General features: G+C 39.6%; 11 protein-coding genes across 30 annotated transcripts; 7 read left to right on the forward strand and 4 right to left on the reverse strand.

Annotated features, from left to right (window-relative positions):
• Window positions 1-6,750: 6,750 nt before the first annotated feature.
• Window positions 6,751-8,248, reverse strand: LOC109855277 (chymotrypsin-like protease CTRL-1). The gene is made up of 4 exons (XM_020429355.1): window positions 8,190-8,248; window positions 7,462-7,799; window positions 7,129-7,355; window positions 6,751-6,918 (listed from the first exon to the last, which is right to left on the reverse strand). Exons 2-4 carry the CDS (start codon window positions 7,793-7,795, stop codon window positions 6,751-6,753), a joined length of 729 nt encoding a protein of 242 aa, XP_020284944.1. The 5' UTR covers window positions 7,796-7,799; window positions 8,190-8,248.
• Window positions 8,249-10,207: 1,959 nt separating this feature from the next.
• Window positions 10,208-16,241, forward strand: LOC109855292 (cysteine-rich hydrophobic domain-containing protein 2). 2 transcript variants are annotated; one of them, XR_002250280.1, is made up of 5 exons: window positions 10,208-10,512; window positions 11,339-11,549; window positions 11,718-11,834; window positions 11,926-12,105; window positions 13,802-16,241. XR_002250280.1 is itself a non-coding variant. In XM_020429381.1 (4 exons), exons 1-4 carry the CDS (start codon window positions 10,394-10,396, stop codon window positions 11,974-11,976), a joined length of 498 nt encoding a protein of 165 aa, XP_020284970.1. In that variant the 5' UTR covers window positions 10,208-10,393; the 3' UTR covers window positions 11,977-12,937. The 2 variants fall into 2 exon arrangements, 1 of the variants encoding a protein (XP_020284970.1); XM_020429381.1 differs by lacking the exon at window positions 13,802-16,241 and having other exon boundaries at window positions 11,926-12,937.
• Window positions 16,242-17,123: 882 nt separating this feature from the next.
• On the forward strand, window positions 17,124-21,089 carry LOC109855300 (probable G-protein coupled receptor 139). Of its 3 annotated transcripts, none has more exons than XM_020429396.1 (7): window positions 17,124-17,616; window positions 17,744-17,913; window positions 17,991-18,163; window positions 18,344-18,584; window positions 18,652-18,834; window positions 18,923-19,100; window positions 19,220-21,089. In XM_020429396.1, the coding sequence occupies exons 1-7, from the start codon at window positions 17,513-17,515 to the stop codon at window positions 19,539-19,541; spliced, it is 1,371 nt and encodes a 456-aa protein (XP_020284985.1). In that variant the 5' UTR covers window positions 17,124-17,512; the 3' UTR covers window positions 19,542-21,089. The 3 variants fall into 3 exon arrangements, with proteins under 3 accessions (XP_020284985.1, XP_020284986.1, XP_020284987.1); XM_020429397.1 differs by having other exon boundaries at window positions 18,344-18,554; XM_020429398.1 differs by having other exon boundaries at window positions 17,551-17,616; window positions 17,719-17,913; window positions 18,019-18,163.
• Window positions 21,090-21,851: 762 nt separating this feature from the next.
• Window positions 21,852-24,877, reverse strand: LOC109855299 (uncharacterized protein B0303.7-like). Of its 2 annotated transcripts, none has more exons than XM_020429394.1 (6): window positions 24,512-24,877; window positions 23,825-23,903; window positions 23,579-23,708; window positions 22,453-23,223; window positions 22,074-22,337; window positions 21,852-21,992 (listed from the first exon to the last, which is right to left on the reverse strand). In XM_020429394.1, the coding sequence occupies exons 1-6, from the start codon at window positions 24,531-24,533 to the stop codon at window positions 21,873-21,875; spliced, it is 1,386 nt and encodes a 461-aa protein (XP_020284983.1). In that variant the 5' UTR covers window positions 24,534-24,877; the 3' UTR covers window positions 21,852-21,872. The 2 variants fall into 2 exon arrangements, with proteins under 2 accessions (XP_020284983.1, XP_020284984.1); XM_020429395.1 differs by lacking the exon at window positions 24,512-24,877 and adding an exon at window positions 24,257-24,426.
• Window positions 24,878-28,085: 3,208 nt separating this feature from the next.
• On the reverse strand, window positions 28,086-65,336 carry LOC109855302 (tribbles homolog 2). 6 transcript variants are annotated; one of them, XM_020429404.1, is made up of 6 exons: window positions 64,948-65,336; window positions 64,376-64,440; window positions 53,416-53,648; window positions 36,262-37,004; window positions 33,232-33,533; window positions 28,086-28,847 (listed from the first exon to the last, which is right to left on the reverse strand). In XM_020429404.1, exons 4-6 carry the CDS (start codon window positions 36,637-36,639, stop codon window positions 28,391-28,393), a joined length of 1,137 nt encoding a protein of 378 aa, XP_020284993.1. In that variant the 5' UTR covers window positions 36,640-37,004; window positions 53,416-53,648; window positions 64,376-64,440; window positions 64,948-65,336; the 3' UTR covers window positions 28,086-28,390. The 6 variants fall into 6 exon arrangements, with proteins under 6 accessions (XP_020284993.1, XP_020284994.1, XP_020284992.1 ...); XM_020429405.1 differs by lacking the exon at window positions 53,416-53,648; XM_020429403.1 differs by lacking the exons at window positions 53,416-53,648; window positions 64,948-65,336 and having other exon boundaries at window positions 64,376-64,584.
• On the forward strand, window positions 40,054-62,050 carry LOC109855303 (probable RNA methyltransferase CG11342). 9 transcript variants are annotated; one of them, XM_020429409.1, is made up of 5 exons: window positions 40,054-40,524; window positions 50,327-50,504; window positions 60,190-60,297; window positions 60,788-61,010; window positions 61,422-62,050. In XM_020429409.1, exons 4-5 carry the CDS (start codon window positions 60,807-60,809, stop codon window positions 61,971-61,973), a joined length of 756 nt encoding a protein of 251 aa, XP_020284998.1. In that variant the 5' UTR covers window positions 40,054-40,524; window positions 50,327-50,504; window positions 60,190-60,297; window positions 60,788-60,806; the 3' UTR covers window positions 61,974-62,050. The 9 variants fall into 9 exon arrangements, with proteins under 9 accessions (XP_020284998.1, XP_020285006.1, XP_020284997.1 ...); XM_020429408.1 differs by lacking the exon at window positions 40,054-40,524 and adding an exon at window positions 41,311-42,063; XM_020429410.1 differs by lacking the exon at window positions 40,054-40,524 and adding an exon at window positions 43,742-43,840.
• LOC109855304 (chromatin complexes subunit BAP18) lies at window positions 62,443-64,369 on the forward strand. 2 transcript variants are annotated; one of them, XM_020429419.1, is made up of 4 exons: window positions 62,443-62,710; window positions 63,133-63,224; window positions 63,442-63,540; window positions 63,621-64,369. In XM_020429419.1, exons 1-4 carry the CDS (start codon window positions 62,693-62,695, stop codon window positions 63,910-63,912), a joined length of 501 nt encoding a protein of 166 aa, XP_020285008.1. In that variant the 5' UTR covers window positions 62,443-62,692; the 3' UTR covers window positions 63,913-64,369. The 2 variants fall into 2 exon arrangements, with proteins under 2 accessions (XP_020285008.1, XP_020285007.1); XM_020429418.1 differs by lacking the exon at window positions 62,443-62,710 and adding an exon at window positions 62,748-62,985.
• Window positions 65,337-65,484: 148 nt separating the features above from the next.
• LOC109855301 (major facilitator superfamily domain-containing protein 1-like) lies at window positions 65,485-69,209 on the forward strand. Of its 2 annotated transcripts, none has more exons than XM_020429399.1 (8): window positions 65,485-65,697; window positions 65,819-66,434; window positions 67,136-67,412; window positions 67,495-67,911; window positions 67,996-68,307; window positions 68,386-68,498; window positions 68,571-68,806; window positions 69,043-69,209. In XM_020429399.1, the coding sequence occupies exons 2-8, from the start codon at window positions 66,296-66,298 to the stop codon at window positions 69,085-69,087; spliced, it is 1,539 nt and encodes a 512-aa protein (XP_020284988.1). In that variant the 5' UTR covers window positions 65,485-65,697; window positions 65,819-66,295; the 3' UTR covers window positions 69,088-69,209. The 2 variants fall into 2 exon arrangements, with proteins under 2 accessions (XP_020284988.1, XP_020284989.1); XM_020429400.1 differs by having other exon boundaries at window positions 65,823-66,434.
• A 612-nt stretch (window positions 69,210-69,821) lies between these two features.
• Window positions 69,822-74,788, forward strand: LOC109855279 (putative ATP-dependent RNA helicase DHX33). The gene is made up of 9 exons (XM_020429362.1): window positions 69,822-70,396; window positions 70,894-70,955; window positions 71,386-71,645; window positions 71,841-72,133; window positions 72,235-72,467; window positions 72,628-72,978; window positions 73,268-73,466; window positions 73,632-73,908; window positions 74,270-74,788. Exons 1-9 carry the CDS (start codon window positions 70,179-70,181, stop codon window positions 74,444-74,446), a joined length of 2,070 nt encoding a protein of 689 aa, XP_020284951.1. The 5' UTR covers window positions 69,822-70,178; the 3' UTR covers window positions 74,447-74,788.
• Window positions 74,789-79,171: 4,383 nt separating this feature from the next.
• LOC109855287 lies at window positions 79,172-82,484 on the reverse strand. Its single transcript, XM_020429373.1, has 3 exons — window positions 82,094-82,484; window positions 80,952-81,598; window positions 79,172-80,692 (listed from the first exon to the last, which is right to left on the reverse strand). Exons 2-3 carry the CDS (start codon window positions 81,575-81,577, stop codon window positions 79,444-79,446), a joined length of 1,875 nt encoding a protein of 624 aa, XP_020284962.1. The 5' UTR covers window positions 81,578-81,598; window positions 82,094-82,484; the 3' UTR covers window positions 79,172-79,443.
• A 15,476-nt stretch (window positions 82,485-97,960) lies between these two features.
• Window positions 97,961-116,915, forward strand: LOC109855295 (neuroligin-1-like). The gene is made up of 8 exons (XM_020429385.1): window positions 97,961-98,005; window positions 98,101-98,701; window positions 106,317-106,460; window positions 109,721-109,909; window positions 110,730-110,986; window positions 112,232-112,378; window positions 113,281-113,711; window positions 114,779-116,915. Exons 1-8 carry the CDS (start codon window positions 97,961-97,963, stop codon window positions 115,857-115,859), a joined length of 2,895 nt encoding a protein of 964 aa, XP_020284974.1. The 3' UTR covers window positions 115,860-116,915.
• Window positions 116,916-126,524: the final 9,609 nt, after the last annotated feature.

The raw sequence follows: 126,524 nt of genomic DNA on the forward strand, positions 1-126,524 counted from the left end.
AAAGATCCTCACGGGGGAACTCAACTAGCGATCCATCCGCCGAAAATAAGGGGGGGAGAGACTCTATATCCGCGCCTTTATTGAGACACCTGACAGACGCAGCTGATCATTGTCCAATGAAAACCTTGAAAGGGAAACGAGAATACAACCGCAAGAGCATTGGATGTTCCCTTCGTCGGCCAATAAGCTCGGCCACGAAAATATACGCCTGGTTCCGATCGATTGTTTCGTTGTTCGAAAAAAAAAATGGATCGCACGAAACTCAGACCGCTGATAGAAAGCGAGAAGAAAAATATTACACAAGCATTAGACATTGATTTCCTCTCGAGATAAAGAAGACACTCTCTTATCAAAATTTATATATCGAGCAAATCTATTAATGGCTTTTTTTTCTTAACAACGCGCATAATTTGAGGCCGAAATAATCATAACTACCGTTTATCTGTAAATTCTTTGATTAATTTTTCAAGATATCAAGATGTTCAATGTGTGCGTATGCGTGTGAGAGATCTCTTTGCAACATTTTTTTGACGCAACAATAAACGTCTCAAAAGTGATAAAACACCGGACGCTCGTTTGTTCGTTTACACTCGTTCAAAGGATGACAATTTTCTCAAATTATTTTTACCGCGTTCACATTTGTTGGATGCAGTTCAGCCGGCAAAAGTGGCGGACACAAATCGATCGGCAGTGCGCGGCACGATTGTCTCTCCGCTTCTTTTTCTCTTTCGTGCAATAAACAGGCGTACGTATGTACGTATGTATGTACGTACGTACGTACGTACGTATGTACGTGCACGTCGCGCACGTCGGGGACGGAACGATTGGGCACAATGTACACGGAGCACAACGACTGTGGCGAATGAACGTGCCGAGTTCCCGAAGGAGCTACGCTCCGCTGCGCGACCTAACGACTCGCTAAGTACGTACTTGTAGGCGGTTATTTTTCCCCTGATATCGGCCCGAGAAAGAGAGACCGCCTCGTACTTTTTCGCCATCTTTGATACGAACCCGCACGTGAGGACTGCTCTCTTTCGCGTATCGCGACTCCTACGGCACGGCAATTATTAGAAAACCTATCTCGCTCCCACTCGTTCCGTGCGAGCTCTCTTGTTTCTTTTTCTCGGCAAAATTGATCTGTCTAAATTATCATCGCTTTAAGCACCGAGAGAGAGAGAGAGGGAAAGAGAGAACAAAGAGAGAGAGAAAGAGTATGTGTGTGTTTATCTGTGCAACACAGTATTACGAGAAGACTGAATAATTACCTTATTTCTATGCTACGCTCTCCTGTTCGGATAAGAAATGACACTCCGAACAAAGAAAATATATATTGGATCATTAAATATAAAATTTGACATATATATATATATATAAGGTGTTTTTTTTGTAAAAAAAATTCAATATTTCTCAAATAAATCTCTTTGTAACAAGATGAAAATGCGCGGCCGTAAATCCGCACAAACTTTCGCGTTCGAAGAAACATCAATTCTTTGTTACGTTATACTTCCTATGTAATAAAATTATACATTCCCGCAGTGACGAGAAAATAAATTGCGCGCGGAAAAGATTTTCAACTCGCGTTTAAACACAATAAAAGCGCGTCACAATAAATTACATAATTCTATCACAGGTGTGGAACAAACAATTTCTGTTCTCTTTTCTTTCACCCTTCGGCACCTTCCTTCAACGAAAATTCGCTCGCTGCGCGTTTCCCAATTTTGACCCGTAGTTTTCGTGCGCGAACATCATATGCACTTCTCATCTGAGAAGCACCGTCAATGAGTTTATCTCGTAAGATTTTTGTGACCTAGAATCCACAAGATTTTAAGGCTTCGAGAAACTCTGCGTTTGCTTTCTTTTATATCAAAAATATTGTTTCCGGACTTTAATTTTCCGCGTCCGCTTGTCGAGGGTGCGGATTTCTGCGCGGTGATAAAAGCGAGATCGGTGAAAGAAGGGGAAACCGCTGGCGTGTTCGTTCGCGCGTGTTGCTTTCCATTCGCATCTCGCGAGGCGTCTCGCGTGGCTGCGAGAGGATTCCTCTTCGAGGTTCCTCATCCTCGGCTTCGGCCGTCAAAGAGGTGCCTCTCCTGCGCGCGCTCTCTCTCTCTCTTTCTCTGCGGCAACGTGAAAGCTTGGCTTGGCGCGGCGTCAAACGCTCATTATTAATTCGCGAGAATGCCGGTGCTTTGACAAAGCGGCGGCGAGCATATTCACGTGTTTTTCCTCGGGGCGCCCGGCAATGGAAACAGGATGATACTAGCGAGCGAGGGAGAAGGAGGAAGAGAACGAGGGATAAGCCTCTCCCTCTCCCTCCCCCTCCGCCCCGGTAACGGAGAGTGAAGCACCTGCCGCCTCTAAATCTCGCTACTTAAGGCCGCTAAGTGTCACGGCCATGAAGAGAACCCTCTCGCCATCGCGTTTAATTGGCTAGCCTCGTGCGCGCTCGCTATTTCTAGCGCGCGCGCGCTCGCGCGAACCGAGTTGTTAGTCCATTACCGGTTCAACTCTCTGCGGTAACGCACGCGATAAACGGCCGCGGTGTGACCGGCTCGATTTCGCGGAAATGCTATATATCCGCGTGTGACAACTCGAACGGGAAATCAAAAGCGTTATTACCCGAACGCTATAGCGCGTGAAATGTGGAACGCGAGTTTAACCGCTCGCGATCGAATAAAAAGAAAAAAGAAACAAACGAGAAATGATATTACAAAATTGGATCACGGTTGGCAAAAATTCATTTGTGAAAAATTTCACTCGAGTTTACTTACACGTACAAAAATGAGCTTTATGTAATTATTTGATTTAATAGCGATTTAATGAATCATTGAACGAGCGCCGGATGACAAATAAATTGCACGCAGCGTCGGTAAATAAATCTCGACGCGCTTAGACAAGCCGATCTAACAAACTTGTTTCACTTTTTTTTCTGCGCATTTCGCACGTATCGCGAAAATGGTGATGTCCCCGCGCGTTAAGTAATCAGCGGTTTGTTAATAGACACTTGCTAACCCGACGCGACGTGTGACACATGGGCCAGAACGTTGCCAAATTCCAATAACGAATGTGACACGGTTCATACCGCATAATAATCAACCGACGAGAGATGCGTGTAATTATGAAATAATAAGCCACGTCTCTGACTCTCCTCGCGCGCAAATTCAACGATACGCGGCATGTCGAAAAAACAAAAAAAAAAAAGAAAAAAAAATACACAACGACATCTCTCATTCTCAGGACGTTTTTAACGTCCTAATTAAGAGAAACTCATCGACGACGAGTTCTTCGAAGAACGTGTCCGTCCGTCTTTAACGAATCTTAGAAATTGCGATTCGGCAAAATCTGCGAATCGATTGGACGTGGCTAATTTAATAAGCAGCGGCACTTTACGAGCCGATGCAGCGGCAGAGATGCGGCAGAGTTGCAGCCGAGATTTAAAAGTCGCTTCTTCGCAGCAGCGCGCGGCTCTTCCTTCCCCGTTCGTGCCCCGTTTCTCGCCGCGAAACTCTCTTTCTCGTTTCGTCTGTCTGTTCCACGGTCCATGGACAGTGTCGTTTCTCGGCGCAAGCTCGGGCAGGCTTAATGTTGTTTTAATTAAGTAGGCGGTTAGCCGAAAAGAATGTCGAGTCGGTGCTCTCGGTCTTGTCGAGACTTCCCCTGCCGCCTCGTCTGCTCTTTTCTTCTTTTTATCTTTTTCTATCTTTCTCTCTCTCTCTCTCTCTCTCTCTCTCTTTCTCTATTTCGAGAGGTGCCGCCGCGTAACTCGGGTCCGCATGTGTTCTTCGTATGTTCAGACGCGATGGACGATTTCGCTTGACTAATCGCCGTCTTTTTAACTCCCTCTTTACATGCGGCGCGCGGAGAGAGAGAGAGAGAGAGGAAAAGGAAGACTCTCTCTTCTCTCTCGTCGTGTACTCCGCAAAATGTTCTTGTGTGTTTATCCACACGACAGGCTTGGATCGACCGTCGAGCGCAAAACGGGTCGACAATACGGTCGATGTTTGAAGACTCGGAACAGAAATGGCCCAGGGAAGAAGACCGAAATAAAATGTTATTTTACTCGAGAGATAAGTCGAGGAGTGTATTTTTGATGTTTAGATTGCGATTTTTTTTCAGGATCTCCGAAATGTTTTTCTCACAATTATCTTCTCGCAAAAGTCGCGGAAAAACGTCTCTCGATACACGGAAGCGCGTCATGAAATTGTTTTTTATATTCGAGATGTCACGATGTTTCTGAAATTTTTTCGTCGATTAAAAAGCTAAAACGTCAATTCTCAGATTCCCAACAAATACACAAATGTAATTGTCGTTTTAGATTACGTAGAAATTTAATTATTCTCCGGAAAACATAATTTGTTGGGGAACGTAAAAAATACGTGTACCGTATTCCGGAAGAGACAAGCGTTAAGATTAAGACGAAATCGATTTCCTGATGATGATGAGGGAGGAGGGGAGGGAGTTATTATTAGCGGGGTTAATGAGCGATGTTAAATCGTGACAGACTGCTTTCGCTGCCTGGAGAACATGTTTATGTATAACACACATTCAGATATTATAATGGGTACTATTAGCTCAGACACGTTTTTGCCGTGTAATACACACACACACACACACACACCACGTGTTTCTGCGCAATTGTTCTACGGTTTTCTTTAAATATAATCACAATTTCACATAACAGTTCAAAAACTTCATTAAGCCAGGTTAATTAATACAAATACACGCGAATTGTTTATTTATTTTGATTGTGACTCCGCTTGACCAAGGTTAGAAGCGAAGACCAAGATTTGAAATGAACAAAACTTACGACGAGAGAACTCTCACGGATCTCCAATTTTTGCGCGAACCCGTGAAAGACGAGTTGAAGAATGAGAGCCCGCGCAATCGTCGCTCATACAACAACCGCTTCAGCAGACCGTAAAATTGGCGTGTAAAAATGTATAAAAATGGCATGTCTGCCTCTGCATAAAAGCGCGCTTATTATATCAGCAGAATTAACCTCTAGCGTTCGGCTGGAACAATTCCTCTTTGCAAGCACAAAGCAACGAAACCCCTTTGTGTTTGCAAGAAAGAAGACCCACCCTTTCGTGCTAAATAATTACACTATATAGCACGGGAAATTATCACGTAAATTACACGTCGAATAAGAGAATTCAAGACACAATGATAAACACAGGCTGAAGTTCTAATTATAATTTGCTCAAGTTGCTAATAAATAGTGCGTTATAACACAAACTTATATCTGTGCGAAACGTGTAACCATCCAGCACGTGTCGTTTTGAAAAACAAAACAAAAAACAATAAGTTAAGGAATATAATAATTAAAACTGAGATTAAGGAATGTTTTCAGCAATGATTATTAACAGATATAGCTTGAAATTTTTATAATAAAAAAAAAACACGCTAAAAACTATCGCCAGTCTTTTTAATCTCCTTTCGTTTACTCGGTTTGCGGTATCTCAGTTTCAAGCGCGGAGAGAAAAAGTTCCCGAATTTTATCGGCGTATCAACAGTGCATTACCGTATCAGTTACGCGAGGGTTTTTGTTGAAAAATTTCGCGATCTCTTCTTTTTTTCGCGCGTCGCGAATCGCACACATTCAGGAAGCTGCGATCTCGCCGGATCGTCACCGAAGCGGGCGGGCAGGTCGGCCGGTTAAAGAAGAAGCTCCGGCGTATATCCGCTATAATATGGGTTTGCGGTAATGGCTGTACGACGGACAGGTTGCAACTTCGTTCTGCATTTACCCCCGGACAATTATAAATCGTATCTCATCGCCTTTCCTCGCCTCTGTGTTTCGCCGTGATTTTTATCGACGCCGCAATCGCGCCAGCTCTCTCATCCGTAACCGCTTTAATCACATTTTAACTGTACCGGCCGATGTCGGGTGATTACTATGTACACGTCTCCGAGGAGAGCACAGTTACGAGAAAGAAGCATGACACATGCCGAATGACATGACGAATGCGGGTCGTATGCAAAAACGACGACGTATCATTTCGCTTCGTTACTTATATAAATATATGTTATTTCTTTACGTAATAGATATATATTGTTTATTACATCGTGTAAAATTAGCGCGCGCGCATGCAAGTAAATTTATTCTATTGCATGTATCGTGTACAACGTTTGATATGCACAATATCGCATTAATTATCAATAAAAAAAATAATACTGACCTTTTGTCACTTAATATTACATCGACTTGCCGCGTTTCTATCCTATTGAACCAATAGCGCCATCGTGTGTCGAGATTACAAGAGCTAATTGCAAAGTTCAATTTATATAAAAAAATGTGTTGAAATATGTTAAAAATTATCGTTCGATTCAATGAATCCGCAAATTTTTTACCTGATGTATTTTCTACACAAAAAAATTGGATGAAGACGTAACCCCGTGTGTATCTTGCGCGTGACACTGTCGATGTGTGTATCTTGCGCGTGACACTGTCGATGTGTGTATCTTGCGCGTGTCGATAATATAGAAATTGTCGAGGAACGTTGCTCGGAAAGAAAGGAATCTCGATTGCCGAGTGAGTTAACTTAACGGATAATACAACTCGATGGATAAAGAATACAACTCGATGGATAAAGAATACAACTCGATGGATAAAGAAGTGAGTACGAGAGAAAAAAGATTAAAAATACACAATAATGTTGTGCGAATTCGGTTTTACCATTTCCGAAACTGAATTGGTCGTCAATGCGATTGGTTCAATTCCAAACAGATTGGAAACGCAAAACCGCGTCTCTAAGAAAATTCGATTCCAGTAACCAGTCGAATAAATCCCGTAAACGCGGCTACTCTGGTGTACACACCGGGTCTGCCGCTCGGACAGTTCGCGTCCCCGTAACTCACGATGCCAATTTGCAGCGGCCGATTGTCTCTCATTACGAAAAGAGGACCTCCGCTGTCACCCTGAATTAAAATAAATTATTTAAATAAAAAATAACGTTACATTGACAAGTAGAAAAAATCTTCATATATATAAAGATGAATTTATATATAACAATTATATTCTATTATTATTAATTATAAATTCTATATATTTATATTCTATTTCTATATCTCTCTTTCCTGTTTTTTTTTTTTTTTTTTCATATCATACAATGAAATATGAAATATTACCTGACAGGCGTTTTTGCCAAGTCCCGGTTGCGTGCATATATTTCTATAATCCACCCTCCAGTATCTGACGCATTTACGTTTCGAAATTAACGGCATCAGGGCGTACTTCAATTTTTTCGTTCCCGTCGGACTGAATCCGTCACGACCCCATCCGACCACGTAAGCCATCGTGTCGGCCAAGACTTTGCCCTCCTTCGGACCGGCCAGATCTATCGGTTGGATTTTTTCTAAAATGGAACATTACTAAAACACAGAGAACAACACATTGCGCCTATTTTTTTTTTTTGGAATTCCGTCGCATCGTTCGCGATGGGCTAATTTGTTTTTTCTTACCTGAGAAGGGAATGTCTCGCGGCATGCGCAACAATCCGATGTCGTTCTTGCTGGAGAAGTAATTGGGATGAACGAAAGCGCGCGTGGTCATCATCGCGACGCCGGGTCCTTTGTTGACACTGTAACCGATCCCGGACTTGTCGACAATGCCGAATATCACAAAGAACCGTCGCGGAAACCTAGCGATGCAATGTCCCGCGGTCAACACCCATCTCTCCGAAATGACGGTGCCGCCGCATTGAGAAACCCTTCTGCCATCAATCAATCGATGCACGACAGCCATGAACGGAAATTGACCTTCGTTCGCGTAACCTCCGCCAGCTATCCTCTCCATATGCCTGGCTTTTCGGCAACGGTGGAAAAAAAAAAAATATTTGCAGAGTAAAACAACAATTATTATTTATTGTGTAGAAAAACAAAAATATCTGCGTGCAATAACCGATTGAATGAAAATTTTGCGAAACACACACACGCGTGTGAGATGCAAGAGATATTTTTTTGTCAACGAAATGATTGCGTCAAACATCCGAGTTGATAGTTTTTCGTTTGATAATTTTTCGGAGGACTATTTTTACGTTACATCGATTCTTCGGTGAAAAAAAATAGATACGGACAAGGCGAAAATGTCATCCTCGAACTTTTTTTCACGGCTTTATCGGAAATCCGTCCGCGATATACGTGCGCTCGCTATTCGATGTGAGAGAACTGATCATCGATCGTAATGTCACCTTCATTAATGTCGATAACAATGTCTTTGCTGTTAAAACGTTGAGAACGAACATTTTTGCAACTTGTAGTCAAAACAACGATCAGAAGTAACACGGAAATCCTTGCGCTCCGCGAATCCATGGCGAGCGAACTAACGAACATTTGTTCGATTCGGCCGCATTTATAATTCGGTCCGAGATGCAATTCTCGGAGAGAAACTGTGTTGTATCTGCGCGAAAAAAAAAAAACAACAACTCTAATGCCGTTTCAATTCTTTTCCTACGGGTCGTAAAAATAATCGATTGCCGTCGCAGTATTGTCGCAAGCGTGAAGTTTTGCTCCGCACGCATTTTTTTTTTTTTTTTTACTTTTATAATAAACATATTACATTCGATTGGCGAATTCGCCGAGATTATCAGCTTTGCGAAATGCGCGAGTCTTAACGCATCGCCAGCAGAAAAGGCGTCGGCGTTTTTTCTTTTTCCTTTTTTTTTTGTTTTGTTTTTGTTAATTTCAATCGTCGCGTCGAATTGATTAGCAATCGTTTTGGTTGCGCCGCTGATCAAGTTCCGCGGTTTCCACTTGAGCGGCCGTTGCACTCTGATTGAAATGCGCTTAAAAGTCTCTCTCGTAATGACTCGGGAGCATTTTTGCGCGCGCGCCAAACCGTCTGCGCGTTATGAATCATCGTTCTGTCTTATCATTTCATTCAACGACCGATCGTTTCTCATCTCGCGCCACGCTTAAATTAATCGCCGTTCGCGATTAGTGCGTTGTGCGCGCGTGAGTTTCTCCCGATCGCGCGCGAACCTTCTCTCCGTTACGCAATACTCGTTCGCTTTCTTTCACAGCGGCGGCTAAAACTTATAGATTGCATTAAAACTAAATGAGTTTTTTGCCGAATTATTTTCTAATTCGCGAGCCTAACATAACAGCGCGCTCTGCGCTGATATTTACAAACAGAAAGCGTAATTACCGTGAACTGACTTAGAAAACTTGTGCAATGTTATATCAGCGTAACTTTATTCATGTTTTTTTTTTTTTTAGACACACCGCGAGCAAAGAGAGTTACTCATCGTGACTCGGATCGCGTTTTGACGACCGATTAGTCGGAGGAGTTGAAACATGATCAGCTGTGCTGGCCAAGTGTTTTTTTTTTTTTTGATATTTCTACAAGAAAAGTGAAATGGAAATAAACCAGAAAATATGTCGCGCATATTCATTAGAGAAAGTACTTTCTAAAAAAAAAAAAAAAACAAAAACAAACAAGTATTTAGAAAAGCAGAAGGAGAATGTCAAGAGCAGTCGATTAGAAGAGAAATATATAACAGAATATAACAACACTTGTGTATGTATATATATATAGTATATATTTCATATCTCACACTTTTTTTTTTTTTAAATTCAAACAGCGTCAATGAATCAATCTCACGTGACGCAATTAGAGATCTAGCAAGAAGAGAAGCAAAACCAAAAAGAGTGACGTGTTTATTCTTCGTTGACGGCGCGGAAAGCGCAATCAATAATAAATAAATAAAAAGAAAAAAAAACCAACACCTGAGAGAGCGAGATACGCTTTCGTCAGTGCTCCGGTTGCGCCATTGACGCCATTCAAAACCAGGAGCAGTGCTGACACACACGCGCTCCGATTCACGCGTCCATTGTGTCATCGCGTTCCGCGCTGTTGGCAGACCTGTAATCGAAGCGAGGAAAAAATTGATGAGCTGCGTGAGGCAGCACAACGTAGTCCGCGGTGGTTACGCGTCGCGCGAACGTGTGCAACGTTTTGCGCGGGGACACAGAAGCGAGCGAGACGATTCGTTGTGACGAACGGATAATAAATCGCGCGACAGCGTTTGCGTCGCGCAGTTGGTCGATCGTGCGGGGCCTACATCAGCTGGCCTATAGCGCCTAAAGTGCCCAAGTGAAAAGATGAGCGACGCCTGTGTTAATCGCAACGGGGCGAGCGTGACGACGTGCCGGAAGCTCGTCGCGGCGGGGATGTGAGCGAGAAGCGCGCACGCGAGAGCGTCGCGTCGCGTCGCGCGTCGTCGACCTGGCCAGTTTTGCGACAGAACGAGGTGCGTACACACGCACGCACGCACGCACGCTGTTGTGTCATCAACGCAGACACACACACACACGTACGCACAGAAAATAACAAACGTCCGTCGCGAGCACGTTTCCTTCTGCGAGAAGAAACCGCGTTGGATTTCGCATCGCGATGGCGGATTTCGACGCGATCTACGAGGAAGAGGAGGAGAACGAGCAGAATCTGGAAGAGCATTACGTCGCGATGGTGCCGGACCCGATCGTCATCCGCGGAGCTGGCAATATGACAGTGTAAGTTTTATATATACGCATCATCAGCAAAACAACATAAGAGAGCGACACATGTGGAGAACAGATGATGACCGTTTGCGCGCGCGCAAACTTTCTTTGTTGTGTTCGGATATTCCCACAGTGCCTAGACAAAGACTACACCTCTCTTTGGTCATTTTAATTTCTCGTCACGTATTAAATCGCGGAATATTTTCCTGTTCCAAGTTGTTTGACGAGTTCTCTTTAAACAGATAATTGACAAGTAGATATTTGACAGTAGTGACATGTAGTACATGAGTAGTTTTGAACATTTTATACCATTGCGCGCATACATATTTCTCTTCCCTATTCGGGAAGCGGAGTTACATGTTAACAAATGTGCGAAATATATGACATTACGGTCGTATATGCGTGACTATGAGATTAGAACCGCCTGAATAAGAAAAAGAAAAACGAAGTGTGGTGGTGTATACACTTACATTTTAATAACATTATAAATATTTATGAGACTGTCTGATAGAAGACATTTAATTCTGATGATATTCTTGCATATTGTTTATTCAGCAGAACGCTCTGACGCTGAATAAACGTTTTTAATCTAAAATAATATGTTAGTAGAAATTATGTTTCTGATAACTCAGAGAGTTAGCTTTTTTTTTGAAACTTTTATACAAGGTTATATTAACTTGGATTCACTTAAAAAGCTGGAAACAAAAAATAAAAGTAATTAATTGATTTTTTCTTATTGCGAATATGTAGTCTTTGTTTTATTACTATCTAAATATAAATATATGTGTGATAAAGGATTTGTTATCATTAATCTAGACAATTTTTACTCTTTTTTTAGGTTTGGTCTCAGTAATCGCTTCGAATCGGAGTTTCCTAATGGCCTCATGTCTCGTGTGGCTCCAGAAGAGTTTAAGGCAACTGTTATGAGAATAAACAGTGTGTTAAAAAAAACTTTACCTGTTAATGTTAAGTGGTTATTTTGCGGTTGTGTATGTTGCTGCTGTACTCTAGGATGTTCATTGTGGCCTGTCATTTGTTTGAGCAAAAGGGTAAGTAAGGGTAATAACTACTTAGTCAAACAAAGTTTGTGAGTTTAAGTATGGTATAGTGTTTAAGTACATACATATATGTACACTTTACAAATACGTGTACAAATGTGTGCAAAAACAAGAGAATATGGAAAAAAATGATAATGATGCGTTGTCTTTCTATCTCAGACTCAGCACTCGTTAAACAAACTGTTGGAATGGGAAAACAGTAGGCTCTACCATAAACTGGGATTGCATTGGAGATTGGCAAAACAAAGATGCGATAGCTCATCTATGATGGAATATGTAAGAAAAAAAACTTATGAAAATATCAGAGAAACTAGTGTATGTAACCGTAATTTTTACGGATCTTGATAAGTTATTTTTCACATTACAGGTTCTTTTAATAGAATTTATTCCAAAAATTCCAATCTACAAACCCGATTAAGTAATCGGGTGTTGGACGTAAAGCAGTGCAATTAATAAAATTCATCAAATTAAATCTCTAATAGTCAAGTGTGCAATCGACACGTAAAGAAGTACAGAGAAGCTAAAGTGCCGCTAGGAGATGATATAGGTACTTCCTAGTACTTATATACGCATATTTTTGTAAATACCGTGGATATGAACAGGAATGCACAGTACAATAATTCGATATTACAATGAATAGCGTTTTGATCGTTGAAAAAGAAAAACAACTGCTCTAGGTGTTCATATTTATTTAAAATGAAAAACCAACAACGGTATAAATTAATGAATCAGTTTTTTTTTTTTTTTTAAATAGTCTTTATATTTGATTAAAATTCTGATTAGTATAAATATTTTTTAGTGTTATTAAATTTTTTATTTTTAACGAGAGAATCTTGCTCCGAAAAAATATCGTTTAATAAGTTTATTTATGATTTTGTTTTTTGTCATGGAAATGTAATAATCTCAATTGTTTTTACTGAGTTCCTTATAACAGTGGTAACCGTACTCAACAGATAGAGTTTAAGATTTCAGGTAAGAAATTAATCTGATTCAGTACAACGAACATATGAATAATAAAAAAGTAAACAGGTCTCGCTGATAAATCTGACTGTTGTGTGTGACACATCGCTTAGACGTGCATCAACATTGTACATAATGTGTACGTGTACATAAAACAAAAAAAAACAAAAAAAAACATAGAAAGCTCTTTTATTTTAACTATAGGTTAATTTCTTACCACGGTGATATTAGAAAGTATGATATATATGTAAAGCTCAGCTTTACCTTCTGATACAAATTTGACAAGATATTTTAACACAAATGAATTATTATTGAGATGAGGAAGCATGTGTAAGTTGTTAATTGAAGATAAGAATATCAGTGTAGATTTAGGAGATGTTGATAGTAAAAAAAAAAAAAAACACACACAAAACAAAAAACATCACTGATAAATATAAATAGAAAAAAATATATATATACATATATATCGACGAGACACAAAGTGAAACTTCAGTTGCGAAATACAGTGGTCTGTAATAGGGCAAACAGTACGATCTCATAGAGAATAGCATCAGTGCAGAATTATATGGTCACAGAAGGACACAGGAAATATCGTAGGAGACTGCCTTGAATGAGCTCCGTTGGCTCTTGTTGAAGGTCAACATTATGAGTTTTTGCATAAACAGCATTGTATTTTTGTATTCGCGTATGACGCTAGAAAAAATCGCAACAAATTTATCGCATGGATATTTCTCTTGTCACGTTCGATTTTTTTTTTTTTTTTTTAAGTTTAAATAAATTTTTTACATAAGAAAAAGTAGGGCAAATGTTTAATCGGTAAATTATCTTAGTTCTGTAAATAAATTAATACATCTCACAATTTGTACATATATATATATATATATTTAAGTGGCATTGCTGTCAGTACTGTTTACTCTATTTTTGTCAGTTAATATTCTATGTCCTGTGTGTGTGTAAAATAACAATAGGATATAGAATATCAGACTAGTGTGTCTCCCACGCAAAACATTAAGCAACTCGGTTGTGCAGGCACTACTTTACATCGCAGTTTAATATGGTTCCGCACGCAGATATTTCTCTAACTAATAACTTCCGTCTAACACGCGATGCAGCCGATATACAGTCAGGCACTGTTCTTTTGCACCGATGTGAATATACTAGAATCGAGCAAAGTCACTCATTATCTGGCGTCCGTAAAACGTGAAAAAGTAATTTGTTGAAGAATTATGCAGAAGAATATATATGCGAAAACAACATTACATGTATTTCTGTTGCTTGTTCAGTGGCTGTGATCGAGAACAAAAGACTAGTTTCCAATTCGAATGTGCATCGCAATCAACTACTACACTATAACGCTCTCGTGCTTTATCTCATGAGGTTCTACATCAAAGCCTTATATAGAAGATGTCGGATTTTTACACTCTGAGTGTTTCTTTAATATTTGTACTTATTCCGTAAAGTAACTAAGTCAAAGTCAACAAAACCGTTTAATTAGATACATCTGTGTCACGTAGATTTAATAAGAATGACGTATTGCCATATTTCTTCTTGATTTCAATTATATGTATGAGAATCGTGTGCATAATCATACATTTGTCATGTAATGTGTTCTGTGAAATGTTACAAAGAACAGAATTATCAATTTTGCTGAAGAGGAAAACAGTTTTGTAAAAACGATTATACTCTCTCGATGATCTGTTAAATAGTGAATAATTTGTTGTTGAATGATAAAAAAACGTTTTATATATGAGCTAGATTGTGAAAATTTATATTATTCGAACAAATCATTATCTCATTATTGTGTTTTTTTTTTAGATATTGCTAATGTTCTCTTAATAGATTTGTTGAACAAATCTATGTATAGGAAACGGAAATGTACTGTGTAATGGAACCATGCGTAGAAATGCTTTTTTCAATCTGGTTATCTGGTTCTCTTGATAGCGCGTAATAAAAATAAGGCTGTGTCAAATTTGACAAAGTGAGGAATAGTTTTTTTTTCTTTTTTTTTTAATGAGGGATTTTTCTAAATCCTATTTACAAAAAAAAACTAATTCCTCGCTTCACAAGATCACACACTTAATCTTGCTGACGATTAAAAACCAATACGTATCCTATTCGCGTTTTTAATCAACACACGGTCTAATTATTCTTTTTCATCAAACACTTTCTCCAAGTAACGCAGAAAAATACAAGTAATGTCACTACATTTAGTTTGCAACTAATTCAATTAGTTCGTAATTTATTTTTTAGAGTACGTGTAAGCATCGACTAAGAATTTAATTAAGTCTACATATATAGCTTTGTATACATAGTATACAAAGTCATTATAGTCACATGATTTCCCCCCTCCCCCCATGTAGAAATTTTAAACTATGTAAACTCTGTAAGAAAAATGAAATTGCTTTGCTGGTCAGTATCTCACACACACATAGATTTTAAATCTACAAGCAACATAGCAATTAATCGGTGTTAATTGTAAAAAAAAACAATTCTGTTAGAATAATTGTAACAACGTTACGATTATTCATTAACGTTTTTTTTTATGTCAATGGCGTAATTACAAAGTTTGAAAATACGATCTTCTTTATTTTGAAGAAAATCAGAAAAATTGCGAACATTCTGCTTGGTGGCACACAGTTTACATAATTTACGTAGACTTAATTAGTAGATATTCATGCGTAATTTAACGCATAGTTTTGAAGGATTGAACGACATTCATTTTTCAGAAACTGTGCATTTTGCGAGCAAGTACACCTCTATGTAATTCAAAACTATTTTTCAATCTCACGTTGTTTTATATGAAGAAAAATTCAGCTAATACGTTATACTACATGTGTAAATGAAAAGAAATATCAAAGCATTACAAAGCAACACAACAAAGATCTTTCTATTTGCTCATATCGTTCAGTGCATCGCACATTTTCATGAGTGTCTATGTGTATGGAGATTAAACAAGATGTATTTATACTAAATTATAAAACCGAACAGATGTGTGTATACATATACATATGTATATATACATATATATATATATATATATGTATGTACATGTATACATGTACATTATCGCATGGAAACCAATATTATCGAACATTGGTTTGCATCTTCAAATCTGTTTTTTTTTGTTGTTAATTGAAAAAGGATTGAATGTACATAATATATAGTATATTCTCAAGGAACGGAGATATTTTTTCAGTAGGGAAACGACAAGTTGAATTTATATAAAATATCGATGTTATATATTGCGCCGCAGTACATAGAAATGTAATAATTTATATTATATATATATATATTGACGAAGGTTGTAGACATGACAAGTATGCGAAGTAGGGCTTCCAAGATTCGGGTGTCCAAGATCGGTTTTGAGAAAAAAAAACTCAACTTTTCACATACTATTTCGAACATTTGAGTGATCTCACTCAATTTGAGACGTCACAATTTTACTCGCTCGTCCGAATACTCGGATAGCGTTTTCTAACAAATCTTGGAGCCCTTTTGCGAACCATCGGAAGAAGAGAGAAAAATAATTTATATATTTTTGCTAGATAGAAAAAAAAAAAACTATGTACGAGAAGAGAATATTATGAATAATGATTATATCGACAATTAAAAAAGAGAATTCACGCGACTTGATGCCGGACATGTTAAACAAATTCTATAAATTTATGTATGTTACAAAAATTGAATATTTTTTTCTGGTGTAAATATACATCGCACGCAAAAAATATTGTAACGTCGAATCAATCAACAGAAAAAAATTTATATATATATATAGAACATATCACACATGCACACACATATATTAAACTGTACATTATGTTATATTTAGATGTGTAACTTGCCAAAGCATTTATTTACATTTTAAAAGCCGATAGGAGAATTATATACTATATAGTTGTAAGGCATTCTTAGCGCGCGCGGCCGAGAATGATTGAAAATAGCGAAATTTATTATCAAAGCTGTCGTGGTTTTAACATGTGCCTTTCACTCGTGAATTTGTGTGAATCATATAAATGTAAATATATATTATATGTTAATAATATACATGTTAAAAAATTATATTTGTATAGAATGAGAGTGGTTCCTCTACATACATATAAATATATATACATATATATATATATATGCTATATATATTACGCAGTAAACAAAAGTAATAATATATAATAAATACTCGCAAAACCGGTGCACAAGATTACACAATTGAATCGAAATAGCATATCATCAATTTGCGATGGATAGAAGTCTTAAAGAATTGTAACATTGATGCAAGACAACAATGCAACAAATATGAAAAATATATATATATGTATATGTATATACGTAAATATACTGTTTCAAGCTTTTAATTAACGGTCAATATACCGCTACTGTGTTTATTATATGACGACGACTAATTTTCTGCTATCTTTCGCGCATATCTTTTTTGTTAGTCATGTAAATTTATTGTAACCGTGTTATATAGTTTTCAAGGTAAAAAAGAAAAAATAAAGTTTTGCAATTGTACGATAGAGCCTCTTCAAATATTTTCTTAAGTTCTTTTCATTCCTACTTAAAAAAAAAACAAATGTTTTAGCACAATTTTAGTTGTGTTCTCTCTTTTTCTTTTTTTTTTCTCTCTCTCTCTCTCTCATTTTCCAAACACAATATACAAATAAATCTAATGTAATAAAAGATCTAATATAAATGAGAGAACAAATCTAGTCTAATAAAGCGTAGTGTTCTCATTTGTAATCATATCGCTATCCCCCGGTATCATGTCATTTGGTGTTAATGCACTCCTACCGCAATGTATAAGTAATACAAATAAAATGTTAATTAGAACGCTACGTCATGTTATGATAATCGACAACAGATGCTTCGCAGCTTCTAATTATGAAGGAAGCCCCCATTGTTGATCATGTATCTGTGCTACGGAGCAGAGATAATTCTTCTTCAGACGTAGTAACAGACTGCACTCAAATTTACAAAGTTCCTTTATTTAGTCGCGCAAAATGATTTTGCTGCGTGATAGAAACATCCGAGCGTTGATACTCGTCGCGATTATGTTGTCGCAACCGGTGAATTCAAACGTAATTTTCCCGACAAGCACGTCCAGGTAAGAAAAAAAAAACCATATTACGACTTGCTGCGTCAAAATGCAATTTGTTTTCTCTTTCATTTCGTGTGAAAAAAATAATCGCATTCAAATTACACACAGATGTGTATCTCTTGTGAAATTTTAGAACGAAATGTCCTCCCGTAACAGTCTTAGATTTCATTCACAATTCCACTCAACCGGAATTGGAGAACAAATGGCCCTGCGAGGTGCGATCTTACTGGTTGTCATTGCAACCGTTCGTCAAATTCGTACGTTTCTTGCTCCGCTACGTGACGCCGTTTATCATAGCGCTCGGTAAGAAATGTCATTGCGCACGGTGTGATTTTTTGATATGTTTTTTTCATACAACGTTGTTAACCCACTTCGCACAGGTGTATTGCTAAATACTGTATCTTTTAGTATGTTGAGCACACCTGTTCTGTGTGACTCCAATTTGTCGCTTTATCTGAGCGCGCTCGCTATATCGGACAACGGAGCGTTAATTTTCAATTATGCAGTCAGCGTCGCAAAATCGCACTCCACATTTGTTAACGATCTCTTTATGGTAAATATCGAGTGTGCAATCACAATTTTGCGCGTCAATCAATACTCTACGTGCTAATCCTTCCTACTTCCCTACAGAAAACTTTCCTGTTACACACATTTATATATCCAAGGATAATATAATTTTTATTAACTTTGATTGTAATATAAACTACTTGCTCTAACAATGACATTGCTGCAGAACAACAAGTTCTTGTGCGGCATGAGTTCCGTGTGCATGGAACTTTTTCAATTTACATCGACCTGGCTGATCGTCGCCCTCACGTGGACGCGCGTGATCGCTATAGTGTTTCCATTTGGCGCTCGTGGATGTCAGAATTGCTCCGCGGTCATAATCATCACTTTAGCATGCATAAGCTTTACAATATCATTAACCAAGTTATATTCTGGCGGTAAAGTGTATATCTCTCGTTTTGCGTATCGTATGTTTCTCGTTATATATATATATAAATTTGTTATTCAAATATACATAGAATATGCCGATTGTAGGATACGAAACTGACAGCGTTTTCGAATTTGTGCCGTGTCAAGAGAAGATAAAGCCGTGGGGTAGTGCAATGTACTTTTATATCGCATTGTCTACATGGCTTCCGTTGCTTTTTATATCCATCGGCAACGTGCTGCTGATTATTCGCATGAGAAAATCGTACAAAATCCACAACGAATTAACTCGTAAGTCATCATTTTTTACGAGATATATTCTCTTTCTCTCTTTAACAGAGTATAACACATATGTAATTGTTAATTTTGCGTCTCTTAGATAATTTTAGATATAAAAGGAAAAAACCACACAGCTCAAGCAGGACGTTGCTTGCGGTATCTATAGTACATTTGATTTTAATGTTGCCGCTCGGAATAGTTGAAACATTGGGACTTTATTGGGACGTCATCTTAATCAGTTATCCCGCTGGAGAAGAAAATAAACAATATATACATTGGTAAAAGATATTATACAAAAAGAGAATACAAATTATACACAATAAATAACATTACGTATACACATATGTTGTAAAGTGTAAAAATATGTATTTTAAAGAAGCATTATTTTTTTTTTCAGGATGCAAGAAAAAATGTTTCTAAAATGGTGTCGTGGCTTGTTCTTTCATATATATCATTGGAATTTTGCAATAAACTTTTTTCTATACTGTCTCACGGGGAAAAAGTTTAGAAGAGTTGTAACGCGGGCGTTGAAAAATTTCGCGAATTCATATTTATTGTGTCACAAGGATATCTTAAATTGCAGTAATTGTCATAAACATTTGGCAGTAATACGCTCTTTCGGTGTATTGTTGGCAAGAACCATCTTGCGAAATAAAGAATTTATTGACAATAATATTACAAGAAATAATGTCGACGAAAGAAATGATAATGTTACTTAATTATAATAACAAAGTGGATTAGAAAAGACACTTTTTTTTTTATAGAAATGTTTTTATACACAGGTTTATAAATTGCCTTTTAATTGATTGCCGAAAACAATTTTTAGATACAGAAAATTCTATTTATTTTTTGTTTAGATTTATTTTGTATACACATGAAATATGTGTGTTTGTGTGTGTGTATGTATATGTGTGTTGTGTTGTGTGTGTTTACACATTAAACATTGCAAAATATCACATCGCATATTAGGCGTTTTCTGTAAAACAGCTTAGTTTTGAAGAATTAACTAGTGATTTAATTACGTCTAAACGTTTCGTTATTACATACAATTTTCGATATAACTTTCAATTTTTTCCTATTATCACTCGCCTTTTCTAATCCTATCAACTAAGATCCTGGTCCCAATGTAGACCTTCGATGTAACTGGAATATCACTATATCGTACACCAGTTAATACTGTTAATTCTAATGAGAATTTTTTTTCGGGTGAACTATTTTATAAAAGTATACATATATGTATGTGTGTACTTTATATATATACAATGTACACACACAATGTATGTGTGTGTATATATAAAACTATACACATTCAACATTAATACAAAATAACTTAAAACGATAGGTAAAATACGATAGGTAATCGATAAATTTTCATTTTTGTTATCTAGTGACTGAGGAAAAATTTATGCATGTGTTGAAACGTTCAAATACATTTTTGAACATACACATGCATACCAAATTAATTTTATCAAGCATGGTTACGCATAAATCGCACATGTAGCTGTAATTAAATATACACATATACAAAACTACTTATAACTTTTGTAAACACAGATATTAAATAAAGAATTATTTATATTTTCTTTTTCTCTCTTCTTCCCTTCATATTATGCACATTCGCAAATATTATGTACCATCATTATGCTGGTAACTGTTTTACTGTGAAATAATTCTAAATTAGACAAAATATACATATATATATAATACATCATGTTATATGTATATGAGATAACTGTTCTTGAGTTACAATTTATTTTTAAATGGAACACTTACTTTACATATGCATTAATTAATTTTTTTATATAGTGTACAAATAGGAAAGATGTACTATCAAGTTTGGTATATCAAAATACTAACAAAGATATATAAACGAGGAGTTACAAAATGACTGATTTTTTCGAGATTACGGTCTATTTTAATTTCAAATCGACGAGCTAACAAAAGTTTATATGTTATGTTGTGATTTTGTTTTATACATTCGCGTAAATGTTAAACTCTATAAATATAACAAGTAATCATTTGTAAAACCCAATGTTTACATATAAATTACCTGAAATAAATTGTAGATATGTAAATCATCTCTAAATTATGGATATGATTATAGAGCAATGTAATTTGTTATAAGTTTTATATAATTATTTCTTGATAATTCACTTGATGATTTTGAAGTAACAAGCAGGTTCCACTTCATAATCAATTATTTCTCTTTGCATTTAAGAAAATATAATTTTAAATATATTTTCAAAGATTATTTTTATCCTCATAAATAAAAATTTGTAAAATATAGACGATTTGTAAAATATAGATTTTACGACATTTACACAAAACTATAATTAATTAAATATAACTTCACACAAATGAAACACATATATATTACATAAAACTTACATCACATGATAAACTGATTCAAAAACAAAATAAAATAAAATAAAATTTAGAGATGTCTCTGTACCTTCTTTTTCCTTTCTTCGAAAACAATTAAAAAACTAAAGCATATGCAAAAGGTGATTAGTAAAAAGTAAATCTCTTACCTATGCGAAGTATAAGGTTTTAAGCTAACAAAAAGAAAGAAAATTTATACATATATATGTTTTGCATCACTCTTTTTAATAGAGTGTTTTTTTAAAAAAATATTGCAAACAGTACAAAGGGAGGAGGGTGCAAGTTTTTAAACGCGTTTTAAGCTAAGTGTAGATTGTAGATATCACCCCGATATATCGCAGATGTTATCGCCTAATTCTAGAGATAATATCGCAACATCCAAAGATCATTTTTATTGGAACACGACGATAAAAAATCGTATGTAATTCAGTCTTTTGCGTTCATAAAATTTTCTAAAATTGGCATATCTTTTTTTCAGTTGCAATTTGTACATGACCAAATTTTCATCATAAGAAATTTTTATACTTTTTTTAGATCATCATTTTTTAATTCTTAGTGTGTGAATGAAGATCCTAAATAATGTTTGCAATAATGAAGGCTTATGAGATATAGTGAACTTGTTAAATGGTTTATATAAAATATTCACACGAGAAGAAATACGTTTATTATTAGATATTACGCGGAAGTCTGTTTACATAATTTGCCGGGAATTGCCCTTTTCTACCGTTGTACTCACCGTACAACCAATCTTTTGATATCCTCGATATAACTGTTATTTTTGCACCTTCCTGTAAAATATTAGAAATATTAGACACACATATATGTAGCAGATACTCTTTTTTCTCCATTTAATTTACTTATAAACTTACTTCAAACGACAAGTCCTCATTGGTCTCTCCTGGGAAAGCATATAACGCTGTAACTATATTGTCCGGTAAACCCGGCAAAGGTACTTTAATATCAATGAAACTATGCGGGAATATTCCTTGACGATTTCCTATTCTTCCCTCTAACCAGTCGTCGTTAACTTTCCTTATCAATTCCACAACGTCGCCCTCCTTCAGAGTTAAGTCATCCGAGTGTGTTGCCGGAAAATCGTATAGCGCAATACCGTGAGGTTTATCTAGATCTCTCTGTAAATTAATATTATTCACCTGTGTATTTTTACATGTCGTTAACATAACGCGCATAAATTATTCTTTCACAATACATGGTAGAAACTACTTTTAGTAGTTTCTATTTACTCACATCCAGATCGCTGGTAAGTTCCGCTAAGTAATCCGCGGGCGGTGCTGGCGGAGGAATCGTCGGCATAGGTGGCGACGGACTATCACTTTCTTCGTAGTCATTGGACCATGCGTTGGAGAAATCCAACGTTAACGATTTACTTGTTTTATTATTGCTATTCGAGACTTCAAAGTCATTGCATGCTTGCTTAGCTATCGGTTCGAGTTTTTTTACAGATAACTTTGGTGCTGGAGGTTTGGGAGGTCTCGCTCGAATTATCGTCGGCATCGACGTGACGAGAGATTTGGTTGTAATCAAATTGGAAGGCACTTGATTCGCTTCACGACTGATCGAGTTGAGAGAAAAGAGATATGATCCGCCAGTGCTCTGAGACACGTTTGAACATGTGTCTTCAAGAGGACCAAACGGATCCTGTACTGTTGTCTTGGTTTGCCACGGATCGTTTTGCACTATCTTTTTGGCTGACATGCCAAAAAAGTCAAAATCATCTTCGAAGGCACTTTCTGTTTGAGATGTGTTCCCACTACTCGTGAACGCAGATGGATTGGAGTTACCGTCACTCCCGAAACTGTCGACGCTGACACCATCGCTGCTGGAACGAGTTGTAAACGTTGGAGATCCGGGTGGACTGAGATCTATCAGAGACACAGTCGCAATTGAGTTTGTGGATTGCGATATCGGATTTGCTAACTGGTTGATAGAACGTGACGGAAGAACGTTCTCTTGCTTTTTTCGTCCAAAGAAATTGGTCAATAGCTCTGTTGGCCTGGCCTGTGCAAAAATTATACATTTATTTTGTTTAAAAACATGATTTGACAAAAATCAATTGCTACTTTACACACACATATTGCAATTGCAGACATAATTTAAATCATAATACAAAATGACATAATTTCTGATATATAAAGTTTTTCTCTTACTTAAAACAACTATCACATACTGTACACATGCACAAAGGATGTATTTTTTATTCTTAACATTGTTCTATTTCTTTTATAAGACACATATTTGTTTAATATAAAAAAATAAAGTATCTTTCTCAGATCTATGTCTTTGTGAAAGCAATATTCTGCACAATCAAAGAAACCAAATACAGTCATAAATCAACTTCTTCAAAGATTCTTACTGGCTTTCTCGGCTTTTGGTCCTTCTGATGATGTAAATGATTCTGATTAAATTTTGGAGGTGGTGGCCGAGGAGGTGGCTTTTTCTTTTGCACAGATTGCGAGGTCAGGGCACCTCCGAATATGTCATTACTGGAAGCGTAAAAAAAAAAAAACCACATTGTAATTCCAAAGAAAAGAACAAGACAGTCAATTAATTTTACTTGGAAACTTGCATAATTACAGATAAAGAGATAAGGAAAACGCACCTGCTGCCCCAAACCGGATCTCTTCGCGTCGCATTTTGGCCAGGTGGACGAGGTGCAGCGCGCGTTGGTACTCGCATTTCTGAGAACAATGTGACAGACAACAAAATCAATCAACGCAGGCCGTGATGACTCGATGTATTATATATATATATATGTGTGTGATCGTTCCTCGTACACGCTGGTACACACGTATTCTCACGCGCGCGCAAACACACATACACCAGGCTCGCACGCACACAACGTACGACGTCAGAGATAACTGTGAAAAATTCTTCAAAACAAATTGCACGCTGCGAGTGAGACGCGAGAACTAAATGTGTCGTCTGTTATAAAACGTTGGCCCGATTCGCGTCACATCGACCGACGTCGCCGCGCGATATAACGCCCACTCGTTGTGGGATATCGCGACGATAACAGGGAGGGATATCGCACCGTATTTTATCTCGTCCCGTTGATAATCCGCAGAAAAATTCGGCGAATCGCGAAAGAGGCGAGAGAGACGAGCGTTATATGACAGAAGCGTTATCGGGAAAACTGTGAGCGAGAACGACGGGTGCGCGCAGCGCGGAACGTCTCGCTCTCGCCTCGCAGAGCGAAGAGACACATCCGATCACCTTCGCACGACAATTCACACACGCGAAAATTCCACGCGACAAATTCCAAACGAATCCTTACGTTGCCACTCACCTGTTCTCACGTTTGCGGCCATTTTTCATTTGGACGCTGCACCAGCGACGTCTTCGTCGCGTAAGTCGCGTTCTGAGTAATCGCACGTATTTACGGATCCGTTGTTGCACGCAGTGTTCTTGAGCGGATTTGTATTCGCGCGCAATACTGTGCACGCGCGATCCCGCTCCCCGAACCATGCGAAATTCTTAAAATCTATTTTCGCAAAAATCGAAAGTTCCGAATTTCGAGAAAAGTAAATCTTTCTCTCAAAACTCTTCTTCGCGCGTCTTGCACGTGTGTGTGTCTAACCTTCAACAATTTAAAAAAGTTTCAACGATCGACGTATTTTTTCTTATGTAAGACCGATTGATGATAATAGCGCTAAAAAAAAAAAAAAAAAAACGAAAGATTTCCGAGCCGATTTCTTCATCGCTCGTTACACAAGGTGCGCGGCATTGTTTACGTAATTTTCCACACGTCTGACATCATCGTAACTCCAAGGTGGGTGACGTAGATATCGCAAATCCTTTTAAAAGCGTAACAAATTTTCAGTACCGGATTAACACGCAGTTATAGGTCGTCCGACTCTAAAACCGATTCTGAGCTATTGTAATCGAATTTCAACGATAAGTCTCTCAAGAAGTGAATGGACTTAAATCGCGATGTAAAAAAAAAAAAATAGAATTCACATGAAACGCCTTCACGCGAAAGATACGGAAATATGTGAGAAATCGAAAACTACAAATCTGTCGTATCGACGAAACGTAAAGCGCTGCACGCATGCGCGTCATGATAGCGGTGGTATTTTATACAGCTGCATCATTTTCCGATATTCATTGCCGATACCGAAAATCTATACGTTTAACGTTACAGGTTTTCAGTTTACTCGACTGTGAATATCGGAACGCACTCTTTGTTTCTTGTTCCAGAAAACAAAAAATTGAAAATTCGAAATAAAATTTAAAAAAAAACAAGTGCATTGATCGACGCAGAAATTAAAACACACACACCGCATTCTTTATATCATGAACGCCATTTTATTTTGCCTATATAAGTATGTATATGTACAGAAATGAATGTGGATTTTTTCCTCAATCGCTCTCTTGGATAAATGAATTTTTTTTTTGTTTTTTTAATGTGTATGCGTAGGACTTACTCAAACCTATGTACAATTTAACGTCGGAAGTGGACGCTCTCGCCGCATTTGTACCCTGAATGAATGTGATACGAAAGGAGGAATCGTAGAGTCGCGCTGGGATCGAATGCCGTGCGCGAATTTTATGTATGTATATAATAAAAAAGGAAAAAAGGTTTTTCTCTCTCGCTCTTACTTTTATATCTCGCAGAAGTTACAAAAGAGTTCGCGCAATAGGTAGATCGGTATCGGTATGCAGATAGGTGGTAGGTGTTTTAAATATAAGAACACATGGTTTTTTTTTTTTTTTTTTTTTNTTTTTTTTTTTTTTTTTTTTTGGTTTTTTTGGTTTTTTTTTTTTATACTTTCGTCGAACATGAAGGGGAAACGAATTGAGGATCGAGTCGCGATCCCGATCGACAACCTTGACGTTCTCTCTCGCGTTTTCTCCATTGTGTATGTCTGATGTCAAAAAACCGAAAAAGCTTCTATAAACAACAAGAATATTTGATTTGATGCAAAATCGTCGATCGTTCGCTTCCTTCGTTTTTTCTTTCCTGAAATTGGATCTCAACTTGACACTGAGTTGCATCGTATATATATATAATATATACTTGTATCGCGCAAGCAATAAACTTGAAAGGTCTTCGAATCAGAAAGGAAGTAATTCATGTGTCTCTTCGATTTGTAAGAATACTCTACCTTAAAACATTGCCTTTGATGAACACATTTATAGATTCATGGATACTCGACGTTTGAGCGATCCAGAAGCGTATACTTTTATTGTTCTTACATAGAGTTAGAGAAATTCTTTGCTCAACGGTATTGTGTATTTGCGGTTTTTTTTTTTTTTTTTCTAATAAAGATAAATTGTATTTAGGCCACATGTCCAAGCAGTCTTTGTAGGCAACGTTTTTAGGTCAGAGAAACGGAGCTTTTTTTTTTTTTTTACTTCTATCGCATTTTTAACGAGAAACATCCGTTTTCTTTTCGATGTCCTAATAAAGATTTGATTGACTCTGTGATATAATAATGACGACATGTGAACGGGTGCGCGGAAAGAATGAATCGGATTTTTTTTTATGTTAGAAGAAAACTTCGTTAGACTTGCAACTCTCGTTATTTTTTCTCGTTATTTTTGCTCTCGTTATTTTAAGCTATTATTACTGATTATCAGTTTGTTTGCTCGTGTTTTTTTTAACGTGTGTGTGAGAGTTTTTAGATTGAATCCGATTCAATCTCTGATTCCCCATTTCTCATCGTTTTATACTATAATAGCACGCTATACAAAGCTCACTGGTTCTATTAAAATTTACATCACGTTTTTTGTGTTCTCTCGCATCGAATTTACGACTGTTTGTTCGTATGTGTGTGTATAAATAAGTACATACACACACATACACATACACACACACACATACACATAGGTCAACCAGTAAATTGTAAAAACCATTCTGTGTTTTGTAGATGCGCGACGCCAAGTATATTTAAGAAAAGTCGAGGAGGTGTAGCTAACGTACAATACAAACATCGAATTCGATTCGTTTCAACGACAATAATAATTAATGTACACGAACTTCAGAGACAGAGATGACTGCAAGTAACCGCTCGCTTGTGAAACAATTTGCGTGTTTCGTTTATCACATACGTCGCTTTAGAATCTTCAAAGATTCCATCACATTGGATTCGCACGCGCGCGAATGTATTTGTAAACAACAAGAGGATTAACTCTTTTTTTTTTTTTTTTTTTTTAACCAGTAACAATGTTTTTCACATTTCGAATCTAACTTTCTATTAACCGATAGAAACGTTTGTAATCACTTGAGTCACGTTGCCTCCGAAATTGTTTAGCAGAGAGAATGACCAAAATCAGAGATGCTATTTTACAGTACCTGTTAAATTATTTTCGCCGTTCGGCGTTCAAACCCTCGAGTTGACTCAAGACTAGAATGAGTTTATCATGAAACGATGTGTAGTATTCCATCTTATATCCAAGATTCCAGCTTCAATCATTTCAACTTCAAGTCGCGACGCCGAATAGAAGAAATAAATCGGGCGTTTTTTGTTTTGTTTTTTTTTAGGAGAGATGGACTTTGGTTATTCTCCCTTACATAAAAATTCCATTGAGAATGATTACTCCCATCCGATGTTGATACGCTCTATCTTCGAAAAAGCTTATTCTAGGCCGCTCCTTGCCAGCGAGAAGAAGAAAATTAAGCATTCGTAGTTTGCGTCTCGCGAAGAAAAATCATGAATCGAGTCATTCTCGATTTCCAAATGAGAAACTGCGCGACTCGAACGGATCTCGAATAAAGTGCGATGATTCAGCTGCCACTGTCTGCATTATACATTTTTCTGATTTTTTCCAAGGACAAAAAATATATATTTTACTTTAAAAACATTGTCATTAAAAAAAAAAGTTTTATTTAATTTTTAAATATATTAATTTTTAAATATATTAATTTTTAAATATATGTATTCTTTCTTTCTTTTTTTTCCTTAAGAAGAGAGAAGATATTAAAATTTAAGTAACATATCCGTGACATTTTTTCTACTTCTCCGAATTTGTTGTACTTGTATTTACAAATACGGCCAATATGTTAAAAGATATTTTTTTTGCCACTTTTTTGTCCTTCTTCTTTTGATTGCGCTAATTCTCTCCTCTCGGCAGAACTCGATCCGGCAGTCGGCACGAGAGAAGCACTAGGATGCGAGAGTAACGCTATTGCGCGCGGAATAATGATTTTTTTCTCAGAGGAGAGTCAGTCTTGTTGAGGATTGGTAGGTAGCTCTGGTACGAGTTGGTCCTGACACGAGGACCTGCTGCCAAACGTTGTGCATAGCCGCAGCGGTTTCGATAACCACGGATGCAGCTGCACGTCCTCGGCGTACGGTCGCTCGGACGGCTCCTTTCGCAGAAGCGAGCGGATCAGGCACTTGGCGCGCGGACTCAAACCCTCCGGCACGGCAAACTGGCCGCGCGAGATTTTTGCGAAGAGGGACGCGTGCTGAGCGTCGTTGAACGGATAACGGCCGACCAGCATCGTGTAAAGCAGCACGCCCAGCGACCAGATGTCCGCCGCCTTGCCGGAATAGGCGCGTCCGGCGCGGAGCACTTCCGGCGCGACATACGCGGGACAGCCTCGCCGATCGGTCAGTTCGTCGTCATCGTTCTCCACGATCACCGCATCCTCGAGACTCTCTAAGCGAAGTCGCGTTCTGGAAAAAAAAAAAATAAACAATAGATTTTAATAAAGAGAAATTTGCGGAAATTCGATTATTTTTACAGCGGTTTAAAAATGACTGAGTCTCTAAATAACTACTTTGTTTTTTTTAGTAACTTTAAAATTTGCATAGCTTTTTAATTTACTTTTAATACACACACATCATTTTAAATAATTAGTTAAAATCTATTGAGCGTGATAAATGACACTTGGAACACCGTGAATAAGATTAAAAATCGAGCTTTGAAAAGCTAAAAAAAATGAGGTACTAAATCTCACTAATTGTAAAACTTTTACGATCTTTTTCTTGCAGTTGTGTGAAATTTGTTCCACGTGTCTCAAGCACGCGTTGCGCCAAGCCCTGCATTTATTATCGACCGGCTATGATCTCCGCGGCTGCGAGTTTGCGAAGTAAAGACGGGGAGATCTCCGTGCAACCTTTTACGTGCGCGCCCGAAGGCGAGGTATTTCAATTTAGCAAGAGGACACCGTGATTGAGCCATCGCGGCCATTTCTCAGCAGTCGTCGTCGGTAGCGTGGAATAAGGCGCAACGACGGCGGAACGCGAGAAAGAGGAGATTGTTGCTGGCCGATCGCGACTTCGCCGCGTTGATCAACCTGCACACACAACGCGGAAGTACGCGCGTGTACGTAATATTCTTGGCTCTTGGGTAACTTTGGAACTCTCCTACGGTGCGAGTTCTCGCCCACGACGTTCGGCCGAAGGCGCAATGGCGTAGCTTGCTCGAGAAAGCGTTACACACTTCAAAATCAGAAAATACGTTCCTTATTAATAAATTTATTTTTTTAATTACAACATTATAATTATAATATATTATAAATATTATTTATAAATTACATGATTAAAATAATTATGTTTAATTATAATTAAAAAAGATATAATATTGAATAATTTTTTTATAAAAACAAAACAAATTTTAAATATCAAAAATGTACTTCTCAGAAAATCGAATTTGAACTGGTAAAACCATTGTTAATGTTTCTAAATTTCTTATCGCAAATTTCTGTAGAAATTTAAAAATTTTTCTAAAAACGGAAAGATATTTATTTCTATTAATTAATTTTGCAGCAAGTTTTTCTAATTATACGACACATTATAACACAAACAATGATATTTATTTTTGTATTAGGAAGTAACGTTTTTAAGAAATTTTTTAGCCGCGTTTGTCACTTTGAGATTTGTTATCGGCGCGCGTTTCAGAGTTAACGAATCATCGAGCGCCACCACTTCTCGGTGAGACACGCGTCACGCGAGAGTCGTTACACGATCTTGACAATCCGAACGAGTGTCAATGGCCTCTCTCTCTCTCTCTCTCGCGAGCAAATGAATCGAAGAAACGCGATGATACGGTCAGACCGTTTGACGATGAACCGAACGCGGGGAGCGAGAGAAAGAGAGAGGCCGCCGCAGCTTTCTTCGCAAAACTTTCACCGTTCGCTGGCGATATCGCTCCGGGTTCAAGAACCCCTCGGCGCGGATGTTAGCGCGTCGGATTCTAGACACGACGTTGATTTCCCTCCCAGACAGCTTGTGAAATCCATGAAACGTCTCGCGAGGGACGCGCGAAACGCTATTCCGTCGTCTTCTCCAAACGCGATGCTCACCGACTGGCCACCAAACTCCCGTTTCTCTCGCTTTTGATTATTGTAATTGCGCAATTGAGACAACGCGGGTAAAGAAGGAGCGCGGAGACCCTACTAATGACAGCTGTCATTAATCACAGCCAGTTAAATATAAAGATATAATCTCGGGAAATCGAGAGGGACTTTGAGATTTCTTCATCTTTCGCGGGAAAACAAAGAAAATCCGGAATTAAACGGTCACAAATAGAATTTAAAAAGATTACTACATCCTGATGCAACGATATAATAGAAAATGTTTTTCGAGCAAAAAAAAACTTTGTTTTCTTGCGCGTGTTTTAAATGCCGCTTCATAACTCGCGTTACTAAAACAAAATGTTCAACACAATTCGAAATTATTCAAATCCACAAGTGAAGTTTGCTTTTTTGCTTCCGATTTTTTAAACGGATTACGGATACGTACGCGCGCAAAATTCAGGTCAACGTCCCCGAATGTACAGTTTCGAGAGTCTCTTTCGCACGCGCGCGCGCGCGCGCACGCACATGCGAGGAATCGAACGAGGTCGACGATTTACTAGCGAGGATCATTAACCTCGCGAATAACGATTCTCTGATTGAATTCGGCGTTGAACCGGACCAACGCTGCGCCGCCAACGTGTTGCGAAACGTGCGCGTGGCGGAGAGAAATCCGGTCACGAGACCAAATTATGCTTTTCACCGAGAACGCGAGAAACTGACGCTATACTACTTACGCTATACTCGACGACACCGACGAGATGTGTGCGTTTCTGCTAAGAGACACGCACGCACGCACACACATACACACACAGCAATTAGCATAGTTCGAACATCATGCGCGAAGCATCCGGGAAAAGACTGATTTGTGTGATCGCTTTAATTCACAGAAGAAAGACCGTTAGAAGAAAGAGAAACTAATTCGAGAATTCCGAGAAAGAAAGTAGTGTTTTACGTGAATTCTTCAACACAGATGTACGCGCGTTCAAATATTTTGCAAATATATAAAAAAAAAAAAAAAAACAATTGTTTTGAAATATATTAAATATAAAATCTCTATCACTGATAATTTATCAATAGTCAATTATATGTATAAACAAAGAAACATTTGGAAACACGCGTTAAAACTTTGAATTATAAAATAATTTTATCGACGAGTAAAGAGACGCGTGTAATTGGACTATGCGTCTCGTGTGCGCGCGCGCCCCGCGATTATTCTGGGAAGATGAGGAAACGGAGGTGGAGAAAGGGAGGAGGAAGATGCAACAACCTCTTCTCTGTGGACTCGTCGGCCGGTGCCGCGCCGGTGAAACGAATGAAGCACGCGTTTCCTAATTATACCGACGTTTCAAAACTCCGCGCCGCAGCAGCCGATGAACCAATATGCTTTTCTGGCTTGCAACATTCCCCGGACTCTCCTTATTCTACGTGCGCGCGGGAGCAGCAGAGCTCGCCGAGCGGCAGGAATGCGCGATTGGCCAACACAACGGACCGACATGCGAGTCGATCTCCCGATCGCCGCCGCGCACGACACACACGCCCGTTTGGCTTGGCTCGGCTCGGCTTGGGTTGTGTGTTGCTTTGTACATGTCTGCATCCTGTAGCGACACGTGGGTGCGTCGTATCGCGAGTAGGTATATAGTCACGCCGAGATAATGCTCAGCACACGAAACAGGCCCCGTAAACACACCCTAAATCACGAACTCGACGCGGTCCATTGAAATCCAATTCGAACAATATACATATAAAACCGCGAAAGTGAAAATATAATAACCGTAATTTGTTGAAAATTTATAATTGACTGTGCTCGTTATTGCCACAGACTTCCAGTTGTTAAATAATCACTTACTGTTTCAATCGAATGAGAGAAGAAAATTCATATCTCTGGTCTAGACAGATATTTTCTAGAAGCGATCATAAATTGTTTACGTTAAATCATTTGCGACTAGAGAAAATAATAATAATTCCTATAAAGTGTGTGAATGAAACTCGTACTGAATCTCGCGAAACTTATTCCGCACTTAACAATTTATTTTTTCTGATAATTTTACCATACATGATTTCATTTAATAATTTTTACATTTATCTGATGCAATAAAAGATCCCTCAGTTATAAACTAAGATTAAAATTCATTGTAAAGTATTTTACAACGAAATCGGAATAAATTTCTTAAAAACAACGGAATTTATTTCAACGAAACATATCGAAAAGAAAGTTCCGTGGTGCAGCAGTCAGTCGGTTGCTGAGGTAAAATGACACAAATATAAGGGAGAAACTTTCTTCCCGTTTCACGAAACGATTTAGCGCCAATCAATGAATATACTTCTCGCGCAAGTGTGTGTTTTTATCTGAAATGAGTTCAAGAACTCATCCACGTGCGCACACGTTGTCGAGAGACGCACTTTCGCGATTCCTCGAGCGAGAGAGCGCGAATCCGCGACGAGAATCGGGGTTTTTATATTCATTTCGTTTCGTTTCACCTCCGTACTCATTCGCATTTCTTTCCAGTACCGAGAACAGGGAGGTCACACAACACTCGCGGAAAACACACCCACAGCAATCGATTTCCCCTTCACTCGGAAAAGCGAACGCAAACTCAACACTGATACCTTCGATCCGAATGGTGTGTGTCATTTATCAGCTTTCAGTTTGAAACGCGAGAAGCTTAAGTGGAAAATCTTGTTAGTCCGCGTATCGTATAAATCAATTATTTCCGTAGCGAGACAACGGGGAATACACGCGTGCTTAAGCAAATTCTTACCTCGCTTCATCGGCGAAGACAAACTTCCGGAGCTTGAGATCTCTAAGCACGACCCCGTAATCGTGACAAGTCGCCACAGCCTTGGCCGCTTGTCTAAACAACCGCCTCGCTTCGGGTTCACGCAGCCTCCTGCGCGCCCTTACGTAGGCGTGCAGGTCGCCATGGTGACCCTCCAGAAGGAGATAGCGCCGACCACCAGGTGCTTCGACTACGCCTACCGCGTTGCTCGCCGCGCCTGTGCCTTCTAGACGAAGGTGAGCCCGCAACAACGCCTCGCAACCCTTGTCACCCTTTGTCAGCGCCTATAAGCCGGAAACACATAACAAAAGTTCTAAAAAGATTGTTCCCACAGTGCAGGAAGAAGCAAGAAAATAAAAGTGTGGAAGATGTATCGAATAAATAAGAGATTAGATTTGTTTGGTTTTTGTTTTTGTTTACATTATACGTACGTACATTTACATATTTGATAAATCCCGAGTTTTGATGTGCTTTAAGATGCTTTAGATTTTGTAAAAAAAAAAAAAAACTAATACCGGATGTTGTTTTCTCCGTTTTAACGAATTGACGGAAACTCAATTTCCTCATTTCCTTCAATCGTTTGATTTCCGGATTAGACCGGAATAAACTGTCATTGAACGAACTTTGCTTATTTAAAGCGGATATCCTTGAGAAGGAAATATTAGCTGGACGCAGAGATTTTGCCGGGCGTTAAGTGACGGTAAATATTCTGTCCGCTTGTCGTATATACAGACATATATTGAAAATTAGTAAAATTACATCCGCCTCGAATCTTCAAGTTGTTTAATTAATGAATCGAATTTGGATTTTATATGTAATTATTCTAAAAAGTCTGTGTGTGCGAAAATTAAATTTGATTAATTTTTTCAAAATGATTATAAAAGTTGTTTTTAATATTATTTTTACTCTGCAATCCACTAAAAATTCATTAACTTAATGACTTAAATCCGTTAATCTGGATGCAAAATTTCAAGACTATAAAAAGAGAAATTCAAATATATTCTTAAAAAAAAAACAAACATTTTATTCACGTGCTGTGTTAAATTCCTGCCCTTGAATCCGTTTTTTTCTACCAAGATATTAGCGGTATGCTGCAACAATTCAGAGTGGTTCACGACCTCCTCTCCGCGAGACGAATTACAAAAAGACTTCTATTCTTTTCCTTTTCGAAATCCGAAACTCTTCTGCGGTTCGCAACGCGGACACGGACACGCTTGCGAAAGCGCGCGCGGCACGTCACGCGACGTTCTCGCGTAATCGTCAATTTAAATTAAACAGCCGTGGCTTCAGAAGCGATTATGAATAACGGACAATGCGACGATATGTGATGGATACACGAAGATGAAGCGAGAGACAAGAGGCTAAAAGCGGCTGCGAGGTGACACAGCCTTGTATTTGTTCGCGGCGCGCGATGATGATGATGTAAGCCATGGCTCATTGTATAATGCGTGACGATTGTAAAATGTTAATGGAAACGCGGCGGGTGAGGTCCTGACGTGGACGCATTACGTGGTATTTAATCCTCTCGAGAAATTTTTATCAGTGTTTCGTGCAACAAAAACTACTTAAAAATTACTGCAATCCTGTAAACCGACGATTGTCGAAATCAAAATTCCGAAATGTAGGTTATACGCAATACGGCATAAATAAACATAAACGAATTCAAATTGTTAGGAAATGTCGTGCGCTTTTATCTGTACAATTTGTGCAATTTGTTTCAAAAAACGATTGACTTCGAATATACAAAATAGAGACTGTAAAACAGTTTTAGTTAGGGTCCGACTTGAAATGATGTTGAAATATTTTTTATTTGCAGTCTTTTATAGATAATATATTTATTAATTTATTAATTTAATTCTCTAAGAAATATTGATACATATATATATATATATATATATATATATATATATATNTATATATATATGTTGCTTTTATTATTATAATATTATTAGATATGTATGTTGCAAGTATTACTATATAATTGTTATCTTTTCTTTTCGTGTGTGTTCAAGTCTGATAAGACACTTGTCTGTGTCTCAAGAATTGAGACCTATACAAAATTGGTCATCTTAATCCTCGGAGGAAGTCGCGAATGTTTTTCCGGACAAAAGCGCTCGATTACGTCGACTCGTCGATCTCGCAACGAACTTCACGGTGGGAGTTCGATCGACCCGAACATTAACGAACCGTTACGTCCGTATGCTCCATTATGTAATGCCACGGTTGTTGGATGGAAATTCTACTCGGCAGCTGCAGTGCGCTGCGAACGCATCCAGGTGCGTCGCGTCGATATATGCCATGAACTGCATTATACAATAGGCTAATTTACGACATTGTCATCAAAAATTGCGACATTTTTTAACCGTTTATCGCAACAGACATTTGTTAAAATCATTCTACGTGTGTGTGACATACACGCGCACACAGCATAATTAAAATAATATTTAATACAATTGTAACTTAATTATCTTTCGTTGCAAAAACTGAAGTTTTGACATGGCATTTGTCATTCGCGTATTAAATAATAATTTTATGTGTAATAAATAATACTCTATCAAATATTTGTATAAACACGTGCGGTGATGTTTGAGAACAAAATAAACAAAAGATTTGTTTATTTTTTCTCTTTGTCAAATATTACTTTAAAAGTCAGGATTTATTTGAATGTTTTCAAATCCTGAATTTTAAATATTTGATAAATGCACGGAAAAAATAAAAACAATTCTTTTTAATAAAATACTATTTTGTTATGCATGGAATGATTATTTAATACGTAAATAACAAGTGACATGTCAAAACTGTGAAGCGCAAGATAGGTTTAATGAGCCGGTTGCTGGAATGTTCTAGTAACGCAGAGATATACAATAGCGGATTTTAATTTCGCCACTTCATTGTTTGATGAGTCGGAGTTTATCAAAAATTACAGGTCCACGAAAAAAACACAAATTGGCGAATAACGTGCGGCAAATAGCATGAATCACTCGTGTAAAAAAGGCAGATAAAGATACTGACCTTGGCGACAAGTTTCTGACCACTGTGTACGTCAACGCAACGATATAGAGCGCTACCCTCGGCTGGACCAAGAAGCAGGAATCGATCCATCAGTATAGTCGGTCCTCCCTGAAGGTCGGTGGGCGCCGATTCGCAGCTTGGAAAGACACAGCTTGGCGGCACCACTGCGCTGTTTTCGTCGCCGGTTGGTTGATGCTGCTGTTGTGGTTGCTGCAGCACCTGCGGCGGCGACTGTGGTGGTGACTGCGGCGGCAATTGCTGATGAACGACGTCCTGATTGCCGTTGAAAAGGACCACGAGCTTGCCATTATTGGCGGTAGTTGTGGTAGTAGTTCGACTCGGTACGGGTAGATACGGATGTTGCCTGGCCACTCTCATGTTGCGCCTCGTTTACACCCGCGCGCAATACACACACCCGATGTTTGATCGCACTCGTACACAAAGTATTGTTTTGTATTGTCCTGTTTCACGCTTCGCGTGATTACGCGGATTCGCGATGAGATGCGTTGAACACACTTTGCGCCACTTGGACTTAGCACTGAATGTTACAGAGTACCGACATTTGTACGAACAAAGTGTGAGACGGGTTTGGCTTTTCTAAGCGCTAAACGAAACTATTAGAAATATCACTTGTGCTTTTTTGGGGGGCCCGCGCAGTGTCGTTTCGCAGTGTCGCTGCGCCGGGTCCTTGGACGGAGAGAGATCTTTTTGGATATTCAGTCGGTCGCTCTAGGGAGCTGATCCTGTAATAAAAAAAAATAAACATTGCTTTACATATATATATATATATATATATTATTCGTGACAGTGTATGCTCTGCTTATCTCTTTTCGCATCTCTTTTTGATTGTAATTCAAATATAATACTTTTATACGTATACAAAAATATAAGACAAACATCGAGATATAGTAAAAAAAAGTATGTACACAATATTTCTGAGAATCAAGAATAAGAATTTATTTTTTGTATTAGTTTTTTTCTCAGAATCATTGTGTACATACTTTTTCACTTAATTTTTTACGCTGATTGTAAGTTTTATATTAGTTCAAAGACTAATTAAATTTTTATGAATATTAAAAACGTTTTCTATATACGTTTTCTATAATATTAAAAAAAATTGACATTCAAGAAGCGAATTTCAATAATAAATCGCGGCGAATTGGTTTGCACTTTTACATCTTCTTCCCAGACGCGTTGCTATATTAAAAAAAAAAAAAAGATATAAAAAGAAAAAAGTATCTTTTTCTCTCATAAAAATTCGCGCCAGGTGGCCCTGGCCAAAATAACAGAAGAGGCATGGAGCACCTACATCACAATTACGCCCACGTGTTACACACGTACACGCCTTCGTGTGCGAGCCGACGACAGAACGGCGACAGTTCCGTTCGCAAAGTCCATAATATGATTCACGGACAATTTCAAAAGACGACGTTTCGACATTCCTGTCTTGTGCGCAATTCTCGGTTACAGTCAAGAAAGAGGCCTCCTAAGGTCAGGGATATCGTCAACGAACACAGGGGCGATAGCGAGTTTTTTACTACCCGGAGTCAATTTCCAGCTGCGAGTTTTTTTCACACCACAAATATATAAAATGCTCGTGTTTCATCTTATCATAATGGTTGTAAACGTTTTCCCGCAGTGTCGATTCAACACAAAATGAAAGAGTAGCGTGTGTCGGTGTAGAAAAACGAAAAAAAAAAACTCACAATATCGCGTTTGTATGACGATGTCAATCTCTTTCGAATTTGAAAGAGAGACAACGATAAATTTTTGTATTACGAAGATTGCGAGATAGAGAAAGAGAGAAAGAGAGAGAGAGAAAGCTGACGGATATATCATCCGTCGCTATGCAAATAATTTACCCAAAACGGAAGTGAAACCGGGAGATTATTTGCAATATGTCCTCTCTCTTTCTCGTAATAAAATCCTGCAACTTTCGCGTTACAAAACAGCAAACCGATTGCTTTTGTTCCAAGGTGTCGGTGCGGCTTTGCGGTTGCGGAGTCTAGAGCCGCCACTGGTGGCAAAGAGGAAATTACGTGACGGTTTTATGAATGATCGAAATGTAAAGTGAAGACACTACACGTGACCGAGTGACGAGATAATCGTGTAGACGACGAGAAACACGCGCGATTAGGAAGACATTCAAGATCGCGATGCACATTATATTATGCCGCCGAGAGATAAAAATCGACAAAAGAGAGAAAGAGAGAGAGAGAGAGGAAACGGAGTAAGAAAAGGAGAAAAGCAAATACATTCTCCTGACGGAGGTACAGCCGAACTTATTCGAGAGACTGCCTGAAATAGTAACAGCCGCGATGATCCGCTAGAGCTGTGACTCACGCGCGTAATTTTATCGTAAATGCTTCCCTCCTCTTCTAACCCCTCCCACGTTACCCTTGATAAATGTCGATGACACGTCGTTGATCCGCGTTGAATGTTTACAAAACAATGCATCCGCGCGCGCGGTGCATCCACCGAAATCCATACCGGGAAACGGATACGCGCAAACGACGAGAGTGCACTAAACGCGCTTCGAAGAAAAAAACATACATACAACGAACTCGCGCACTGAAAAAAAAAAAAAAAAAAACGATAGCGCGAGTATGTACGTACGTATTCATTCAACGTCATTCGTTAGGTCAATTAAACGAACGAGTTTTATATGTATTGCAATTTTAATCTGTTTAAGCGAAGTAAAATCACCTTCGTTCAGAGAGAACAAGGAAAATAGTTTTGCGCGAGCACGTTCGCAACTGTAAAACAAGTTTCCGCGCGTACCAAACGACTAGAACTATTTTTTTTTTTTTTTTTTTGCACAAATAAATTTGTGAAAAGACTTAATCGTGCGTTGCACTTTGTGACTTGCAACGCGTATAAAGAAAGTAAAAACGAACAAAAGATAGACCGCGTGGCGTTTTTCTTCAGCCAAAATCATTGGTCAACATCGACCTTCGATTAGCTCCTTCGCGTTGTATGTAAAGTAATTCTCATTCGTATAATCGTTCGCCGCCAATTCAAGATATGCAAATATCAGTTGTCCTTGAAGAAGCTCCTCGAAGCGTACACACACAGTCGGCGCGCATGCTCGCACAGTCTTATTCGACTTCGTCTGCGTTGGATGTCTTTTTTTTTTTTTCTTAAATTCAACAAAAACCAGAACCGGATTCTGTGATCGTAACTTACATTCGATTATACTTCGTAATTTTTGTCCGTTGTGTCTATTTTGCAATTCGATATTTAATGAAAAACTAAAATATATCCGCAGCACTGCTTGTTCTTTCAAACAACAGATGCATCAGTTGCTAGTGTGATTACTTAAAAAAAAAAAAAAAAAAAACTACACGCGCTTCTTGTTTTTGTTGAAAATGAAAACCTACATAGGGAGTTAGCAATGGTAATTAGAGTTTTTACGATAATGAGCGATTAAATTCGAAGACCGTCATTTTACAGAATAAATTGCCGGTAAAAAGTGACGAAATACTATGTCAACCTTGAGTGTGCAAAAGAACAGTATGGGGAATCGATGCTGACGTGATACAAGATATCGAGAAGCAAAAAAGCAAGATGATATATATTATATATATATATCGAGATGTAAATTACGCAAATTTCTTTACAAAAAACCGAAGTGATAGTAAAAATTAATTTAAAATGTAATTGTTTATTAAAAATTCTCTTGTATTTTTTTTCTCCTGACAAATGCCGAGAGGAAGATATTTGTGTACGACATAAAATATTAATATAAATATTTTGTTTTGTAAATTTACGCGTTATTATACAATTCCATACCGTCTTTAGTTCTTGCAAGTGTGACAATCTTAAGTTACTTTTGATAATTGACTATCGCAGACAAGTTTGATTGAGATATTACTCAATTATTCTGGGTTGTTTACGAGCTGCATTTACGTCGTATCGTTTGAAAATCATATATCACTCGCGCGGCAGATGCTGACTGGCGATATTCGCGAGTCTCCTCCATTACGATATCTACGCACTTGCGCAAAAGTCTAACCAGGCACCAACGCAACGCGAGTCCCGAGCAGCAACTCGCTCCAAAGATCAAGACTGTGCAACGCGATCTCTCAAGCCTCCCTTCCCTCTTCTTTCATCCCGCCTTAGTCTTTCGTGCGATACGAAACGGTTTGATCGCAATTCGACTGTTTCATTGCAGAGGACATTCCAATACGAAAAACTACGTTATCTCCGATCACGTGGATGTCGCGATACTACCCAGTGAGGTCATCAGCGCTGTATCGACAGGTGAATGGGCCCGAGATCGACTCAACTCGATCCGCGCGAGCGTCCTCGAGATAGGTATTATTCCGCGATGACCTAACCGCAGCAACGTTCTGCGATCCCAATCTGGCCGCGACAATTTCTCGGATTCATTTATTGCGAATGTACTTCGACAAGTTACTGATAAAATCTTACATCACACGTTCTCTTTATATTGCACAGTATGAAAGTAACGCAACATATTAATCACGTATATTTTTTTTAACAATCTATTCCAATTGCGTATCATAAACATACAATTTTCATAATAAAATTAATACGTCATTTTTTTGCACTATTTCTTTACCAACAACTTTTTATTTAAAACAAAAAACATTTAGATTCTCTGATGCAACATGCAAATTAAGTTCGATAATTCAAAATACTTGTATTCGCAGAAAATTCGTGATCAAAATTGCAAGGGGAGAGACTCGCCGAGAGCGGAGCGAACTCGAGACTCGGGTGCGCCCGTCTCAACGCTAACCGGCGACGTAGCCGGCAGGTGCGCGTACCCGGGGCACTGTCGAGGTCTTTCCCACCCCGCGTCGCGCGTTCCCTCAATGAAACGCGCGTATCTGACGAAATCGCGAGCTCGGAATTAGTAAAGTGTTGCGTTCGCCGCCGCCGCCGCCGCCGCCGTCGCCGTCGCCGCGTGTGTCGAAACGACACGCGCGATTATATCGTCGCCGATGTGCGCGAGAGCACACCCACACACACGCGCAAACACACACACACACACGTATACTACATCCCGCGACCTCTGTAAACGGTATGGTTACTAGATATCCTTCGGTAAGGTCAAAATGGCGGAGAGCCCGCGATTGTCGTCGCGCGCGCAACGGCGATATTGCGGGCATCGTTTGCATTAATAGCGCGCGCAACCAAACGTGACGCAAGCCCGCGAAATAAATTGCCTAATACCGTTTAGCTCCGCACCGTTTGCGATTACATCGACAAAAATGCCGATTGAAAAGCCGAATGATATTGAATATTTCCCCTTATGCCTTCTCCTTCTCCTCCCCCCCTCACTCTCTCTCTCTCTCTCCATCCTCTTTCTTTATCTCTCGCCCAGCATTATCCCCCTCCTCTTATTTTGCAATATCGAACACTCTCCGGTTATTGAGATTGCTGGCAATATCATTCGAGATTACTTTTCCGGTGTCGATCACGAGAGAGAAGAAGACGATCTTTCAAAGTGAAGTGTTTTTGCGCGCGTTTCCTTTGTCAAGGAAACGAACAAAGAAGCTATTTTTCGTACGCAGATCGGCTGCACTCGGCTGAGATCATACCGGATTTAGTAGTGTATGCGTCAAATCGTTCATTCAACGCGTGAATATGTTCATTCAGTGTAAAATGGCACTGTTGACTCAGTGTTAGCAAATATAATAAGACAAGGAAAATTTCGAGACTCATGTTCCTCGCGCGTTCTGCGTTGCGAGACAAAGTTACTCCAAAAATACAAACAATTTTGAAAGACTCGACTTCAACCGAGCTTCTATTAATTCACTTCGAGTAAAAACTCAAGTAAGAAATTCTCACACAAAAACAAAAAAAAGTGTGACATTTAATACAAGTTATATATATACGTAAAAAAAAAACAAAACAAAAAAACGGAAACGATCCCTTTAAACATTGCTCATAATTCGCGTGATGCAAAAGTGACTGTCCTCTCTTTGATACGAATCTCACGAATGTTTCTTTCATGACATCACTCAACCATAGCTTTATCAAGAGAGGATTACAATCCAGATCCGCGGAATCGATTGCGAAATGCAAGCTGGGACCCGACGTTAACCGGTTTTTTTTGTGTTTGTCACACGCGACGTTTTTATAATTGATTGGTGACAATATCTGCGGTAACGCAACAAAGTGCAATGTCAAAACTTCCTTATAAACAAATTGCACAACTATTAACAACATAACTCGCCTAATTTGGATTAACAATCTTTTGAAAATCTTTTGTCTTCAATTTAGTAAACTATTTTAGTAAACTACAATAAACATGAGATACAGCGTTAGGATTAGCTGATGAGTCACGAAACTCGGAGTTTTTCTCCGGGAGTTTTTTTAAATTACCTGGATGTGTTAGAAATTAAAATTGCAATTTCGCGATGCGGCGAGATATTTCGACGGGAATAAAAAACAAAAATAAAAAAAAAAAGAGAGAAAAGTGCGAAACTCCGAGAACGCGACTTATCTGTGGCATCGAAAATAAAAATTTGCCGAGTAGGAGCGAACTTAAATGCAACACGGTTAAGTCAGACTGACTGTCGCAATACAACCACGACAGATATACGCCGAAGGCGACATCGCGATAATACAGTCGCGATGTAACGAGGCACTGCACTTTGCACTGGAGTCGCGCGACATAATTCACAGAGCAGATTTCGTAGCACACAAGCACTCGAGAGAAACGCGCTGCGCTACCTCTCGTCGTTGCCACCCCGAAACGTCGTGCATCATCCCCGTTACGGTGCCGCACGGTCGATAGCGCGTTTCGTGCGGATCAGACGAGGAGGGACGGACACACGGCGCTGAATCGCGAACTGAAATTTTCTCTCATCAAGGAAACGCAAACTCCCGGGGATTTTACCTTTGTGTTTTCCTTTCGTCGTTGTCGCCGTTGTCGTTCCTGAATCGGTGGGTAGGTTGGTTAAAGACGATTGGACGTCCGCGCGAGCGGCACCGCGGTTCGAGGTGGTGATCCTTGTCTTCCCTCTTGTCTTTTTTCTTCGTCGTCTATTTTGTTGGCTCGCTTCTCGTGTTGGTCGCTGGCGTCACGTCTCGACGGACGCGACGCTCGCTTCGGCTGTTTGGTTTCGTTTCTGAGGCGCGGCCCGCGGAGAAAAAGATTTTTTTTTTTTAAGACTTCGTCTCCCCGATAAAAAAACTCTCTCGGAATTGAAAGAGAGCGTCGCGAGAGGAAGAAAGAGAGCGTTGCGCGAGGAATTACGCGAGAGGAGAGACTCGTGGTATCCGCGCGACGGACGGTCCAACGTTTTGGGCCGGCCCACCGCTCAGAAACGACGGCGGCAGCAGGACAAGCGAACACAGACCAACGGTGCCATTGTGCAGCTGACAACTGAGATCTGGCGCTGGCGGGCGAACGAACGTAACCGCCGAACCTAACGTACGAACGCTTCGCCACTATTCGGTCGTTCTCGTGATTGGCGGAGGAGGAGGGGAAACGCGCACGTTCGGCTAACTTCGGTTCGTCTCGGTGTCTTGACAGTCTCGGCGAGGCCGCTCAAAGAACCCGCCTTTCCACACCATTTCGTGATATAATCTTATCCGGCACATAGTATGTATATGTTCTCTTGAATGATATGTATGTATATGTGTAATTGTATAAAATGTTAAATGTTTTTTAATTCGATTTATCGCGAATGAGATTAAAGAAATACGGACATATACGACGGGATATAGATGCAATCTTATTAAAGTACCGCGCACACTTAACCAAGTAAAATTCTTGTGCTATTCTGCGAATATTTCTTCGATTATTCGCTGATCTTGCTTAGGAAGTTTTTACATTATCGAACACTATTACGTGTTACCGATTGTAAGTTACAGTTGAGCTCTCGGGTCCTGGCTATTTTAAAAAGTTTTTGGCTAGACTGTCGAATGATACAGTAGTTGCTAGAGATTGCAAAATGTCGTACACGTTGCGGCAGAGCACACGTCGATTCCGAAAGAACTAGTTACCTTCCGTGAGGTCATTGGTATCACAACACAAGATGGAAAAACACATCTCTTGAATCGCCGGATGATGTTACATCATACTCGCGTTGCTCTGTTGTAACACGTGCTACGGATTACATGAAATGATTTTTTGTTGTCACAGACTCGCTGAGTGACGCGCGTTAAATTAATGAAAAATTGACATTTGCAAAAAAACAACGGATGACGAACGAATTAATCGCGAGGCACGTTGAGGTAAGAGCGTTATTCATTATCATCTAATTTGTTTTAAAGAGAATAACATAACAAACACCACGTAAAGAACGCCATTGGGCGATCGAAGCCAGTCCACGTGCAAGAGACGCTACTGGCCATCTTGATTACGTAGGTATACGTGGACTCTTTGAACCGCGACACGCGGTCGTGTATCAAGTCGGGTTTATATATATATATATATATCGAGTTTTAACGTTCGTGTGTGTACGTGTACACGATAGCGTAGTAGGAAAGGAATTTGATTTTTTTTACCTGAGGCGATTGTGTGTAAATTTTCGACAGAATTTAAATTGCGTATTTTGAATAGAAATTAATTCGAAGCGACCATTTAAAATTTCAAGTACGCGCGAGATACATATCTCCGGTTTCTATTTCAAAAAAATATACGTTATTTAATTAATACCATTTTTAATCGTGGAAAAATAATTGTCGAAACGGTTAATTAGAAGTACAATTGCGCGCGGCACGTATTCTCAAAAAACCTGAGTGGTGTGTGTGTGTGTGTGTAACTCTTTACAAGAAACAAGATCTCTGAAGAGGTTGTCATTTCAACGTGGACAATGTGCCCTTGACCTACCTAACCCGTTCTTCGTCACGGACGAGGAAGAAAAAAGAAAAGAGGAGAGAAAAAGGGAGAAAAAAAATAATGAACAATTGCGTGCGCGCACAAGGGCTGCACAATCGTGACTTGCATTTTCAATGATTTTTTTTTCCACAATTTCGCGAGATTGTTAACGTGTAATATTCGCGACCGCGAGATGTACATTGAATCTAAAATTCTCTCGTCGAAATTTAAAATGAGCTATTTAACACAGTCAAATGCGACAAATGTATGTGTGTGTGTGTTTGCGCGATGATAATCAACGATATACGTAGTATATACATATGTAATTCACTACGCCGGCGTACTCGGAAGGTGCACACGCGGTGTGTGGCGGACGTGTGTGAGGCCACGTATATTGTTACAAACGTATGTGCAATACGTGTACGTCTTTTCCGAAGGAAGGGAAGATAAGAAACACAAGCGATATTATTACGCTCTCCGGATCACGTTCGAATCAGACCAGACTTTCGGCCGGCGGCCGAAGTTTCCAAATCTACTTTATACGCACATCATCCGGACACCGGATGTTGGTCAACGCCGTGACTGCTTCTTTTTTTATCGCGCGCAATTCCGTAGGAGCTGGACAAGCGCCGACGAGCGATACAACCAAGTTTAGGAGGGGCAGCAGGGAGGAGGGAAGACGCGATGAATATGGAGGACGCGTTGAAGATTTAAATAAATCGTCACCTGAGGGTGATCACTATGTGAGACTTCCCATGAACATAGAACAATCTCCTCAGGTGACGAGATACAGCGACCGATAGATACCATCGGTACAGTGGGACGAGCAACGAACTCTCACAGTCGCAACGTGACTGATATCCGTGAACGCTCGGCGTTATGGACGATTGGCTTACACACACACGACATCTGTGATGTTCGTTACTCGTCCCACGATCTGGTCAGGCTCCGATCGATACTCGGTGAGAAAAGTCCGCGTGGCATGTGTTGCGAAGCGACAAGCGATCTCAAGCTTGGACGCAACGCCACATGCAATGCAATATTTTTCTCATGATTCGAACGTACATGTGCGAACGGTATTGTATTTCGAGACAAACTTGTCGCATTGCGTTATGTGCCACGGAGTCTGTACCTCCCCAGCTTTAAAGTACACCACGAAAGAGATACGGAAAGTCTGTGCTCGATCTGCGCTCGTGTTATCGTCATTTCGACAGCTTTATCGTCAGATGTTTGTAAATATAATAATGATTTAGCACGAATATAGTTTACACGATATCGTGTGTAAAACGTGTACGTGTGCATCGGTCGGGATATTTTCGGTTTTATCCGGTTTTTATTTTCGTGGGAAACTCATCACAAAAGTTTTACCTTTCGTTCTTAATTGTGTAGTATATAATATATATATATATGTTTTATATTTAAAAAACTCTCTTATTGTAAAAGACTTGTTGTTTTCAAATTTCTTCTCTGATAACGTCTCGGATATATATAGAAAAGAACGCGTAATGTACGATGTTATTTCATCAAACCCACATCCTCATACGCAACTGTTGCGACAACCGTTGATTATGTCGTTCGAACAAAAAAAGTTAATAGATTAATAAATATTGATTGATAAAACGCAATAAGATTGAATCCTTTACTCTCGATACTCTGACTTGCGATAACATTTAAACAACGTAAATAAAAAAAAAATACTTAGTACTTAATAATTAATTGTATGTGAAAAAAACACGAGAAATTACAGAACTACATTCTTATTGTTGTTATTCGAGACGGAATAATTGTTAAAAATCCACAACGCAATAATTTGCAACATTGTACAATTCGCTGTGACATTGTCTCGTAAACATGGTTCGCGAAATTATCACCGGGCAGGCAATCCGCAAAACTGGTTTCGTTTTTTTTTTTTTTTTCCACGAGGAATGACGAAACCACAGTATATCTTTTTTTTTTTATGCACTTAACCAGTATTTTTAGTAACATTTAAATTTGTGATCTCTCGATATTTAACGACATTCGCGGAGATATTTCGTCATGCGCATCGAGCCGATTGACAGTAAATCGATTAGCTTGTATTATCGGGCGAAATTTATTTTTCACAAGCGGAATGTATTCGTGACAATTGTTTTCTCAAGTACTTTTTTTCTTTATAAATGTGTATGTTCAAATAGTTTTAGGATTACGAACACTTCGACTGATTGCGCAGCACAATAAAAAACCTCAAAGTTTTATTCGCAATCTCAATCACAGCTCCTTTGTAAAAAAAAAAAAACCAAAATGTAATTTATGTGTTGGTTTGTTTTTTTGTAATAATCAAACTTGGATATTTTCAGAATAATTTCGAACATAAATTATATATTTTGATGTAAGATTAAAAGTAAAGTTACGGAAAAGGGACCAAGAATAGAGTCTCTAAGGAACAGTCTCCAAGTACGACTTTCGGTGCGTTACCGATTATTTTCAATATGCTGTACTTTGTTCCGAAGATAGCCTTGAATAGCTTCTCGGTCGTAAAACTGATAATATACAAATGTATAAATATGTGTAGAGTTGATTCTAAATGATTCAATTTTTTGTTTAAATTTCTATGTCGGAAGCTAAATTCTATGACTAGGCGCGTGATGAAAGCAAGTAGAAATAATGGAAGTTGGAAGTTAATAGTCTGTAGTCTGTTTTTTTGTCTGATTAAAAAATTCTAGGAACTATAACGTACATCGATTTTTTGACTTTATCAGCGTCAAAAAATTGATTTAAAACTTTTTTTAATTGAAAAATATACGCAGCAAGATCTTGTAAAGTTTCGTTAACGATTAAATGTAAATAACAAGCTATATATTATCGTCACTCATGCACCTCCGCTTGCCACGATTCGGTCAGTAGTTATTTACGCGCCATGACTACAGATAAATTAGTCATCGAGAAATATGCGGAATCTCGCTCGGTGATTGGAAAACAATGGAAGAGACTGGCAATATAGAAGGTGGAAAGAGATCCTTTCGCTTATCTTTTACATGCTTTACGAGTATACTGTTGGTGGTCACACATTGAACATTCTCCGCTGATCAGTACTTCGTGTTTCTTTTGACAGATAATCATTTATTTTTTTTTATAATAAAAGTAGAGTTTAAAAACGCTTAAAAAGCACTTCTTTTATTTTAAATGATGCACAGTGTAAAAATGTAAAAAAATTCATGAATTTTTTAAATTTATTTTACATGAAATTTTTATCAAAAGCAGGAGAGTTTGGCTCACAAGATTTAGAGATGTGTGAATTTAATCTCACCTCGTCGCGATATCACAATATATCGAAAAAATATGAGAAATCAAATAAGAGAGACAAAACACACTTAAGACAAAAGAAATATGCTCGAACGATTTAAAAGTGTATTTTATATTTCAAGGACACAAAATTTTAATTTTGCAACTTTTGTACAAGTAAAATGGAAGAAGATATGTAACATATATAATAACTTTTAGCAGAATTTGTTCGATTTTCTTGAGCATTATCGTGTAATAGTTATAAATATTTGACGATATTTCATGTTATTTCCATTGTTTAAATACCTGCTTCTTCAATTTCATTTGTATTTTATCTTTCGGTAGATTTGCTTCCAAAAAAATTAATAAGACATTATTCTTGCTAAGTTGCGTCAGCTCTCATAAAGAACGACATGAACACGTGATGTGACGTAAATGTCACGTTAGTAATGTAAATTAAACATTTTGCCTTGTTTATATTAGATTGAGATTGCGTAATAAATAGATTCAAAAAGTATTCTATTTCGTTTTATATATCGATCAAAAACACTTAATTCACTTTTATATTGACGAAAAAGAAAAAAATCTGTAAAAAAAGTATACTGATCCACTTACTTGAAAATAAATTATTCCACTTCACCGCGCATACTATTTGCACAACAAGTGTGCACCGTACTTTTTGTAATCGTTTAGTCTTTGCGAGAAACGCGGGTTGCGACAATTTAAGCTTTTTCACTACCCTTTTGTTAATCGCGCATACATCGTCACGCTATCTTCATAATATGTTGCACGATTTAATGTAACTTTCCATCACGGTGTAGTCCAGTGACTCCGCGATGTGCAATAAACAGCCGGGAGAATGCAATCGCACAAAATTGTCCCATTTCACGTTGCCGCTCGTGAAATCATCGTTTCGCCAAGAAACCGGATGTCGATAATCATAGATGATTGTGCTCATCGCTTCTTGTGTGTACCTTAACTGGTCGACGCGATTAGACGTTTCTACGAAATCGCACAATTTATCGACGATATTTTAGCAATAATTCTTCCTTCCCTCTTTTGAAAGTATGTGCATAATTAATCGAAATTTAATTTCTTTGAATTTAAAGAACGTAATAAAATCACAAATCGCAAGATAGTTCATTTTTTTTCTTATAAATAATTAAAGATTATGGAATTTAATAATTTTCTCTCGTTCAAAAGATAATAAAATAAATTCAAAACTCAGGCGTGGTCATTTTTTTTTGACTGAATTTGTTCGAGCCATTTCTTATCAGTGTGTGTGATTCATTGTTTCAAGTATGCAAAAATCAATTGAATGACGAAGACTTTTCTCGAAATACTCTGTATCGGAAATCATGCTCTGTTCCGCTGGGAATACCGTTTCGGAATTATAGTTGCGAAGAAGAAACGCGCGCACGTTATTAATGACGGCACTGTTATCTGTCCCCGATATGAGACTGTTTGTGCCGCAAACAGGAACCGAAACGCGGAAGTCACAGCCCACCGACACAAAATTATGCGCTACTTCCTCCGATAAAGAGAGGCCTTTTCTTGCTTGAGAACGAAGAAAACGCAACTTCGACCGATTCATTCGCTCGATCATTTATTCAGCCTGTTGCCTGAATAAAAACGAAGAGAGCGCGAATTTTTTATTTCAAAAGACAGATGAAAAATTTCACCTCGATTAATTTCAGAGATTCGGTCATTTGCACAACAAAAAGCGGAGAACGCACACACGAGCGCATTAATTATAAGAGACTGGTTCGCGTCGTCGGTTAATTTTATCCGCGACACATTTACCTTGACGTATACTTAATTTAAAAACTTATAAAAGTGATTGCGACAAAAGTGGGCGGACAGAAATTTGCGAACTAACAAGACTTTGATATTGAGCGTCTTACAGACGGATGTGTTGCATTTGCATTTTTTGATCAAGTAGATCGATACGATTCCGAATCGCGCGGTTTGTAAAAAAGCTAACGGAGATTACAATTGTTTTAGAAAACCTCGAGAAGCTGCAGCCTCGATCGAGCTCGATCACAGCTCGACAACGGTGGAGATTGTGAAATTCGACAATGAAGTCAATCGTAACGTAACGTTCATTCACCGTTGGCTTTCTTGCGAAGGACAACGTCGCGATACGCACGATCGACCTTCGAGAGGACACGTCCTCCATAGAGTACGTTGATTTCATTAATTAGACACGATTTCAAACGAGGACGCTTATATCCGACAAAAGCTTATAAAAATACCGCGAAAAGTCTGCATGCTAAAAGAAAAATAATTTATTTCGTATAATTCGAATTCGCGCGAGACAAAATAAATAAAATAACATATGTATTTTAAATAGAGTTAAAAAAGAATATTGGTCAATATGGCGAGCTTATATACGTATATATGTATACAACGTCCAGACTTATTGTTAGCGGCGATCCAGCATTTCGTATGATATCACCACCTTGTATACGGTTGAGAACCGGACAACAAACAACAAGCCAGCCTTGCGTGGAACGTGCATCGCGTGCAATTTGTGAAACGCGCGCGCAAAACTATCTCTACCTACCTACACGCCGTGAAACGCTTTGCGCCTGCAGAAATACCGGTCTAAAGTCCGGGACGAGGAACCGACGAAAAATTCACCGAACCGGTTCGCCGGCTGTTTCGTTTTGCGCCCTCGGATATCTCCGAGAGAGGAAGGGGAGATGAGAAAAATCAACTTATAAAGACCGAGACTATCGCGCTGTTCTCGTCCCGCGAAACGAGACGCGATCTTGAGAAAATTCACTAGCGGACGCGAGGATGTTGTGAATCCTCCTACGCGCGGAGCGCGCGGAAACGACATAATGGAAAGGAAATGCCGCAGGAAGGAGATAAACGAGCAGGAGAGAACGCAAGCCTGTCTCTTGTTCGTAGACTAGTCCGAAAACGGGAAACAACACGTCACGCGTTCGTGGAACGAGCGGATGAAAAATTAGATGAAACGTGACATCTCTCTGCTGTTATCGGGCGACACACAAGATGTTACAACAGAGACGCGTAAAATAGAATTTCGTAGAAATGTATCAATTTATTAAAGATTTTCAAATAAGAAAAAGTGTACACATGTGTGATGTACAGGGTGTCACACGTTAAGTGCCGTTTGCTTGGTAACTCTTGAACGATAGAACAAAATGATAAGATAGAATTGTAAGGACACTTTTAAGTGTTTTTTTATGTAAAATATCACTGAAAAAAATTTTTTTTATCTTTAACAAGATCGTTTTATGCTTTTTATGGAATGTACGTTTTTTTTTATGGTCTTCAAAGGCACATTCTTTTTTTCCTGCATTTTCACAATATCAAAACAAAGATGTAGCATTCCATAAAAAAACACGAAATGATCTTGTTGAAATGACCTTGAAAAATTGAAGATAAAAAAAATTCTTTTTTCACGGTGATGTTCTATACATAAAAAAAAAGCATGATAAAAGTGTCTTTTTCCTATCACATTTTTTTCCTGTTACCTATTGTTCAACAGTATATCAAACGGCACTTATATATTGTGGGACACCCTGTATATAGAACTTCGTAGAAATTTGTGAGATTAATCTTAACAGTCACAGCTTTTAAAAGTGGAGAATAAAAAAGCGCGCTTGTAATTAAAATAAAGGAAAAATAAAAAAATTATATCTGAATCAGAAGAATAAATTAAATCCGAATTGATCGTATTAAATATTGCTTATACATGTATTGTTTTTTTAATAATTAGAAATTTAAAAAATACCATGTTTACGCATACAAAAACATTTTCTCTTATTTTTTATCGTCTTTATTTCTATCATATCTTATTTGCGTAATCATTTGGTAACATTTCTCATGTTGTCGCGCTTTCTCTATTTTTGTTTTTATTTTTTTCACTAAGTTTTGTATACATTTTCATGCGATTGTGGCGAGATTAAGTCGAAATAAAAAAGATTTGAATTTGCCGTCCGCCTTTTTTAAAGTCATTCTTTCGTATCCGTAGCAGCTGTTTGACGACAATACGCGAGGAAATACGAGCATTACGACGCCACCTCCCGAGCATAGAAACGCACCTCCTTTCTTAGATTTTTCTCGTCGCAAAACAAAAAAAAAAACGTTCTACCTGACTGTGCGAGACGACCTGCTGCACGACCTGTACAGCTTATTACTGCACACAACAGATACGTAACCGACTAATTTCCGAGCAGGATACACAAAGAGCAAACGGCAGAATTAAACATAGGCACAGGATGCGGTTAATAAAAGCGGGAAGCGAATAAAAAGACGTTACCGCATTTACATATTTACGTTGTGGTTTTTAATCCCCGACTTTCTTTGTCGTTGTCGTTTGAAAAGGATAATGTTTTTTCCTAAAATAAACAAACTTTTCTACGATAAAAAGTGTGAAAGAAATTTCGTGCTGTAATATCGATTTCTATTATGTGTATGTAAATGAATAATTGATATTTGCGCCCTGCAGAAAATTTGTTTACTTTCTGTTCTAACGTATGGATTCGATCTTTTGTTCGAGAGAAGAAAAAGTTCGCGTGAATATTCCAAAGCCGTTCTTCTTCAAAAACTGTTTTGCGTTCGTTTTTTTGTTTTTTTTTCTATTTAAAAAATAATTGCTCTCATATGTGGAATGACTACTTATGCAAGAAAAAGTGTATGCGCACGCGGGCAACTACAGATAACGCGCACTTTAAATCCGCGTTCCCACTGTCTAAATTGAGACGGTGAAAGGTTCTTTCCGCGCGATGATATATTAGTTAAATCAAATTAATGCAAATTATACGACGCGCGCGATAATAAATTAAGTGCACATATTACGAGGGATATGCAGATAATATTATACACTATCTTGTTGACAACGTTCTTGGAAATAAATTACGCTTTGATGATAATATTATATGTTAACAGGTTTTCTTTTACTTTTTATACCGTGTTGCTTCAAATTAATCACATTGTTTTTGATTTACATAATGATCTAATAAGGTTTACACACATATATTTTGGATATACATCGTAACGTACACATGTTTTTCTTATTTGGATGATAAAATACGATATATTAAAGTTTATGCAAGTACCTTTTTTCTCGATCTTTTCCTCTTGTATCGACCCAAGATAAATTTTCACTTCTTGCACTTCCAACAAATCTACTGTGTGTGTGTTTTACATGTAATGCTTCGATTTCATTTCCGGACTTTGTTACGAAGGATCACAAGCTCGACGACTGCGAATGTGCATTGCGGAACGTGGTTTGTGGTGCAAGATCGCACGATGACCTCGGTGACGTCACGACGTCACGCCGTCGTGATTTCTAATTCGACAAAATATACAGGATGACGTATCAAAGTGAATATGACGTATCTTTGCGCGATATTACGATAAGATTCGCGCACAGAAGCGTGGAATGTGTGTGTTGATCGCCGACTCAGCGTGTATGTGACAAATATATATGTATATATATAATATTTACGTGAACGTGCGCGCACACTATATATATCTGATGTTTGTACGTACATACACGTATGCGATATATATGTGCCGGCGTTGTATGCGTCAATGCACACGGCTGCCGAAAAATCACGTGCAATCTATGCGATCGCGAAGGAAGGACGCGCGCTAATCAGTGACGCTTGGTGTATCAATCACACGTTTGAGAACGCATGGAGAAATACTGAGTGATAAGATGTTTCTCGAACATGTTTGCGAGAACTGTGGCAAGAGTTATATTCGCATTAAACTTCTTTGATCGCGTATTTTGAAATACGACGATTTTTTATACAGGCATTGTTTAAATTCTTAAACACATATCGCGCATGTTTTCCGTATTTTATACGTATGTACACGGAAAAGATTTTTGCCCCGCAAGAAAATTAGTTAATATATGGCCAGCAAGAAAAATTTGCTAAACTTATTAAATTTGACATTTGATGCTTTCGCGCTGATCCTATTAAATTTGTTGATCTGCTAAAACATTTTTGTTAGTGAGACAAAAAATTAGTGGACTTAGCCAATATCGTCACTCCCTACGTATAATCCCGTAACTCCAAAACGCAAATTTTAGAGGAGTGCAGTTTAAAAGTTTAAAGCTTCATATAGTTTCCCTAGTTAAGGGATCTTTCGGTTTTAAATTTTTACCATACTTATGAATATTTTTTTTTCGGTGACCATAAAGAACATGACTTTTTAAGCGTCACCATGCAATAAACTGAAAATCCGGTATGTGACACTTATGTAATTATACGTAGGGAGAGACGATATTTCCTGTTGACCGTATAATAGCAAAACTTTTTTTCCGTATATGCTTATTTTATTTGATGCTCGCCACGTATCTTCTTCTTTTTATGTAATGTTTATCTCTCGTGATCTAGATCCTTGAAGTATCAATGCTTATTTTTTCAGACATAGAGATGCCATTTGCATAGCAAGGCACAAAGCTGCTCTCATCCACATCTCGACTTGCGTCATTTTTCTTCACGCTAGTCCGTCGCTATACACGTAACACAATCGCATACACAACCATGCAATATAAACTTGCAAAACACGTTGCTCGTGGACAGCTGCAAAGCGTTTTGTACAATATGTTTTAGAAATATTGCGACTACTTACTTACTCGTAATATTTTACACGTTAATTTTAATAAAACCTGTGGAAGTTAGTTTTCAAAAAGATAATATAAGTTAATCAATTTACGTGTAAAATTTCTATTTGTAAATATTATCGCTTTTTCTCGTTATTATACGATGCGAATGGTTGAATGTGCGCGTGTTGCGTATTAGATAGTAAAAATAATTCTTTTACAAAAAAAATCCCGAGGAAAACTAATTTTTATATCAAATCTTTCTTTTCGTTCGCGTGGGAATATCGAGAATATTCCTCATTAAACAAGAAATATACGAAACAGAGTTGATATATGCGAATCAGAGAGTTGGCTGATTAATAATTCATCTTACTAAGGACCTGTCACCACAATCAATAGAGAATGAGAATCCTAATCGTAGACAGTAAGCTGACGATTAGTTTTTCGTCTAATTGATGATTAATTTCTCGTAAACGTCACGCGTATTAGGACCATAAATTAGCTAATTAGGCTTCAAGAATACTAATAGCCGACACAGATTTGTTTCTCAATTAGTTTTACAACACGTGTTTCTCTCTTGAGTGATGCAATTCTTCTCTGTCGCAACAAACACGTATATTCTCATGTACGTTATCATTTATCAGGTTTTTAATTTCTCGATGTGGGTCTGTTTTTCGTCCTCTCGGTCTTGTTATTTGTTTCTTGACAATCGAATTTCACAATTTTATTACAACACAGTTAATTGATCTTCAAATTTATAAAAAGTTTGAGAAAGATCTCTCTAACAGATATACATATTTCGTAAAAAATTATTCACTGGATATAAGCGCGTATAAAGAATCGAACTTGACATCACACTTGTTCGAGGTTTTCCTCGGCTGCGATACGCGCATAATCATAAATCTCCGTCGTGACGCGTATCCTTGCTTGGATGACCTAGTTATACGCGTTTAAATCCCTCCAATCTTCGAACACGTATATAGAAATCACATTTATCGAAGGCCGACGCGAGCGAATCCTCGGCGATCTAATCGTAATCAATACATCGACCGTTAGCGTTAGATTAGAACGGAAAAATACAACTGGTTTTAAATTCAGCGCGAAAATTGATTCTTCAACTATCCCATTTTACGGTAACGAAAACTAGTAAAAACAAAAGCGCAAAAGTTAATAATTTTTTCATATAGTTTCAGCTTTCAACCCTTGGAGTTTACCTTGTACTAAATATCGTCTTTCTCGGATTCGTTTAACGCGTGTGTTTCTCTCTCAATATAAGTCCGACACGTAAGTTTTCAAAACGCTATCGTTATGTCGAGAATAAATCGCGTCTTCAAGTCAATCAAGTCTGCGAAAATGTCAACTGCGTCGTTTTCTTCTGCGCGACACTTTTATCGCGTGAATAAAAAAATCGCGAGATGAGTTACCGAGAATGATAAGTGCGCATTAATAAAACATTTCGGCGCGTTCGGGTTCATTCGAGAAGAGAAAGAACAAGTTTTTCGACGAGTATACAAGTTCAAACCGGAATGACGCGACTGACAATGAGCAATAAAAATAGTAAGAAGCGGCTGAGCAAACAGATTTCGACGATACCGCCGATGAAGTGGAATTTCTTAAGGCCACGTCCCGGAAGTCGCGTCATCCGCTATACGATCCGCTTCCGGCACCGGACGCTGCACAAACGAATTCCAGCGAGATACGTAAACTTCGTTGTGTTACGAAGTATCAGAAATGAAAATACTTCTTCGCAAAAGAGGAGAATTCGCATAGAAACAAAAATTTATTAACTAACACACTTTTTAATTATAACCGGATTTACGTCCCCAACCAGAAGAAAGCGTCGTTAATCAAACTTTCGCGCCGTTTATTCTCCAAAAATATTAAAACTAACATATAGAATTTTTTTCGTGAACTTTAATTGTATTGCTCTGATCGTAAATCCGGTGAACAATGTTCGATATTGATATGATTATCAAACGGAAACAAAAACAAGAATATAAGTTTGTGAAATACAGATTTCTTAACAACAACAATTTGATGTGTAATTACACTGCATGTCTCGTTCTTCTCAATAATAGTTTTGTGATTACGCTTGTCACACCCTAATGTCACAACGTTCATCGAACGATCGAACGAGCATTCGGCGGACTTGTTTGATCAGTTTGATTATCTTCCAGAATTATATCGAAATGATACACAGTTCTTTTTTTTAGACAATGAACAGGTACGGAATACTAATGTCTTAAACAACGTTTCTGAAAACCAACGTAGATTGAATTATAGACGCGTTTATGAATGCAGAATGAGAAGGAAAGAGATTTTCGGCGGAGATTTTGTCCGATTTAAGCTCTTTCGAATGCCGACAACGGCGTATGTGTAACGAACTGTATTTTATTTAGATGTTGCGAGACAAAAATTTACATCATTACTCACTTTGTGACATCGTAATTTGAATATAGCTGCAGAAATGTGACACATACTGGAGAGTCTTATGTACAACTAAAAAAAAAAAAAATGAAAAAAGAGACACACCCTTATTTAACTCGAACGATAGTATAGGATTAAGTTGTCTGCGCCCGGTTAATTTCACGGACGACGTGATCCCGACCGTGTGTAAGATCGAGAGACGCACGCACGTGGCACGCAATCGTTCGCGAAGCAATATCGACCCGATATTTTTCACGATAACAACCGTATACCTTCCCGGATACGCCCTCTTTGATTTCCCCGCACCTGTACACGGTGCGCTCGCCATTGTTGCGGGAATCCGAACGAGATGTCCCCGCGTAAGTACGTGCGTCTCCCCGCCGACGAAGGAAACACGAAAATCCCGGAAAAAGCGGATTCACCGTGTGAATGGGGATTGTGAACTGAAAAAAAAAACGACGAATGAATGCGCCGGATGCGCGCGTTAGCGGATCGCTTTTACGAACAACTTCCTGGGTTGTAGTTTGCTTTACCCGCTTTGAGAGAAACTACTGGCTGCTGTTGATCTCTCATCGTGGCGGAAAAGAAAGGGGCGAAAAGGGCTCGCGCAGCTGTTCCTCCCCGTGCCATTGACCGATTTCCAACCGGTCAGGCGCCATAAAAATACTTACCCCCTTCACTTCTTTAATGGAACACACGCGTACAATACGTGTTATCGAAAAAAACATCCAACTGTAACTAGAATATCTGGTATTCTATAGGTCTGTGTGAAATGTCTCTCTCTCTCTCTGTGAAATTCAAAACTTTTCGTTATTTTTTCTCCCACTTATTTCGCGTCGAGTTGCTCTGTTTCAAATTCTGCCTCAAGTCTTGTTTTTTTTGTCGAAAGAGAATCTACATATCTGTCTGCTATTTTCGCGTGTATCAACTTTTTTTTTTTTTTTTTTTTTAACACAAGTAGAGACGCGAAACAACATTCGGAAGTTTCTGCATTTCAATTTAGGATACAGGTCGATTAAAACGTTTACGATAAGAAACTTATTAATTTTGTTACATAAAGATTGCGTTTAGACGGACGAGCTCACTTTACACCTTGTTGCGAGACGAAAGCCCGCCTCAGGATTTTTACGCTCGTTGCCCAACATGATGGCAACCCGCAACATTACGACAGAGAATGCCCCTAGGCGTTCCCTTTCGAGATCGAAGACCACGTTTAATTTTAGATGACTAATCGCGATCGCGTCATTTATGTGGCACATGTGACGACACACGTGAGTTCATTGTCCCGTGTCGTCACACGCTTTACCGAAATGCTCTACGTTTTCGAGAGAGTGCACACAGCAACTAATTTCGTTTAATACGTTAACGTGTGTATGTGTGTGTGTCACGTTTCGCAACGCGTATATAACCTTTTGTGTATTTACATTGCATAAAGAATGAACCTTCGGTAGTTGTAAAATTTTAAATGACGTAACGTCGATCTGTGTGATATGTGAAATAAAGAACATGAGAGTTTTTAAATATTAAAATTTTTCGAGATACGCGCTCGTGTTGACAGTGTTGATCATATTTTTATACAGACGTATACATCTATAAACACGTTGTGCAAAAACAAATACAAGGATTCTCGTCTCTCGTATATATCTCGCAATAAAATATTAAATTTTCAATCCTTAAATGCGAGAAGTCGGAATTTCTCTAATTGTTAAGGCGCTTTTTTTCAGCCGGCAATATGCGCGTCTGTGACGCAAATGAGGCCATATAGCAGCGCCAATGTCACTGATGCAATCCGCACGCAGATGCATACAGGCAGGTCACGATATTTATTACAATCGGTGATAGAGAGAGAGAGAGAGAGACGCTCATTATCTCAAGCAAGAAACTCGACGCGCTAAATCGCCCTACAAGTCCGGAATTATTTGGCTAATTACCGCTCGGCTCCGTAATCGGAGCAACGGCTTGGCGGAGTAATTAGACACAAAGCGTTATATCGCCTCTGTCTCCCCCACGCAGCCCCCCTTTCCGACGATTACGACTAACGCTGACAAAACGATTACGCAAGGGCGTGCAATTCCTTCGCTGCTAGAAACGCAACGCGCCTACGAGTTCTCACGATAATGAGAAGAAAAGTCTTTTTTTTTTCTTTTTTTTTTTTGAAATCCAATCGCCCGCTCGTATTTCGATAAAGTTTACCCGATGACGCGATGAATGTGAAGTAATGTCGGTGTGTGTAATTATGAAGTAAATACACGGCCGCGGAGCGTGCCCTCACGATCTCCGGACCGATTTGGCAATACACACGTACACAGGTTCAAACGGATTTGGCAATGAGAACGCAACAAGAAATCGAAGGACCGCCCGCTGTGCCGGATTCAATATTTTGTCGAATCTTCGACTTGTAAAGCGGACTTTGAGCTGTTATCTTATTGTTATTCGCTACGTGACTTCGCGGATCGTCTTTCGTGAACAAAAGAATGGCTTTCGGACACGTGTCTCAGATTCTCTGTATTTTATTTTTTTTTTCTCTTGAACGTTGCTGGTACGTAATTCTCGCCTGGTTATTTAAATAGGTTTGAAGAGATTTTGGGTCACAGAGTTAATCGGTTAGAAAACTGACTAGACTTCGTCGCGTTTTTTTCAACACAGTAACTAAATACATAAAATTAATAGAAGTCACGTGTTTAACTACGCCAATATAAATGTGTTAGGTACTCACGACAAAGATTGAAAAAAAAAAAACACGAAAAAATATAAAAAAATGTGCGATTTGCACGTCTCTCTCCTTAATCGCGGATTATTTCACAACTAAAAAAATTACTCAGTCTTTTTTTTCACTTCTCAATTACAGATTATTTCACAGCGATTATTTTCCATGCTTCGTCGTCTCTCGATCGAAGGCTGCGGTTATTTGGGTCGCGGACAGCGGCGAATTATCCGCTCAATTCTTCCGCTCTTGGTAGGTTCCCCTGACCTTATCTCTCTTTCTCTCTCTCTTTCTCTCTCCTCTTCTTCCCCTGACACTCTTTTAGCCTCTTTGTCACCCGTTAGCATCGTCATTGTCGTCGTCATTGTTGAGCGCCGTCATTTTACTCTCCTATTGCAATATCATACGCAACATTGCCACATCTTTTTGTGTTGTACATATATATACATATGTATATTTACTCGCTAGAAATTTATTTCTGTCAAATTGAATTGCTCTTTACGTCAAGGATTTGTTTACAATTTTGAGATCTATTTCTGTTCTTCACACGTCTAAGTGGCATTACCTCAACAATTACTCATTCGATGATTTAAGTGTAATAATAAAATATCATACGTGTATATTTTTTTTATAAATAAACAAAAATAGTTTAATTGAATATTTTAAATAAGGGAATAATATAAATAAATATATTTCTGATATAAAGAAATATTTGTTAATCGAACGCGACAATGTTTTTCAGATTTTTCCACGAATGCAAAATGACGGACAACAATATTAGCGGCGAGAATGAGAGGAGCGACGAGAAAACGGATCCGGGTTCTATCAGGCACGGGAACTTCATAAATTATTACCAATTCCATCCTGCGGAAGAGCGCGTGCGGCAACTTCCGCGTGGCGTGTGGCAGCGGCTCGCTTATCCGGCCCGGAAATACGCGGGTCTAGACGTCGGCTGTAACATCGGGGTAAGAGCGGCGGCGAGACGCAGCTGTCTGTCTGTTTGTGTCGAACTGAGCCAACCGAAACTCGGCCTTCGTGATCTGAAGCTACAAACAGCGCGTCTAATTTTGGTTGAGTTATCCTCTTTCAGGTATCGTTCGGCACAGCAGCAGGCCATCCGCTTCCGGAATCTTACATTCTTTGTCGTCTTCTCTTATAGACGTTTCCTGCACATGTTTTCGCTCGCGTTCTTTCTCTATTCTCTCTTTTCCACAGTTATAATTCGTTTTACTTAACAAAATGCTTCGCAACTGTCGACATGTTTTCTCGACATGTTTCATATCGACCTCCCATCAAGCGTTTAAATTTACACAAATCTGAAAATAGCAGATTTTATATTTAATTTCATTTGTAATCGTTCGTTTCGTATTTTGCAGGATCTCACGTACGTCCTGCGCGATTTTCTCGAGGAGGCCATGTCTCGAGATCAACCCGAAATTTCATTAATCGGTATGGATCTGGATCCGATCCTGATAGAGAGAGCGCGCGAGCGCAATCCGCGCCCGGATCGCCTGACCTTCGAGTGTCTGGACTTTTTGTCCGAAGATTGCGACAAGACCCTGAAGACGTATCTGGCGCGGCTTCATAAGACGCGATTCGACGTAGTGTTCTGTTTCTCGATCACCATGTGGATTCATTTGAATCACGGTGATGACGGTCTGGAAAAATTTCTGCAGAAAGCGTGCGATCTCGCGGAAATGATCGTGATCGAACCGCAGCTGTGGAAATGTTACAGAGCGGCGTCGAGACGACTGAGACGAACGAAATCGGAGGACTTTCCGTTGCGAAAGAAATTAAAATACACTGGCGATATGATCGGTCACATAGAGAGCATTTTGACGAGAATGTGCGATTTTCAAAAAGTCGCTGTTACCGCGGCCAACAATTGGGGACGCACGCTTTTGATTTACGAGAGGAAAAAAGCATAATTAATAAATAATATAATTAACAAGAAATCAATAGACACAGTATTATTAGAAACGCGTTTGTAATAGACATTGCGGATACTGGGATCAATTTTTTATATATTATAATGATATATAATAATAATAATATACTTTATATTCATAAAGAAAAATTAATTAATTGAATATTTTACACATCTGATATGCAAACCAAGCGTTCAATGTGAATTTTTGAAATTAATTTAATTTAAATTTCTATGTGTATTGCTTTGCACATAATTTAACAACTACGTTAGGTTAACATTTACATGTATATCTGTGTCGACTTCGCTACTTGTACATTATCACGAGATTTAAACTTTGTTGTAACAATTATAAATTGATTTTAACTCTTTATACTCCGCCTAAAGTTTTACATTAATTAATGTAAAACTTAATTTTCACTTTTAATAGCTTAATCGTACGTATATTATAAGAGAAAATAAAAAGCATATTAAACTTTATCAATCTAATAAATCTGGTTAATGTATTTTTAATGTTATGTTCGTAGCCGTATACATACGTGACATCTTAGAAACGCACAATTTAAATCTTATTATTTTATTATCAACTGAAACTAACTTGTAGAATCAACAAGAAAATCGTGAAAACTACGCGAGATGTCATCACTCGCGTATCTTCGTCGGTTTCTGATCTTCAACGATTGAACATAACAATAACACAACAATAATAACCAGAATAATATGAATTCCGCAACCAAAGTAGGTATTGCATTTTACTGATGTGTTTAAGCGTTTCTTACAATGTCGTGCTTCTCTTAATTCTTTTGTTATTCATATTGCACGAATGTTTTGTGAAATATAAGAGTTTACATGTAATATTGAGAAATTTCTTTAATAATTTACTTTGCAACACTGTCGTTTCAGTGAAGAATATTTTGATTACGTAATATCTGTGTCTCTTTGTTGTGAAAAGCTCACCGTATGTTTAACATGTATTAAGTGGTTTTCTTATGGAAGACTTGGTTTTAGGTTATGTAGGTTATGTTGATAATAATAAATAAACTTGAGAATTTCACGCAGTTAATAACACGGAATATTATTTGCAACTACATATAGACGTAAATAAAAGAAATGTTTTTCTATAATGCGATCTAAGTTTTATTTATTTTCTCTGTTCTCAGGTAGGTGAGATATTTACTGCAGCTGGATTAGCTTTCACCAAGTTGGGTGAACTGTCAATGCAGTTACATCCAACATCAGACTCTCAAGCAGGGTAAATTCAATGTGAATTAACATTTTATTTTCTCTTTCTTAAGAACTAATTTCAAATATGTACCATTTTTAGTATATATTTGTATAATAAACAATTTATAGATGGTTTGTTTATAAAAGCGTCAGGAAAGTAGTAATTAAGTTAGTTGTTTGAAAAGTTTGTTATGTTGTGATCATAATAAATTTGTTTTTGCTAATTTGCTATTCTTACTAAACAGCAAATGGACAGAAGAAGATGTTGAGATGCTTCGTCATTCAGTTAGAACGTTTAGTGAAGAATTGAACAGAATAAGTGAACAAATTAAGAGTCGAACAGTGTGAGTTTCTTTCTTATTCACTGCTGTTGATTATAGTCAACTCTGAACTACTATCTCAACATTGTTGTTTTTGTTCACAGCTCTCAAATACGAACCACTTTAAAAAAGAAAGCATTTGAGGAAGCTGGAATGTCTGTTAGGCAGCAGGTTCTTCCACAACAGACACAACAGACACTAGCTCAACAGCAGCAAGTAATAAAGCAACAATCTACACCAGGAAATCAAAGTCTTATAGGCAAATCTGCAGATGTCACACTAAACATGCTAAATGCATCGTCCTCTGAAACGGACGTAGATGTGGAAGGACTTCCTGAGGAGTGTCAAGTAAAGCTTGAATTTGAAGAAGGTGCCAATGAAGAAATTACTGATTAGTTGGTTAAGTGATTTCAAAATCAGCTAAATGCAACTAAAAAAACACTCAATGACTCTGCAACTTGACATCTCATCTGTCTTATCATCTCATTGTTCATAGACTGTTCGAATTTTAACTAGTTTTAAGACGTTAATTCTACGTTTGAATAACATTAATTTCTAAGTTATCTCTTTCCCTTTTTGATAATAAATGCATAAAATGCGATATATCAGTGTGATAGTAATTGAACTCCCCATAGGGTCCCTCAATTCTACGTTCCTGGCGCGAACAAGACTAATAGTTACTTCATTTTGTTACATTGGCATTCCTGCTACGAAGCCATAGCGCAAGAGTATAAGTTTTTTTAAAAACATCGAAATATACGACCTTGACAGGTGAATAAGAATTTCGTGTGATTTTCCACAAAAACAAATTTAACATTTGCAAGTTACACAACACGTTTAAATGGCGATAAAACATTACCTTTGTGCCAGTATCCGATTGCCCGAATTCCGCGCGATGCTGCAAACATCTTAAAAAAATCGCACCTGAAACAACAAATAGAAGAGCGTAAACGGGAGAGTAAATTACCAAACTCATTATAAATGTTTAAATATTTCTTAAAAAGTAAAATTAACAAAAATTGTATGCTATCTTAAATTTGTATGAATATTGATTATTCGAGTATATATTGCGGAAAAAAAAAAATAAATTTATTGCAATTCCGAGTTCTAATGTTTTATTTTTGCTGCCGACCAAATAAAAAAATATTCTTTGCAAGGAATATTATTATTCTTATCTATCTGTGTGAAGAAAAAGAAAGAACAGAAATTTAATAAAGTTCGTGTTACTGTGTGAAAAATATATTTGTATTGTATTCAACAGGCGAGATGTTTTTCCAACGGCGCGATGTTTTTCCAACGACGAGTTGTTTTGTTTTGACGCTCTCGAGAAATCGTTCGTTTCTCGCTACACGATTTTGGGCCCAATACATAGTAATTTTAGATTATTTTATTCAATAGTAGAGAAAAAGAATTTATCTAAGATGTACTAACTTGATCACACCACGTGCTGCTTCGTAGCAATGTTGCACGGTTGTAAAAAGTTCCGATGCCGCTTAGCTGTCGTTGTTTTTTTCACAATTACACTGTAACACGCATTGTATAGTTTTTTGACATCGTTTTTTGCTACGTTTTTATTTCACAAACACGTATGATCGTGCAACTACGCGCGTACGTGCGACCATTTTGTTTCTTGCGCACGCGCGCGAGTCTCACGAACGCGCGAACGGTCGCGAAACAATTTCACCGTGAAAATCGCCGATCAACGTTGTCAGATATCGCGCGACGCTAAATTACGCAACAATCCGAACGCCGATACATTGCGACGCACACGTACTAAGCGATATTTGCACGCAAAACGATAATAATCACAACAAATTACGAGACAGAATCGAACGTAATCCCACTCGCGTCGCGCGCCCGCCATTACTACTCCCCCACCGCCCTGTGTATCGAAGCGCGCGATATTTCGAGAATCGAAATATTGAATCGACAGAGCGCGTGACTCTGCTGACTTCATACTTCTCGTATACTTCTCGTAATACTTTGTTGTTGCATCACGGAGACCGATTAACGTTCGCCTGAGTGGCGGAAAATATCAAAGTGAGACGGTAATACAATGAAAAGAGAGAGAGAGAGAGAGACGGAATAAGACGCAATTGACGATATTAATCGCTTCGGAAACGATTGTCAATCCGTCGAAAACGCTGTTGTGCGAACTACGGGGGTTGCTAAAATCGAAACGTAATTGCTTTATTTGTGATTGGTTGATTTTTCACACACTATATTGTTTTTTTTCGTTTTTCCGAACTTCGGACTCGGAAAAGCAGAGCGCAAATCTTTATTTTATTTTCTTGTTAATTAGATAGTTCCATGATCGAAGTGCAAGAGAGCAAATGACACGCTTCAAAGCGTTTGTAGCGTTACTTGGACCGCGCAGGTGTCGCCGTGTGTGCGCAACGCCCGGAGAATGGCAATCCGCCACTGACATCAATCGACACACTGCCGTTGACCACCACTGACTACATGTGTGCATACAGCGTGTCGGAAAAAGTCGTTCGTAATAACAATATACACGTATCTCTTGGAGAATGACGCATGCACGCGTCAACTGACAAATTAATCGACAATGACGTTACGCGTCTTCCGTGCCAGACAGTTTGTATAATAGTAGTTGATCGACGCCTATCGATCGCGCGGTCTCACCGCCAATTCCCCCGTTCCGCGCAAACGTGAGATGTGAAAGGAAAGAAAGAACAAACACAGAGATAAGTCACGCGAGTTTTGATTTACCTGTCCGGCCGTGCTCTGAATTCTCTTTGAAACAGGCCGCGGCAAAAACATGGAGGAAGGCGTCGCGGAAGGTTCGAGCAGCAATCTCACCAGATCCGAGGACGAGATAGCTCTTCAAGGATGCTGCAGTCCGAAAAAGACGCCTTACCGATTTCTGGGCCTGGCGCTTATGTGTCTTCTCGGATTTGGTACGAAACTTGTGTACAAATTTTGCGGAGACTTTCTTGTTTACTGGGTAGCTGCGCGTTCTTTGTTTATCTGCCGCCACGCTGTCCGAATGATGTCACTGTCAAAAAGAAATGTAGGATTCTATTATCTTTCGCGCGGCCGATAAAACCACGCGTATCGCGTTGGCTCACGCGAGAGATTTAATTGCAAATACAAAAATCGTGATTTTCTAACTCGCGCGAGAGATTTATTTTTCTTTGTACTCGCAGCTTTGTTCAGTCACATGTGGATTTTATTAATTAAATTCGTTTCTTGTTTATTTACGCAACACAAATGCGCGACATCAAATTATTTCGTTGTCTCCTGTTGCTCTTGTTAGTACTTTTATAAAACATTTGACAGTGTTTAGATAAGTCATATCGTGAATGTTCTCTTTGTGTCTTATCGTAGCAAGTTTTTTTTTACTATTTACCATATGTTGTGTAAGCGTTTGTTGCAATGCGAACTATGAAACTGTAAAATTATATCACTGCACGCATATGTGATATAAACTTGCTTTTATGTTTTTTTCTTTTCTTTTTTTTTTTTTTTTATCAGCATTTTATACCATCAAAGTAGATAAAACGAGTAGATAAAGACTTTTATAGAGAGAGTGAGAGAGAGAGAGAGACTTTTAACTTCTATATCTTTTATTACTAACAATAATGTATATTTATTGTAGGATCTTATTTCTGCTTTGATAATCCTGGAGCATTACAAGAACATTTTAAAGATGACTTAGACATGTCTACTAGCACATTTGTTCTGCTATATTCTATATATTCGTGGCCAAATGTTATCCTCTGCTTTATTGGTGGATTTTTACTGGATAGTATCTTTGGAATTCGACTGGGTACTATGATATACATGGGACTCACACTGATTGGTCAGATTATTTTTGCGAGCGGTGCCATGTTAAATGCTTTTTGGCTAATGATGTTAGGTCGATTTGTCTTCGGGTACGTCTTTTGAACATTAATTGTAAAAATTTTATTACAAACTCGGGAACTACTGCTTTGATTACTGTTTTTGTTTTTACAGAATTGGTGCAGAATCTTTGGCAGTTGCACAGAACAGTTACGCAGTTCTTTGGTTTAAAGGTAAAGAATTAAACATGGTGTTCGGATTACAGTTGAGTTTTGCGCGAGTAGGATCAACTGTAAACTTTTTGGTAATGGAACCGATCTACAATTATGTATCCCAGTACTACAAAGGCCCACAGTGCATTGGCATAGTTCTTTTTCTCGCGGCTGTCACTTGCGTGATGTCAATGATATGCGCCTGTGTGCTGGCATTTATGGACAAACGTGCAGAGAGGCTGTTGAGACGAGGAGAGGGACAGGAACCCCAAACTGTTAGTCTAAAAGACGTCAAAGATTTCAAGCCGATATTTTGGCTGATTGCGGTTATTTGCATTGCTTATTATGTTGCTATATTTCCCTTTATTGCTTTGGGAAAGTAAGTTTTGCACTATAAACATTTGTTACACGCGTGCTTTTACACGTTAAAAAAAAAATTCAATCACGTGATACTTTGTTTCAGAGTGTTTTTCGAACGGAAGTACGAATACGATCCATCCTCTGCAAATACAGTGAATTCTCTTGTGTATTCAATATCTGCAGTAGCGTCGCCTCTCCTGGGCTATTTAGTAGATAGAACGGGCAAAAACGTTTCCTGGGTATTTATTAGTATTTGCGTGACCATTCTTGCGCACGGATTACTCGCATTTACTTATTTAAATCCATATGCGTGTATGGTTCTTATGGGGCTTGCATATTCTATGCTTGCTAGTAGTTTGTGGCCTTTGATCGCTCTCGTCACACCAGAGCATCAACTTGGCACTGCTTATGGAATGTAAGCGTCTATTTGATGATCATCGACAAAGATACGCTCGAGTTTGTTAAAAAAAATTAACACAAAACTTATTTGCAGAGCGCAGTCTGTACAAAACTTAGGTCTTGCCGTAGTCTCAATGGTAGCCGGTATAATCGTTGACGAAGTGGGATATCTAATGCTTGAAATGTTTTTCCTCGGTTGGCTTTGGGGTGAGTATTTTCGTAAACTTGGGGCTTGTGTGTGGCATTTTATAAATAACATGATGTGTTTCTGCAAAACAGTGTCGCTGATAACTACTGGCGCAATCTGGGTGTCAGATATAGCAACAAGTGGCGGTTATCTGAACATGACGCCGGGACAAAGGGAACGATATGAGTCACTGCAGTGCACGCCCGAAAGTTTGGAGCGAGAAAAACTGTTGTCAGAATGCACGTCAGATTTTTCCGCAGATAGTCTCATGCAACCACAATCTGACATTAGTATACGAAATCGTTATTTATCTCGCATTGGCGCAATGGTAAAACTAAATTTGCTTATTTATCTTATTTTATTTATTTTTCAACTTTCCATGTGCGATAGACCACACTATCGCAATATTACCAAACACAAATTTTTCTATATCTAAAAAAAAATCGCGTGATGTGTTACGTACAAAATAACACACACACACACACATATATATATATATATACATACATATAAAACCGATAAAATTTTATAAATTTTAACTTTAATAATGATTCTTTATTACAGGTTCCGGTACATGCGATAACACCAATTCATCGACCACTGCGATGATGTACTCGTTTTAGTTATAAATTCATGATTGAACTAGATGTGTAAAAGAGCTTTTAAATCTTATCGAGGTTTGCGATTGTGTCTTCCTATTAAATATAGCTTCAGCTGTGATAATTTCTTAACACATGTTACATTCACAATTTTATTTTCACACTAGAAAGTTAGCATTTTTTTTTTTAACATCAACTAGGCAATATATATTATACACTTGTTTCGATATATATTATACACTTATATATTTCATAAAAATTGTATACATACTATAACTTCATATATCTACAATTATATATAAAGTTATATAATTATACATTTATGTATGTGTATAATTATATAATTATGTATAATGTATATTTTGATTATTGCTGTTTATTCTTTGTGACTGCAAATGGATTGTGAAAATTAATCTCTATTTCTGATATAAAAGAAACTCATTGTAAAAAACTATCTTAAAGATGTATAAATATATATCTTGATGTATAATGTAAATTGTAATAAATGTTTTGATCTGAAAATATATTTATGTCTTTTAACATAAATAAAGTAAAAACGATTTACTTCGATGCTGGGTTAATTTTTATTTATGATGGTTTTTTACATGCTCGAATATTTATCGAAGTTATTCGATGACAATGAGAGAAAAGTTTTTCTTCACCTAAAAATAATTCTGACATCAGCATGTAAGCACGCGTTTACGCGCGATAGTGATAAAAAGTGTGTCAATATTTTTTAGAGTTCAACGTTCTCTTAATCAGAGAGAGAGAGAGACTAGATACAGAGAGAAAAAACTGAGAACGGCCAGGGTCATATAAAAATCCGTAATAGCAAGTACTATCATAGCAGAAGACAGAATCGATAAAGGAAGTGAAGCCAACAGATGTAACAAGTCTGAAAAACTCCCTACTCGATGTTACTAGAATATTTGTCGAAACGAGAGGGCGTTTTTAGACATACGTACACATGTTTATACATACGTTTACAAGCGCGCAACACGTGCTCTTCTCTTGATCGCGTTACGTGTGATTGCAGGTGGTATTTTGCGTAGACACGTGTTTCCGTAGTGTTCGTACACTCGTTGACAAGTTATTTACGAGATGAAGGTCCACGACGACGTGGATTCCAAGTATAACGTAATGGGGAAGTCCAAATTGAACCTAAAGCGGCCTAACACCGTACTGTTCAACAATCATTCTAATAAAATGCAAAAAAATGAAAACACTTCGTCCGTAAACGCAATGAAGAATGGGGACAAAGCAAGCAGCAAATTGCAGCAGCAGAGAAAATCTCTACCTGTCTACATGCATCGTAAAAGGTAAGTTTCTCTTTTGTATCTTTTGTGCGTTACATGTGTAGTTACATATCATCAAAACAAAAAAAAACAAACCAAAACTGTCGTGAACACATATGTTGTTTGTTGGCATATAGACTGTGATGAAGGATATACATATAAATATTAATAATTATGATGATGTCACATAATCAAACACATTGATAATTTTACCTATAGCATGTTTTTTTTCTCTTTTTTGATGTGATGCAATAAAAGCTTGTAAATAGTAAACAAAACAAGCACATTGATATCAAAATTCTTAATCCTATTCTTTCCAAATTCTGTATGTGTCAAAAATGACATATAAGTAAAACACTTTCTATAGAAACTTCTATTTATTTTCATAAATGTACAATGTAATTTTACCATAATAATTACCAAAACTTCTGTATTTTGAGTAAAATAAAATATATTGCATCAATTGATGAAATGTATATTGTTTTTGATTTTTTATTGAGTAAAGTTATTTTAAATTTCAGATTGCTAAAGGAAATATACAAAAATGGAAATACTCTGATTATAATAGGCGAAACTGGTAGTGGTAAGTGTAAAGATTGAAAAAAAGAAGATAAGAATATTTTCTGAGAATGTTCTCGTGATTGAAAACTTACATAAATATTAGGGAAAAATTTGGAACATATATCTGTTGAAGAATTTTGTTTTAAACAAAATCTAAAAATATAAAACATTTATGTGAAAGAATAAATAATTGTTACTTTATATTAAATACAGTTCTGAGAATCAGGAGAATATTCAGTAAAGAATTGTGAAATAAATCGCGAAAATATTCTTTGTAATAATATTATGAAGTACATTCTCTCATTATCAAAGAGTATTTGGTAAGTTCTCATTAATTTACGAATTATCACGATTATAAATTCTCAGAAAATTTAATATCGGATAATATTCTCAATAAATTATTATATATTCTTTAGAATATTGTTATAAAGTTTTTGATGAATCATTTCTAGGCAAGTCAACACAAATTCCACAACTGTTGCACGACCACAAGGTAACTAATGGCTGCATCGGCATCACGCAACCTCGCAGAATAGCAGCTGTCAGTATAGCACGTAGAGTCGCACAAGAACGAGGAATATGTGTGGGAACATTGGTTGGATACTGCGTTCGTTTTGAGGATTGCACTTCGGCGCAGACAAAAATTAAATATATGACGGACGGCATGATGGTGCGAGAGGCAATGAAAGACGAGATCTTATCAGATTATTCGGTATATTGTCATAATTATTGTATGATATTTTTTGAAGGTGATACTTTTTAAAAGATGCAGGTGTGTTTTATATCTTAAGTAACAGTAAAAACAATAAATTTATTCTCAATTAAGTGTTACTAATAATTTATAAAAGAAGAGAAAAGCTCAGAAAAAATGAATGTTAAGAGATATATTATAATTTATGCGCGTTAGGTGGTGATACTTGACGAAGCTCACGAGCGGTCCATACACACTGACATTCTTTTTGGAGTGGCAAAACGAGCGCAAACTTTGCGTAAGTTGAAAAATTTGCCGCCTTTAAGACTTCTAATTATGTCGGCCACAATGGATCCCGTTAAATTCAAAGAGTATTTCCAAGCGCCCGCACTATACTTAGAAGGCCGTCAACATCCTGTACGAATTTTTCATGCAGTTTCTCCGCAACTAGAATATGCATTTAATGCGCTAGTTACAGCAATTCAAATTCATCGCGACGCACCCGCAAAGTGAGTATTTTAACATAAAGTATATTCGAGAATTAAATGTCTCGCAACATGTGTATGTGAAAAAATGAATGTTTATGTATTATTTGACTTTGATCTTTCAGCGAAGACATTCTGATTTTCTTAACTGGTCAAGACGAAATAGAAGCAGCTGTGATAGCCGCGCGACAAATGGCTAAAGATCTAGATCGAGATGGATATCCACCTTTAAAAGTTTTTTCTCTATATGCAGCATTGCCCACTCATCAACAATTAGAAGCCTTCAAACCTTCGGCGCCAGGAATGCGCAAATTAGTAATATCAACAAATATCGCCGAAACGTCCGTCACTATTGGTGGTGCGTAGGTATATAGTTTTAGAGCTTTTATAATAAAATTTGATATAAAGTGAAACGCAATAAATATTTTTATCGTAGTTTAAAAATGTTTTATATAGAAAAAGTTTCTCGATACTTCTCTTTCGTAAAACTTTATCAAGAAAAAATTATAAATATACAGGAATTCGCTACGTGATTGATAGCGGCGTAGTTAAAGTGAGAACTCATCACCCGACGACGGGATTAGACATGTTAAGAGTCGAGAAGGTATCGAAGGCTCAAGCTTGGCAAAGAACGGGAAGAGCCGGTCGCGAAGCTCCAGGTAAATGTTACAGAGTTTTCACGTTGCAAGAGTTCGAAAAGATGAAGGAGATGCCGGTACCAGAGATTCAAAGGTGTTCACTGGCGGGAGTCGCTCTCCAACTACTCGCTATTAGCATCGACATTACTAATTTCGATTTTATGGACAAACCTCCCAAAGAAGGCATTGACGTAGCTCTCAACTGTTTAGAGAAGTTGGGTGCTATTAGAGGTAAGAAGTTCCGAAATATTCGATTATTTTTACAAAAGAAAAACACCTGGATGCGCTTTTTAAGAAACTAAAAACTCGATTAAAAATGTATTTTATTAAATAGTTTAATGTATATAAGTTTATTTTTATTTATTTAAAGTATTGCTTTATATTTAATATGCAAAAAGTTCAGTAAAATAGCGATTGTTTGCATGAAAATTCTTAGCTTATATCGAGTGTGATATAAGTATCAAAGAGATCGTTTTGATTTAAAAACATATTAAATTTCTTACGATATCTCTACTAAAAGGATCACCACCTCAGCTGACCACACTTGGCCGTACGATGTCATTGTTTCCGCTGGAGCCTCGATTTACTAAAGTGATCCTCGCGTCGGTAGAGCACAGGTGTCTTGAGGAAGCATTGACGGTTATTGCTTTACTGTCAAGCGAATCGATTTTCATGGATCCGCCGATGAAAAGGGAAGAAGCTTACAAAACACACTCGCGGTATGGTTTCTTGTAGTCTGTTATTTTAAGTGTTTTTGTTTCTCAAGAAAAATAAAAGTCGATTCAAATTCAAAAGCGAATATTTTTTTACAAAGCGATAGTAAAACGTATTTGTTTTAGTAAATTAACGTTTAACGTTATCGAGTAACATTTTGGGGGTTTCAGATTTTCTTCACCTGAGGGAGATCACGTAACGTTGTTGAATGTGTTCCGTGCATACCAAAACTCCACATCGAAGAAAGCATGGTGCCACGAGAACTTCTTGCACCATCGAAATCTCGTGTACGCGTCGGAAGTAAGGCAACAGCTCGCGGCGATAGCGGAACGTGCGAATTTGGAGAAGGCGAGTTGCGAAACGAATACAAAGCAACTTAGGAAAGCTTTACTCGAGGGACTCTACGAGAATCTCGCGGAGCTGCAGAGAGATAAGACGTACGTCACGGTGAGTAAAATTTTTTTTTTTTTTTTTTTTTTTTATTCAAGTTATTGAGTTTTGTATCGCTTTTTTCAATGTTTCTCTTCTCAGTATTACATTTTTCTTTCAAATGTTATTTGTCGTTATTACACATATATACAAAATATTGTTAACACATGTTAAGATTTTTCTCAATTTTGCGAGCAACTTGGAAATTGTTCATTCTTGCTTCTTTCGCTCGTTTGCACATTTGTTTCTTCATTGAATGGATTTAACAGAAGAATATGGACATTAATATCAGTTATATCAAAATGTTTTTTCGCCTTCGTATTTCTTCTCGTTAGTTTCTGTTTGTATTTCTCGTTTGTATCCCTCGTTTTTTACATAGGTATATTCGAAACAACCAGTAGCCATACATCCTTATTCGATGTTGCACGATACGAAACACCCGTTGTTGCTGTTCACGGAGATCATAGCCACTGGGAGATGTTACATTCGCGGCTTGTCTGTCATCGATCCGGCCTGGCTGACGCAAAAGAACACATGCTCTGGGAAACACGACTGACGCAATTTTTTATGTGACGATAGAATATTTATAGAAAAGATGTAGAGTTTGTTGACATTATAGTGAAGTAATTGAGAGAGAGAGAGAAATCGCGCGATAACTGAGGGAAGCGACACAGTGATGTGTCCGGATAGAATTACGAAGTACGTTGATATCATTGACAATATAAGTAGACATCTACTTAGTGCGTGTTCTCTTTTATCGATCATATTGATAAATGATTGTGATCGAGCGCGAGAAAAAAAAAATTCTTTTTCTACCACTTGTACACACTACACACTTAAAATGTACAGCGCTACAACTATGTAAATTTATTTAATAAAGGTTTTAACTAAAAAATAATAGGGCAAAATATTACAAATGTTTTCGCGCGACAAAATAGAAAACGCACAAAACATTTTGATCAAATTTTGATTGGTTTTGTTGTTAAGGATTTTAATTTATAAAATTTTAAAAGATTCGATTTTACTTAGATTTTCTTCAATAATGTGTTTTGGATGAGCTAAATCTAATTTGAATCTTTTCAATTCACGCGATGTTGTCTTAAAACAACAATTTTCTAATATCTGTATGGTTTACATAGAAGGGTAATTAAGTAAAGGCGCATCCACTGCACTCAACGTCTAAGTGCATCTTACTTCACCGTTCTTGCTTCGTTCTCATCCTTCTTGCTCTATGTACGTGCATATATGTATATATATATTCTGTTGTTCCCAAAGAGGAGGAGCCGTACAAGTTTAATATGCGTAAAGGATCACGTTACGGTAAATTAAGGAATGTACATCAAGTTCAGTCGATTTTACGGGTCTTTCCCGAGGGCATTCCGTACGACGAAGAAATCCGACGAGGGGTGTCCTCATCAGAATTCTGGAGAACTCAACGACGCTCGCAAGGTTTAATACTTGATGATATTACGAAGCGATTAAACCGCGAGACGAAGTTTCGCGCGAGCTACTAAAATGCAGGTAAATTACCAACGGACGTTATTGCGGATATGTTTAAGCTCATTAGTTGCATACTTGCTCGACACTTGCGACACACTTTCTGACGCGGTTTGTATATTGAATAAGTATAACTTGAGCGAAGGAAGAAATATTATTATGTACATACGTTATACATAAAAGATATATGTATGTGTATCTTTTGATATACAGATATATGTATGTATATATGTATACGTAAACGATTAATTATAGAATGTTATAAATTATTTGTCGAGAGAATATAAGGGAAGAAAGTTGTGTCTCAACAAGTGAGAGTTTGCGGTTCAGCATCCGGTTCTTTCATCATTGCAAAATATTTTCCGTCATTAAAATTTTAACATTTCATTAATATATTATACACATACATTACTACATACGCAGTATGTACATAATTTATTCTTGACACGTTCCGGTGTTTTAAACTATCGATACGTATATAAATTCTAGCAGAAGCTTGCAAAAGAATTTATTAATGACAAATTAAATATTTCGAGAGAGTAAATTTCTTTGTGTAATGAAAAACAAAACAAATGTAATTTTTTACTATAGGTTTTCATTAAAAAAAAAAATGTCTCTATCCTCGCTACAGCAGAAATTATTACATATATAACTTTAAAGTAATAAAGTCTTGTTCAAAATAAATTTTGAGCAAAAGTTTATGATTCTATTACACATGTAATTGCTATATATTATATAGATAAACGTTATTTAAACATAAATTTAACGTTCATTTTGCAAAGACGTATTAAAAATCGAGAATACAGAGAGGAAAGAGAATATTTCGATCGTTAGATTTAGATTAAGAATATTACAGACATTTTTATTACTTTTTTTTTTTTTTTTTTAGATAAAAGTTCTCTCATCTGATGTGTACAAGATTTATTGTTTCCGCGAGCGCGCGTTCTTTGAAGAACACATACGTTTATACCTATAAATTCTGCACAGCGCCAAGTTATCCTCGAGCTTGGTTTAGCAGCGACTATATACTGGAATATGTTCGCCAATACAGGGGAAGATCCGATATAGGATTAAATCGTCACGGAGTTAGTTATATGGTATATAAGGATACCCGCTCGCGTCGCGCGAGATCGGATCGAATTATATCTCCTTCCTCGCTGCCTCATCCTCTATTTGCCTGCAACAGACGGTGTCTTCTTCCTTACGGAGAAAATCGTATTCGAGGATGTCGCGCAGGTTTGAAGATGATGTCTACGGACCTAACCGCCGTTGAGATTCTGCATCCCCTTATCACCCTTCTCGTTCTTGGCATAATAAGCATATTAAGCACAAGGTAAAGATATCAAATATCCCTAAGATTTTCCGTGTGGGTGGTTAGAGACACAAACCATTTTCACGATATTTAATTATAATATGAAACTTCAAGTAATTACTTGTAAAGCTTCAAGTGTCCGTTATTGGAATATGATATTTAAAAGAATGTAAGACCGCGTAATCCCTAACATCGCCCAGATATTACGGAGACTGCCAGGATGGTCGATATTAGGAACACCGCTGTAATCTCTTAACATGTTGGTAGATTCACAACGTCGAAGCTAGATTAATGCAGTAGCTACAACCGCATCACATGCATAGATATTGCGTACGTACGTTACGCGTAAGCTAAATTTCAAGGATTATTGTGCGTCGAAGTATTCTTGATAAAAACACTGCCAAAAGAGCGATTTCGACGTTCTGATTGAGTCTCACGTGTTCATCTAATCGCGCTTGCATACACGTGAATTTATAAATTTGTTTTTTGCCACTTTTTTTTTGTCTCCTTACATCTTTTTTTTTATCTCAGGTTTTGTCTTTTTTTTAATTATTAGAAAAGTATAATAGTATCTACAACAGACGTAACGCGCGTTCATTAGACGTTCGTAACTCCGTGTGCCGTCTAATGAACATCTAATGAAGGCCTTGTACAGAATATTCGCTGCGTGCGCGATATATTGCGTGCGCGCGCGTGTGTGTAATATAATATAAAAAAAAAAAAAAATTTTGCGCGAAACTACGGAAGCCGGACTCGCGCGCCGAAGTGAGAGCGTATCACAGGCGTCGGATTAATTGCTACCGAGAGATGAGATGTGAAAAGCAAAAGGAGCTTTCATCGCCCTCCTCTTTCCTCCCTCTCACTCCCCGGCCTTTATCCACCTATGCGAGAAGAGATCCGTGCAGAGAGTGGCGCGTGCGGCGCGCCATCCGGCGTGATTAAGAATTAAATATTTATGAGAGCGCTCACTCGGTCCCGGTTTCTATTGGGCTTCCTTCAGGAATTCACGTTGATAGGGCACTCTCGTTATGAATAGAACGACGCAGAATTGCGCGAGATGCTGGATAAGCACGCTGAAAGCGAACAAAAATAGTCTTCCGTCGGCGCCTCGGAAGTTGGTTCTCTCTCTCTCTCTCTCTCTCTCTAGATTCCTCTTCTTGTGCCTTCCTTGTAACTCCGGAGACGAGTCTTTGTGAGGAGGCTTAAGAGGCTCCTTAATAATAAATTCCTCCATGAATGACCTGACCGTCGTGTCGCCTCTATGTAAGTACGTTCGCAGACGAGCTTACAAATTCTTCGTTTGCGCGGAAACAACTCTTGGTTTGTACTCGATCAAGTGCGATGTTTACCGATCTTCCCGCGGATCCGCAAACATTTATTATACGCAAACAGCGCTTGAAGGAACATATATCGCTTGTACATTTTAGTCGACTACATAATTGACCGCGTCTATTTTTCAACGCGTCGTCGCGCGCGTTTCAGGTCTTTTATATATCCAACGCTCTTCACACACGCGTTTCTTTGCGGTCGCCCACAGTGTTTCTTCGCTTTTATTCACGGTCTTTTTTTTTTTTTTTTTTTTTTAATTCTTTTTTTAGAAGAACTATTTCTCGCACGGAAGATCTAAATAAATTTTATGCGAGCATTGTTATTTTTAAATGCGTGGTTTTTTTATAAGAAAATTTAACGTCTTCTTGAAAAAATACGTTTTTTTCTTTTTTTTTTTTATCAAGGGTTTGTTTTCGTCACGAGAGAACGCGATACGATCTTTCAGATAATTGCCGTCGTTATTATAACGCGATTAAACGTCACGATAATCGTTTGACTATAGCCGCGCGCGACAAGTCGATCGCCAGGAGACAAGAAGGACTTTGAGCGGAGAAAGACAACAGTAGCAACAGGTGGCATCAAAAATTCATTCGCGATGGGTCCTCATCAACAGGGGACATCCGTTTCCGGAGGATATCATTCCACCGTCTTAATTATGATTTCGGGGCGTAATTAGCGTTTGACAACCGCCGCAAGTGCGTCATTAGGATAATACGGGCTGTGCCGCAAATCGCTTACCACTGTTCGAGCAACTGATAAATATGTCATCTTGTGAGAAGCGAGGAATTTCTCGAGATAGAATATCTTTTCCCTCCCGATGATGTGCTCTCAGGACCATAATCTCTCCTCTTTAATATCGATAAAATACCAACGCGAAAGAGTTTGTAGGGGTGGATAAAAGATCGAGGATAGCGTACGTTAAATTATAAATGTATGAAAACTCGCGTTTCTTTCTCGTAAGAAAAATTTTTCCGATAAGAAAAGAGTTTATTTATAACTGCACATATATATATATATATATATGTACATATATATATATATAAAAGAGAATAAAATATTTCTTACATATCTCGCCGTCTCGCGTTCTCGATTTAATACATGATAAAAAATGTAGCTAATAATAGATACATAAAAATGCTTCGATGAAAAATATACGAATCGGTGAGATTTTGAAAAGAGATTTCTCTCGCTCGCAAGCTTAGAAATTTTTATATAGCATTAATACGACAAAGCAGTAAAATTCTATAGGTATTTGTTAGATATTTCGCATAAAAATGTTTTTCTCTTTCCAAAGAGGAAAAAACGAATCGTAGAATAATTTATTTTGTCGACCACACTCCGTATTCGGATAGCTCGAATATTTGACAATTTGTGTAAAGAACAATAAGTTTTTTTTTTTTTTTTTAACATTATCATCATAATATCCATCTAATGAGTTTAGTCCACAAATACTCTCTCGTGCAAGCGAGCGCCGTGTTCGATTCAACGACATCAATGATCTGCCTTCCGACTTGAACGAACATTCCGAGTGTTTTGAAAACCGGGGCGATGGTCGAGTATATGCTCGACAAAAGCGAAGGTTGCTGAACTATTGACAGTTCATTTCGATCTTGCGAAACTTTCAGAGCGGTTGGTCTCAAATTACGAGCCGTCTGACTTATCGAGTTCTCGTAACCGCCGTTGTCCACGAACCGTTCATAGCGAGATGATAAAGCCGCGTCTTCTCGACGTACGGTAGTGCCGTTCTGTTTCGAATCCTCGAAAATCGTCGGGACGGCGAAAGAGGATCCTCGATTTTCGTGCGGCATTTGTTGGCGCAAATCTCGTTCGAGTCGCGACGAAAGAAACGGATGTATCGTTCCCGGTGAAACGTCCTTTCCGGACCGTGATCCTTCCTCTTCCTTCTTCGATCGGGGATAACGTTGTTTTTTCGTATCGCTTCCTCCGGTTGTTTTGAAGAGCGCGATCCTTTCAACGGCTTTTCTTCCGCTTGCTCGAGATTCGAGAATAGATCGCTCAGCGCCTACGAATCTTCTTTCTTTTTCACGGAGCGAATCGCGAGATAATTTTCCACGCTCTCGCCGAGATGTTCTCGAATTTATCAGTTTCACCGGATCGCAGGATGAATTTTCTTTAGAATTCATCGGTTTTACGACCGTGCGACGTTCCGTGTTCGCGCTTACCAGCCGGAAGAGTAAACGCCGCCGCGCTGAGCGACTTCCGTTCTTGTTCGAGAGAACTCGTCGTCGTGCAAGATCTCTCGTCATTCCGCGACTGCTCGAGGTCCGGAGATCAAATAACGACCCGTCGACTATCTTCGGGTTTTCTCTTCGCGGCGACAAGAACCATCGAAAGGGAAACCGATGATCGTCGAGCGATCTCCCGCGTTCTTTGCGAACGATCTCGAGAGAAAATGAACGCTCGAAAGCGCTCTCGATGAAAGAATCACGATCGCTCGTCGGAGAACGTAAAAATTTACGACGCGTGTCCTTCTTCTCGCGGTGCGTTGATCCGAAACCGACTTCGTCGTTATCCCCGGGACTAGGCGTCGAATTAATGGCGCGCAAGCTCGTTCCACGCCGAGATGAAAATTCGCGTATTTCGTTCGCGGAGTCTTCTTCCTTACGGTGAAAAAATTTCGATCTCGTCGCCGGTGTTTGTTGTCTGTAATTAATGTTTGCACGCGTGTCATTTCGCGCAACTGCGAAGAGCCGAATTGTAAATATTGAGTTTTTAAAATAGTATGAACGATAAAGTTTGTTTTTAGAATAAATATATTCACTTACGTGAGAGATTAAGTTATTACGTGTTAGCTACACGTTGAGATAAGAAAAAACATTCTCTTCAATCGCAAACTTTATTTAATTACAAAAAAAAAAGAAAAAAAAAACAATCTTATTTACGGAAAAATATTTATTCTCACCTTTTCTCAGCCCAAGACTCGGATATAATCTTCTTCCCTTCATTAACTTTGTCTTCTTTCGCTTCTTTCTTTGAGACACTTCGTAGAACGCGCCCGGCTCTGCTCATTATCTCCATCTCTCCGCTCTTCTGCTTCCGAATTATTTTCAATCTGATCCGTTGCTCGTCAAGATCGCGTTTGAATTCTTCCGGGACAGCAACAGCTCGCGTTGCTGCCGCACGAGATCGTTTCTCTTGCGAGTGTCGCTTCTTCCGTGTTTCTCCGAGCGCCGCCGCCGTCGTCGTCGTCGTCGTCGTCGTCGTCGCATCGACCATTACGTTCAGCGGAAATGGATTTTGCTGGCTTTTCGTCACCCCGACGACGTTGGACGTGTTGAAACAGTCTCCCAACGTCGTGGCGAGCGACGACGCGGATAGATTCCCTGACAATCGGTCGCTTATCCCGAGCAAATAGTCCGCCCAACAGTAACCCAGTGCCACCTCCTCCTCGTACGTCTTGTATATTTTCCACCAATATCGGAGAGTTCGTCGCAACAACGCGACAGGATCCGTCTTCTGTCCGCACTCCGCTGATCCCAACATCAACGTGAGCAGCAGAGCGGAAAGTATCGAAATCGTGGGCGACATCGATTTGCGTCTCTCGTATTTCTGAAGAGGACAGAAATGGATACGAACGATCATACTTTCGGACGTGCGCGCATAAATCGATTCAATCTTGTCAGTGCCGGAAAGATCGGTACACCTCATATCGCGAAAAACGTCCCGGAGTCAGCGAGTTTATTCCGAAATATATACTTCTCATTTTTATATCCGCGAGCAAAGAAAGGTAAACTCGAGAGATTTTATATTTTCTATGCAAAAAGCGGGAATGCGTTCTTTCAATCGTGAACACATCGCGAAGTTCACGTGAAACGCAAAATCACACACACACACACGCTGCTAGTAATTTTTCACAATTTTTGAATACGTAAAACTCTCGGAAAAAAATATCTCTGTCACAATAATAATCAAATATTGACATTATGGAAATGCGCACGTGGAATTTAATGGATAGAGAGAAAGAGGAAGAGAGAGAGCAGGGATTGGCGCAGCGATTAATCCGGCAATTGCGGGATTAAAGAGAAAAAAAATATAGAAAAATACCTCTACGTGTGTTTTACATCAAAGCTCCAACGTCCAGTGGAATTTCCGAGCGCGGAGAGCACGTCTTTTTGCGTCATGATATCCAAAGTTTGTCGATAACGAGCGCGCGCTTCCGCGCTCGTATACGCTGCGAGAAAAATACAGCGCGCTCGCGCGCGATCAGATCGCGCACAGTTTGCGTAACGAGTGTGTAGAACTTAAAAACTCTGTGGGACGGGGGCTGTAATCGGATACGTTGAATTGCGTTACGTTAAAAAAAAACAAAAAAAACAAAACAAAAAACAAACAAAAAAACAGTTCGAAGAGACTGCCGAATATATATTTCGTTGGGAATATAGAGATTTTCCTCTCGTAACGTTAAACAGTCAACTGACCAGCTTTTGCGACGAGGATTCCCGCTATACCAGTCGCGATTAGAGCCGAAAGTACGCAATCTGCCCCGGAGGCAGAAATCCCTCTTCTCCCCTCCCGCACTTCCCCTTTCTCCGCGACTGATATATCTTCCAGGTATATTATAAATCTTCCTCTTGGTTTTTTTTTTGTTTTGTTTCATCCTCCTTCAGTCGATGCAAGTCTCGCGAGAAGCTAACGGGATTTCCTCGCGGAGGAAACAAGGATGACGTCGAGAAGGTTGCATTCCTCGAGTGTTGCTGAGAGTATGGGTCTCGTCCGATGAGAGGAAGAATCTCGGGGCTACCTTGTGCGCGCGCGTGTAGTACGGAAGAATTTTTAAGAATCACTCGTTAGACGGATGAGCGCGAGGAGAGTAGTAAAAAGTGAGACGCGCGAGCGTTAAAGCGTTTCGAGTTTTCTGCTGTCTTGAAGAAAACTCGGGGAATAAAGGAGCGCGCGGCAAAAGGCGACTGTTGTCAGCGAGAGTTGTAGCGGGAAAAGTAATAAAAGGAGATTATATGCCGTATACACGGACAATCATCACGGTTTAATTGGAGGAATTTAAGCGAGAGAAGAGAGGAGAGTTTGAGAGAACTATTCCTCCTCTCGCGAACTTTGCGCTTGGGATTTCTATTAAATGCGTGCACCTCGCTTAAGACTTTTTGCACGGCAATTTGTTTCATCTTAATAAAATCTTCCAATCCTCGAATACATTACAAGCGGAACAAACACTTTTTGCTTTGTGTGTCGAAGAAAAATCTTCCCCTTGTGTAAAAAAAAAAAAAAAAAAAAAAACTATCATAACAAAAATAGAATATCCGCTGATTTATTTAAAACAAACGAATTAATAGGTACGTACGCGTTTACTTTGTGCGCTACATATGAATTTAGTGAAGATATATAAATGCAGATTTTTCGATATTAAAAAAAAAAAAAAAATAAAATAAAATAAAAAAGCGAGAGAAAGAGAGAGAGAGAGACAGACAGACAGTTACAATCCGTGCGGAAGCAATGCGCGAGCTTTAATAAGTACGAATTGGTCAGAAAACCAATTAACGAGTTACTGGATCTTTATCCTCTCGCAGCGAGAGATTCACTGTCTTTTATCCGTTCCCCCGTCTGCCACAGAATGAAGGCGTTACGTACGTTTGCCGCTAATTAAAAGTGAAAGCTATTAACTGTCACGCAACTCTCTCTCTTTGTTTTTTTATACGGCTTAAATTTACGCGAATCCCGCCTTTTACGATTCATTGTCAGCGATTAACGAATTGAAGTTCTCAAATTCTAAATATCGAACGGCGATATATATTCAATTTTATTTCCTTCACGTTTTTGTTTGCACACTTCTCTCGGAATTTTTTTAACTATTAAATCGACGTGTACAAAATACGGCTGAAGTAGTTTCAAATAAGAAATTGACGAGGAAGTTGAGCGGTAACGTGGTGAACGTTGTGTTGAATTCCTCTCAATTGATCTCGTAAATTGCGTAAACACCAGTTTCGACCTATGGTTTCGGTCCATCTCAGCGCGTTTGTTATATTAATTAAGAAAGTATCGCGCGCGGGCGCGAAGTTTTATTTCATGAGAAGAGAGAGAGAAAGAAAAGTGTTCAACTGCTATCGTCGACGAGAAATAGTGCAAATCGTAAATAACGGTCTTTAGAGCGAACTTCGTCTATCGTCGAGATCTCGGAACGAAACCGTTCGCACACAATCTGTGAGATCAATTAAGAAAAATTTACCGCAACTCTAACCGTGTTGTTATTAGTTTTCCACGAGTTGTTCTTCTTTTTTAATTTGTTATTTGAATTTTATTATTAAATTATATTATTAAAAACTCTTTCTCCCGTGTGTGAGTTTTCGCACATGCGAGAAGAAAGACAAATTCCTTTAAAGAGTATCTTTTTCTTTTTGTACGAAAAAAAAAAAAATAATATTCTGCATTATCTCGCGGTATATTTACTAATACGAAACCCGAGATTTATACAAGTTCATAAATTTAAAGCAGCGAGCTTGCGCGCGCGGGTTACTCGCGATAACTCGCCCGTGAGTGCGAGAAGGGGTTAAATTACACGTTTCTCATATACCCCGTCTTCTTTTTTGCTTCTTCTCGTTTCTCGCCCACTTATCCTCTCGTCGCTCTTCTCTTCCCGGCGCTTTTCTCCTCCCCTCTCCCCTGTCGTCCCGCGGTTTTCCACGTACGTGGATAAAAGTGGATCGGAAAAAAGCGCTGTCGAGGGCGGATGATCCGCGTAACCTACACTCGCCGCCGTTGATTCTGGACCCTCTTTATCTTAAATCCCCCGCGAAACACGACGAAGAAAGTGATAGCTGCTGCTTCTCTCCACCATTTTCGTCACACAACGCGCTTCTCATGTTCTCTTTCGCACACGATCGTCCTTCCTCGCGTTCGCCGTCTCCCACATCTACCTACCTTCCTACCTACATACCTACCTCCTTACATACCACTTTGTCTTGCGCGGCCGACAGTTACATCGACACCCACTCGTCCTAAGCCTGGCCGGCAATTCTCGTCGTAGAGTGGAGCGCAGATACGAGTACAGGGTTGGTCGTTCAGGACGTGCTCTTCTGGAACGTCAATTCCACTTCTAGGAGTACGAGAATAGAATAACTGGAAGCTTTTCGCGATGACCAAATCTGTTTCTTTCTTTCTTTCTTTCTTTCTTTTTTTCTTTCTTTTTTTTCCTCTCGCAATGCGATCGTTTTCTTTTTTCTCATTAGAAGGAGCGTTAATTGATCTTAACGATTACTTAAAACGAATTTTGCACCATTTAGACAAATATTACTCCTCTTCCTCTTTCTACATAAAAAAATCCATGTGTTCCGCAAAGTGCGCGTTTTGGAGCCGAATGTATCGCATCTATTGTTGCCTCTTTTCCGCGTTGCCGATTGGTTGGTTGGTTGATCGAGTCGAATCGAATCGGTAAGATCGAGAGAGTAAATAATGAAAAGCGATTTTGAGACAGTTCGTTGTATATGTAGAGAAAATTAAAAACGTAACTAAAGTCACCTGACAGGAAAGAGTAGAAAAACAACACGTGAAAATAACGTGACTGTGTAATTTATATTATATATAACATTAAATAATACATATTATACATATAATTTATTATATATTTATATAATATTATATTTTATATTGTATTATATACATACCACAGTAATGTCACTGACCTCGGCCGCGCGGCCTTGGCGGGGTCACTGACCTCGGCCGCGCGGCCTTGGCGGGGTCACTGACCTCGACCGCGCGGCCTTGACGGGGTCACTGACCTCGGCCGCGCGGCCTTGGTGGGGGAGGAGTCACTGACCGCGGGCACGCGACCGCGGCGGGGTCAATGACCTCGGGCGCGCAGCCTTGGCGGGGCACTTACCTCGGTCGCGTGATTACGGTATATATATATATATATGTGTATATGTGTGTGTATGTATGTGTATTATATATAGATATAGAATATTATATATAATATATGTATATGTATAATATTTTCTTTTTCACTCTTTTCTTTGTCACACGACTTTAGTCACGTGTTGTCTTTCCATTCTTCTCTCTTTCTTTTATTTTTTGAGTTTGATTTTTATGTGTTACTTTTGACATCTCTCGTAGGTGTATTACAAAGTTTATAAGATGTATATATTAGCTGTCATCGCGGTGACAGGTTGTGTTCACTGATGCAACACATAAAAATGAAAATAATAATAGCGTGCGCGTAGCGCGCGCTTGTGTTGTGTATGTAAATTGTAATTCATGTTGCTGTGAAATGATTGTAATTTGTTGTTTTTTTTCAAACATTCTCGCGTTACTTTGTGTTAAAAAAAACGTGAGAAATTTGGATTCGGAGATATTTAGTTTAAGTTTTGTAGTATGTTATATAAGAGTTACATAACGAGAAAAAAAATTGGTTAAAAGCTTTGACCATAAATATATACATACGTATATATAGTCACACGCTGGCTTTTAGCTGCAGAATATTAAGACTGAAGTTTTTAGACTCTTTGCCGCGTTACAAAAGGGAAAGAGGGGAGCGGGGAGATTACATCGTAAATTAGCTCTTAAATTCCATGTGAATTTTAACTAAATGATAAGAGCAGCAAGTCGGATAAGAGGCAGCATCCAGAAGGACGGGAATAAAAAGCGTTGTTACGTAAACGAAGTCGCTAAGCTGCTTTCTCTCGCTTGCTATTTTTCGTATCGCGTCGATTGTTGTTAATTTTTCACTATATTCCACCGGATACGCTGATTAAGTAGAAATACGTTTTGATTAACGAACATATCGGGAATAAAATCGAATGTTTGAGATCGTGTCTTTCTTTCTTTCTCGTTCTCTCTCAATCTCCCTCTCTCCATTTCTCTCTCTGCGAGACATCTGATAGCGATGTTTGAAAGACATGGGCTTCCGTCGTCGTTAGAGGAGAAGCGGATCGGGAAATATATGACGTTTGATAAATCCGCTCTCTCCGTGCAAGAGATATCTCATGATAATGAAATTTCTCTCGCACCTCTCGCGTTTTATCGGCATTTTCTGACACCGTGTTCAAAAAATCTTGACAAACCGGACGCGCTAATGAAAAAAAAAAAAAAAAAGGGAAAACGAACGCCAAGAGAAAAAGAGAGCAAGGTAAAACAAACAACGCGCAGGACATTTTTCAATTTCCGCGGGTGAAAGAGATTAGAAAAAGTTATTCTTTCTTTCCTGATATTTGCGACGCGGTTTGTACCTCAGCTCAGTATTTTATCAAGTAATTTAATTACGTAATTTGCTCTACGTTTTTTGATTATCATAAAAAATGAATTATGGCGAAAACGATTGATTATTTTATTTTTTTTTTTTAGTTACATGCGATTTGCGATAAAATTCACACATATGTTAGGAAATAATAAATCTCGAGATTGGCAGAGACTATCGCGCAATTAAATTCATTCGGTGCTCGATGCATCATTCCAGCGTGCAACTGTCAGTGTCAATTTCACAACATTTTCGTGGTAGCAAAAATTACCAAAAAAATTCGTTATTCGACCATCGTACCTGCTCGGCGCTCTACCAGTTTTGCACGACGAGCGTAACGTCGAGTCTACTCGAAATTTTCCGTATTTTCAGTTATACTTGCGGTTGTTATTATCCTTTTACGATGTAACTTCGTTATGATATCGCGCGGTGCACTCAGGACTACTCGTTACGGCAAACCGTCGGTTTCATTATTGTATTTCTCACTCTCTGCGTAGTTATCCCCCCGAAACACAGCTGTCACTCCCAGACGCTCGAGAAATGATGACCGGCGGCTTTCGTTGCGCTCGCGCGCGCACGTCTCGGGAGATAAATTTTATCGCGCGCGCGAATACAGCTCGAGAATCGCTACTTGAAATCCTTAACTGCAAACGATTTATTATGACGGTAGTAATTATTGCAGTCCGGAAGGCTCTCTCCGAACGACGAAGGTAGGATTTCCTTCTTCGTTGTGATATAACGCGCGCAATGTCATCCGTTCTTTTATCCCTTGCTTTAAATCACTCCTAGCGCCTTACGCGAATTGAGCATTTTGCTTTTTCTCTTTGGAAAACTTACTTTGTAATGAACACCGCGCAGAATATTGAAGTGATATCTTGTAATTTTTTTCAGATGTGAGAAAGAAAAAGAGAGAGACATTTGCGGCGCAATTCCGCGTATATTCCTCCCCCCATCTCGTTTTAATCATCGGTTTTGAACATAAGTAGCTCGCGCACACAAACACACACACACGCATATACCATGTATGCGGCGCGTATACGTGGTATAATTATTCATTAAGAGTTGCGACAACTCTCTCTCTCTCTTTCTCTCTGTCTCTCTGTCTCTTTCTCTCGAAATTCATTACAACAATATACCTGTATCATCCTCCCGCGCGCGATATTAACGAATTTGTACATTTTACGCGAACGCGCTCATACCACGCCGTAATATTTTACGCCCGGAGTATCGGATTAACGTAGTATCGGATTAACGTAACGCGAGGAACACCCCGAACGGTGGCTCGCGTCGTCGGTGGCGCGGCATAATCGCGTTTTGCAAAGTTTCTAGCGCGCGCGCGAAAAGGCGTCCTCTCCTCATCGTAACCCGGAATAAGGACGGAGGAGAGGGTATCTATTCTGAGAGAGGGCTTGCGCTGTTTTAAGACCTCACTGCGTTCACCGTCGTAAAGATAAAAGGCGGCGCGGTGGTGTGTCGAGTTTGAAATTCGATTCATTAATCTGGCCGCCGCGAAAACGACCGCGAAATCGATCGAAAGAAGAACGCTGTCGCGCAAATTAGAGCGACCTCCTCGTCCTCGTCGTCGTCGTCGTCGTCGTCGTCCTCCTCTCGAGCAACGCGCGAGCTATAGACGAGAAAAAAGGAACTTCCAACGGCAACTTTATTCCACCTAACTTTGCTCCGCCGTCGGTTTACGACTCCCTGAATACGGCCGGCTAATTAACGGCGCTTCCTTAGCGGGCATACTGGGAGTAGCCAATTTCATTTCCGTTTCCCCTATTTCTATTTTTCCTCTCGGTTAAGCGGTCTCGCTCCCGTAATTCAGGGTTACCACTCGGCGCGAGTGTCTCTTTTCTGTAGAATATCCGAGGTCGACACACACACACATAGACACACACACACAACGTCCGTTTGTGCATCTTCTTCTTCGCTCGAGAAAAAGATTCGCTCTTCTTCATCCTTTTCGCTCGCTCGAGAAACATCACCGTCCGTTTGTTTTCTCGGAAAGAAACCATCCGTCGTTTCGTACGGGATGGTTGCGCCTCGTTGTGTGATTGATGTTTAAATTTGCAAAATACGCGGACTGACTGATGTATCACCGCTGTGACAAATATAACACACGCGGAAGGCTTTCAAGTTTTGTAATTTTCTTATTTGTTTATGTATATAATATATATTTGTCATATTTACATAAAAATATTGTATAAATAAATTATTCCGTGTCGTTTTCCCGCGATAAACTTTGACGTGCGAAGAGAAGAGTCGCTGCAAAAAAAATGAACGCAGAAAAACGAATTAAGGGGGTGTAAAGTTTTGTAACTTTTTTCTTTTTATTCGTTCACGTGACGTTTTCATCAGCAACCTTTTTATGAATCTCTCTGCGATTGCGCGCGCCGCGCCTAAAATATCACAACGCGCGGTCTCTGCGTAGAATTCGTCAACCGAATAGACTGACTGTACTACTCCGTCTCTTGATTTGATTCGATTATATTCGCGACTATGGTTTGGCGGGGGTGATACATACACCCTGTTCGTTAATAAGACAACACAAATACGCTCTATTCACGTACACGCACTAATCACCAGTGTATTGTATACGAGAGAGAATGTATCGGGAGAATTATTCCTCGATACATTTAAAATTCTCTTCTTCTCCGATCAATCAATCTTCCGACATTAATCGCGAACTGGCGCGCAAGTTGTTACAAATGTCAGAAAATCTCAAGTATCGAGAAAACTTCGCGGTAAAGAAAAAAAATGATAATTTCGAAACTTTGTCAATGTTGTCGTGAAAGCCTTTCCCCCGTGTTGGGTTTTGCGGAAGTGCAGCGGTGCAGTTTAACGAGCTGATCGAATCGACATATTCTCGGTCGGTTTTAATTAATCGGAGTTATGTTTCAATTCGAGTTTAGACAGTCACAAATCACGTCGCCGCGCGTGAGAATGAACGCGAAAGAAAAGGCGCGGAAAAGAAGAATCGCGGAGAATCGGAGGAAGTGGTCTGACGGCTCGTGGTATATAATCGCCTTGTGTCCCGTCGTGTGACGGTTTCCGTAAACGGTCTTCCTCGTTAAGGATCGTAAATAACGACGATGGCGACGATAACGAGGCAATTTACGCCCTCGCGTCCCGTTTAAGCAATCGACGTTTTGCGTCGCTGTGAAAATTCGAATTTTTTCGCGAATTTGCACGATTCTCATACGCGTGGCACACTTTTGCGCGCCTTAGCGCGGGCGCCGATAAAGAGACCCTCCTCCTCGCGGATCGATCGACGAGTGAATTACAATAGCGGGACAACGTACGGGTACTTTATCATCCGCGCACAAGACGCAGAACGGTGGAATAGTCAGTTGCAATAAAATCGGTATATAACACTCGGCTTGACAGGTATGTGTATATTATATACCACATATATATATATATATATATATATATATATATGTGTGTGTGTGTGTCTCATTATATGTCAATGAGAAAATAGATGTGAAAATTTTTCCGAAGTTTGAAGAGAATTATGCGAAAACTACTTTTAAGAACAGACGGCGAAAAATAAACATTTAGAAACGGGTCTTATTTATACAAGCAAAGTTTATTCAAGCGAATTAATGGCACATTAGTAAGTTGTTTATGTGTACGTGTTACTCCACTTTATGTGTTTTGGAGTTATATTTGGATCGTTAAATATACGCGGAATATATTCAGATTTTGTTTGTATTTCTTTTAATCTGACTTTTTCAACAAAAATATTCCAACTCTCAAAATCGATTTTGTCAGCTTACGCGCGCGCGCGCGCGCGCGTGTGCATGAATTTGAACGGACCTAATGAATATTATAAACTTGAATAAACTTAGCGTAGACTACATGGTCACAGCGTGCGAGTATTTCACTCGCGCTAATGATTTTCTCCCGCCTCGTTTATACTTCCTTCCGAAGCGAAGCACCCGATTTCTCAGAAAGTATGGAACAGATATGAACAATTTAAGTTTGAAAATGATTGAAAGCTCCGAGAGCCCGGAAAAAGAGTTCCAGGCGTTAACCCATTAGAGAGATTCATGCAATGTTAAATGCAAGAGCGATGTGCTACGAACTTGGGAGGTTTTTTTTTTTTTTTCCCAGCAGCCTAAAAGCGTGATATTTTAATGAAAATCTTTCTTCCTCGTTCTACCGATGCGCTCGTTACTGATTTTAATTAGAAATCTTGCCGAGAGAGAAATAAAATTTTTATTTAACTTATATTGTATATACGCGTCGGAAAAATATTTTTCTCACAAAAAAATAACCGAAAAAACTCAACAACATAATGCATAAATATAAAAAATGTTTATATGTACACATAACGAAGTATTACTTCTTTTTATCTCTTTTATTAAACTAATAGTGTAATAAAAATAATGAAAACCGATCGTGCGCGTGTGTGCATTGTAACTATAGAAATATATACACCAGCAGATTAAAATATATTGCTTCGAAATTAAAACAATCAATCTACAAAAAAAACAGAGTAAAAATCTGTTTTTTTTTTGTTATCTTGTCGCAACAAACGTTAAATTTTGCGCAACGAAAATATCATCGATTGTTTTTTGCGCGTACCAGAAATCCGCCTCTCTCGAAGAGAGTTGACAGATTCATCTGACTATATACGTACTCGGGAAAGCTCAAGGAATTAGCTGGGCGATCGACGATACCACTCCACGGCGGCAACACATAGCCGCGCAAGTCGCCTACTTCGCGAAGCGGAGTCGCGTGGATGACGTCTGTCTCCAGCAGCTTCGGTGGAGGAAGAGAAAGCGAAAGACGGAAAGACAGAAAGCGAGAAATGGTAAGAGAAAGACAGAAACTGACAGAATCCCTCTGCACACACAGAGCAAGCAGTCTCTCTCTCGGTAGCTCTCGTTTGTGCTCTTCTCACTCTCGAAGGAGAACAGAAGCGAAGGACAACGTGTGCGAGGATGTACGTATATACGAGAGTGCGAGATATGGTGTGTGCCGAAGGCGCAGCGGCGGCGGCGGCGGCGGCGGCGGCGACGAGGATGTAGAGCACGAGCCGGCGGCGACAGCCAGAGGAAAGATGCTGCGCGAGGAAGAAGCAGGACGGAAGACTCGACATGGGGGTGGCGGGGCCGGCACAGGGGAAAGAGAAGGAGTGAGAAAACGAGAGGAAGGCCGGAACGACCCGGGGGTTGCCGTGGCGTTATCGACCGGGCCGCTGGTCGGTATCAAACCAGGCGTCGGCGCCGTGGCTGTTCCCGGCTTCCTCGAGTGCCGGACCATCCACCACCATCACCACCAGTACCACCACCACCACCACTACTACCACCACCATCCCTGTCACCACCACTACCAGATCACTACCACCACCAGCATCAGCGAGAGCAGCAGCAGCAGCAGCAGCAGCAGCAGCAGCACCACCAGCACCAGCATTGCCACCTCCGCGGAGGTCGCACGGCTGCTGGCCCCTCGGCACGTTAGTAGAGCCCGGGACAGACAGTCGATCGCGCACGAAGGGTGCGGGTCGTCCTGGGGGTTTGTTGGTCGGCTCGGGTTTGGTCTGTCAGGTTGTCTGAGTGATAGTTCAGTCGGTTGTTTGGCGGAGGTTTCGCACGTAACTCGCGCGGTCCTCGCGGAGGATCGCCGGACCGCCCCGCGACACGCATCGTTTATCCGACGCGCGATTGTAACAGCTGGCTGAAAAAGAAGAAGAACCAACACAATAAGAAATACTCTGCGGGCGGGATACTGACGCAAAGTAAACATCCAGCGTTCGAGCTGGCGCATCACATGGGAACGCTTCGAGACGCCTGGTCTGCCTCATCATCGGATTCAAAATCACCGAGAAAGTTGCCCGAACGTTTGCGTCGCTCTTGAGAGCGGGATATCGCCGGGCTCTTAACGTGTAGTGCGAGACACGTCAATGGATCGAAGCGCTTCGTGTGCGGGGGTGCGTGCGGAGCAAAATTATTCGAACTGGATACGGGAGTTATCTGAGCGGAAATATATTGAATAAACCTCTCTCTCTCTCGACACGGACTACTACTATGTGTGATACGAAGCTGCGACCAGTTAGACAAGTAGTTGGATGTATCATGTTCGATTTATGGTGCGTTTTTCTCAGGTTGTTTTTCCTCTTCTTTTTGTTTTTTTTTTTTTTTGTTTTTTTTTTGGTATCTGAAGAGAACGAGATTTTTATGTACCCGCGGACAAACAACTGCAGGTACACTTCTGTGATATCATTTAATTTGTTGAATTGTAATTTAGTGATTCGTTGAATATTTACGAAGCATATTCGAAACATATGGTGCAGAGAGATATCGGCGATGATAACCAGTAAAAAAAAAAAAACTGGACAAATTCGAGTGTCGTAGTTTTCGATCAATATGAGTTGGTTGCATACGTAAATGCCGCAGCAAAAAAAAAAAAAAAAATACGAGTAAGAGATCGCACCCCAACAATGATTTATCAAAACGACCTTTCAAAAGATCGATAATATTTCAAAGAAACTATAAAGGTCGTCAATCTCTACGTTTTTTTTTTCGAAGTTAAAAATTATTTCTCGTCAAACGTTGACTATTCGTTAAAATAAAAACTGATTTTAACTTTTGTCAAACAGCTTCACTTAAAATATGCGACATACTTTATTCACTTCGATATGTCTGTTTATTCGATCGCATTGACTTTAATCTTTCTCTTTTCATTGAATACCTATCTCGTAAATAATTTATCTGTTCCGAATGCTATCTTGTTACGGAATTGTGAATAAATATTACATACGTGTGCGCACATGCAACGAAAGTCGTTAAAATATATGCTGCGCTTTTAAAAAGTCATACAGATTTGATAGATGCAGAACATAATTCATCATAATAATAGAAAAGTAAATCGCGCAGCATTGAATATTTTACTTGCATCTCTGAACATTTTTCGTTTCGCCGTATTTTGCCGTATAAAAATACGCACAATATATCTCACATCACGCACATATTTTGAAATTTGTGAGATATTAAATTTGCGCGAGATAATTTTTGACGATAAATCCAATAAAGTTTCGATTCGAGATAAGAAGTGGATTTAACAATGCGTATACTTCAGCGAAGACTAACTCTTCAAATTTATTGAATTCTCTCATTCGTTTTTTTTTTTTTTTTTTCAATTGTGACGCACTTTTAAATTTCAGATTGTGCCTCGCGTTAATTAAACTGATTCAACTCGAATCGAGCTGAGAAATAATAGAAACGAATTTAAGAGCAGCTAAATCCCGGTTCGTAATTTTACAAAGTGGATCAATTGTCAATTCTCTTTGACTCGTCTATTTCTTCTAGGATCCATGTTCGTTGATTTGTGAAAAAAAATATGCCAGCCCGCGCAATTTTCACGATAAAAATATATCGGCGTTTTTCGCAAAACTCTCATTATTTTTTCGATCTCTCTCTCTCTCTCTCTCTTTCTTCCTCTCTCTTCCACTTTGATAATTCTCCTCCCCCGTGAATTCTTCTACGTGGATCGGGAAACTTTGAACTTACGCTCTCGTCGGTGAATTATTAATCATCCGATCGTCTCCTGCAATTAGCGTGCAAGTCGTGGAATTTAATTTTGCTCGTCAAGCGACATTCTGGCGTTTATAACTCGGCATCGGCATCTACTATTTTCGGGTTGTCCAGTGACGCGGAATCGAGGTGCGTAATCTGACGATAATATTCATTTCTCTTCCCATCTCGCGAGAACTGTGTCGACGCGCGATGCGCAGCTTTGTGGAAGGTCGTGCGTCGGAAAACGCGAAAAGATAAAAGACAACTCTCGAAATACAACTTGGAAATACCCAGCCTGTACTGTAATAGGCGCGTTTTTTTGTTTTTTTTTTTGAGAAAATTGCGCAGCATCGACGTGAAACGCGCGTGGGAAGCATTTGCATACGCGAAAAAAAAGTCGTGTAAAATGAATTTCCGTAATGTAAAAAACGTGCAAGCAGATGTCGCGTCAAAAAAAGCTTCGAATTGATTAAGTTTTTTTCTTCAAATTAAATTTGTAATTTAAATACGATATGTGTGCATAATTAGTGAGATAATTTAACTAAACTCGCAAATAGTTATTTACATGTCCTTTACTTGTCATTTAATATGTCAATTTTTTTTTTTTAATTCTGAACTACTTGTGTCGTAAATAAGACCGAATGGCATTTGTAAGTGACATTTATACCATTGGATCAGGGTTTTTTTACTGAGACTTTTATTGATTGATAAAGTGATTGAATCACATCTTCACAGGACGAGAGAAAACAGAGAAAGAGAGAGAGAGAGAGAGAGAGATGTTAGAAAAAATTAATAAATTTCAAGTTTTGTCTCAGTCAGACTTTAACATTATCATATCAAAGCTACACCGGATCTTGTCAAGTAGTCAAGTGTCTGTGGAAACTGATGCGCTTCCTGCGCGATGTATATTCCGACACTTTTACCGGGGGAAAAGTTTAAGGAAGTGAAAATAGCGGGCGCGAAGAAGTGTCACTTTGCAGATTTGCAGCTTAAATATTGCACATCCGTCGAAACAATTGTTTCGTCGCACAAATAGAATGCTGCAAAAAAAAAAAAAAAATAGTCGACTGCTTTGTTGCTACAAAAAAGTTACCACAAGAATTAAAGAGAAAGAAAGAGAATGAGTATAAATGAGAGAGATATATGTATATATATATATATATATAGTAAGAGAGCGAGAGCGTAACTAAAATTCTGTGGTAATTTAAACACAGGCTGTTTCCCCCCAGGGTTGAAACGTTGTCGAATCAGTGGTACCAAATGCACCAAGGGCTAAAGAGAGTGAAGAGAGAGAGAGAGAGAGAGAGGAGGAGAGAAAGAGAAAGAGAGAGAGAGAGAGGGAGAGAGTATAGTTTACCTCAACTTGGAAATTGGAAATTCTCGCATAACCACGGTTGAACGCTATTGGATTTCGCGTTATTCGAGCAGCTTGAGCAACTCATTCGAATCAAACTACATCGTCATTGCAATTAATTAGGTTTTGTCGAGCGACTAGCGCGACCGTGCGAGTTTTCGTTACAACCTCTAGCGATGTAACTACATTAATTAATAATTTATCGAACGTAAATTTAAAATCCGACCGTCGCTTTTCGGTTTTCCGAAAATTCGGTTCGAGGGCTTGATGCATGTATCTGCATATTAATTACGCAAGCGGAACGGTTTACTCTGTCACAACAGCGAGTCCATTTTTGTCACGCTGATATATAAAATTATATCGCGCTATATCTCTTTCTCTCTGAGTGCGAACAATCAATATGTATTTTATTTATGTTTTTTTTTACTTGACAATAATAGGAAAAATAGATAGTCGCGTTAAAATTGAAATTAATAAACGAGAACGAAAACCAGTAGAACGAAAACAAAGGAGAGATATATGTGACGTTATCGTCAAAGCGAGGGAACATTTTTTCAGGAAATAAGATCACTTATGTCTGTCGAAACATTAATAAACGGTGACAAAAACTATAAAAGATAAAAAAAAACAATCTGAAATTTCCGCCGAAGGGTCGGAGCACGGGTGAGAAAAGGGAACATCGTTGGGGTACACACACTTCACGCACGATTGTCCCTTCGGAAGGTATATCGAGCATACATTTTTCCAGTTCAATGAGCGAACAGCAGCAATCTCCGCGCTATTTGTTCTTCGAGCACGGGCAGAGCATATGTCTCGTTCATAGAGTTTCGTAGAAAATTTTCGATCGCGCACCGTGGAAGTCGAGCCGAGTTCGTAAAATTTATTATCCACGCGCGACTAACGTCGAATTAGTCGTATCTGCTTCAGAAAATTTACTTCCCTTACGGAGAAGCTTCTTCTAACGAGGCGTCCTTTGTTGCAGCGAATTGCGAGACGAGAGTATACTCGGCGAGAATTCAAGCGGAGACACACACGAAGACACGGTTTGAACAATCAAACGATCATCATTGGTTGATATGATTTCATTTTCATATAACGAAATGAGTCGCAACGCGCATCGTCGAGAACGCGCACGTTAAAGAAAAAAAAAAAAGTCACTCGAATCGGCGATTCCGAGAGAAGAGGGGGGTGCATTAAACGATCGCACCCTGAGGGCGCCGATGACTCCGGCAAGATCATTCACTGCCGACGATCCGAGCTCGTCGATCGTCACGGGAGCAGCGTCGTGCAGCGCGTCAACGACGATCGGTCGCCAGCTTGGCAGCTCAGCGACAGCGCGGGCAACGTACGTACCTGAGAATGGAAGTGAGCATCTGCTCGGAGTCGATCAGCAGCAGCAGCAGCAGCAGAACGATAGTAGCATCGAGTCGGTATTTTGAATACGAGACGGCGAACGAGGATCGAAAGCCGCTCGGAGGGCGCGGGATTGGAGGTGGCGGCAAGCCATATCGGAAGCAGTGGAAGAGAGTGGACGGCGGCTTCGACGAGATAACGACGGTTACAGCGACGGTGGTGGTGCGAAAAAGGGTGCAGGAAGAGAGACGCAAAAAGCTGCCGAAATCCGTGGCGGGGGGACAAAGGACAGACGGTAAAGCGGCGAATAGAAGCGGAAAAAGGAAGTCGGAAGCGGCGGACGAAGGGGGTCGTCCATCGGCAGGAGGGCCCCACAGATGCGGGGCCCGCAGGGGCCAGTCCGCGGCGGCGTGACGCGATGCGGACGTCCTCCTCCTCTTTGCCGAGGAAGAGGAAGAGGAAAGACCTCTCGCCTCTCGACACCGTCCACCACGCCAACAATGGCCGGTGGTCGTCTGGAGTTAGACGCGTCGGACGACAACGATGTTTCCCGCGATTCGATATCGTCACCTCGCGTCAACAAGGACTCTGCGATGTTTTTTATGAAGGACGAGACTGTCCCTCGGCGACATTTCGTAAGGTATTACTCGGGAAACCGAACAGTCAGCATGCCGGTGCAACTTCCGGCGGCGAGGAGTGCGGCGAACGAAGAGGTCGCCGCGGAAAGCAGAACCAAAACGACGAGAGAAGGGGACGAAGGAGACGGCGACGAAGTGCGAAGGATATCGCGAGTGAGAAGATCATTCCTAAAGTTCCGTTTGCCGGCGGCATCGTCAAGAGCGCCTTTCTGCTGGCGCTTATCTGCGCTCAGTGCTACCTCGCGGGCACCGATGCCCTCGCCGGCACGCAAAAGTATTCCACGCGTACGGTCAAGACGCGGTACGGCGTTCTGCGCGGCGTCGAGGCCAGATCGTCGACCGCGGTCGAGACTTACTACGGCGTGCCGTATGCGACACCGCCACTCGGCGCGCTGCGCTACATGCCGCCGGTCACTCCGACCCCGTGGCGCGGCACCAAGTTTGCCGACACCATGCCGCCGGCCTGTCCGCAGCGCCCGCCCAAACCGGACGCGAGTCTGCCGCGGCAGAAGCGCGCCTACCTCGAGAGGCTAGCGCCCATGCTGGCCAACCAGAGCGAAGACTGCCTCTATCTGAACCTCTACGTGCCCAAACTTTCTCACGGTGAGTCGTCTATGTGAGATTTTTCTCCCGAAACTAGTATTTTTACATAAGAGAAAAAACATTGAACACTTTTTCACAGTCGGAGACAATTTTCCTTGGAAGAAAACTAGCTATTTAATAAAGCGTATTTTTTTTTTTTTTAGAAAACCCGTTTTCAAAACCCGTTTTTAGTCAAACGTTCTATATATTTCGTGCACACAGAATTGCTGAAAAAGTTATAAATTTTAATTAAAATCCTGTCTTTTTTTTTATTCTTTGTGTGTGCGTTTAAATCCTAAATAAAATTCTCTCGCGTAAAACAGCACGTAAACTTTCGAAATTTGCGTTGTGCGTTGCGCCCCGACTTTGTCGAGCGCAAAATATCTTGCGAAAATATAAAACGCAGGTAAAACTCTCTGAAAAAAAAAGGAAACAAAAAATTGAAGTCTTTTCAGCGCCGCTACGTTTGACTGTATATCTCCGCGAGATTCTGTTTCGAAACGTGCGCGCCCCGTTCAATTTTAGAGAGATTGCTCGAAACTTCGGCGAAAGCGCAGGCGAGAGATGCAATTTCATTCCGCGATAATCTGATTATCGAGGCGTTATCGGGAATGCAGCCGTTGTGTGTGGCACACGCGTGACATCGCGCGCGTATAATTCCGCGCGACAAGTTGAGAGAGAGAGAGAGGAGAGAAAGAGCCCACGCACGTGTGTGCGCGCTCGCGCAAACTTTTCTCTTTCACGGCGAAACGTGCGCGCGCGATCCTGTTAGATTTGTGGGATTTGAGCGAGCGAGACGCGCGGTCGTTGGAAATTATGTTAGTTACCTGGGAATGAAATTTATCTTCCCTCATTGAAACGTGAAATTGCACGTCTTTATGTAGACGAACGTTAATGGCTCGCGGTTGCAAAAATGTGTTGCACGCGCCCATTGTATAGCTTTTCGCTCAATTTCTGCGCAAACTTTTGCGTTCGAGAAAACAAAAAAACAAACAAAAAAAAATGTATTACGTAGAAAAATGTATCACGTAGATTGTAGAAAAAGTTTATGTTACACGCTGGCTGTATATACACTGACGCTTATTTCTTTGCAAACTCAATTTTCATAAACTTTTGTAGAAATAAGTGTCGTACTTTTGTACTTCGCCGCGGCGAATATTTCTGCGTGATCTCTTCTTTATCTGCGAGGCGATGCTCACACGCGACCGTTACTACGGCGCGATACGGCCATTTTCGCGACGCCACGAGGAAAAGGGGTAAACTGTAATATAAGGAGATTTAATATATGTATATATGTATATATATACACACACATATGTACACACGTATATAATAGATGCTTTATGGCAACATTTCAGAGACGCGCTCTGAATATCAGCGAAACGCTGATCAACGTGGAAACACACACACACACGTTTAAATTTACACGCGAACGATTTGTATTTGTACGAAAACACGGGGAAATATCTGCCTAGACAAATTATCCTATCGTTTCGCGCATTATATTCGCGTTATATTCTCGTAAAATCTCGAGTTTCACATCTCTCTCTATTTCCCTGGGTCTGAAATTTGCTACAGAGTCCACACAGTTCGCCGCAGATGTCGACCTTAATTGCTCGAATATAATCTTCTTCTTCCTGTTAAAAAAAAAAAAGAAAGAAAAAAAAATTTTAGAGCGATCTCTGAATTTAGCCAATATTAAAGTCTCGATGAATAATCCATGCGTAATCTTCGGATGACATCGCGCACCACTAATGACTCGGGGATATGTCTTCCGTTTGATATATACGTTTATATATATATATATAGTATACATGCACGTTTCTGCTGAGATATGAAAGTGTAAAGAAGCGCAAGAAGATTATGGCACGACCGCAAGCAATTTATTTCGCCGGCGAAGGATTCTGGCAGATTGTTAGAGCTAATTTCGTCGTTTAATACGGCGTAAGTCCCGCTCGAGAGAAGCGGGAGGAGAGAGAAAAATATCGCATCTCTTTCGCGGTCGAGAAAAAGCTTGGATGGGACGATTTTAACAGCCCGCGATCCCGCGTCGTCACGATACCAGTTTCCGTCTCGCAAGAAACGCCTACTTTATAACGCGTTCTCTTACCTTTACCCCATTCCCACCCTTCTCTCCCTCTCTTCCCCGTCAGTCGTCTTTTCTCTCGTCGGCTCTTAAACATAGGGATGGAAAACGGGCAACACAAAAGAACGAATCGATCTGTGCGCGTCGAGACGTTTTCGCGAATACAAGCGAGACTTTCAGATGAAGCGTAAACGCGGCGCTCTCAATGTTACGGGATCGTAGATATGGAAATGAATAGCCGGGTGCAAAATGCAAAATTTATCTCGCGTTAAATATTTGAACAAAAACGCGATTCGGAGGATTACACCCGTTTATATCGAATCGTTTGTGTGATATTTTTATGTTTATGTGATATTTCTATGTTTGTAATATATTTCTGTTCATTTGCGGATTTTATTTCAATTTTAAAACAAGTTGCTTCTCTTTACTTAAAAAAAAAAAAAGATAAAAGAAAAAAGGACATCTGTTCACCAAACACTCGTTAACGCGTTAAATTCATATCATCACGACACGCGAATTCAGAATTTTTCTCGCGGAAGCGCATTGATAAAGGAAGAATAAAATCTTGACGGGAGAAACACTGAAGTGATTAATCAGATGATACCGAATTAATTAGAAATGAAATCTCGCGTGGGGTCTTTGATATTCTTGTAAAAGCGAAGATAAGCGCGCGTTACAACGAACGTCTGTCTGCGATACGTGCCGCGAGAGAGCCACGGTTTTCCCATTTTGTTCCATGGTTATCCATCGTAAGAGAGAGAGAAAGAGAGAGAGAGAGAGAGGAGAGACGGCCATTATGCTGTCGAATAAAAAGTCGTAACTACCCGACGTTTCAGCCGGATTAAAGAGAACGATCCGTCGTTGCTTTCTTTGCTATCGCGCGTTGAATCCTCTTGCTGTTTTTCACAGAAAGCGAGCGACTTTTTTTCTTTTCCCCGTGCTTGTCTCGGCCGACGAGGGAGGGTTGCTGCAACGTACAGGACTCTCTCGCCGCTCGTCGTCATCGTTGTCGTCGTCGTCGTCGTCGTCGTCGACGCCGCTTATACTTGCACGTAAGCAGCTTAGTTTCCGATCTTTCCCATCTCTCTGGATATCGTCGCGGAAAATTCAGACGGCGGCTTAAGCCGCTTCGGCGAGCACGTCCGCGAATTGAACATGTTATTGAGGCGCGGCTGTGTTTGCGACTGTAATATTAAGCGCCCGGGTAATATCCCATCCTGCGTTTGGACGTCGGGTGACATGTTCCTCCGGAATCGTGTTTGCGCGCGTTCGTTTCCGCGACATCGATATATTTAAATTACGGGAAAGGGGAACGTCACACAGAGCGCACACGCAAACACAGAGCGACACCGTGCCGCGATATTGCGAATATCGTATACATAAATAGGATATGCGCGAAATGTTTTTTTTTTTTTTTTTTAATCCAGCTCGATTATTATTATCGCGGAGATGAAAAATGAGCGAGGCAGAGAACGAGGTTGAAAATCTCTTCCTTATTTGCGCTGAAAAATTCTCGCGTAAAAAAAAAAAAAACGAAATCCACAACCGAAACGAAAGCTTCGCGCATCGGATGAAATACGCGCGAAGGTTACAAATGATACGTAGATTGCGCGAAGAAGGAATGCGTAATATGTCGTGCATCATACGGAATTCGTGCTTATTTTAGCGGTATTGCGGCGTTCATACGGCAGATTCAGAGCTCTCCCACATCTCTCGGATCATCGTCGCGAAATTACTTTTACGGTTATATTCCTACATCTGTTATTACGCAACGACGACGAAGCTCGTAACCGTAAATGATAGATCCGCCGAAATACTCGCGATGCCATTCGTCTCATCCTCCGTCTGTATTGTCAGTTGTATTATCGAGCGGTAAAACAATGCAAGATCGATTATCTTAATCTATGATCGCAATTTTGCAAAAAACACACGTTATTTTATTTTGATATAAAAATTTATTCTAATTACGGATTGTATTAGTTAGATTTAATGTGAATCGTTCTAAATTATTAAAAATTTATGTAACACATATATGTATGTGTGTGTGTGTGTGTGTAGATCACATTTTTCACAATGTAAAGATGACGAGTGTCTGATTTCTTCGGCATTGAGTCTCGCGTGAGCGTCGCCCGCAACTGTTGTCATAAAAAAAAAAAAAAATCGAAGGATGATGGATAAGTGTTCGGAGGGGTAAATAAGTTTGGGCAATGGAAAAGTATCGCACATTCGCAGCAATATGAGCGCAACATAAAAACGCGAGAAAATTTTGTATAGAAAGAGATTTTTAGCACACAATATTCCATACGACGAGAAGAGGAAGGGAGGAGGGCGATATACACACTTACACTTCGGCACACAAGAAATTTTCCGAATATCGATGAATGCGTATCACGTGAAAATAATATTTGGAACACGGCGAGAGAGAAGAAGACAGAAAAGAAGACACAGAGAAAAGAAGAAAAAGAAGAAGAAGAAGAAGAAGGAGGAGAAGAAGGAGAAGAGCGTCGCTCTCGCGAAATCATCCGTCTGTCTTTTTCGCCGATCGAGCAGCATCCCGCAGCTTTGTGCGTATTCGCGTGCCTCGCGTGTGGAGGAATTCGTCGCTGTGAAGAATGAAAGAATAAAGCGCACTTTTATCTGGGAAATGATGAGAAACCAGGATGCCTCGCGTTGGCACAATGGCGAGAACCGGATGCTGCATACGAGAAGAAATGAAGCGGACTCCGAGATCCGAAGCACCCGGAGTATTGGAAGAACAAGATAAAGCGGCGACGAAAGGAGCTTCTCGAAGGAAAGGAGAGAGTGAGAGAGAGAGAGAGAGAGAAAGAGGGAGAAAGAGGGAGGAGGAAAGAAAGGAGAGAGAGAGAGAGAGAGAGCGAGAGAGATAGATAGATAGAATGCTGTAAAGGAATGCAAGTGTAAGGATGCGTTGCATCCTCAATTCCGTAGTGCATTGCAGACGATTATTCGATTCACGTGAGAGAACCTGCAAGCACCGCGGGAGTGAGGCGGCTCCGTATCGGATCGACGTTCTCCTGATTTAGAGCTGCTACGACGTTAATCTAGAGAAGAGAGAGATAGAGAGAGAGAGAGAGAAAGAGATCCAAAAGAGAGAGCGAGAGAAAGAGACAGAGAGAGACAGAGAGAGGCGATAATAAAGAGCATTCCGAGCGCAGACGTTTACGCGCGCGAATCGACTCATTTATTCGTTGAAACAAACACGCCACCTACTCTCGAAAATCCAGAATTATTTGCGACGAATGCATGGTAGAATAGAATTTCACACATAAATCAAAAACAAATTGTTCATTTGCGCGGGATGATGTTTTTGTTCTTTTAGTAACTTTTTTTATTGAATTATGCGTCTTTTGGGAGAAAAACTTTTGTGGAACACATTTATTTGTTTGTTTGACGCGCAAATTTGATTTCTAAATTTCTTCGCGACTAGATTTTCTGTGAAATAAAAGTTTAGCCCCCCTCCCGGAAGAACTTTTGGAAACCGCTAGACAGAAGATGCCGCTCCGTGACACGTCACGTAATATGGGAGCCAATTAACGAACATGTGAAGATCTCTTCCGTGTTTTTTTTTTTTTTTTTTTATTCCTCTCCATTCAGTTCTCCATTGGAACGTCTTAAAATTGCTGTTAGTTCACGATAACGACTTTGCGATCTCTCGTTAAGACTTCGAGATAACGACCTTTTCGCATTAGGGGCAAACTTTGCTACCTAATATACGTCGGGGGTCGTTCAAAAAGCTACCTCGTTTCCGAATCTCTCCTAACTTCCTTATGAATTTATTGGTCCCGGTATCTTTCCACTCCCGACGACGTTGTTATGTAATCACGTTACACGCCGTGTGAGTTAGAATGTAAAGAGACTCAGAACAGTCGCGCGCCCGCGACCCCCCGGCGGAGCGACGTTAATGTCACACTACTTATGTATCGTACGTGCGAAACTAGAACTTGCGATCTTTCTTCTCCTGTAATATGTTACACACAATCCTCTAGTGCGGTTTCGAGAAAGACAAAAGACCAGACACCTCTTTTGAGAAAGGGCAAGAAACATGTAAAAAAAAAAATTATATAAAAATTATGCAATTTAGTGTAGTGCTAGGTGAAAAGCGTGAAAAGATAAGTAAAACATAAAGTTCAAAGTGTTTTGGTAAATATATCTCGGTGAACTGCGTCACTGAACAAATCGAGCGGCGAAGACGAGAGAAGTCGATAGCATTGAAAATACTCGAGTTGCCTAAAAGTGTTTCGAGATATGATTGCGAGCGAACACGTAACCACACAGAGCGTGCGGGTTTTTGCAGTTTCCAACGGAGAGAGAGAGAGAGAGAGAGAAAAAAAATGCGCGCAGCGGAATCTCTCACAAACGCGACGCGTTCGCTCACCTACTTAACTATCTGTCGCTTAGCGTGTCCTATCAAGATCGCAACAGGTGTCTCGGCTGCTATCACTTAGGCAGGATGGCGTGTTCGTGAAATGATTATGTGATTTTGATCGTCGCGGAACACACTTCGGCGGATCACAATCCGCCGTTAGAAGAAGATGCCTTCCTGCGGTTGTAGATGCAGCGGCTTGTATAATTTTTTAAAAAACACAAAAAAACTTTTATTTTCCCAAAAACATTTTTATAGCTGTGATTTATATAAAATGTGCGAACGCGTGTGTTTTCGATATTTATATCAAAAGTTTTTGTTTATGTTATATATACGAGAGAAACCGTTTTCGCGCGTTTTGTTCGCACTAATTCGTGTAATATTTCAATTATTTCAGAATGCGTTTGACAACCGCGCAGAAATGTATGTAATCTGTTTAGATCACTGTACGTGTATAGATAGTACACGGGGCATATAAATTCGAAATTGCAAATTAAATCGTAAGTTATACATTTATAGAAAATATATGTTATACGTTTATTTTTAGACCGACAGCGCGCGAGGCGGCGGAAATTCGCGCGATTTATTGTGCAATAACAAATAACATTTGTAATGTGTGTGTGTACGCGCGCGTACATATATATATATATATACACATGTGTGAGTGTACGCGCAAACGTTCGTAGACATTTATTTGCTTGTACATTTCATACAAATAAAAATGTGTGTGATCGCGTACCATTATATTCCGCGAAACATTAAATGCGATTCTCATGTTTTATCTTTCGCCCCGATAAAACTCGAAATTATAAAAAAACACACAGCGCGCGTTTGCTGTGTTGCGCGCGATTATAATACGTAAACAAAGACTTATATAAAATCGCTTCCCTATCTGGGGAGCCACTCTTACATATGTATGTAAGTTTCTATCGAAAATTCCCGATCAGGTTTTCTTTCTCTCTCTCTCGAGATTTTCTGGTCCCTCTCCGCGTTTCTTTTTAATTCTTAAGAGACGCGCGTTTTCTTGTAACATTTGTATTCATTATACTTGTGTGTGTGCGCATATATGTGTATCGCGCGCGTACACAATTGTGTCGCGCATTTTTCCGTCGAAAATCATGTTTATGGAGAGATGTTGTGGTAGAATGTTCTTCTTGATGTTGCAGGTAGTAAGGATCTGCTGCCGACTCTTCTTCTCATACATGGCGATTCCTATTCGTGGGGCGCCGGGAATTCATTCGACGGGACCGCTCTGGCCGCTCACGGACGCCTCATCGTCGTTTCCATCAATTTTCGTCTCGGAGTGCTCGGTAAGCGCGCCCAAGCGCGAGAATGTATTTGCCTCATCGAGAGAGACAAGGGATCTGTTCGCGGTTATTACCGGCAGTAGTGAAAATCTATAGGTTCGCCCCGTGCATCTACGTAGATACACCGTAGATTCCTAAACACTGCCGGTAATAATCAAACGAGACCGCGGATCGGTGTGTGTGTGTGTGTGTGTGTGTGTGTCTCGTTTTTCTATATTCTGGCTCGGAACACGCTCCTTAGAGAACAGATTCACGATTATTTTATTCGGTCCCATTTGCGAACCGCGCCTAGCGTACGCGGAAAAGACTGGAACACAGCAGTTTTTAAAGAGAAATACCACTTACGTTGCTAAATCTGCACTTTCAGAAATGTAACTTCCGAGCGGAAGTAACAATAACGATCGCGCGTAATATAAACGATTCGGAGGTTCGCGTCGTTCGTTTGTACACGCGATTGAGGCGAGCAATGTTTTCTCGAATAAAATATAAATTAAAGTTATCGAAAACCGAAACGTATATTACGTTACACTTACAGATTTGATGTAAATTCGCGCGCGCATTGCGGCAAAACAAAACAAATTTGTAATTGTCCGAGGCATAAACACAACGGAAAACCCGATGCGACAAAAGATAATGCGCGTCGCGTATTCCTTAAGGCGCGAGAGCCGATAGAAAAGTTTCCGGATTATAAAGTGCGCTCTGAGAGTTTACGCTGCATTGTTTATTATATGGGGCGACCGGCTCCTTTGTTCTTTCGACAGACTCGGAGGAATGATCTCATTACTCGCGACAGCGAGAGGGGGGGTAGGAGTAAAGTTTGTTCGGGATTTTGCCAGAGATTACTTTCCGCGGCGGTTGTACACGCGCGCGAACACTCCCGCGGGGGTTGTTACTTCTGCGACGGTCGGGGACTTTTAAAAACGTCACCTGAAATGTAAAATGTAACGCGGGAAAAGGAGTTACGCGCGCGTCTCCGTTGCCTCGTCTCTCTGTTGATTCAACGGGACGAGGAGACGCGCGTCTGTTTTCGTGCGTGTGCCAAAATTAAAAAAACAGGCACAAAGGGGGAAGAGACAAAGGGAGGGTTTAATGAGGACGAAGAAGGGTACACGTAAGGCTTCTCTCGGGTGTTTTCATGCGAGTACATTTTTTTTCGCACTCGTTCATCGCACAGCCGGCTTTTGAACATCTGCTAAATGTCGCGCACGTAATTTTAACTGGTGCATTGCAAAAAAGCCGAGCTGAGTCGAGCGTAAATATTCGCACGTTGCGAATATATCGACGCGTATCCCGTTTAGAATTTACGGAAGAAAATTATGCGGTAAATCTTTTTTCTCTTTTTTCTTTTTTTCTTTTTTTTTTTATTCAAAACGCGGAGTTATTGTATCGGGTATATTTTTTCTCTATTTTTCTCTTTCTCTCTTTCTCTCTTTCTTTCTCTCTCTTGTTCCTCCTCTCTCTTGTTTCCTCCTTCTTTCTGATATTCAAGTTGCAATTTCTCATTAATTCATCTCACATATCCGTTGCATTTTTATTTCGCAGTTAAGCGATTTTCACATTAGTTTGTTGTCGCTGCAAAACGTCACAATGGTATAACTGATTATTAATATCCCGCTTGCTATATATATGTATATATTTTTTTTTTGCGCGTTTAATTTTAAAAAAGTTGCGTGTGTGGCGATCAAAAATAAAGCGATAAAAACATCATATTATCAAAGACGTACACACAGGCGTGGAGTTTACAACCTTGCATTCCCATTCATGAAAAAAGCCCGGGGCGCAACCAGAGGAACAATTTTCGATATCGATAACGCGCCGTATTTTCGCCACACCGCAGCTGGGGTTTGGTCTCTCCTCTCCTCTCTCTCTCTTTTTTTCTCTCTCTCTCTCTCTCTTTCTCTCTTTCTCTCTCTTTGTCGGTAACGTTGCAGTTTTTGTTCATCGTCGAAGAGGAAACAATACCCGCAGCGTTATCCAATATCGCGCGGCCGATTCGATTCTTTCTCTCTCTCTCTTTCATTTTTTTTTTCTTACCATTCCACTTATTACTCGCGCTTTTTCACCCGTTATGCGCCAATTATTCTCCGGTGTTTACACATAGTATGTATCATTGTATGTATCAGACCTGACGGTATCAATGAATCACTCACGATCGGTTCGTAATTAAATGCTCGACGTTCGTTTTGCGCTTACAATTTTACAGATTGCTTGTTTGGCGAAACAGTTAAACAAATAGATAAATTATTTATTTGCGTGATAAATGTAAATAATCAGACAAAAAAAGAGTGGAAACGATCGGAAATTATTTGCTTCTCGGCACGTCTCTCTCTTTCTCTCTTTCTCTCTTGAAACAATTTTTATTAAACATTTATATCACCGAGCAACATTTGAGGAATATTAGTATTTTTTTTTTTTTTTTTTTTTTATACACACGTGTAACAATATTCCATGATATTTTACTGACGCTAAATATACGAGTGTAATTAGAACATTGCACTACTCCCAGCAGAGATATGGACGGGATTAAAAGCCGGGATTGAATTGAAATGAAAAACTCGCCTCGCAGGCAGATGGCGAATCAAAGTGACAAACCCGTGTAGGAGTGTATGGCGTAAATTGAAGCGAACGGAATTGAGCACCGTGGGGCGAGCAAATGTTTAATTTTAATCCGGTTTATCTTCCGATCTCTCAGAGTTGCCCGTCGTTACAATAACCACGTTCGCGTACACATTCCAGATAATCCTGGCTTTCGCGCCCCCCGCAGCGATAACTAATTCGATGTAATAATTAACAAAGATATCAGATACTTCTCCCTCTGTTGGAAACAAACGCCAGAAATAATTGCGCGATATTCTATGGTTTACTGCGAGTTTCGTAGTCGACGCGATTGATCTTAACTCTTTGATCACGCCTGCGCGATAAGGACAAAGCGCGAGAGACACGTAAAAGCGCAATACGTTCTCGGAGGACAATCGTGTCATTCGGAAATTAGATCTTTTGAGTTTTGCAACAACTTTTTTTTCGCAAACTTTTACTCGCGTGGAACGGCACGTGTTGTGACATTTCTTTTTTTTTTCTCTCTCTCTCTCTTTTTCTCTTTCTTTCTCTTCTTCTCTTGTTGCAAATTAATCTCGTGAAAATCAACTCGCGTCAAGAAATATCACACCGGGAGGCACCGGGAGATTCTAACGCGTATAACGTCGTCGATCTATCTCTCGCAGTAAATGAATCGCCTTCCTAATTCGGCCGCATTGAAACGACAGGCTTTCTGAAAACCGGATCGAAGGGGAACGCTCAGGGCAATTACGGATTGATGGATTTGGTGGCGGGGCTTCACTGGCTGCGCGAGAATCTTTCGGCTTTTGGCGGCAATCCTCAGCGACTGGTGTTGCTAGGCCACGGCACCGGGGCGGCTCTCGCCAATTTTTTAGCCGTCTCCCCGATGGCGAAAGGTAAGGAGTATATAGCGTTTTTTTTTTTTTTTTGCGCGCGCGCGCGCGAACGTCAATCCACACAGCGCGCCGCGGTTAAACGTATATCACAATTTTCGCATTTGCATCTGACGCGGGTTACATTCGTTCGAGCTTAGATAAAAAAAAAAAAAAAAAACTGAAAAAATAAAATAAAAAAAGCCGATGAAACGCGCGAACAACATGTGTCAACGAGACATTTTTTTGACAACGTCTGCTTTGTTTATTTATCAATGTAAATCTGTCATACGGCCTGTTGTACTTTACATGTTTTGTAAGTTGTATGTATTACCACAGTGTCATTATCGAGCATATTGATGATTTCTTTCTGGTACATTCTTCACAGGTGCATCTTCACGCTGTGCGATGATGTAAAAATCGCAATAATCTGCGAGAGAAAAATTAAATTGCAATTTAATTGTATACGAACGATTTTCACCGATTCACACAGCGATGTTGAAGATCTAACGATATTAAGGTCTGTTTTTTTTTTTTTTTTTTAGCAGAAGGAACTTTAATATTATTAAGTTTGAATATCAACGCGCGCGAGAGAGGAAAAAAACGCAATTTTTGTATGACCTTTTTATGTGTCGAAAAATGATAAGAGAAAATTTTCCGATTTTTCGCGGCGGGAATATTGAGTTTTAAAATAATAAACCGCGCCAACGCACATATAAAATAATACATCGCTGTTCGTAAAATAATTGGAGCTTCATCGGACATTCTGTCTCTCTATATATCTCAGCGTCGTTTTGCCCAGTTATATTGTAATTAGCGGGAGCTCTCGCCGGCGAATTTGCAGAGTTGATCGGGAGGGTGATTCTGCTAGGTGGCTCGGCGCTCTCGCCATGGGCGGTTCAGCGCGATCCGCTAACGGTGAAGCGTCGAGTCGCCAATCAGACCGAATGCCCCGGTGACGTCGAGACCGACGATATCGCACCGTGCCTTCGTTTAAAGAACGTGGAACAGCTACTGGCGGTGGAGTTGGACCCGCCGAGATTCACTTCCGGATTTGCGCCCTTCATCGACGGCGCCGTTCTACCGCTGACGGTCAATCAGGTAAAGACGATTTGCCGACTCTCTCCCTCTCTCTCTCTCTCTCCCTTCCTTCGATAATCGATAGTCCCGAGACAGAGGAGCTAGCCAAACGCGGCCGTTTCCGCTCGCTTTTACGACCCTACCTCGGTTTATTGCATCGGTCTTAGCACGTCGTTAACTCTAATTTAATTATCACGTCGCACTTACCTTTAATAACAGCTTATGGTCGATTGGGGAAACCCCGAAGGAGAAAGAATCTAGTCGAGAATTATGAAACGCGTCTCAAAAACGCGCGCGCGTATATACACACAAATGTCTTACATCAATTTGTCTTCGTTGCATAGTTTTTACCGTATATGTAATAAAATTTTTACATACACACGTTTATCTCTGCGCGTGACACTCCGGATGTTAATTGTCGTTTTTCGCGAAACCGTCCGACGCAGCGAACGAAACGGGGCTTTTATAACGTCATTTTTCATAAAATTTGCATTTACACCACGTGCCTACGTGTTTGGCAAATTTGTATATACACACAATACGCATCGCTGTTTAGCATCGGATGCGTGTGATTTTTTTTTTTTTTTTTGGTTTTTACGCAGATTGCACGTCGGATATGCCTGCTGATGCACGCGCGAGCGCACACACGCACACACGCATACACAAGATGTAAATAATTGCAAATGGCGAGTGCTAAACAGACATCGGTCGCGAGAAGTATTTTATCAGAACGGGATTTCGCGAAACGTTGAAATTGTATTATTGTATATAACGGCGAGAGAGATATTAGCTCTCGATGTCGGCTGAGCGGGCGCTCTCGGCGGCCGGTCGGCGCGGTCGGCGCGCGGTGTATTGATTTTGCGCAAGAGCGAACGAGACGACAGGTAAACGATGAATCTGCTAATTGAACAGGTAGCCGGTTGACGGATGACGGATCCGAGGACCGTAATAGCTACTTCATGCATGCTCCATTAACTCATCCGTTGATAGTGTATCTGGTTGCTCGCACTCGCGATATTATGACGCGGGAGTAAGAGAAACACATATAAACGATGTTACAAATCACTGCGAGATTGCGATTTTGTTTTTTAAACCTCGTTAAACTCACGATTCGCAAAACATTTCTATTGTTGTGCACGTGGATTTATTGAAGGAAAGAGCAATAAATTGATCCGACATTGGGAATGATGAACAACGCGCTTTATTGAGACGCGTGTTGTTGCTTCAAAAAAAAATAAAAACAAAAAAAAATTGTGATTTGATCAGAACTTTCAGCCCACTGCCTCTTCTTCGGGACTACTGCCGATTGCGCCCGGGCCCGGCGTCGAATTTGCGGACTTCGGCGATCGCGATTTACTTTTTGGTTTGACGTCCGAGGAAGCTTGGGTGAATCTCACCAAGGAAGATTTACAGGTGAGAGCTTTGTGATTTTTCAGTCACGCGCTAAAAAAAATATATATATATATATAACATACATACATTTGTTTACCATGCTCGATAGAAAGTAAATTAATTAATTTTTTCATCTAATTTCTCGATCTTGTTCTCTGACGTCCGTATTGATTGTCAAGAAACTCGCGTCAGAGCGGAAGCGATTCTCTGATTAATGATCGGCGTTCCGTGCGTAATATGTAATTGACATCCATTGGATATAGTTTGACGAATTGATGAGCTTTACGCACGATGAGCATTTGCGAGTCTGCGCGCTTCTGTGCCAATTGTTCCGGATATTATTGACATAGCGGCGGTCACGGCCACTGAGTAGCATGTGTCTTTCCACCTTACGATTATGATGGAATTAATAATTCACGTGTAGAGATGCATTGATCACGGCATGTCGTTCAGTTAAATTGACGCGAATAACGATATTTTCCGCTGATTATTCCACAACGATTATCCAACATATTGCGGCGGCAAGATCGAAAATATTAAAAAAAAAAAAAATATTGCATCACTTGCCAAGATTATTCCGACGATTGCTTTTAAAAAACGGAACGAAGAGTTTACGGGCAAATTTGTGTAATTTACACTCGAGAAAATTGCGTGTCGACTCTTATTTTTAGTTGTACTTGAGCTGTCAATTTGTTTTTTTTATTTGTTCGGTTATTTTAAAATTTGCGAAACATTGAACGCAATTTTGTTACAAGAAATTTCTATCCTTTCACTTTTGTAAGCAATTTTCTCTGTCTGCACTCTCTATAAAGAAACATTCATATATTGAATAAACACGTGTACTTGTCATCGCGCGATTATGCACACAACTCTTCGATTCGGTGTCACATCCGCATCGTGAAAAAGCGGACAACTATTCGCAGAGCGGCTTGAACGAGACGAGAAGGGATCGCATATTGCGCACTTACGTCCGGAATACTTATCGGTACCATCTGCATGAAATCTACTCGACTCTTCGGAACGAGTACACCGATTGGGAACGGGGCGAGCAGAGTCCCGTGGCGATCTGCGAGGGTCTCTTATCTCTCCTCGGAGACGGTCAGGTCGCCGCGCCTCTCCTCAGATTGGCTCTGCTGCATTCCACCTCCACCACCACGGGACGGGGTTACTTCCTGCACTTCCAACCTGGCGAACGGCCGAGTCAGAGGGGCGAGGAGCTACCGTATCTTCTGGGTGTACCTCTTCTCCGCGGGGAGTCCACGTCCACGCTGTCCACTTTAAGCAACTACACCTCAGCCGATGAGAATCTGTCGAAGCTTCTCGTGCACTACTTAGCTAACTTTATAAGGCAAGGGTAAGTGGTTTTGCTACTCGTCTTTATTTATCTCTCAGCTAAATAAATTGATGATCAAGCGACACAAATTGTGTTTAAACCCGTCAAGAGAATGAGAATTAGTTTATTTTTGAAAAAAAAACAAAAACAAAAAACAAATATAAACAGGAATATAAAATACTTGTAGATCTCTTTGGTTCTTAATTGTGATTAACTGTCGCGGTTACTTGACGCATCATTCATTTTATTTATTGAATAAAGTAAGCGAGAATCATCAATCGTTTGATAAACGACGCGAGATAACTCGAGCGTGGCTGATGAAGGGTTAATCGGATAAGTGATCACACGCAGAGCGCGCGGTTCTTCGTTAATTCAGCCGGTTCGAAGTTCTTCGAAACTTAAGCATCACATACACTTCGATTACTCTCTCTGTGAGGAGTGTCTAAAGACTTGTAGTAACAGTAGTAGTAGTGATAGCGGTATTAGTAGTAGTGGCAAGTCCGAAGTTACAACTGGGTAGAGGATTTTGGTAGCAAACTCCCGCAAAGGCCGTTAACGCGCTCAGCGAAAGCTCGCAATCTCGAAGTAGAGTTGTTAGTGGAGAAGACGCGAAGTGATTTTGGCTTCTCTAATTGCGGATCGGTGGCTATCGGTAGATGATTACTGTGTCATCGACACGGGAGGATTTCTCGCGGCGAAACTTTGCCGCAAATTATCGCACGAGATTGCGACATGTGTGCGCGAGGTTGCTTTGTTCAAAACTTTGACTTTTCAACTTTTTTTTCAAAAATTGAGAAAAAGTATATTTTATTTTACGAGTAAAAAATTGTGCACACACAATAAGCACGCTAACTTTCCGATTTCACGTTAAATAAAATAAAATAATATCGTGTGTTGTGTGTAAAAAAAAATTAAATCTAACAGCAAACAGTCGCGTTTGATTTTACAAAAAAAAAAAATGTTCTTTCGTTCAACTTTCTTGAAATGATAAAACTTCTATCGTCAGCAAGAGAAAAAACAGCGCGCGTGCTTGAGATTTGTTGTCAGTCCACTTGTCAAAGGGTCGCGGTTCGCTCGTAATGTTCTAGGGATCCGAACGGTGCAAGTCCCACGGACAGCGGCCCGGTGAGTCCGCCGTTCTGGGACTCATACGACCCCATAAATCAGTTGTACCTGGAGGCCGGGTACAATCCGGATATGCGTTCGCACTACAGAGGTCACAAGATGTCACTCTGGCTGAACCTGCTACCGCAGCTGCACCGGCCGGGCTACGAGATCAACATGCGCCATCATCATCTCGCCGAGAGTCCCGGTCTCTACGAGGGTCTGGTCCGCCCGCAGAGCACAGCCGTGCCGCTACCGCCACCCCCGTTACCCCTACCATCTCCCACGGAACCCTCCTCAATCCTGACCACGTTGTCCACCACGGAATGCGCTCCAAACGCCACCGTCGCGACCACTATCGTCCCGACCACCTCGCGAACGCAGCACCACTCAAATCTCGGTCCGGGTCCAAACAATTTATTGCGCAAACTGGCATCGGGCCATTATCAGAGCTACACAACGGCTCTCACCGTAACCATCGTGGTGGGCGTGTTTCTGCTGCTGCTCAATATCCTGATCTTCGCGGGGATTTATCACCAACGCGATCGAAGCTCGTCCGGCGGCGGATTGTCGGGCTCGTTCAGCAGCAAGAAGAAGGAGGAGCTGCTCGAGGCCGGTTGTTCAGGCATGGACGCTTCCGGTAAACAACGATTGTCGTCTCCCTTAGATCTGATGGACTCGCCGACGTCGATGCTACCGCCGCACAAGGCGAAGCTCGTGCAGGAGCTGGAGATGCAGCTGCAGGAGTTCCAGTGCTCCCCGCCGCCCGGCGGTGGCAAGCGAATTCTGGAACCGCCGTCCTACAGCAAGAATCCTTGCATTCAGCGCACCCGCACTCCGTCACCTTGCGTGGACGCAACGATCGCGCGGATGGACGAGGTGAACGAGGTCGGTGGTGTGCCTAACGACAGCGAGGACGAAAACGAAGAGGAACTTCCAGAACCACCCCCGCCTCCCAAAGCACCCGCGCCCAACGTTGGCCTCACGTGCCCGGGAATTTTGCGGCAACCCGGAACACCCGGTAGCGCGAAGAAGCGCGTGCAGATTCAAGAGATCTCCGTGTGATAAGTAGGGAGGGCTCGCGGTCTCTCGAGATCTTTGATGTTGAAGAGAGCCGTCCGCCCGACAACGCGCCACTGGAGGACGGTGTCGATCGAGATCAAGTGCAGCAAGGGGCTCCTTTGAACTCTGATTATCATCAGGGACGCTCGAGAAGCTCCGCTCTCTTCTCTCCTCACGTCCGACGAAGCAAATTTTCTTCCTCTGACGAATCATTATTTCCTTAGCATTTCGTTCGCGAAAAAAAAATAAATAACGCGTTTTTTCACGCGAGATTTATTATTAGATTTATATAATCGTCGGAGTTTTAAACCTTGTTGTTGTAAACGAGGTTAAAGTTAAGCGGCCGTTTTCGCGCGCGCGCGCGCGTCGAAAGTAAAAAAAAAAAAAAGATTCTTCTCTTCTCGATACTTCTCGCTCTCAACAAACTTGTTCCAGATACCCTGAAGAAGCGCGTTCACATAATCCCGTTATTCAAGAGATCTTCCGCTTAAAGAGAGAGGGAGAGGGAGAGAGAGAGAGAGAGACGCGCGCGGGCATCGACGATAAGGGGAGAGAAAAAAAAAATCATCGAAGAAAGTGAAACATAAATTTTTACTCGCTCCGAACATGCGGTTGTACGGTGTCCTGTGAACGAGTCGGCAGTGTGTTGCGTAGACGTTCTCGGCGGCTTGTGATTTGCGTATAGAGCGCGCGAATTTGATTGAAACGCGATGACAGGCCACGGAACAGACGATTCCTTTGTATCCGAGACTTGTTGTAGGAGGAGACTTCGTCCGTTTGATTTTTAGGGACGACAGCGTCTGAAAAAAAAAAAAAGAAAAACCTGCGGATCTTGGCTGAACTTTTGTTTTGTTGACTCTTTCAGCCGAATCCTCCGATAATCTGGTTAATTATTGCGTCACGATAAATAGTGCGTGTCGCAAAGAACGGCGGGATTGACGTGATCTCAGGAATACAACAGAAAAAAAAACCGCAAACGCGCGCAAAAAACGCTTCTTCACGGCAGGCGCGTGCATTGGTGTCCGTCATGGGCTGAATAAAACAAAAAAAAAAAAAAAACTAACTCCGGCCCGGAACTTGCAACAGCACTAAAAGGAATTAATCGAGGAATTGGTAGTTTTGGGCTTTGATGACTCGTAGATTTGTAAAACGACGAGGATGCCTAGCTATCCGTATGTAATATGTTCCCGGAATAAAGAACGACGTGCGTGGATAAAAAGAAACGAGGGTGGATAAAAAAAAGGGACGAAGAGAGAAAATGAATCCAAGAGGTTCTGTAAACTTCCGTGAAATAATGGCTCTTGTGGTGTAACGTGCGTGTGTGTGTGCGTGTGTGTGTGTGCATTTGCGTGCGTGCGCGTGTGTGTATGTGACCTTCTACAAGAAATATTAGAAATACGTGTGATGAGAGAAAACAAAACTAAACGGATTGATGGCAGTGGAATGTGTTTGAGAGCACGCAGATGGCTTTCTAAGCTTGGTCGATATAAAAATTTTATTATTCGTTGTATTATTTTATTGTACTTGCACACAGACAAAGACGCTCTCATACGTATAAACATATAACTTTGTGCACAGAATTTTATTTTAAAATTACGTGAAACAAAGATTCGTTCGATAAAACTTTCGATGCGTTTAGCAAGTGGAGTAAAACTGTTTTAATCGTACCGCGATCACGACATGTACATTGGATTTTATACTAAGTCTTCTTATGCGCGTGTGCCCGTTTCAAGATTTTATAGAGATTTATAACAAAGAAGTTATTTGTTTGTTTGTTTTTTTTTTTATTTATTTTACAACGCACAACGTTTCAATAAAGAAGACAACTGGAGGCAACTGCAGCGGAGGTATCAAATGAAAATCTCTCTTTGTGATGTTTACATTTGTCAAAGTATTACTGCACGAGTTTTCCGCAACTTTAATAGTTCGCCCGCGGGTAGAGTCGCGCGTTGTTTCAAAGTTATAAATTTGCTACAACTTTTTGATGACCGTTGTAAAAGAAAAGTGTTTAGATAAGAGTTTCCTACTTGCAGCCAATATTGGAGAGTGGCGCACATAAACGTTGTGAATTACTAAGAATAATAATAATAATATAACTTTCTCTCTTTCTCTCTCTCTCTTGCTATCGGTTAAAAATAATTAAATAGTTTACTCTACTTGCTACGCAATTTAATTTGTAGTTGGTTTAATAATAATTTGTAGTTTAATGAGTTTCAGTTTTTTAAAAATATAAATTCTACATTCTTTTTAATAAATTCTACGTAGATATATTAAAACAAAACATTTTTATTTAATTTATGTATTTTATGATATATTTTGCCATATTTTATTATTAATGATTACTACATTAATTACGAGTGTTATTTTTTTTTCCGTGAATCAATTTTAAATGGGACTTCGCGTTTCTCTCAATATAATGAAATAAAATTATTAACTGAATTGCAAATCATACGAAAATATTGCGACGCAGCTGCAACAAAACCTCGTAGGTTGTTAAAGTAACTGTTAATTTTTCTGGAAGTCATCTGTACTGGTGTAAATTTTATGCGATATTAAACATATGATAATCGGAAAGCGAAAAGAGTGAATTCCGGGTTTGTTGTATTTTGTGTGGTTTTCTTAGGGGAAGGGGGGTGCTTAAATACGTTAAATTGGCTGTTAATACGCGTAATACACTCATATTTTGAATGTTATTGACTGCTTTAAATATACGTACAACGTTATAATATTTTAAATGAGATTATACAAAAACTAATAATGTGTGTGCATTTATTACAAAACTATTTTATTATATAAAACAGTTCGTATATATATATATAGAAGTCAAAAACAAGACAAGCGTTGTCGTTGTCAAACACCCCTGTGTTGAGTTTGTTTTCGAGAAGACAAACGAGAGAGAGAAACACCGCGCGAGGGGCCACTGTAAGTAAACCTTAAATCTACTAATTAATTAAACTCGGAAGAAACTTTAACATAATTGATTCGGTCGCACTCGCGTGCGTTATCGCCCGCTCGGCGAAATCGGTCGGTACATGTAATGTGTCGTCAAAAAGTTAAGTGCGTCAAGTGATGTAAGTGATGTAAATCAGAGAAGCGTTCGACATGCGATTCGTAGTTGCGCTGTAACAAACAAGTTGTTCGTCAAATTTGGATACGATCGTTAAATTAGCTTCATTTGCATTGTAACTTCTTGGAGAGGGTTAAGTTTCATTGTGCCGTTTGCGCGGTCAAGGCGACTCAAAGTCTTGTCAAAGCTCCTTTTACTGCCGCCGTTCCTTTCGTTTGCAGATTTTTCAATTAATCGGAAATCGATTTATTCCTCAATACTAATGACGAGATGAAAATAGATTCTGAGCAGGCGCGATTGTGAAAGCGTGTTTTTTTTTTTTTTTTTGTCAGTTTTTGGAACAAAGATGCTAATTAGCGAGATTACATTCTTTAATGGCGAAGAAAATGCGCGACTCTTTTCTTTTATATTTAAACAATTTTTTTAAGAAAAAGAACTTATATACATATATATGTATGTACGTATATGTATGTGTATAAACGTTCGATTAAGAATATTTCTCTCTTTCTCTATGACGAGAAAAAGATTGATTGTAATTTAAAACGAGCAAGGTCCGCGAATGAAAGAAATGGCGGTACTTTTATGTGTGACAGTGGGTGGTACACAAAGAAACTAACGAAAAGAAGGAGAAAAAACAGAATATATATAGACATAATATAGATACAACTACGACATATGCTGCCACACGATCCATATTATGTCTATAAGAAATCACAAATGCAATGACACACCCACCCGTATATACGTCTATCAATGTTTGGAATGTTGGGATTTGTTTAAATAAATATCTAAAAGATCCAAAATGTAAATAATGGCGTTCTAATTTTGCATACATATCCCTTCGCATATACTCTACCTTTTCTATGTCCTATAAATCACAATTTAATTATTTCTATTTTTAATTATTTTTATATTTCTCTCTCTCTCTCTTCTCTCTTTATTTTAATTCTACTACAATAAAAACATATATATATATATATATTTTGCATCAATTAATGTAAAATTTCACTTTTGACCGAAACAAGCAAATCTGAATGTGTAACTTTAAAAAAAAAAAAAACTTTCTTAAATCCTGTAATTTAAGTACGTACAGGCTCTTCTTCCGTTATTATGGAAAGAATTGAAAAGATGCACGCGCGCACAGCTCGACGTTCTTGAGGAAAGTGCCAAGAGTGGCGGCTAGACCAAGCCCCGAGGGAAGGGAGGGGATTTACGGAGGAAATGAAGAAGCACCTGCGAGACAAAGTGAGAGGATCGGAGGATTAGTGGAGTTGCACGAATGCAACTCCCGCCCGCCGGTCCTTTCTTACGCCTGGCGCACTCGTATTGACGTCTCGTGGTTTTCTTCGTGCGCGTGGAGGGTGGCCGAAGCTCGAGATTTAATAGGGTGCTTTCCGCTTCTCGTGAAGCCTCGCAACAAGATCCGCCCGCGGGCTCGAGTATAATTAGTCATGCTATACAATACTGGTGGCATAGACGGAGTGCAACTATATATATATATACACATATATATACTACATATATATATATATATATATATATATATATGTATATATATTCGCTGCGCCGTGTATCCGAGCGCAACCGGTGCTGTCGGAGTGTGTGCGGGCCGCAAAGGGACGGTTGTGTTCGGTAATAGCCGATACAACCAAAAAGTCGAGCTCTTCTTGCGCGCAACGTGAGAAATACGTACATTGGATTAAATCCCACCCGCGGGGAAACAAGCGGCGGCGAGAAGAAAAATCGACGGATCTCTCGTCGAGTTTTGTTAAATCCGTGTTTTCTCTTTACGGATGTAATGAAAAATAATTTGATCTCCTTTTGAATGATGGAAAAACGCGATCGCGCGAAAAAACAATCGTGGTTGTTTCATCACAATGAAATATATCGTGTACACCGTATGTACACGTGGCGTACTTGATCCGTTTTTTCACTGAAATTTTAACACGCACGTCGGTATGTATACATATATATATGTATATATATGTATCGAGAGCTTATCGACGTGTGTGTTAAATAAAATTTCGGTGAAAAAAAAAAAAAATGGATCAAGTATAACACGTGTATAAGCTTCGACGCGTTACATTAAGTGTCAGTTCGATATTGATGGCGACACCGGCGGTTCTGCACGTGACATTGAAATTCGCATTTCGTTATTTAATAAAAGCGCCTCGGTCTCGGAAATTCATAAAAAAAAAAAGAAAAAAAGAAGAAAACTCAGCAAACCGCATTTACTTTGTCCGAAGCATTCGTTCTCTTCACAACGAGAACAATATCGTATACATTATTAAATTACATAATTTCTATGAAAAGGCACTTATAAATCTTTTTAAGATTTTATTTTTTATTGATAAGTTTTCTGTTAAAAAAAAAAAAAAAAAAACACAGTCAGTTCAGGATCAGCTCGGAGGTTCCGTCGAAACTTTTGGTGAAAAAAGCGAACGTTTGTTTTTTTAATCACCAGCTCTCAAATTGGCATGAATGCAGTAAACGTGCAGGTTGTCTTAATCGGTTTATCTGACTGATCGTCACAGCGGACACGCGTTGCGATCTTTTTTACATACACATATATATCCCCACTTGTGTGTTTTTTTTTGTTTTTGCAGAAAACGCAATGATCCGAAAGGATTTTTTTTTTTCATGCAATTGCAGCGATAACATAAGCTCGTTAAACTGATCGAGACGCGATGCGTTTACATTTTTCATTCCCTTTTGCGGATCACGTTTAGAAAATAAATAAACTCTGCTCACGTCTTTAAAAAAAAAACCAAAAAAACACAAAAGAAGACCATGGAACAATGAAGTAATATGATCTTTCGTTTTATAAACATTGCGCTATCTCGTCGCCGGTGGAATGAAAAATCACGTAGATACGATTAAAATCTGCCATTGGTGGCCGGTGAAAAATCATTAGGGAGAACAAAATAATCGGGACGCGCTTGTGGAAAAGGAGTAACCGCGTGTCACGCGGAGCGACGTGAATTAGGGCGGAAGAATTGGCGGAACGCGCGCTGGATTCTTGCTTCCTGCGTCTGAATGTGGGTTATTGCGGTTTATATAAACGTCGGGCTCTCGCTGTTAATTAATAATCCGATGCTATTTTTACGGGGGCAGGCGTTCCGACTAAATGGCAATCGCCAAGTTATTCCGGCCGGAGAGAAAATCGATAGAGAGGGCGTGATAATGCGACAACACAACGTTATACGCGTGAGGAAAAGCGCGAGCTTGAATAGATAGAGGCATTAAAGTGAGAAGGTGTTCGGGGCCGTTTACTTTCTCCCACCGCGGGCGCTGAAATATTAACAAGCAGCTCGGGGTTTCGGTTTCATACTTACCTTTAATAATGAAAGTTAAGCTCGAAATTTCAATGCGCCGGCACAATCGCGACGGCGGTTATATATCGATATTGAACTTTAAAACTCGAGAGAACTCGATATTTATTAATTTCTCCTCGCGAGAGTTTTGTTTTCGTATTTCCGCAGAAAAAAACAAAATCCACTTCTTTGTGCTGCCTGTCACTTTTAACTTGACGCTTTGCATGCAGAAAAAATTTCTTTTTTAAATTTTTCTATCGCTTTTTCTCCTCTCTCTCTCTCTCTCTCTCTCTCTCTCTCTCTCTGTCTCTCTCTGTCTTTTTGTCTCTTCTTCAAATTCTTTGTGTATATTACTGCAGTTTCTCATTTCTGTGTGTTCTTTGCTCGGAAATACTCAGCGGCACACAGAATTGTTTTTGATGTCGCGGCTAAACTTGCTCCGGGCGACGCGGCGCAATGCGAGAGGGCACGTTTTGCAGATGAAATACAGTCGCTCACGACAAATGGGCGCTGACGCGATATCTCTCACTGCGGAGAGAGAGACTTGCCCTTTTAGTGTGAACCTAGCTTTATTCTCAGAGCGCGCGGCCACCTCTAAGCGGCTACTATCCGCATAGGTCGTGTCGCCTCGGAAGTTGTCTTTGTTTGCACCTTGACACTCGACCGGTTGTCAACGTAGGATAGGGTAACCGTTTTGCCGTGCTTTAAGAAATCGATAGGGAACTATAAGCTCTCTCGGTTAACGTAGTTCGTATATTTGTATTATATAAGTAGTAATTCACGCTACGTCTAGTCAGTCGTGCGCATGCTGCCGAATGGGTTTCGCGTCTCGTACCGATTGCAAATGTGTGTGTTTTTTTTTGTCGCTCCGTGATTTAGCAATAACAGTCATCAGACGAATTAGTTTGTGTCAGATGTAATGACATGTTCGAGGAAACGTATAGATTCTCCAGTCCAATGTTACGTGCGTCGATTCTAGATCTGCTCTAGAGCTGCGCTTAAACGCTGAACATTAAACAACCTCGACACGACGACGAAATACTAACAGGTGTTTGCTCGATCCATACACACGAAGGTGCGTACTTATTATTTAGCGTTTTGAGTGGCGTGTGCTGGATGCTCAACTGTGATATTTCACGTCAAAGTAACGTTAATATTTTAAAGACTGTGTGTATGTGTATGTGTACGTATGTGTATCAAATGCTCGCGTTTAGGCGAAGGAAATATAGCGTAAAGACAATAAAATCACATGTACGCGTTACATATGCCGATGTGGCGTAGAATATCGAAATGTTTTTTTGTTTTTACGGAATTTTAAAATTATTGTTATCAAAGCGATTGCATCTTACGTCAGGCATTTTCGCCAAATGTTTATGTTTACGTTATCACTCACACGCAAGATAGATCTGCAATTGTTCAAAATCGTCAAACAAGGATTACTAACGTTGTAATTGTTTATTGATCAGCAGCTACGTTTAAATCTTCCAAATATTTACATTAAATTTTCTGACGCATGGAGAAATAGAACGATGTTTTCGTATACAAAAATCTAAAAAGAGAAGTGGAAAATTTAAAAACAATAGATCTTATACAAAAATTCAAAATACAAAGCGCTTTATATTTCTCCTGTTTATATTTCCCTTTTTCTCTTTTTTTTTCTCTCTCTCTCTCTTTCTCTCTGTCTGTCTGTCTCTCTCGATAGAAAAAAACTTGAGAAAATAAATATTGTAAAATAAATAAAATCGTCCGCGAGCTGGAGATCCGTAAAAATTCTATATTATTCATCGAATCAATTGAATAGTAATTCGCGTCAAACGTAATTGCGTCCGTATACGTATCGATCAGTAAAGGTATGGACTGATGGTTCACCAGCTATGTCCGCACATGTAATTTCGTAATTAACCCTTTAGCGAGCACGCGGTCAGCCACAGTTTCAAGAATAGTTTTTGCCGATTTGTGCAGTTTTAGATATTTGCGAATTCACACGCTCTTTACACGGCTGTGTATATTCGGTCGATTATTCTTATATAAAAAGCGGAATGTCAAGAGTCTCGCATTAATAAAAAAAATTGTAAAACGCTAAACTGCGGCTTTTTGCGTTGTGTTGTATTTCCCGAAGGGTTTCGAGCGATCGAAAGCTACGTCATACACAAATTTGGTGTATAATTGAAAACACAGATTCGAAGATGTGAAGTTCTCCTGCGCAGTGAGCCGCGCGGTAATTGGGAAACGTTGACGTTCAAAATAGATTCCGATAATACCGCTCATCTAAATTAGGGTTTCGACTATTCGATTATCGGAATCTCTATAGTAGATGTATATTTCGCTCGAAACAACGGCTCTCGAAAATTGAGATGTTTTGAACACACCTGGGATTTCGTCTCGTCACTTCGTGATTGCGAGCGAGACGTATCGTGCGCAATTACTTACGCGACGTTGATGCGCCGACACATAAGAGCCGACCGACACGCAAAGACGAGCGCGAGCGAGTGTTCCGCGCGCGTCGAAAAAAATCTCGGCTGCATTTAAGTCAATGTTATCCCTTCCTTCTTCTCCTCCTCCGGCCACATCACGGCCTCGCGCCTCCTTCCTGCGCGAATCAGAAGTTGTGATAACGAGCGCTAATTGAACGCGTCGGAGACTTCTCTTTCTCTCTCGTCTAGCGCGTGCGGACTTACGCGAACAACACGTATACGATTCGCCTTGATTATATTCGCACACAATTCACGAAGAAGAGAAACGATTTCTTAATTTTTTTTATTTGCAATTTTATACATTTGTTGTGTAATTGTGGGAATCGCCATAAAGAAATAACCAGGAGGTGAAATACAACTAAATAGCACGTATATATTTCTGAGTATGATAGTAATAATAATGTCTAATAACCGTTACAGCCGTTGTGCGTCTTGACGTGTGTAAATGTATATCGAGAGAGTACTCAGACAAAAGACAAAAGTAAAGAAGGTCGACTTCTTGTCGTATCTCCGTCGCGCACGCACCTCGCGACCTTTAGCCAATCAGAGACGAGTCTTAAACGTCGCACGCGAGTCGCAAGCCTACTCGCCCTTCTGCGCGCGCACATCAACCAGTGCACGCACATACATAACAACATTTTATTCACATTGCATGAAAAAGTTTCAATTTTGCTTATGTATCTGAATCTTCTTATCTCGTCATTTTTCCGCGAAGCTCTTTGCCACATTATAAAAACACTATAATTCTTACACAATTAGCTGGGACACATAATTGCAGAAGCGGAGTAATTATGAGCGGTAAAGTGTTCGTTAATTTTTCTCGAAGCTTAATCACATCGCGCGCGAAAGAGCGCGCTTGTTTCCGTTTCGAATTCGAGAAGAATTTAATTTTAACTGTTGCCACACACGATACCGGAGAAAAAGTGTGAATTTACTCGGTTAGTTCTTGTTTTTTTTTTTGTCTCTTTATCGTTGTGTAAGCGATATTTGCGTTACACAAAGTGTATGCATAGATTGTACAAAATTTATGCGAACGGGAAACAGTTCTACCCGTGACAATTTTCACAACTGCCATAACAAGAGCTAATAATCGACGGTAGTCATTAGCGGAAATCCGTCACGGGGCAATCCTGGGGAACATAATCCGCTCGGAGCGATTATCAGTACGTTGCGATTATGTTTGCTACGGTGCGCCAGCAATTAATTAACTTTTCGTTTCTTTCTTTTTTTTTCTTTTTTTTCTACCTCAAGCGTTTTCATGACATGTAACGAAGTATATTAGACATTAAAAACCGCAATGTTTTGCCGGAAAAAAAGACTCGGAAAAGTGTCGCACAAGTGTGAAAAATTCTCTCGAAAAATTTCTTAAAAATCCTCGACTATGCAAAAATGTAAAATAATTTTAATTTTTTTTCTTGTTTTTATAGTTTTCATTCTCTTTGTCCCGTGACAAATGGACGCCGTCCGTTGCCGCGTTGGACGGTTGCGTTTTGCAAGAAGCAATATGAAAAGAGAAAAAACAAAAACATTTTAGGTTTGCCTCCTCTTCTCTTTCCGCCACAACGACAGTGGCAGAAAATTGAAACGCATTAAAATGCATTACGAACCCCCGCGGTAGCGTCGTAATGTGACATAATTTTGCGAAAACATCATAAATATGTTTGAAACTAGTTCCGCTAGCTTTCCGCGGTGTTGAAATTTACTTTTTTAATTCCGGTGCGGAATAATGAGCTAAGAAATATAACGTGCTCAACTAAAGCTTGTTCCTTTTGCCGTTATTATTAAAACAACAAAAAGTTGACGAAAAAAAAAA

Source organism: Pseudomyrmex gracilis, unplaced genomic scaffold (assembly GCF_002006095.1).
Source record: "Pseudomyrmex gracilis isolate BER0280 unplaced genomic scaffold, ASM200609v1 scaffold_86, whole genome shotgun sequence".
Lineage (NCBI taxonomy): Eukaryota > Metazoa > Arthropoda > Insecta > Hymenoptera > Formicidae > Pseudomyrmex > Pseudomyrmex gracilis.

What these genes read in the sequence shown, in the direction of transcription:
- LOC109855303 (XM_020429409.1), top strand. Translation starts at nt 60,807, where the DNA reads ATGACGGACAACAATATTAGCGGCGAGAATGAGAGGAGCGACGAGAAA. An exon ending in ACGTCGGCTGTAACATCGGG is followed by an intron (nt 61,011 to 61,421) that starts GTAAGAGCGGCG and finishes CGTATTTTGCAG; the next exon opens with GATCTCACGTACGTCCTGCG.
- LOC109855302 (XM_020429405.1), bottom strand. Translation starts at nt 36,639, where the DNA reads ATGAGAGTGGCCAGGCAACATCCGTATCTACCCGTACCGAGTCGAACT. An exon ending in GTCAGAAACTTGTCGCCAAG is followed by an intron (nt 33,534 to 36,261) that starts GTCAGTATCTTT and finishes TCCGGCTTATAG; the next exon opens with GCGCTGACAAAGGGTGACAA. An exon ending in GTCTTCGCCGATGAAGCGAG is followed by an intron (nt 28,848 to 33,231) that starts GTAAGAATTTGC and finishes TTTTTTTTCCAG; the next exon opens with AACGCGACTTCGCTTAGAGA.
- LOC109855279 (XM_020429362.1), top strand. Translation starts at nt 70,179, where the DNA reads ATGAAGGTCCACGACGACGTGGATTCCAAGTATAACGTAATGGGGAAG. An exon ending in GTCTACATGCATCGTAAAAG is followed by an intron (nt 70,397 to 70,893) that starts GTAAGTTTCTCT and finishes TTTAAATTTCAG; the next exon opens with ATTGCTAAAGGAAATATACA. An exon ending in GCTTACAAAACACACTCGCG is followed by an intron (nt 73,467 to 73,631) that starts GTATGGTTTCTT and finishes TGGGGGTTTCAG; the next exon opens with ATTTTCTTCACCTGAGGGAG.
- LOC109855287 (XM_020429373.1), bottom strand. Translation starts at nt 81,577, where the DNA reads ATGTCGCCCACGATTTCGATACTTTCCGCTCTGCTGCTCACGTTGATG. An exon ending in GAGTCTTGGGCTGAGAAAAG is followed by an intron (nt 80,693 to 80,951) that starts GTGAGAATAAAT and finishes CATTAATTACAG; the next exon opens with ACAACAAACACCGGCGACGA.
- LOC109855301 (XM_020429399.1), top strand. Translation starts at nt 66,296, where the DNA reads ATGGAGGAAGGCGTCGCGGAAGGTTCGAGCAGCAATCTCACCAGATCC. An exon ending in TATGTGTCTTCTCGGATTTG is followed by an intron (nt 66,435 to 67,135) that starts GTACGAAACTTG and finishes TATTTATTGTAG; the next exon opens with GATCTTATTTCTGCTTTGAT. An exon ending in TTAGGTCGATTTGTCTTCGG is followed by an intron (nt 67,413 to 67,494) that starts GTACGTCTTTTG and finishes TTGTTTTTACAG; the next exon opens with AATTGGTGCAGAATCTTTGG.
- LOC109855292 (XM_020429381.1), top strand. Translation starts at nt 10,394, where the DNA reads ATGGCGGATTTCGACGCGATCTACGAGGAAGAGGAGGAGAACGAGCAG. An exon ending in GGAGCTGGCAATATGACAGT is followed by an intron (nt 10,513 to 11,338) that starts GTAAGTTTTATA and finishes CTCTTTTTTTAG; the next exon opens with GTTTGGTCTCAGTAATCGCT. An exon ending in TCATTTGTTTGAGCAAAAGG is followed by an intron (nt 11,550 to 11,717) that starts GTAAGTAAGGGT and finishes TTTCTATCTCAG; the next exon opens with ACTCAGCACTCGTTAAACAA.
- LOC109855304 (XM_020429418.1), top strand. Translation starts at nt 62,962, where the DNA reads ATGGAAGACTTGGTTTTAGGTTAT. An exon ending in AAGACTTGGTTTTAGGTTAT is followed by an intron (nt 62,986 to 63,132) that starts GTAGGTTATGTT and finishes CTCTGTTCTCAG; the next exon opens with GTAGGTGAGATATTTACTGC. An exon ending in ACATCAGACTCTCAAGCAGG is followed by an intron (nt 63,225 to 63,441) that starts GTAAATTCAATG and finishes CTTACTAAACAG; the next exon opens with CAAATGGACAGAAGAAGATG.
- LOC109855277 (XM_020429355.1), bottom strand. Translation starts at nt 7,795, where the DNA reads ATGGAGAGGATAGCTGGCGGAGGTTACGCGAACGAAGGTCAATTTCCG. An exon ending in GCGAGACATTCCCTTCTCAG is followed by an intron (nt 7,356 to 7,461) that starts GTAAGAAAAAAC and finishes GTTCCATTTTAG; the next exon opens with AAAAAATCCAACCGATAGAT. An exon ending in TTGGCAAAAACGCCTGTCAG is followed by an intron (nt 6,919 to 7,128) that starts GTAATATTTCAT and finishes ATTTTAATTCAG; the next exon opens with GGTGACAGCGGAGGTCCTCT.
- LOC109855299 (XM_020429394.1), bottom strand. Translation starts at nt 24,533, where the DNA reads ATGGCCGCAAACGTGAGAACAG. An exon ending in ACCAAAAGCCGAGAAAGCCA is followed by an intron (nt 23,224 to 23,578) that starts GTAAGAATCTTT and finishes ATTTTTGCACAG; the next exon opens with GCCAGGCCAACAGAGCTATT. An exon ending in ATGAGGACTTGTCGTTTGAA is followed by an intron (nt 21,993 to 22,073) that starts GTAAGTTTATAA and finishes AATATTTTACAG; the next exon opens with GAAGGTGCAAAAATAACAGT.
- LOC109855300 (XM_020429396.1), top strand. Translation starts at nt 17,513, where the DNA reads ATGATTTTGCTGCGTGATAGAAACATCCGAGCGTTGATACTCGTCGCG. An exon ending in TTGTTAACGATCTCTTTATG is followed by an intron (nt 18,164 to 18,343) that starts GTAAATATCGAG and finishes ACATTGCTGCAG; the next exon opens with AACAACAAGTTCTTGTGCGG. An exon ending in AATCCACAACGAATTAACTC is followed by an intron (nt 18,835 to 18,922) that starts GTAAGTCATCAT and finishes TGCGTCTCTTAG; the next exon opens with ATAATTTTAGATATAAAAGG.
- LOC109855295 (XM_020429385.1), top strand. Translation starts at nt 97,961, where the DNA reads ATGGCCGGTGGTCGTCTGGAGTTAGACGCGTCGGACGACAACGAT. An exon ending in CGTGCCCAAACTTTCTCACG is followed by an intron (nt 98,702 to 106,316) that starts GTGAGTCGTCTA and finishes TTGATGTTGCAG; the next exon opens with GTAGTAAGGATCTGCTGCCG. An exon ending in TCACCAAGGAAGATTTACAG is followed by an intron (nt 112,379 to 113,280) that starts GTGAGAGCTTTG and finishes AACTATTCGCAG; the next exon opens with AGCGGCTTGAACGAGACGAG.